Source organism: Rattus norvegicus, chromosome 20 (genome assembly GCF_021556685.1).
Source record: "Rattus norvegicus strain SHRSP/BbbUtx chromosome 20, alternate assembly SHRSP_T2T, whole genome shotgun sequence".
In the NCBI taxonomy this organism is placed as follows: Eukaryota; Metazoa; Chordata; class Mammalia; order Rodentia; family Muridae; genus Rattus; species Rattus norvegicus.
This window is the reverse complement of record NC_141553.1, coordinates 54905872-55050050: the sequence shown is the minus strand read 5'-3', so window position 1 is coordinate 55050050 and position 144179 is coordinate 54905872.

The following is a 144179-nucleotide window of genomic DNA, read 5'->3' as shown; positions in this document are numbered from 1 at the left end:
CAAAGAAAGAGATGCCCGTGAACCTACAAGAACCCTATAGAACTCCAAATCGATTGGACCAGAGAGGAAATTCCTCCCATCACATAATAGTCAAAACACCAATTGCACAAAAAGGGAAGAATATTAAAAGCAGTAAGAGAAAAAGGTCAAATAACATATGAGGACAGAATTATCAGAATTACACCAGACTTCTCACCAGAGACAATGAAAGCCAGAAGTTCCAGGACAGATGTCATAGAGACCCTAAGAGAAAATGAATGCCAGCCCAAGCTACTATATCCACCAAAACTAAATTATCATAGAATGAGAAACCAAGATATAGTATGACAAAAAAAATAACACAATATCCTTCCACAAGTCCAGCCCAACAAAGGATAAACAGATGGAAAAATACAACACAAGGAGGAAAACTACATGCTAGGAAAAGCAAGAAATTAATCCTGTTTCAACTAACCCAAAACAAGATAGCCACACAAACATAATTTTACCCTTAACAACGAAAATAACAGGAAACAACAATCACTGGTCCATAATATCTCTAATAATTAATGAACTCAATTCCCCAATAAAAAGAAATAGACTAACAAACTGGATATGTAAAGAGGACCCAGCATTTTGCTGCATACAGGAAATATACCTCAGCTACAAAACAGATACTACCTCAGAATAAAAGGCTGAAAAACAATTTTCCAAGTAAGTGGTCCCAACAATCAAGGTAGGGAAGCCATTCTAATAAAAGATGAGAAAGGATAACTCATATTCATCAAAGAAAAAAATTCACCAAGATGAACTCTCAATCCTGAATATCTATGTTGCAAATGTAAGAGTACCTACATTCATAAAAGAAACCTTATTAAAGCTCAAAGCACATATTGCATCTCACACAATAATAAAGGGAGACTTCAAAACCCCAATCTCACCAATGGACAGATCACAAAAACAGAAACTAAACAAAATCATAAAGAAACTAAAAGTTATGAACCAAATGGATTTATCTATCTATAGAACATCACATCCTAAAACAAAAGACTATACCTTCTTCTCAAAACCTCATAGTACCTTGTCTAAAATTGACTGTATAATAAGTCACAAAACAGGACTCAACATATACAAGAAGATTGAAATAATCCCATGCATCCTATCAAATCACCATGGAATTAGGCTTTTCTTCAATAACAAGAAAAATGACAGAAAGCCCCCATTAATATGGATGCTGACTAACCCTCTACTCAATGTAACTAGGTCAAGGAAGGAATAAAGAAAATAAAGACTTTTTAGAATTGAATGAAAATGAAGGCACAACAGACCTAAACTTACAGGACAAAATGAAAGCTGTGCTAAGAGGAAATCTCAAAGGTCTGAGGGCTACAAAAGAAATAGGAGAAAGCATATACTAGCAGCTTGACAAAACAGCTAAAAGCAATAGAACAAAAAGAAGCAAATACACCCAAGATGAGTAGAAGGCAGGAAATAATCAAACTCAAGGCTGAAATCAAACAAATAGAAACAAAAAAAGACTATAGACAGAATCAACAAAACCAGGAGCTGTTTCTTTAAGAAAATCAACAAGATAGATAAACCTTTAGCCAGACTAACCAGAGAGCACAGAGAGAATATCCAAACTACCAAACTCAGAAATGAAGAAAAGAGACACAACATTTTTTGAAGAAATCCAAAATATTCATCAGATCCTACTACAAAAGCCAACACTCAATGGAGCTGGAATATCTGGATGAAATGATCAATTTTCTAGACAAATACCAGGTACCAAAGTTACATCAGGATCAGATAAACAATCTAAACAATCCCATAACTCCTCAAGAAATAGAAGCAGTTAATAAAAGTCCTCCAGCAAAAAATAGCCAGGACCACATGGGTTTAGTGCAGAATTCTATCAGACCTTCACAGTAGACCTCATACCAATACTGTCCAAATTATTCCACAAAATAGAAACAGAAAGAGCACTGCCCAATTCTTTTTATGAAGCCATAATTATGCTTATACCTAAACTACACAAAGACCCAACAAAGAAAGAGAACTTCAGACAAATTTCCCTTATGAACATCAACACAAAAATATTCAATAAAATTCTTGCAAACTGAATCCAAGAACACAACAAAACGATCACCCATCATAATCAAGTAGGCTTCATCCCAGGGACACAGGGATGGTTCAAAGTACGAAAATCCATCAACGTAAACAAGCTCAAAGGGAAAAAAAAAACCCTCATGTACATCTAATTAGATACTGAGAAAGCATTTGACAAAATTCAATACCTCTTCATGATAAAAGCCTTGGGAAGATCAGGAATTCAAGAACCATACTTAAACATAGTAAAAGTAATATAAAGCAAAAAGTAGCCATCATCAAACTAAACGGAGGAAAGCTTGAAGCAATCCAACTAAATTCAGGGACTAGACAAGGCTGCCCACTCTCTCTTATGCAAAATAATAGTACTTGAAGTCCTAGCCAGAGCAATTAGATAACAAAAGGAGGTCAAACTGATACAAATTGGAGAGAAAGAAGTCAAAATATCAGTATTTATAGATGATATGATAGTATATTAAGTGACCCCAAAAATTCCACCGGAAAACTCCTAAACCTGATAAAAATTTCAACACAGTGGATGGATATTAAATTAAGTCAAGCAAATCAGTACCCTTACTCTACTCAAAGGATAAACGGGCTGAGAAAGAAATTAGGGAAATGACACCCTTCACAACGGTTAACAAATAATATAAAATTCCTTGGTGCGACTCTAGCCAAGCAAGTGAAGGATCTGTATGACAGGAACTTCAAGTCTCTGAGGAAAGAAATTGAAGAAGATCTCAGAAGTTGGAAGGATTTCCCATGCTCATGGATTGGGGGGATTAATATTGTAAATATGGCCATCTTACCAAAAGCAATCTGTAGATTCAATGCAATGCCCATAAAAATTCCAACTCAACTCTTCATAGAGTTAGAAAGAGCAATTTGCAAATTCATTAGGAATGACAGAAACCTAAGATACTGAAAACTATCCTCAACAATAAAAGAATTTTGGAGGAATCACCATCCCTGATTTCAGGCAGGTAGAGACAGTGGAATAGATTTGAACACCCAGAAATGAACCCACACACCTATGGTCACTTGATCTTTGACAAAGGAGCTAAAACCATCCAGTGGAAAAAAGATAGCATTTTCAACAAATGGCGCTGTTTCAACTGCAGATCAGCATGCAGAACAGTGCAAATTGATCCAACCTTATTGTCCTCCATAAAGCTCAAGTCCAAGTGGACCAAGGACCTCCACATCAAACCGGATACATGCAAACTAATAGAAGAAAAAGTGGGAAAGAGCCTTGAGCACGTGGGCCCTGGGGAAAAATTCCTGAACAAAAACCAATGACTTATGCTATAGATCAAGAATTGACAAATGGGACTTCATAAAATTGTAAAGCTTCTATAAGGCAAAGAACACTATCATTAAAACAAAGAGCAACCAAAGATTCAGAAAAGTACTTTAGCAATCAATCTTACCTCAGATCAAGAGCTAATATCCAAATATATACAAAGAACTCAAGAATTTAAGCTCTAGAAAATCAAATAACCCTATATAAAATGGGGTATAGAAGTAACCAAAGAATTCTCATCAGGGAAATGCAAATAAAAACAACTGAGATTCCACCTCACAGCAGCCAGGATGTCTAAGAACAAAAACTCAGGTGACAACAGATTCTGGCAAGGATGTGAAGAGTAACACCCCTCTATTGTTGGTGGAATTGCCAGTTGGTACAACCACTCTGGACTACACAAACATACATATATATTGTCTTGATGCTAGGATCCTAACAAGGACATTGATTAAAGAATATTACTTCATTTTAAACTGTAATTGTTTTATAAATGTCCTTAAATTATCTTCAATAAATGTATAATTAGTATGAGCAAAGTATTTATGTATAAACAATTTATATACAAACAAATGTATAAAATAATTTGTTATTTTATACAAAAATTTTCATTGCATCCTGAAACAATCTTAAACACAGGCATCTAATTCAGTATAAAATTAAAGTTTCTTGCACACCAATGAATGAAAAATGTTAATCATTATTACATTGCCTTAATTGCAGATACAAATTTGTTATAATGTTAATATTTAATCTGTGGTTACAATTTTGTGCGTAGATCTGCAGTAACATGTATACAGATAAGATATTTAATCTTTATACAATCAGATATTGGTGATTACCACTGTTGTCTGCAAAGTATAATTGTAAGACCTCGATCCTACACTTCACTGAGTTTTAAAATGGTTTTGATATTTCAAGGCTGAGATAGAGTGTACAATTTAAACGAATCTTTTCTAAATGGGTATGCATGAAGCATGCAAATGTATAAATTTTCAAAGGAAGCAAAATGATTTCTTTTCCAACTCTTGAAATATAGTCGTTGGTTTTTTTTTTGCTATAGCAACTGCTAAGTCAGGCATCTGGTACTGACTGGTGTGGTGTTGAATTTCATGGTTTGTTAATTTTGCAGTTCTGTCTACAAAGCTAATACAAGTTGAATTGGCAAGCCTTTCAAACAGAAAAATAAAATCAAAATATCCCTTGGGTAATTTTTTCTTCACAGACTTCATTTCACATTTCCCTTTTAAGTGAATGTGATAAGTTTCCTGCTTGTTTAAGTCATCAAAAACTGTTATGGGTTACTCAATTTTAGACCTGTTAAAAATAATAAAACCATAGGCACACATCATTAAGTCTCCTATATTCATTTCAAGGTACTTACACTATACAAAAACAAAACAAAATAAAATCATACATAAAAGTCTTTTCTATATCCCTTGTGTCCACATAGTTACTTTAATAATGAGTTTCTATTATTTTCAAAATATATGTGTAATTAATCTCTGTGTAAAACTATATCCACTTTACCACATAAAATTTTTACTAAACATACAGGACATGAAATATTTTTGTGACACAAAGAAGTTGTACTGTATTGTAGACCACAGGACCACAGTTGAAGATCTCAGCAATTGCAAACTACAGGCCTGAGAGAAGGTTCTATATGTTATTAGCAGGAGATATACATGTGCAGAGAAGAGAAGGAAAATGCAATGAAATCCTAAATATGCATATGCCATAGGCTTTGCATACTCCAATATACAATATACATAACACAGATAGAAAGGGAAGACACTGCTTGAAGTGCAATTGGATATTGGAATACAGAGAAGGAGATGATTGCTCACTTCTTTCAATTATCAGCAGGGGGAAATGTCAACATATCCAGAAGTCATCATGGAGGAATTGACTTTATTGGAACACATCTAGAATTTGTACAAGAATTATTTTTCAGAATGTCTTGGAATGTCAAGAGCTTACAAGTTCTGTCCTGTCAGGGAAAAAGTGACTCAGATGGCTTGATTGGCAGCCATTATTCCAGTTTCTCAACAAAAGCAAGAGGTTGCTATGACCTCAAAGGAGCTGCTTTGAACATGCTGTATGTAAAAATGTCTCTGGACAGTAGTGGCCTCCTTTTGCCTTTTTCCTCAGCAATTCTGGACTTGTGTCCCTCATGATTAGAGTACACAGGAATAACACCAAAAGAAAGTTGAACAAATTATAATTTCTGATAGCAGATGATGTTAACAGCAAATTGCTAATTGAAAAATCACACAACTATTCATTGTTTTTGAATTTTGTATTCATTACAATAATATATGAAATAATGTACTTTAGATTATACTTTTAGCTAAGTGTTATGAATTAGGTTAAGATTTAACAAATATATTTCAAGTTCATTTTAAATTAAGCAATTTTTTTCTAATGTAATGATAATACATTCTGGCAAGTCCAGATAAGTTAAATAAAGCATTTGATTTGTTAGTATTTAATTTTTTGAATGTGAAACCCATTTATTCAAATTCAGATGGATTCTCTAAGATGAGTGATAATTTTCTTATAAGCATATTTAGAATAAATCCATTTATCTTTGTTTCCATTGTTATGGTTCAGACTCCAGTTACTTGCTGTAAAGAGTACTGAATTAGCTTCCTAGCTGATCTTATTACAACCAATCATACTCATCATCACTATTTCATCTGCTTTTATATTATAACTAGATGGATATTTTCAAATATTCAGTTCTATCAACTACAATCACTATTGAAAAAATACAAATCATATTTTAAAAGTTTTGGATTTTTCAAAATACTTTCTCAGGGATCTTTCAAAATAAGAACTTGAAAGAATACCATAACTAACTCAAAAGTATTAGTGAGTTTTAAAGATATAAACATTAATTCATTGCCTCAGAGATATTTAGTAATTGTTGTATTGTTATGTCTTCTATTTGAAAGAACACCTGCAATTAATGATAAAAAGATACCATAAACTGAAAAGACAATTTAACTATATTGTCATTATGTGTTATACTTACTACTTTAGTTGGAATTAAGCATAATTAATATGCAATAAAGTGCACAGAGTTAAATTCAAAATTCTGTTAAACTTGACTATCCATTCCAGGAAACTCACCTTGACAAAAAAATATCAAATGTTGGACTGGAGCTATGGCTCAGCAGTTAAGAGTACTAGCTGATCTACTGGAGGTCCTGAGTTCAATTCCCAGCAATTACATGGTGGCTCACAACCATCTGTAATGGGATCTGAAGCCCTCTTCTGTATGTCTGAAGACAGCTACAGTGTCTCATATACATAAAATCAATCTTTAAAAAACATATCACATGTTCCCATTACTCCTCTTAAAACTACCCTCTAAGAACTCAATAATTCTTGATTTCTGGTACCCCTGTGTGTGCATTCTACAATTTTTTAGGTATATATTACACTTTGCTGAAAATACCATGCTTTTCCATTGTTTCATTTTTCATTGCTATAAAAAAAGGAACTGACTACACTTGTGACTTTTTGTAATTTTTCCTTATTGTTTGATCGTTTTTGTTTTGTGTTTTATTGGGGTTCCTACTTCTCAATGTCTAGATCTGTTGTTATTAATTAGTCTTGTTCATCATAGGAATCATTCATTACATTAAAACTGTGGTCATGATTCAATTATAATTTTCTTCCAGAAAAATTGTTTAATAATCCCAACACATTTCAAAAAAAAACTAAGAGTAGTATTTGATTGCCAATAAAAATAAAATGTATAGATGATTTTACTGTATTTCACTAGTGGTCCATTCGGTGAGGATTCGTTTAGCCTTCTATTAGGCATTCACATGTTAATATTTCCATTTATTAGGGTCCTAGTCTTGTTTTTCATCTCAATTACAGCACATATACAATAATATTTAAGTTTTGAAGCACCATCTAGTGATCTGTTGATGTTTTAGGCTTCTTTTCATTTTTTCCTTTATTGAAAATACATTTTTTATTATTATAATGTATTCTGTATAAGTGCCTTCACTTACAGACTGGGCCATGGTCACCTGATATAGCATTGAGGCATTATGTCAGGTGAGGATTTGGAGGCTACAGAACAACTGAGCTTATGACAACTTTATTGAGAGCAATCAGTCTTTAGATACCTTTGTCCAATACAGATATAATGGCAATTGCCCAGGTCCGCACAGTTGTAGGTGCCAAGATACAATGAAGATTGCCAGTAATACAGGGTATGTAAGAATTATATCTAATAACAATTGTTCTGTGATTCTTTTATGCTTCCTTGACAACTAAGGGAAGATACAAAGAAACATAAAGAGGCCTGGACTTCTCATTGCCTGAGAGAGTGCATCCATCTCTCCCACACTGGAATGCACACTGTATCTCAGGAGCCATGGGCTCTCACTTAAAAAACATGAGGCATGCCTCTCAAGACAGCTAGGCCAGTCCACAGCTCTCTAAAATCCTAATTATGAATTCTTCCTTCCTTAGACTCCCTTTCTGTCTCCCATTAGAAATGAACAGGTTTCTATGGGGTAATATATAATATGAGATAAGACAAAGTATAATAAGGTAAAACAAGAGCTAATATACCAGAGTAGAAAAAAAACAAAGGAAAAAGAACTAAGAGAAAGCACAAGAAACAGAGATCCACTGGTTCACTGGTTCACACACTTTAGTCTAAGAATTGTGGTCACTCAAGCAATGTCAGTTATGGATACCATCTTGTGGATTGGGCCTTAAGTCAAATAAGATAGTAGTTAATTTCTTCCATGATTTTTGTGTCATGCTTTTTCTAGCATATACTACAAGCAGTATACCATATTCTATAAAAGACTTTGTTCCTGGGTTGCTCTTTTCATTTCTCTTTTAATAGTATACAAAGTACCTTCTTGGTCCAAAGACACAGAAACAAAGAGATAAAGGGTCTACGTAGAAACCAACTTGAGCCTTGATTACTAATGAGCTGCATAGGTATTGTCTTCAACATGTCATCTTGCCATCAGTTTTTAGAGATCAAGTTACAGTGTTGACAACACCTGTTCTTGGTGCATTTCCACAGGAACAATTTCACTAGCAGTGCAATTAGAAGTACTCAATCTTGGTACTGCAAGTTTCATTTGATGCCTAGAGACAGGTGGTTGAGACTATGTCAGAAACATGATTTGGTAACTTCACTTAAGTTTCCTTCAGATATGTATATGCTTTAGGAAGCTTCTACTCTATTAGGTTTCCATACTCCTTTTCAAATGACTCTTAACTTTATCTGCCTCTTCCTCTATTCCTTCCTGCCCCTTCTTCCACTCCACTCTTCTTTCAGCAATCCCTATAAATCCATAGATATCTATTGTATTTCCTTTTCCCAATAGATCTATCTGTCCCCCATAGTCCATTACTCTGTAACTACCTTGTGAAGATACTGTGTGGAGCTGACTTTCTACTGTTAATATACATATTTAAGTGAATATGTATTCGTTTATTTTTCTGAGTCTAAGATACCATACTCAGGACTTTTACTTCTGCGTCCATCAATTTACCTGTAAATTTCATGACTTCATTCCTTTTAGTAGTTCAGTAATATTGCATTTAATAAGTGTACTTCATTTTATTTATCCATTTTTTCTATTGAAGGCCAACTGACTTGCTTCTACTTTCTGACTATTATGAATAGAGAAGCACTATGTATGGTCGATAATGTGTCTCTGTGGTAGAGGTAATCATCCGTTGGGTATATGCCCAATAGAGAGGAATATGCAGATAAGCTAGATCAGTTACATATATATTGGAGGAATTAAATATTGATTTTAATAGTAACCATACATGTTCCTAATCCCTCAACTCCAGCAATGGACAAGTGTTTTCATTACTCTACATCCATGCCAGTGTGAACTGACAATTTATTATACCATAGTCTAATTTCAGCCATTTCATCTTATTGTGTAAGGTGAAATCTCCGAGTAGTTATGATTTATATTTCTTTGAAAGCTAAGGATGCTAAATATTTTCTTAAGTGTTTCTCAGCCATTTGTATTTCCTCTTGAAAGTTATTTGTTTAAATATTTCCCCATTTTACTTTTTAAATTTTGAGGGTTGAGTTTGTTATATAACCCTTTGAGTTTAATATTAACCCTTCACTGTATGAGTAGTTGGTAAAATTCTCCTCTCGTTCTGTAGGCTCCTTTATCTGAATAACAGTGTCAGTTTCATAAGGTGTCATTTATTGAGTTTTGAACTTAGTGCCTGTGTTAATGGTGTTCTGTTCAAAAAGTTTTTTTTCTTCTGCAAATGAATTTAAGTATATTCACCACTTTCTCTTCTATCAGGATCAGTGTACCTGATTCTATTTTGAGGTCTATGATCCATTTGTAGTTGAGTTTCATGCAGGGTAGTAAGCATGGATCTATTTATTTCTTTAACATGCTGTTAGTTTGACCAAACCACTTGCTTCAGATGGTGTCTTACTTCTAGAATGTTATTCTGACTTCTTTATCAAAAATCAGATGGCCATTCATGTGTGCATTCATGTGTATTTCTTCAATTTCATTCCATTGATCAACATGTTTAATTTTATACATGCCAATACCATGTCGTTTTTATTATTATATCTCTGTCTTACAACTTGAAATAAGATATGATATGTAGAAAAGCTACTGAGTTTTGTGAGCTAATTTTGAATCTTGCAACTTTGCCCAAGGATGTAAGCTAAGCTATTCCTGGTGAATTTTTAGAGTAACATATGTATACTCTCTCATTGTCTGCAAATAAAGATACTTTGTTTTCCTTTCTGATTTATATCTACTTGATATCCTCCAGTTGCCTTATTGTTCCAATGAATACTTCAAGAACTGTATAGAATAGATATGGACAGGGTGAGCATCCTTGTCTTCTTATTCGTCTTAATGGAATGTCTTTGTGATTCTCTCTGTTTAAGTTGATGTTTGACCTGGGCTTACTGCATTTATTATGTTGGCCATTTATTATGTTGTGTTACTAATTTTCTACAACTTTTACCAGAAAGAGGAGTTAGCTGTTCTAGTGGCTATAATTTTTCCTTTGTCATTGGCCTTTGTACTATCCAAATAGAATTGCCACTTTTCCACTTTCATGGTTGGGCAGCTGGTGATCTATTAGCAATGGCTTCCCTATATCAAGTTGAAAAATCAGTCCCTGTTGTATCCTGCATATATATTCAATAACATTTTAAAATTTCTTTATTAGTAACATCTCTTCCATGTCTGTCTCCAAAGTTGGAGGACTGCTAATCTGTGTTATGTTCTGTTTCAATAGATCTCTTCTCCACAGATTTGTGGCTATAATATCCACAGAGGGCTTTAAAATTTTATTTTGCTTTCTGTTCCTATGCATTTAATCCATTTTTGGACATCGTTTTATCTGACACATTATCCAATTCCTACTAGTATATAGATACACTTGAAGTGGACAATTGGACCCAGGAATTTTGTGATATTAAAGTTACATCAGCTCCAGTGTCCACTAATCTTTTAGTCTCAATTCTATCAAACTGTACTTTTAACTTAAGTCTCTTGTAATAATTTGCCAAAGGCCTCTATCATCTGTATAAGATTCGATTTAAGGTCATTTTCTTATATTTTGGCTAAGTTAGGATATCCAGGGCTTGTTATAGTGGAGTAGCTCTGCTTTGGTGGTATCTTATTGCCCTGGCTCTGTGAGGGCACTTTTGGTTTTGTTCCTTTGACATTCTGTTGTAGTATGTATTGAGAAGAGCGTGAACCTTGATGGTCCTTTTGTGGCACGTCTGTAATGGATATTCTTGGGCTATATGGATGTGTACGTGCATTTCTATATGTTTCAGCAACCTCAGGTCTGGTGAAGATTTCCTGAAAAGTGAGATGAGAATGGACATCAGGGCAGATTGACTTGGTCCAGAATGCTAAGAGAGCAGGCAAGATAGGTGGGCAAAGGGAAGCTTACCTGTATGGTTCAGGAGTCTTATGCAGGTAGAAGAGAGGTGGCCGGAGAGGAGAGAACCCCCTGGAATAGTAGGCTGCTCAGGGCAGCTTAATTTTGTCCCAAAAGGCTCAGAGAGGAGGGATAATGCATGAGGAAAGCTAGGTTTACTTGTATGGTTCAGCAGTTTGATGGAAGTGGAGGAGAGGCAGCAGGACAATGGCTATAGTTTGTTTTTTAATGTAAACTACTTAATGTTATGAACTTACCTACTATAAGCACCTTCAATATATCCCATAACTGTGGGTGTTTTGTAGTCATTTTTTATGTAATTTTAGAAAGTCTTTATTTCTGTCTTGACCTGTTTACTATTCAGTAGTGAACAGTTTACTTTCCATGAGTTTGTTAACTTTCTAGTATTTATGTCCTTGATATCAAGCTTTACTCATAGTGGTAAGATATGATACAGGCTATTTCTGCATTATACCTTTATAATTTCTTTGTATTTATTAAGACTTCCTCAGTGTATGAGTCTGCTGTCAATTATAAATTCCAAAAGATATTGAGAAAGGAATATTTTTTGTTTTTATGAAATATTCTGTAAATATTGACTAGATCTATTTCATTTACAGTATGAATTAGCTCCAGAATTTGTTTAGGTTTTGTCTAGAAGACATGTCTATTGGCAGTGGAAGATTATAGTCTCCCACTATCTGTGTGTCAGCATCAACTTGTGCTTTATGCTGTGGTAGTATTCCTTTTGTAAACTTTAGTGCTGTTTTGTTTGGTGCAAAATTGTTTAGAATTACAATTTCTTCTTTGTATAATTTTCTTTGATGATTATGTCCTCTATCTCTTCTAATTAGGTTTTTGTTTGAAGTCTATATTGGCATAAATTTAAATTCTTATACTAACTTCCTTAAAGTTCATTGGATTGGAATATCTATTCTGTCTTTTTATCCTGATAAGATGTCCATGATATGTAAATATTTTTCTTAGAGGATACAGAAGATTTTTATATTCATTTTGTTAGTATGTGTATTTTTATAGAGGAATGGATAGCAATGATATTTGGAGACTTCAATTAGCAATTGCTTTTAATTCCTGCTTATTTTTCTGTCGGTGTGTGTGTGTGTGTGTGTGTGTGTGTGTGTGTGTGTGTGAGAGAGAGAGAGAGAGAGAGAGAGAGAGAGAGAGAGAGAGAGAGAAAATGTTGGGGCAATGTCTGGTGTGGCTATGTATTCAAATGTTAAATTCCATAATCAATGTCAACTTCCACATTACATTAGACCTTGTCTTGTTATTCAACAATTAATAAAGAAAATTTGTCTAGAGACCAATTCAATGTTTTAATCAATTCTTTAGTTGACACTCCTCTTTGTTTATGTATCTAGATTTATTTCAAGTAAATATATATATACATATATATATATATATATATATGGAGAGAGAGAGAGAGAGAGAGAGAGAGAGAGAGAGAGAGTTATTTTATATTCTGGTATCCTCTGCAGACAAAAATTATTGTACTTCTTCCATTTCTACTCACATCTCCAATATCCTATTTTTTGTTTCTCTATTTTGCTAAGAGTTCTAGAATCATATTAAATTGAAATGGGAAATAGAACATTCTATTTTTAAGATTTTTCTTTCATGTGTTGGTTACTTATTATATGCTATGTTGTATGTAAATCATTTTATTTACATGTATGATATCTTTATTTCTCGGTTCTTCAATATCTTGTAAAGAATAGTGTTAGATTTTATAAAATTTGTTTATTTCATATTCTAACCTTGTTAATTTGAAATCTATCTATCTAGCTAGCTAGCTAGCTAGCTAGCTAGCTAGCTATCATTCAATCTATCTATCTCTGCTAGCTATTTTATGTTATCTTGACACAATGACTCCATACGATTTTGCTATAAGGCATTTTGTTAGTGATTGATGGGGAGAGCCTGGCCCATTGTGGGGAGTGCCATACCTGGTCTGAATCATTCTGTGTTCTACATAAAAATAGTTTGAGTAAACCATGAGGAGCATGCTAGTCAGCCATGCTCCTCGATGTCCACTACATCAGCTCCTGTCACCATGTTTATGCCCTGTTTGAGATCCTGACCTGAATTTCCTCAATAATGGACCATTCCTTCAAAGTGTCAGTTGAAATAAACTCATTTCATTTCTTTCTTTTTATTTTTAATATTTTTATTGGATATTTTGATTTACATTTCAAATATTAGTCCCCTTCCCAGTTTCCTGTCCATAAGTCCCCTATCCCATCTCCATCCCCTTCCTGTACAAGGGTGTTTCCCCTCCCCAACCACCTACCCTTCCCACCTGCCCATTCTGACATTCCCCTACACTGGGGGAGTCCAGCATTGGCAGGACCAAGGGCTTCTCCCATTGGTGCCCAACAAGGTCATCCTTTGCTACATATACAGCTGGAGCCATGGGTCTGTCCTTGTGTAGCCTTTGGGTAGTGGTTTAGTCCCTGCGAGCTCTGTTTGGTTGGTATTGTTGTTCTTTTCAGTTGCAAGCCCCTTCAGCTCCTTTAATTCTTTCTATAACTCCTACAATGGGAACCCAGTTCTCATTTCAATGGTTTTCTGTGAGCATTCTCCTCTGTATTTGTCAGGCTTTGGCAGAATTATGATCAAAATGTTGTTGATTTTGCAGATTCTATTCATTGAGAACAACTTTAAAATGTAGAATCTGGTTAAAATAAGAGCAATAGAAAATATGTAAATAACTATTTGATAATTTCCCATTCTTATAGTGAAAATGAAAACACCAGTTATATATATATATATATATATATATATATATATATATAGCCCTTTAACATACGCAATGTCATTTAATTAATTTATTATAATATATGTTATATAGAGTTTTCAGAGGGATAAAAGGAAGACATTATATATCAAGTTCTCCACAGACCTACCACAAAATGGCCTTGGAATTGATAATTAAAACAGATTAAGGAAAAATATTATATTCCTAGGATTCTGAGGTCAAAGATTTCTCAGGCCCTGGCTCCAAACTTTTACTAACATTGCCAAACATATCTATAGTTTCATATAAAAAATTATACTTCTTATATACACATCAGGCCCTCAGAGAGAGCCTTTGATTGACTAGCAATCAATAAAAACAATATAAAAATCAATGAAAAGGAGGGTATATTGAAAAAAATGGACAAGATTGATGATCCTTATTCTAATTAAACATCGGACATCTTTCTAGTGTTTCATTTGCTGTGATGAAACACTAAGACAAAAATGAAAACTGAAATATAAAGGGCCTGCCCTTGGAACTGTACTGCTCTGAAACCTCTCTGTACCCAAATCCCCTGGGGAAGAGAGCTGGACTCTCAGAAGTGCAGACAATCCTGAGATCTCAGTAGAGACCATCACTTCTACTCACATTCCTGGCCCAAAAGGAACCTGCCTAGTACATCTGGTCCCTCTGGGGACAGGAATCTTGGGGTAGGACCTTTCCGGGTTCTGCCTGCACCCAGAGCTGAAAGCAAGTCACCAGGAGTGCCAACACACCTAAGAGCAGAGATAAGACCAACACTTCTGCTTCAAGCAACCTACCTGGTTGCCTCAGAACACAAACATAGGAGCGCTCTGGGACAGCACACTTCCAGTTTCTGCCTGCACCCTGAGCTCAACTGGTCCCACAGCTCTCTGTACCCAGATTGTCCGAAAGAAAACAGGTCTACAGGAGTGTTGACACACAGGCTAAAAGGAAGGTGAAGCCACTGTTAGAGACAGCAAGACAGACAACTTGATGGCAAGAGGCAAACCCAGGAACATAAAAAAGAGAATGAACCCCCAGTGAACTAGTCTATGGGGGGAGGGCGGCAATGGGGGGAGGGTTGGGAAGGGAACACCCATAAGGAAGGGGAGGGGGGAGGGGGATGTTTGCCCGGAAACCGGGAAAGGGAATAACACTCGAAATGTATATAAGAAATACTCAAGTTAATTAAAAAAAAAAAAAAAAAGAGAAACCAAGATTACTCAGCATCATCAGAGCCCAGTTCACCCATGAAAGCATATACTGGATATCCAAACACACTGGAAAAGCAATATTTGGAATTAAAATCACGTCTCATAATGATGATGGAGGACATTAGAGGACATAAATAACTCCCTTAAAGAAATACAGGAAAACAAACACAGGTAAACAATTAGAAGCCCCTAAAGAAGAAACACAAAAATCCCTTAAAGAATTACAGGAAAATATAAAAAACAAGTGAAGAATTGAACAAAACCATCCAGGATCTAAAAATTGAAATAGAAACAATAAGCAAATCATAAAGGGAGACAACCCTGCAGATAGAAAATGTAGGAACGAGATCAGGAGTTGTACTCAAGCATCACCAACAGAATACAACAGATAGAAGAGAGATAGGGTAGAAGATACCATAAAAAACATTGACACAACTGTCAAAGATAATGTAAAATGCAAAAAGCTCCTAACCCAAAATGTCTAGGAAATCCAGGACACAATGAGAAGATCAAACCTAAGGGTAAGAGTATAGAAGGAAGCAAAATTCCCAACTTAAAGGGCCAGTAAATATCTTCAACAAATGTATAGAAGAAAACTTTCCTGACCTGAAGAGAGAGATGCCCCTAGTCATACAAGAAGCCTACAGAACTCCAAATAGATTGGACCAGAAAAGAAATTCCTCCTGTCACATAATAGTCAAAACAAAAAAAAGCACAAAACTAAGAAAGAATATTAAAATCAGTAAGGGGAAAAAGTCAAATAACATGTAAAGGCAGACCTATCAGAATTACACCAGGCTTCTCACCAGAGACTATGAAAGCCAGAAGATCCTTGGCAGATGTCATATAGACCCTAAAAGAACACAAATGCCAGCTCTGGCTACTGAATCTAGCAGAACTCTCAATTAACATAGATGAAGAAACCAAGATATTCCATGGGAAAACCAAATTTATACAATATCTTTCCACAAATCCATCCCTACATAGGATAATAGATGGAAAACTCCAACATAAGAAGAGAAATTATACTCTAGAAAAGGTAAGAAAGTAATCTCCTTGCAACAAACCCGAAAGAAGAGAATCACATGAACATTATTCCACTTATAAAAACATAAATAACAGGAAACAATCACTATTATTCAATATCTCTTAACAACATTGGACTCAATGCTCCAATAAAAAGACATAGACTAACAGACTGGGACATAAAGAGGACCCAGAATTTTGCTGCATACAGGAAACACACCTCAGTAACAATGACAGCTACTACCTCAGAGTAAAAGGCTGGAAAAATTTTATCCAAGCAAGTCGTCCCAAGAAACAAACTGGAATGACCATTCTAATATTAAATAAAATATACATTCAGTCAAAAGTTAACAAAAAAGATAAGAAAAGACACTTCATATTCACTAAAGGAAAAATCCACTAATATGAACTCACAATCTTAAACAACTATGCTCCTAATGAAGGGCACTTACATTCATAAAAGAAACCTTAATAAAGCTCAAAGCACAAATTGCACCTTATACAATAATAGTGGGAGACTTCAACACCCAACTCTCAACAATGGACAAGATCATGGAAACAGAAACTAAACAGAAACACAGAGATACTAAGAGAATTTATGAACCAAATGGATTTAACAGATATCTATAGAACATTTCATCCTAAAATAAGACTATTCTTCTCAGTACTCGAGGGTAACTTCTCCAAAGACTGAGCTTATAATTTCTCACAAAAGATGCCATAACAGATATAAAAAGATAGAAATAATCCCATGCATCCTATCAGATCACCACAGACTAAGGTTGGTCTTCAATAACAACAAAAAATGACAGAAAGGCCACATACACTTGGAAGCTGAACAATGCTCTACTCAATGATAACTTAGTCAAGGAAGATACCAGAAACACTCAAACTATTAGCAAAAAGTGGGGAAGAGCCTTGGATATATGGGCACGGGGAAAATTTTCTTTAAAAGAACATCAATGGCTTATGCTCTAAGAACAAGAATTGCCAAATGGGACCTCATGAAATTGTAATATTTATGTAAGCTGAAGGAGACTCTCATTAGGACAAAATGGCAACCCACAGATTGGAAAAAGATCTTTACCAATTCTCTAACCAATACAGGGCTAATATACAATATATACAAAGAACTCAAAAAGTTAGACTCCAGAGAATCAAATTACCCTATTAAAAATGGGGTTCAGAACCAAACAAGAATTCTTAGCTGAGGAATATCGAATGGCTGAGAAGTAACTAAAGAAATGTTTATCATCCTTAGTCATCAGGGAAATGCAAATCAAAACAATCCTGAGATTACACCTTACACCAGTCAGAATGGCTAAGGTCAAAAACTCAGGTGACAACAGATGCTGGCGAAAATGTGGAGAAATGGGAACACTCTTCTATTGTTGGTGGGATTGCAAGTAGATACAACCACTGTGGAATTAAGTCTGGGTGTTCCTAAGAAAATTGGACATTGTACTATGTGAGGACCTAGTTATACCACCCCTGGGCCTATACCCAAAAGATGCTCCAACATAAAGCAAAGATACATGCTCCACTGTGTTCATAGCAGCCTTATTTATAATAGCCAGAGCTGGAAAGAACCCAGATGTCCCTCAACAGAGGAATGAATACAAAAAGTTTAGTACATCGACACTCAGCTATTAGAAACAATGACTTCATGAAATTCATAAGCAAATGGATGGAACTAGAAAATATCATCCTAAGTGAGGTAATCCAATCACAAAAGAACACACATGGTATGTACTCACAGATAAGTGGATATTAGCCCAAAAGCTTTGGTTACCCAAGATACAATCCCCAGACCACATGAAGCTCAAGAAGAAGGATGACCAAAGTTTGGCTGTTTCAGTCCTTCTTAGAAGGGGGAACAAAAATATTCATAGGAGGAGACAAAGTTTGGAGCAGAGACTCGAGGGGTGGCCATTCAGTGCCTGCCCCCCACCCCCACCCGGGGTATCCAGCCCACATACAGACAGTCAGCAAACCCAGACAAGATTGCTGATGCTGAGCGTTGCATGCTGACAGGAGCCTGAAGTAGCTGTGTCCTGAGAGGCTCTGCCAGAGCATGACAGGTGTAGAAGCGATTGCTCGCAGCCCACCATTGAACTGAGAATGAAGTCAGTTGGAGAAAGGATAGAAGGAGCTGAAGAGGTTTGCAACCTAATGAGGCAAACAGTGCCAGCAATCATAGTTCCCAGGAACTGGACCACCATCCAAGGAGTATGCATGGACAGACCAATGACTCCAGCGGCATGTGTAATGGAGGATGGCCTTATTGGTCACCAGGGGTAGGGGGGAGAAGCCCATGGTCCTGCCAAAGCTGGACGCCCCAGTGTGATGGAATGTCAGGGCAGGAATGTGGAAGGAACAAGTGGCTGGGTCAGGAAAGGGGATAGCACTTGAAATGCAAATAAAAATATCCAATTAAAAAAAGTTTAAAAAGTAAGGTTTAAAATTAAACAAAAATATTTACTGTATTGAAAATGGCCTGTTCTTATGTACACAGGCATCTTCTTGTAGTGGGACTTGAATACCAACCCAGGCATAAAATCTTCAACATACATTCTTTCCTGCCTACAAAATGTGCCTGCTATGGGAGTGGCCAACCAATTATTGGTCTAATTTAAGACCTACATCTGGAAAGGGAACCCATGTATGACACTGCAAGGGTGATTAGGAACCAGAGCTAGATAGCTCAGACACCTCAGGAAAAAAATCAACAAAAATTTTCCTACAGAAGTTTTTTTCTACTTATAAATCAGTGCCTAGACCAATCATCATCATCCGTGAATGTTCCTCAGGAAGCTGAAGGGAAGAAATGCAGACACACCCAAACATAAGGCACAGAGACAGCCCAAATTGGAGACCTCTATAGTTATCTTCCTTTTGACCTCAAGGAATCCCACAGAAGAAGGTGAGGAAAATTTGTCGGAGTCATGGTGTTAGGTTGCCTCCTCTTTTCTGAAGGCAAATGAAGGAATAGGGGATATAGTGAAGAGTGGAGGTAGGAATTGGTCATGGAGAAGTGGAAGGAAGGAGAGCTGTGGTCAGGATTCATTATATGAGAGAATAATAAGAAAAACATGGAAAAGAACAGACTTCTAAGAGGTAACAACCAAATATTATAAAATAAAATAAAGAGAAAGAAAACTAAAACCCAACAGAATAAAGTTAGATAAGACAACCCAAAAGAAGGTAAAGATTTCCAAGAGCAGGTACAAGAATTAGAGACCCACTAGTTTTCCCAGTCCATAAATATACTAAGGGTTCCATTCTTGGGATTAACCTTAAATCAACTCAGACATTTGTTGACTACTCATACAAGTTGTATTCCACCATTAGCTTTGCATGTTTTTCAGCAATATCAAAGATTTTGTGACTGGGTTGGTGATTCCTTTCTTCTTTGGCAGCCCGCAAAGTCCCTTGTTCTACACCGAAGTAACTAGAATATAGAAGAAGTCTCTGTGTATGAACCAGGTCCACTTCTCCATGGTCAACGAGTTATGTGGGGTGTTGTCTTGAGCAATGCACTACCATCATTTTGAGAAAAGCAACTCATTCTCCTAGCAACAACCTAGGATATTGTTGTAAATGTTTTTGCATGGGTCATGGTAATTCAAGTATCTTCTTGAAATCCTGATTTCAACTATTGTGGGTGTTTTACAGAAAGCAGATTGAGAAATCATATGATTGTTAAGGATTTATTTTGAGGAACTTCTTTATTTGCCTTCATGGATAAAACATTTTGTGATACTACATCACCACTAGCATTTATTATCTTTCCTTTTGTGTTGTTATCCTTCTTTACATGTCTCAGAGTTATCTTTTGTTTTGACTTGAAGTTTCCTGATGATTAGCGATGTTGAGACTCCTGTAATTACCTATTCTCCATTTGCATTTAAATCCTAACACAATTCTTCAAAGACATGGAAAAAACAATTCTCAAATTCATCTGGAGAGACAAAAAAAAACCAGAATAATGTAAACAGTTCTTAACAATAAAAGAATGGCTGGGGAAATCACCATCCCTGACCTCAAGCTCCACTACACAGCAATAGTGATAAAAAGCATGCATGTTACTGATAGAGAGGCAGACAGGTTGGTCATTAGAATAGAATTGAAGACCTAGAAATAAAACCACACACTTGATCTTTGAAAAAGAAGCTAAAAAATATACACTGGAAAAAAGAAAGCATCTTCAAAAAATGGTGCTGGGCTAACTGTCTATATGCAAAAAAATAAAATAGACCCATATTTGTCACCTTGCACAAAGCTCAAGTTCAAGTGGATCAAGAACCTCAACATAAAACCAGATACACTGAATCTAATAGAAAAGAAAGTGAGAAAGAGACTTGAACTCATTGGCACAGGGGAATTTCCTAAACAGAACTCCAATGGCTCATGCTCTAAGATCAAGAATTGATAAAGGGGGCCTTATAAACTGGAAAGCCTCTGTAAGGCAAAAGCATCAGTAGGACAAATCTGCAACTGACAGACAGGGAAAAAAATCTTCACTAACCCACATCCAATAGAGGGCTAATATCTAAAATATATAAAGAACTCAAGAAGCTAACCACCACAAAACCAAACAACTCAATCAAAAGATGGAGTATAGCACTAAGCAGAGAATTCACAATAGAGGGATCTTGAATGTCTGAGAAGCATCTAAAAAATGTTCAAAGTTCTTAGTGATCAGAGAAATGTAAATCAAAATGACCCTTAGATTTCAACTTATACCAATCAGATTGGCTAAGATCAAAATCTCAGATGACAACACATGTTGGCAAGGATTTGGAGAAATAGGAACACACACTCTTGCATTGCCTATGGGATTGCAAAATGTTACAACCACTTTGGAAATCAATTTGGAGGGTCCTCAGAAAATTGGAAATAGACCTACCTAAAGACCCAGAAATACCACTCTTGGGAATATACACAAAAGATGGCCCACCATGCCACAGAAGCACATGTTTCATTCACAATGTTCATAGAGTTTATTTGTGATAGACAAAATCTGGAAAAAACCTAGAAGTCCCACAACAGAAGAATGGATACAGAAAATGTGGTTCATTTATGCAATGGTATTCCATAAATAAATAATAAATAATTATTGAGCCATTAAAAACAAGGACTTCCTGAGTTTTACAGGCAAATAGATTCTGAGTGGGGTAACTCAGACCCCAAAGGACAGCATGGTATGTACTCACTAATATGTGGATATTAGCAAAAAAAAATACAGAATACCCATGATACAGTCCACAAAACTCCAAATGGTCAATAAGTTGAAGGGTCCAAGGGAGGATGCCTCAGTCCCAGTTGGGAGGTAGAAGAAAGCAACCACAAAGGGGAGGTTGTGGAAAGGGAAAGTGAACGGGGGAGAGGTGATCATGATATGGTATTGGATGGGGGTAAAGGACTAAAGCCCTGAGGGCCAGCAGAAAGAATAGAAACAGGTGAACTCAGGAGGCAGGAGGTTTTAAGGACTCTCCAGAATGCACCAGAGACCTAGTAGGTGAGAGACCCTCAGGACTCAATGGAGGAGACCCTAGATGCAATCTACTACAGTGGGGAGAGGGAACTTGTAGAGCCCACCTTCAGCAGAAAGATGGCATCAAGAGACAGATGGGGTTGCTATGCCAGAGTCAAAACTCTGATCCATAATTGTGCCTGTCTGAAAGAACTGCAGGGATGGAAATGGAAAAGAGCCAGAGAAAAAGAAGGTCTATGGACAGACCCAAAAGGTGATCCTCAAGCCTTTGGCCCCAAGGGTTCCAGCTCAAGGGGTGGCCCCAAGGCCTGACACCATTACTGAGGCTATGGAGCATTCACAAAAAGGGTGAAAAGAGTGGCTGCCCTCCAAAAGACCCAATAAGCAGCTGAAAGAGTCAGATGGAGATATTTGCACTCAACCAATCAACAGAAACTGCTGACCTCCGTGGGTGAATTAGGGAAAAGCTGGAGGAAGCTGAGGAGGGGAGTGACCCTGTAAGATGACCAGCAGTCTCAATTAACCTGGACCCCTGAGATCTCTCAGACAGTTGATCACCAACCAGGCAGCATAAACCAGCTGATATGAGGCCCCCAACACATATACAGTAGAGGACTCTCGGGACTGGTTTCAGTGAGAAAAGATACATGTAACCCTAAAGAGACTGGAGGCCTCATAGAGTTTAAAGGTCTGGTGGGGTGGGTGGGTTGGTGACATCCTAGTGGACTCAGTGGTGAGGTGAGGGGGGGCAGGGAGGAGGTAAGGGATGTAGAACAGTAGGAGGGAGGTGTGGGAGGGGAGTAAAATCTTGAGTGTGAAAATAATAAATAAATAAATAAAATTTAAAAAATAAAAAAAACCCAAAAAAGAAAGAAAGAAAAAGAAAATAGATTGTTGTGGTTTGTCCTGAAGTTATCTGTATTTTGATGATCATTCCACTGCCCCAAGGACAGCTGCCTAGTCACGTACTCAGGAATCAGGTGACTTCAGCAGAACCTTGCCATTGAATTTGTAAAGTACAGGTGAGGAGCAGGTATAGGATAGAAGGAGGAGAAGGAAGGATGGGCGGGAGAGAAGTTTGAAGGAAGAGGAGAGACAGGACAGAGAAGAGAGAGGGTGAGAAGCCATGGCAGGTGATGTTAATATTCTGCTCTGTGTATTTACAGGTTGTTATTAATGTTCCTAGGGATAGATGGTACCGGGCTTTGTATGTTTAAGTAGGCAATTATATCTTATCAACTGGATCTAAGATTATTGTGTTGTGTGTTCTTTTATGTGAGGGTTTGAGTGTGGGAAAGTGTGTGGCTTGGATGTGTTTCTGCCCAGATATCTAGCAGATATCTTGGGCACCGCTGTGCGGGCCTAGCAGGGTAAAAGACCACCATTACTTTTAATTTTTATATTTATACAACAATAGACAGCTACAGAGTCATAAATATTACAAAATGCCAATAATTTTTCAGGTTTCTATTTAAGAAATCTAGTAAAATAGAGTGGCCTGGTGTTTTTCTGGGTTTTGGTCATAGACACCTAGTAATATTGCAAAACAACCAATCTAAGAATATCTTACCAGAATTAACATTAATAAGGTCCACTGTGTGTTATACACATCACGAATTTATCAATACTGACTTATACATACAAAGATTTTTTGGAAGAAAATTGTTTTTTAATTACAAGATTCAAGACATACTATGATTGAAAAGAAATGGGATGGACAGTGTTTGTTAAGGCATAAAACTTAGACAATTGTTACCCTGATTAACAGAAAACATTGTAAGCTACTCACAGGCATTCTGTTCTCTCTCTATTCCCTCCAGTTCCAACCCCCATTTTCTCCCCCAGTTCTGCAACAGAATACGGTTGCCAGCTTTTACTCCTGACCCTACCCCATCTTACATGGATCGCGGGGGGAGTAGCCTTGAGCACTGGAGCTGTTACTTGAGTTATTGATCCTCTTCTTTCTGACTAGTACAAAACGGAAGCTAAAAGTGGTTTCGATTTGCATTTCCCTGGAGTCTGCTGAACAGTCTTAAGTGTTTTTCAGCCATTTGACTTTCCTCAGTTGAGAATTCTTTGTTTTGTTCTGTGCTCCCTTTTTAATTTAATTATTTGTTTTGGGGATTTTTGGTATCTAGTATTTTTTCAGTTCTTTCTGTATATTAAACAAAAGTCCTATATCTGATGTGGACGTTTTAAAAACCTTTCCCATTCTGTAAGCTCCTACTTTGTCCAATTGATGGTGTCCTGTAAGGATGGTAATTCCCTCAGAAATTCTCTTATTGTTGCAAATAGGTTTCTCTATCCTGAAGTTTTTGTTATTACAGATGAATTTGAGAATTGATCTTTCTATATCTGTGAAGAATTGCATTAGAATTTAGTTGGGGATTGCAGCAAATCAGTAGATTGCTTTCTGTAAAATGGCCATTTTTTACTTTAATAATCCTGCCCCATTGCTCGCTCCAGCATCCCCTTTTGTTGGGGTATCAAACCTCCACAGGACCAAAGGTCTCCCCTCCCACTGTTGTCAGGCAAGGCCATCCTCTGCTACATATATATCTGGAGCCATGGGTCCCTCCCAGTGCACTCCTTGGTCTACTCCTTGGGAAAACTGGGTGGTCCAGCCAACATTGTTCTTCCTATGGGGTTACAATCCCTCTCCTTTCCTCCAGACCTCTACCAGTGCTACAACCTGGGTCCCTGAGCTCAGCCTGATGATTGGCTCCAAGTGTCCACATCTGCAATGGTGAGCAGTAGGGCAGGAGAAGGTAATGGGTGGGGGAGCACCCTCATAGAGGCAAAGGCGGGGGAGTGCAGATGTGGAGTGGGGGTTTGTGGAGGGGTGACCAGGAAGTACGATGCCATTTGAGATGTAAATAAATGAAATGTTTAAAAGAAAAGACATAACTCTTGTGCCTTTATCGCTTGTAGATAGGGTCTTTTATATATATATACATATATATATATATATATATTTTTTTTTGGGGGGGTAAGTTGGGGTCTAAAAGTAGGTGCCTTCTATTGGCTTGGTCTGAGTTGTTTGGTGTAGGATTATAACTTGTGCTTGTTGTAGGGTTATTGTGGGATCTTGTGTCTGCTCCACCACAGGGATTGGGCCACTGGAGGATGCAGGAAACAAGCATGAAGTTTCACCACAATTCCAGGCCACCACTGGGCAGATGTCCAGCTGTGAGCAGCCACAGGGCACTGCTCCTGGGGTGAAGAAGCACTGTCTGAAGCGCTGGATACAGCCAGAGCAGGCTAGTGGGGTGGATTAGGAGGTAAGGGGGACCCTGGGCTTGCAAGAAGGATGGGGCCATTGTGTTCTCAGGGTCTTGGGCATTCAGGCTCTGCTGAGTGAGGGCCCACAGGGCTGGATCTAGAACAGGGCCAAGGTGGAAAAGAAGAGAGCTCTGGCTAGTCCCTCGGGGTTAGTCCTTGACTTGATGGTAGAGAGCTACAGGCTTGTTGGCTGGCGCTGGGTGCAAGGGAGTGCTTCTTCGGGAGATTAGATGGCAGCTCTTTAGGCAAAGGCCTTCTCTGTTGTTTTAGGGTCTCATGCCTCCTCAACCAGGAACCAGGGTGCCTTTCTCAAGTCCCACAATTCTCTTTTTTACTTTTTTTAAAAAGAGAAGTGTCACTGGACTGTCAAATGTAGTGAACATTTTGGGTGAGATTGAAGTATCAAAAGAAAACACTATCCAGGCCAGAGGGGTAGCACAACTAAGTCAGAAGATTAAGGAGGGATGAGGTTTGCGGTTGGGAAGACAAAGGATTATTGTATCAATTAAACATGCCACAGGTTGCACAGTTTGAGGGTATTAATATTGGTTTTAAACAACATTTGATTAGTCTAGCTAGACATCATGTTTTCCCTACTATCATGTAACTTTCCCCAAGGTCAGTAGCCATTTGGCTTTGGCAAGAGAGATCATCTGTAGCTAGAAGCTCCCCAGTCTCTCCTCTGTGAGTCTCCATGTGTCTCAGGAGTCTTCAGTCAGGTGAGGTGTCTGGAGGAAGGCAGCTTTGTTGTCCCAGGCAGGTCTGAAGAGATAAAGTTCAGTCTGGATCTGTGGGAGCAGCACTCTTTTCTTTCTTAGAAATATACCTGGTAGGGTAATCACAACAGGGGAGCAGAACCCCAGCAGGAGAGTGACTGCATATTATAGGCAGCAGATGTTAAGCCTGTGATGGTTTGCTTAGGAACATATCATGGTCTGTTGTTATGATCCTAGAAAAGCAAGGATCTTAGAGGAATTTAGTCCTGGAGGGCATCCTTTAGGTCTGTTTTGGATGAATGAGGAGGAGAATAAGATGTTAATTATGTATTGGGATAGGCAGTAACAGTTTGTCTATAAAAGGAAACTTGTTAATTAAGCATTAAATAATGGTTATCAGTATAGTTGGTTTGACCTGTTGGAGTAGACTAGATGACTTTTGCAATTCCAAATAAATAAGTTATGAATGTTAGGGAGAAATCATACATTTAAATAATGAACCTGAAAATTTTGGGTTGAGAAGCACATTGTCTTAGTTGTTCCTGTTAGGGAGAACAAGCATTTAAACAAAACCTGAAAACTTTTGGGTTTCAGGTGTGTTTTCCCAAGTCTTTGACTTAGGTGCGGGGATAGGGGTGTTTGGGGGAGGAATGTCCTGCTTTGCCATGCTGTGTCTGTGTGCTCTAGCAGGCAAGTCCTCTTGTTTTCCCCATTTTTTTTTTTCTTGACTGGCACATCCTAAATGTAGAGAGGAAGTAGATGAATGGCCAACTTCGAAGAAAAGCTCAAAGGAAGAAGCATAGACTTGATAGCACAGTTAGGGCCAGAGGGAGTGAACAGCCGCAACCAGTAGCTCTGTTTCTAGCCCCAGGGTCAGCAGTCTGCTGGCCTGTATGAGAGGGCTAAGGCGCACTGGTGGATCTAGCTTTTCATCCTGTCGGGTACCTCGGGGAAACTCAGGTTGGTGCTGGCAAACACGGGAAGCAGAGAGCTCCAGGCAGCTGCCATCTGAAATGCAGCTCTGTTGAACTCAGCCATACTAGCTGTGAAGAAGTCTTCCCTGTGGGGCTGGGACAGGGGCAGAGAGTGGATGTTAGTCAGCCCTGTGGTAGAGCAAGTTACCAGAAACACCTGAGAGTGGGGAGATCCCAATCAGAGGAAGGCCTCATCTTTTAGCTCTAGGTCAGTTATTCACGAACTTTGAGTTCGGATGTGGGTTTCTCTGGGTCACCAGCTGTAGGAACGCTTTATCTGGGTTTGTCCCACGTTGGTATTGCCAGTTGTAGGTTTATAACCAGCACTTGTTGTAGGGTTATTGAGGTCCCGCGTTTGCTCAGCCACAGGGCTTGTTGACTGGGGGAGGCTGGATGTGGGAAGTTTGACTGTATTGACCCCACACTGCCACCGGGTGGGTGTTGGCCTGTGGAAAGTCCCTGGACACCAGTCTAGAGGGTGGGGTGACACAGTATGAGCATGGGACACAGCCAGAACTGGCACATGGGTTCCCAGACCTGCAAGGAGGCCAGGACCATCTAGTTCCCAGGCTCTTGGGCATCCAGCCACCACTGGGATGCCACAGAAGAGCTGAGAATGGAGTGGGGGCCCATGGGGATGCATCTATCCTGGACCTGAGGAGAAAGAGGGGGAGCTCCGGCTGGTTCTGCTGGAGGTCTTTGACTGGATGGCAGTAGGCTTGAGCTTGGTGACTGCCACCCCTGGAAGCACAGAGAGGTCTTCCTCAGGAGGTTAGAAGGCAGCTCTGTAGTCCAAGGCCTTCTCTGTGGCCCCCCATGGCAGATCCCAATGAAAAGAGAAAGTCCATGATTTTAAGGTGTTTATTGTCATGGTGGAAAGTGGATGAGTAAAACTGTACCCAACTTCTTAGAGTGGGCCTGAGATTAAATACCTTTTGCAAGGAAGAGTGTCTGGGAAGGAAAAGTTATTGGGCAAGTCTCCAGGCCTTTACGTACCTCATTATAATGGAGATCTGTTTTGAGCCTCTGTGAATTGTGGTCACTGTCCTCTACCTGTGGAAGTACTCGGGGTGTTGCTCTTATGAGAACAATGGTCACAAATGTATGGAGGGCCACAGGCTAGTGACAGGCCTGGTTTCCTGGGAGTCAGGCAAATCCCTACCATACCATCAGTTTCCCTTGGGTCTCAAGCCTCCTCAACTGGGAACCAGGGCGCCTTTCAAGGTCCCACAGTTTGGGGTACCTCATCTGCACGTGGAGGGGCTTTTGGGCACTGCCCCTAGGTTATGGATTGCCATGGTCCTCTCCATGGGGTGCCATGGTCACATGACAGGGTCCTGGTAAGGAGTAGGTGAGATATCTACTGTCCCCAAGACTGAAGTTTTTTTTTTTAAGCCATTCAACATTACCTAGTTTCTTGGCACAATCCACTGCCCTACATATAGGGAGGGAGTGGATAGCCTTGAAATTTTCCTGATTTTAGTGTAATTACTTTGAGTTTCACTTTATATAATTTGATGTCAACTATGGGCTTGCTGTAATTGCCTTTATTTTGTTGAGGTATGTCCCTTCTATCTCTTATCTCTCAAAGAAGAGAGAAGTTGCTGCTGATACTGTCAGTGCATTTCTTTTAGAAAGTTAAAAACAAAGATTTAATTACCTTTCCTTTCAATTTTAGATAATATATTCATTATAATTATGCATTCTTTCTAATAATTTAATGAAGCAATTTGTACACTGTTAGTAATTTTACACTGTTCCCAAACAAGCAAAAAATGATACTATTATTCTAGCAACAATTTTTATAATACAAATTCTGTTAAGATATTAATATAATAATATATTGTTTGAATTTAGAAATTTTTGTTTTATGCTCAATTTTTTACATGAAGATACATTTTAAACAATGATTTGTTTTCTAGGTAGTATTCACGTTTAAGTGTCCAATTCTAGTTGCTAATCTACAAATTTTACATTTATTTTTCTTTACAATTGAGTAATATCAACTTTGTGTACAGTTCACATCTTCATTACCTAGTAACCAGTTGAACACTTCCATTTTCTAGATATTTTATTTTAAATAAAGTATGATAAATATGACGCTGAAGGCAGGCATTTTTTCTTGTAAGGTATAGAGTACTTGGTGTACATGCTCATGAGTAGTATAGGTAGGCCAAAAATATATTTATGTGTATCCAGTTAAAGCCAAGTAGTCTCTGTGCTTGATTGCATGTGCAGGCATAAACACATGTACATTCCCAAACACACATATCCAAGACATAGACATCCAAAGTAACACAAGGTAAAATATTATTTTAACAAAATTACCCAAGAAAATTCCAGAGTTAAAAATAATAGCTTTATTAGTTAAAATTCTTTCAATGTTTTTAGTTCTCATTTTTTAATAAAAGAGAGCAAAACATACTAATAGCACTAATTATTAAGATTTAATTTGTAAGTAAGAAAGGTAATTTCAGCCTCTGGTTCTGCTCTACATAAGCCAGTATAATAATCTGAAGAGGTGTTAACCTGTTTATCTAAATACTGAGACCTATTAATTCTCTGCTTCCCATTCTTAGCACTTGACTTCTCACTGACTTCCAACTGTATGCACTAATGAGCTTTGACTTTAAAATAGGTTAAAAAAAACCTATTGATTTGAAACAGAAAATTACTCAGTTATTGCTATAATACAAAAAATGACTAAAACTAAAATTATCAAACAGCAATGTCGAATATACCAGATGCATCGTCAAATCAACCAAACATCAGGAAATGAAAACTGAAATACAAGAGAGGAATTGCCTCAAAGGCAAAATTAATAGCACAATAATAATATTAAACTAAAAGAGTTAATATATAAAACAAACTTGAATGATGATCTTTGTTCTGCAACCTAATCCATTGCTTATGAAGCCATATTGGTGCACATGAATTCTTACGTGCCAATTTGCAGTTCCATCGCATGTCAATGAGCAAAGTCAGAGAATAGTCAGCACACACACACACACACACACACACACACACACACACACACACACACAGCTGAGTAGGACATAAAATTCAGGAAATAGCAGAGAAACAAACACACAGAGAAATATATAATTTAAACAAGGAGATTCTCTGTTTCCAATTAAGCCAATCACCCATCTGGACGTGATTGCCCAAATTAACAATTATAGTTTTAAATGTCACAATCTCTTAATGCTGGACTTAATGAACAGAATTACATTTTTTTCCAAAGGCAGGATTTATCTAAGAGAAACATATTTTCCTTTGAAGGCAAAATAAAAATGAAATTCACATAGAATTAAGTGGATTCTTGAATAAAAACTTCTAAGGAATGTGGTTAACTATTAAAATAGTTTTACTCTTTTTTTTTTTACTTTTGAGATCATAATCGCTACATTTCTTTCTTCCCTTTTCCTCATGCAAATACTTTTACGTACCCCTCCTTGTGAACACAACTAATAAGTGGAACCAAGTTTGTAATCTGGGCCAATCTGGTTGTCAGCCTAATCCTATTTTCCTCTTCTGAGTAGTAAGAAGGCTGTGCCACAGGATAATTAAGTGCAGTCTTCTGGATCATTTCCATGGTCAGAGCAAGCTTACATCAAAGTCACGTGAGTATCTGTTGATAGACGATGAGTAAACAAAATGCAGCTGCCACATGCAATAGTTGCTAGTTTATCTATGGAGGGAAATTTGAGTATGTACTTCAATGTAACATTGAGCACATTATGGAATGAGAAACAAGTCAGTCACAAAACAAACAAATAAAAAAGCAGACTCCAAAAGTAAAGAACAAAACCAAAAAAAAAAGGTATACACTCCTATAAGGTATCTAGAGTCCTATAAACTATCGGAACACCAGTTTAGTGGTGTTAGCGAACTTGAGGAATGAGGAGAGTACAGTTGTTGTATGAGGAAAGCAGCTACATAGCAGGGATTCCATTGAAATGAACTTACACCTACGGAATATTCAACAGACTGAGAATGATTGTTTTATTTTGCATGTATTAGCACACTTTAAAAGCAAAACTAACATCACAGCAGCACAAGAGCCAAGAAAACACTCCAGTCTCTAGCATTGTTCATTGCTTGTGACCTTTACATTTTGATCCAAGATTGACAGAATATTCCCGAGCCAAAGTCACAGACTTCAAGAAGCCACAGAGCTTCATATGCACATTTCCTTCCTAGAATTCTACAGACTGAATCTATCTATGGCTATTGAGGCTTATAATCCTCAATTTCTGCAGTGGCCAACATCTAGATTGTCAAACCCTATTTTCTCTTTATAATGTGTCTATAATGATATCGTATTTTTATAGATTTCTGTTATGATACAAGACTACAACAAAATTCTTCTCTGGGTTTGAAGAGGAGTTCAAGTTCCCTCTTAGAAAACTGAAATGGTACAGGCTTTTCTAAGGATCCCTGTGTTACTTTGTACCCAGTATGAGTTACAGATGGTTCTTATCCTTTCCAGCCAATGGGAAACTGAAGCTTGTGTCCCGGAATACAGAATACATTTCAGAAACTTTAAATAATGAGGCTTGGGAAAGTTTAAATATTGTCAAATCTCCTCCCCCCACCCCCCGCTTTTACGACCCAGGAATGAGTTACACCAAAATCCAAAGTAATACACTGTCTTCGTTAGGCTTTCTATTTCTACAGTAAAATGTCATGAACCAAAACAACTTGGGGAGGAAAGCATTTAATCTGTCTTACATTTCCACATTGCATTTCATAATTCAAGGAAATAAGGGGAAGAACCTGGAGGCAGAGTTTGAAACAGAAGCAATGGAATAAATCAACCTACTTGATTGTTCCTCATGCCTTTGCTTGTCCTGCTTTCTTATAGGACCAACGCCAACTTGTATATCAATGGAAACGTCCACAGTGAGTGTGGCCCTCACACTTCAAAAGCCCACAAGAAAAAATCCATACAGATTTGCCAATCCTATGTAGGCTTTTTATCAATGAAGGTTCCCTCTTCACAGATGGCACTAGTTTGTGAAATGTTGGAATAAGAAGAAGTTAATACATGTACCAAGACATTTTTAGTCTCAAATGACTTATGACGAAACTCTTTTTTTTTTTTTTTGGTTCTTTTTTTTCGGAGCTGGGGACCAAACCCAGGGCCTTGCGCTTCCTAGGCAAGCGCTCTACCACTGAGCTAAATCCCCATCCCCATGAAGAAACTCTTAAACACATATCCGGAATCTTTTGAATGGCCCAGATACATATTCCATTCTACATAGGTGATAGCTTGTCAAGATCATTACCTTAAGTATTTAAAATGTTCAGTATAATTCATTTTATTGTATCATGTGGTTTTCTTCCACCAAATTATTTCCCCTTCCTGTTTTATACTCACGAGTAAGGTAAGAGATAGGCAGGCAGCTGCATGAGGTTTGACAGAAATTCGGCTTAAATAGCATGCTGCAAGCCTACCACTATATCTGATATTTATGTATACTATTTATTGGAAATCTGAAATGCTGATAAACTATTAAGTACATTTTATTACATCTAACATGATAAAGCTTGGCATGTAAACTTTATGATCCATGTTCTTGCTATGTATTTTTCCTCAACCCAGCGATGGTCCTTGTTTATTGCTTCTTAGACATTTGTACAAGAAATATTTATTTAACTCTTTCCAAATGGTATGTTACATTGCATGTAGCCTATGTATGTACTGAATCTGGAATAATAAATAAGGTATAAGTACCATACTCATGGTTAATGTTAGAAATGAACTCTCTATTCCTTTTAGGGTCATTGATGGTGCTACAATTTTCTTGTATTGATGTTTAGCAATAATAATAATAATAATACCAATAATAATAATGGTGATAATAATAATAACAACAACAGCAACAGGTAACTTCACATGCTGGCTAAATTATCAAGTATTAGTTTGTTTATAAATGTTCAAATAAGCCAGGAACAAATTTTCTGATCTCAACTGGAATTATACAGAAAGTTTGCTTGGTGTATTCAGTGGACCTTGTAAATATTAAAACCTCCTATGTGGGGTATTTACAGGTTTATTATAAAATATATAGTTTCACTATTTATCTATGTGTGTGGTTTTGTTTCTTTTCTTTGAAGAAAGTCTTTTTCATTTACTCTTTTCTAGGAGATAATAATTCAGAGTGAACCTCCTAGTACCCCGGCTCTTAGACTCTTTCTGTGCCTACTCTGATGTGTTTCCTGAGTCACAGTTGCAGAAGGGGTGACATAGTGCAGCTATTTTTAAAAGGTGCCACCATTGTAGCATTGTAGGTAAGCTGGAATTCTTTCTTCGATTTAACTCAAGCTTATTCTCCTTTTAATGATCTCAAATCTGTTTGAATATTTCTTAAATTTTTTGCTTTCTTCAGCCGTCAAGAAGGAAGTAGCAAACAGGTTTTGATTCTTTTAATAGAAAGTACATTGTGGTGTTCTATCACCAAGCACATAATTTCCCACTGAGTGGAAAGAGTACTAGAAGCACTTCCAGCTTCTCTCTGTATTTCCATTTTTCTTTTTTAATCATTTATTTAATATAATTATAATTATCATTTTTATTTATGAGATTGTAATATAACTATAATTATATGATTATTCCCCGTCTTTTCCTCCCTTTAAATCCTTCCATACACTCCTCCCTTCTCTCTTTCAAATTCATAGCTTCTATTTCAATTAATTGTTTTTACATGTCCAATTTTACAAGTATTTGCAAATGTATATATATATATATATATATATCCTTAAATATAACATTCTCAGACAGCATAGTGTTACTTTTATGTATGTTTTCAAGGATTAACATTTGATATTGAATAACCAATTGGTGGGATCTTCCCAAGGTAAGACAATTTAACTCATTTTTAGCATTTCTTAGTTTATTGGAGTTCTATACTTAGAATCAAGTCCTCATGGACTTTCTCATGTCCAGGAACATAGAAGAAAGAAAATAACAATATATATTAATTTAAAAACACCTGCTACTCTTTTGGCCATCAAAAAAGCAGGAAATTAAAAATAAAACACATCTATAGAAAAATTTTCATTGCAGAAGCTGATTTTGAGGTATGTTATGCTTAGCCTATCATGGAGAGATAGTGTATGACAAAAAACATTTATATGCTGTGGTGCTGATGTTACCTCAGACCTATAATTAATGAAAATGATGAGCCTAAGATAAAATGGTGAACACAAATGTCTCTTCTGCAGGAGAAGAAGCCCAGTCAGCAGTATCAGTAAGATAAAAGGGTTTTCTTCTTTAAAGAAGATACAATCTGATCAAAGTTAGTGAGTTAATTAAAATCATGTTGATGCTTAGGCACATATAGAAGATGTTAAAGCCCATACCTGACTTAAAAAAAACTCTTTGGCAAAACACACAAAAATAATATAGGGGTTTGATAGATATGTGCCTTGCCTAATAATAACCTACAAGAAGCAAAAAGTGCCTTAGTGTATATATGCAAGAGAGTATGAATTTATGACAAGCAGCATAATGAGGCCAGATTGAATTTAAGACTAATTGTATTAGCCTTATATATAATAAGCACTATAGTTAGGACTAATGCAGTCTCAGGCTTATAAACAAACTGAATAGGGAACTGATTCTAACAGGGGTCAAATTTGCAATTTGGTGTGGGGTGAGGATGGGTTTTAGAAAACCCTCTGAATGGGTTTTACCTACTGTCGTCATCTATCCAGAACAAATAGAATTTAGGCTTTGATGATTGATGATATTGAAATATGTTGAATTCTAGAAAACATGAAGTAGTTTTGAACTAAATGTTTGGACTAGAAAGTAAGCCTCAATTAGGGAGAATTTTTCTGCAGTTCATGTGTTTTTAAGAATTTTATTTCCTCCAATTTATATTCACTAAATATGACCCTCTAATCCAAACAAATAAGGCCATGCCTCACCTTTTCAGAGGTGAGTATTAAAATTCAAGATCTTAAGAATACAGAGGTCTCTGTCCAAAGATCTGGTTGTAATTCAAATACATTCTTAATAAATAGAGAGCTAGTTCATCAGGTCAGTACTGTGGACACAAACTATAACTAACAGTACATACATGAATTGTGTATATGCATTAGTGAACTATGTCTGTCAAATCATCATTGTCTTAAATGTGTGTGTGTGTGTGTGAGTGTGTATGCGTGCACACATGTGTGCTTGTGTGTTCATGCCAACATTTTCACCTATGGTAGATGATGAAGACATTGGCTGAAGACATTATCCAATTGCTTTTCCTTTACATAGTATGTTGACTCTGGAACCTTCTACTAGGTTTTGATTTCCAAAAATAAACAAATGCAAATGTTAATTTTTTATTACCTTTAATCAGTGTTTACATTCTAGTCTTTATCTTCCTCCCATATTGCCTTCCAACTGTTCTTCATCTCATTCTTCTTGGAGATGGGAGAGGAGGAATGGGATGAGGAACTGTCAGTCAGAGGGCAGACCAGGAGGGGGATAACAACTGAACTGTAAAAAAAAAAAAGATTAAAGATAACTAGAAAAACTTAAACTAATTGAGCAACAAAATGCATTACTCGCTACTTCATTCCTGTGAGTATAATGTGTCCACCTAGTTTTCAAGAGGATGTCCCCACCTGCACAACCTACCACATACCTCGGCAGGACTCCCCATTCACAGGACAGCCATGCTAGGTTCCTGTCTGTAAGTACACCATAGCATCATCAATAGTGTCAAGCCTTGAAGCCTCCCCTTGAGATGGGTCCCTATTTGGGTCAGTTACTGGACCTCCTTTCCCTTAGGCTTGTTTCCATTTTTATCCCTGCAGTTCCTTTAGACAGGAACATTTCTGGGTCAGAATTTTTGACTGTAGGATGGCAACTCCCTCCTCCATATGGTGCCCTGTCTTTCTACTAGAGGTGGATTCTACAATTTCCTTCTCCCCATTGTTGGACATTTCATCTAAGGTGTCCTGAGATTCTCTCACCTCCCAGATCTCTGGTACATTCTAGAGTCTCCCCCACCTCCCATCTCCTGAGGAAGTTGAATATTTCTATTCATTCTGCTGATCCTTGGGGCTACACTTCTGTTTACCACTACCATACCTGATCATGCTAATACCTGATTATGGTCCCCCTTTCCCCTGCCTCTCCCCCTCCCTTCTCCCTCCCAGTTACTTCCCTACCTCTGCCCTCTCTCTCCTTCTCCCTCCCAAGTGGGTTGAAGCATCTTCACTTGGGCCTTTCTGCTTGTTAACCTTCTTGATTACTGTGCATTTTATTCTGGATGTTCTGTACTTTTGCCTAACATCTATTTATTAGTGAGTATAAACCCCATATATCCTTTTTGGTCTGAGGTATCTTACTCAGGATGATATTTTCTACTTCCATCCCTTTGCCTGCAAAACTCACAATATCCTCATTCTTAATAGCTGGATAGTTTTCCTTTGTGTAAATGAGCCACATTTTCTGTATCAGTTTTTCAGTTGTGAGGCATCTGGGTTGTTTCCAGCTTCTGGCTATAATATATAAGGTCACTAGTGAAGTATGCGCTCTTGTACACTTGTGGGGTATCTTTTGGATATACGCCCAAGAGTGGTATAGCTGGCTCTTCAGGTAGATCTATTTTCAAATTTCTGAGAAACCTCCAAATTGGTTTCCGGAGTGGTTTTACCAGTTTGCAGTCCCACCAGCAATGGAGGAGTGTTCCTCTTTCTACACACCCTTACCAACAAGTGCTGTCACCTGAGTAAAAAAGAATTTAATTTCCGTGTGAGTTTATTCAACGGGAGAGAATGGGCGATTGATCACCATAGATATTCCATTCTTTTGACTGTCATGTTTAACTTTGTATGAATTTATTGTTGCAGTGTTCAATGACTTACCTCTGTGGTATATTAATGACAATGCAAATTACTAAGTTACATTGTGGAACTGAAAACTAATACTGGAAGAGTAAAAATATACTTGGGCAATAAAGTAATCTTGAAGGATTTTAGCTATAAAAGGGCATCCAGCTTATGATCAATTATCGTTTCTTTGGTTAAACATGATGTTCAAATATAATTTTCATACTCCTACTCAGTGTAATAAGCTATTAAAGAAGCAACTATTAAAATTTACAAATTCAACAACAGTAAGGTAAACTTCTAAAGGTCTCACAGGTACATAAAAAGAACTCGTGCTGGATGAGTCATTGATTCACACTTCTTAGACTTCATAGAGTTATTTGAATTACTCATTGTCTCTTATTAAACAATCAACATGCTTTAAAATTATTTCAATTTTCTTTATTGTAAAATTATAGTAAGTGATATTTGACCACATTTATGATTGCTCAAGTAATAACCATTTGATTTGGATCTTTTACAAACCCAATATACAATATGCTATGGCCAATATTTGAGTTTTCTATAGGAAAGTACTTCTGTATACATTTTACCCTCAAGTTTCCTCCGTATACTATTCCAAAGGTGTGAATCATCAACTATAAGTTTTCTTGAGGAGCTTTAAAAATGAAGATTTTACTGTTGCCCAAGACTGGTGAAGCTGCAGGGTCAGGAGTCTGTTAGTAATATTTTAAATTTTCTTATAAATAAAGCAGAGTTTGAAGCTAATGTTGAGATGGTTCAGGAGGTTGACATAGTTCTACCATGTTTCACATTGTGCAAAGCAATGTTTTAATAGATGTGGATTTGCTAATATATTGTTTAATTGTGAATGATTTTTATTTTCACTTATATTAGCAAACCTAGATTTCTGATTATCACAGAAATACTTTGTTGAAATAGTCACATTTAACCACAGCACATTCAGTTATTACTTAACCATGCAGGGTTTTTCTTCCATAGAAATTATATTTTGTTTCATACCATATATCTTGAAAAAAATTTCCACACCCCCTGTGATTCCTAGTTTCTTCCTACCTCTCCCTAGTCTCTGGATCTACCTTTTTGTTTCTCAGGAAACAAGCCGATATATAAGAGATTATAATAATATAATTATATAACATAATATAACATTGTATAATGTAGTGTAATGTGACAAAACAAAGAAAACAACCAAGCATACTGGTGTAGGGCAAAACAAACAAACAAACAAATGTAGAAGAGCTCATGAAAAGATGCAAGAAACAGATCTAGATGACTGGGCATTCGCGCTCCCAGTGAGACTCCCTTGAGAAAAAAAGAGATTCATTTGCAAATGGTTAACAGTTTCAGATAGCTTCTGGGATAGGAAGAGATGTCCACATTCTTTTAGCATAGACCTGTGCAGGCCCTATGCAGTCTCTGTGAATTCATATCTGCATTGGTTGGTTCTGCTGTGTTTAAAAGGCCTTTTTGTTTTTTGTGTCTGTTTCTATAAGACTTGAGGGGAGGAATTTAATAGAGACATCCCATTTAAGTCAGAGTGTTTCTTTCTTTCTTTTTTTTTTTTATTAACTTGAGTATTTCTTATATACATTTCGAGTGTTATTCCCTTTCCCGGTTTCCGGGCAAACATCCCCCTCCCCCTCCCCTTTCTTATCGGTGTTCCCCTTCCCATCCTCCCCCCATTGCCGCCCTCCCCCCAACAATCTAGTTCACTGGGGGTTCAGTCTTAGCAGGACCCAGGGCTTCCCCTTCCACTGGTGCTCTTACTAGGATATTCATTGCTACCTATGGGGTCAGAGTCCAGGGTCAGGCCATGTATAGTCTTTGGGTAGTGGCTTAGTCCCTGGAAGCTCTGGTTGCTTGGCATTGTTGTTCATAAGGGGTCTCGAGCCCCTTCAAGCTCTTCCAGTTCTTTCTCTCATTCCTTCAACAGGGGTCCTATTCTCAGTTCAGTGGTTTGCTGCTGGCATACGCCTCTGTATTTGCTGTATTCTGGCTGTGTCTCTCAGGAACGATCTACATCCGGCTCCTGTCGGCCTGCACTTCTTTGCTTCATCCATCTTGTCTAATTGGGTGGCTGTATATGTATGGGCCACATGTGGGGCAGGCTCTGAATGGGTGTTCCTTTAGTCTCTGTTTTAATCTTTGCCTCTCTATTCCCTGCCAAGAGTGTTTCAAAGTCTCTCACCCTCTGAATAACATCTGTTTGTGGGTTTATGTATTTTTTTTACCCTCTTGCTACTTGAAGAAGATTCTCTGGAAATGGCTGGGCAAGCACTGGTCTTCATATGACACAATATCATCAGAGCCATTTTATCACTGTGGTATTTTGTGTTTTGTTTGTTTGCTTGTTTTCTTTCTTAGATCAGAATTATTTTGGTTTACCCTAGGTCCTCGGGATATCGAGTTCCAGGTTCTCGGTAATCCAAGCAGTGTTGGGTACCTAGTGGAGTGGATCTTGAGTCAAATAGGACACTGATTGATCACACCCACAAGATTTATATCAACATTTGACTACCATATCTTGTAAGCAGAACAGCATTGTAGACTGATGCATTTTCACCTGGTCTGGTGTTTGCATTTCCATTTTGCTCATGTGCAGAGTATCTCCCAATACCAGAACATTGGCTTGGAGATATGAAAGTACTAGGTAGGCACCAGCTGCACTTCTCCATGTTCAATTAGTTATGTTGGTGTCGTCTTCAACAATGAGTAATTGCTGCCAGTGTGTGGAAGCAACCAATATAACCTTGGCAATAACCTGGATTGTTTGGGGGTTACCATGAAATCTACTTGAACAACAACTCAATAGATGTAATCCACTTCTGCTATTTAAGCTTCATTCAGTGACAAGAGATGCCCAGTTGGATTTCTGTCTCCCCTGTTCTATTAGGTTGTCATTCTTCCCTTCAAATGGCTTTTAATTTTAGTCATCTATTCTTATATTTCCATCCTTGGCCCCCTCTTCCCTTACTCTCTCTGTGTGATTTTTTTCCATTCTAGTCACCCATTCACATCCCTACATAACTGTTTATTCTACTGGCCTTACCTAGTGATCATTCATGATTTTAAAAATACATAGTAGCAATACTATTAAACATGGCAAAAGTAAAAAATATATGTCATCAATAACTTTTAGTAATTACAAGGAACGTGATACTGAAAAGATAAACATTTAGGTAGACAATGGCTAAATATCCAGGAAAAAAAGACTAAAAATCCAGGAAGCACTGAATATTCCAAAGTTCAAGAGTTAGACTGTACAGTGTCAAAAGAACAGCACAAAAAAGGTCTGAAAGTAGAGACCTGTTATTTTTTGAATAATGTTGATTAAGAAATGAGAAGTTACTGGTAGGGGAGACCCTTGGTCCCATGGAGACTTGATGACCCAGTGTAGGGGAATACTAGGTCCCTGAGGCAGGAGTGAGTGGTCAGGTGGGGCAGCACCCTCATAGAGGCAAGAGGAGCGAGAAGGGGATAGGAGACTTGTGGAGGGGAAACTGAGAAAGGGAATAGCATTTAAAATGTAAATAAATAAAATAAAATAAAAGCATTTAACAGCTAGAGGTCAGTCAGGACAGGAATAAACTGTTTTCAGTAGAAGGCAGGGCCACTCAACTGATGAACATTCGGCAACACTATATAACTGCACAAGATCTGCAGAAGATCAAGTCAATCAATATGCCATCAGGGAGGTGAGGAGGTGATCATCAATCGTCACCCATAACTGTGGGGCTATTGACAGTTGATGGCTCTGGGAAAAGAAGAGACATTTTTTTAAAGGTGTTCTTTCTGGTAGATAAACCATGCTCCAGTGAGTGGCCACATATCTATGTGTATATGGGCAACACAAATTGGGTTCATTACATTTCTATGTCATGAGTTGAAGGTAGAAGATAGACTAGATCTCAGAAGAATTAGAAGGCACCGGTGGAGGGTGTATATGATAACATGCATTGGACAAATATAGGAAATTATAGGATAATTAATAAAAGTATATTTTATAAGGAAACGGCATTGATTTTTAGTATTTATTATATCTCAGTGTTTTCCCCTTTGAGACAGGTTTTCACCAATGATGGCTTTACTTTGAAAGAGTTGCAAAAATGTAGCTGACCTTGAATTTCTAATTATCCATGTTCAAAAACGCAGAGATTATAAGAATGTGCCACTAAGCCTGCCTTGATGTTTAGCTATTTCATTGGTTCTTCAAAAGCAATTTCTTTTCATAGTTTATTTAATTATTGGGACATTTAACCAACTGATATTGGCCTTGCTGCCATTCAAGAAATACTGAAATATCTCCACAAGTAGACACATGGGTTTTAATATGATCATAATTTTCTTAATTGTCATATAGTTGAGAAAATGTATAAATCCATCCAAAACTGAAATGGTAGACACAAAATATTTTTATAGTGATATTTAGTGTAAATCATTATTTTAGTATTGGAGGAAACAAATATATCTTGTAACATTTAAACCGTGTTGTCATCAGATCGTCTGATGTCCATGCCCTTCAACCCATCTGTCAGGTTGTCATGGAGCCATGCTGAGGAAGTGGCAAACGAGTTTCAAGTAGATTTAAATGCCAATGAAAGATCAATTTAGTAGGAGAGATTGTTGAGTGCAAAAGTGGCATCCCCTATAAGAGGAAACTCTTTGTTAACAATGCCAAACTGTTGCCTGGTGCTGAATTTCTTGTAAATGCATCTGTTACCACTTGTAGGCCAAATGCCTTGAATGAGAATGATTTTCAGTGTAAAACCCTTTGAAGAAAATTGGTAAAATACTTAAATGTACAAATTGTGGAGGACTAGCTGTTCAGCTGCACACTGAATGACATTGCTAAATGGGTCTTTTCTGAAAAATTTTGAAATAAATGAATATGTAATAAATTCCTAGGAGAACAACAATATTTAGTGGGACAGTTTTAATAGGAAACATCATTAATGATGTTTTAGATAAGTTTATGTAAAATTTACATAGTCATATATGATGTGTTTAAAATAGATTTAGTAAGTAAAAACAATGAACAAGAAAGACAGGACAGAAAAAAATGATAACCAGAATAAACACAATTTATTTTACATATTAAGAGATATCAGGACTGTTTTTTTACAGAAATATTGGAAAATAAAATTTTAAATGAACTTTCTCAAATTTCCAGATCAACTGTATAACAGCTATAACACCTTAGTTTATGTCTTTATATACAGAGAAAGTGAAGTTGATGGAATATTTTTTGTAAATTGTTTGGAGTCTTTAACTTGGTAAGAGGTTCAAAACAAGGCAATCTGTGTCCATACATTTAAATTAAATTAAATCTTAAATGATGTGAAACAAAACTTCATTTTTAAAGATTGAATGAAGTCCAAAGTAAAGGATTTGAATACATTAGTTAATTGAACACAGGGGGCAATTAAGAGGCACAAATGATGATGAAAATGAAATGTAGTAGAACAAATTTGAGAAGGATTAGGCATTTGTTTGGTGGGCATACTGGGTAGCAATTGTCTGTAACTTGTTCTGTAGGAGAAGCCTATTCTTTCTTCTTGACTCTGGGGATTTCCAGTAACATGTGATGGCATGTGATCAAATAGACACATACTTAGATACATTAATGGAAGTAAATTTGTAGAAATAAATAAAATTAAATATACAGGTACTCATGTCTTTCTAAATTATCCAATTAAAATCTAGTAACCTGTTGAAAGAAAACTGATGGTGAAGTTCTTTATATTGGTCATATAAGATGGGGCTTTTTGGTGACTATATAAATAATGGACATGCATTCTCTATGTTATGTATGTAAGATGATGCTTTGCCATTAGTCTTCAACCTACAAAGTCTCTTCACTGTTTCCGTTGGGATAAGAAAAAAAAAAGAATTCCTAAATCTATGGGCCACATCATTCTCTGCAAGATTTTCTAGATACAAGCATAAGTCCCCATAGGAAAACTGATACAATTCTTGACATTCAACTACATTTTTTAAACAACACAAAGGCAAAAGAAACGACTGCCAGGAATAAAAGGATTAACCCTATTCATGTAGGAAATATAAGCAATAATGTAATAAATTACATTTTTTAAAAAATTGAATGTGCAAATGTATCCTATTGGTAACTTGGACTCCTTAGCCTAATCAACCTCTCTGGATGCTGTTACATGACACCATGATACTAAAAGTCTGATTTTGAGAAATGTAAGGCAAGTTAATATTTCAACTCTCAAATATACAGAGAGGATAGGAGTACATAACATGATCCATGCAATAAGCTAAGCAAAAGGCATTGAAGAATAATGGAAAACTAAGAAAACTCAGAGAGTTAAGCTTATCATATGGGATATTATTTTTCCATACTGTTACAGGTGACTGAGAACTAAAAAAATCACACACAAAAGAACGTTATATCGCAGTGGACGGGAGAATGAGAGCTCAGTGTGTTTCAATGTTAGGACGTATAACTGGAAAGCCTGTTTATTGTTTGAGTTTGGATCTGTAAAGTGTAAATCCTTAAATCTAGCCATAACTCAGTACCTCAATGCCTATAGGTTTTTTCTGGATACAAGCCTAAGACCCCATGAGAAAACTGATAACATTCTAGACATCAGCTACATTTGGAACGTAAGGACAAAGGAAAGCACTATCGGAAAATTAAAGGAGGAATAACCTTACAGAGGAGAGAATGAGCAAAAGTAAACAGGAAGTGGCAATAAATAACTAAAATAATAAATAATAAATAAAATAAATAAATAATAGAGAGGGCAAGTGCTATACAGGCCAAACGTTCTACAAACAGGTTCATGACCATTTAAAACTTTAGAAACAGCATAAAGACTCTGTTTCTTCACAAATCAACACTTCACATCCCACTTTAGTAGTTCTATAATGCTCTGAATTGAGAGTGAAGGAATAACAATGACAAAATTATGTGTCCTCTTTATGAAGTAGTTTGAGAAAGCATGTACTGTCATAATTGTGGAGTACCACCAAAGTATATTACAGGATCCCCATAAACTTTTTAAAAAGTGTGTTGCATGTTCTTAGTGCTGCCTGCTCTGCACAGGTTTAAAGCCATCTGCTGAGCATTTCAGTATTTTATTGCTGAAGAAACCTTCTCCAAATGCATCTATTACCCTCTCACCTCTGGTGGTGTATGATAAATCAAAACTGTTACTAATCTGACTCATTCCCAAGTTTCATGATCATAGGGGCCTGTACTTTCTAGGAGCCAGTGTCAAGGCTAGAACTGATGTTGTCAAATCTCACAGGCATTCAGGACTCTGATGCACGTATCTTGTCTTGGTAACTCGTGTAAGCTGTGTCTCATATACAGAGCATTCGGGGTGATTAGTCTTACCATGATGGTTCTGGTATTGTAAGTCCAAACTCTATTTTCATCTTCCTGTGCTATTTCTCAGCGACATGATGTCCATGTCCTTCTTTGTTGGAGGAAGGGTAATGGGGAATGTCTCTCTCTCTCTGATAACATTCATAGTTCATCTCTTGATGTTGTTCTGGCCACGGGGCTTACAGGGCTTTGTATATCACTGAACCTCACTGGGATAGGCTTGGTACTTTTAAGTATAAAGATGGGCTTTTATCTTTCTCTCTCTCTCTCCTTCAGTTACATGGTGTTACCAGCCCTGTAATTGAAGAATGGCTTTTCAATGTTAGACCACACTCAGGGTTTACAACAGCTTAGTTGGTTTGCTTAGCTGCTGTACTGCTAGTTTGATGTTGTCAACTGTTCAAGTTGGTGTGTGTGTGTGTGTGTGTGTGTGTGTGTGTGTGTGTGTGTGTGTAGGAAGAAAAGATTGTTACAATTTACTCCTCTAACCATTTTTTCTCACATACTGAATATTCACAGAATATGTTTACAAATGTTATGTTTTAGAATCAAATGGAATTGTTTCAATTTTTAATATAAAAGCTTTAATTTCTCACAGCTCGTGAGAATTTTTGGAATATGAGTCAGGGATTGAAATGTACCACTTGTCGATTATGGAAAGTATAAGGTAGTATGAAGTACTTTTCCAAATAATGCAGTTTTACACAACTTATAGTATTATTTGTAATTTTTAAGTTAAAGATATTTGAAGCACACATTTACTCAGTTTTTATTTTAGGCAGTGACATCTTTCCAGGTGTTAGTTTATTGAGGATTTATTGAAAACATATTGAATTAGAACAAAGTTTTGATTTTGCATTGATATCATTTAGTTAATTGACCCATTTAAAATATAACTTTAGAAGTTTATAGTAACATTTTAGTAAGTAGAGTTCACTTATAAAATTCTTTGACTGGGCCTATGACAAAACACATACTGACGTTTTAATAATAACTGAATATTTTAGTATATTTATTAGGTATTTTGACATCACTTGTCGGTGAAATATGCTTCAAGATCATGATTGGACATATCTTTAATTAAAGTTAAAGTGATGGGTTATTGATTTAAATTTTTAATTTCAAGTTTGCTTAAACTTCAAAAAATAAATTTAGAAATATTTTAAGAAAATAAAATTGTTAATCTTTACTAAAAATACGTTATATTGAATATATTATATTACACAGATTTAAATACAATGCCTTACATGTTGTATATTATTTATTATTACATATATCACATATATGTGTAACATATATTTCTTGTATATGCTTGGTTGTTTCTGTTAACAAGACAGCTATCTAATCAGTGTTGACACTGAGTTCATATCCCTGCCTCAGCTTCAGATTGCTGTAGACTAGATAAATTTGCCACATTAAACTATTATATTTATTATTATCTTAAATACTAGGATAAAATGGTATATATTGTGGCCATTTAATACCCACATGTACAGTATAATGATCAAACCATAATGATTAACATTTTTATATCATAGTTATTGAATTATATAATTATATAATGGGACCTTACATAATTATATAAGGTTTATGAGATCCAGTGGGATATTTCAACACTTGTATAAAATGCTGATAAAATCCTGGTGATCAACAGTCCCGGATTTTGCCTTCATTTTACATTTTCTGACTTCATTTCCCTTCAACAAGTTAGAGGTTTGTTGATCTATTATACAGAGTAAAGTAATGTCCCACAAACAATATTACAGGAATAGTGATTATTGTTTTCCATTATTTTTGCTGTTAGACAGTGGGATTTTGTTTGTGTGTCTTTCTTCTTTTGGTTTCTTTGCAAGTAGATCACTTTCTTGCTTTTTTTAGGGTGTAGTTTCCTTTTGTTGGTGTTTTCCATCTATTATCCTTTGTAGAGCTGGATTTGTGGAAAGATATTGTGTAAATTTGGTTTTGTCATGGAATATCTTGGTTTATCCCTCTATGTTAATTGAGAATTTTTCTGGATATAGTAGCCTGCACTGGCATTTGTGTTCTCTCTGGATCGGAATGACTTCTACCCAGGATCTTCCGGCTTTAATAGTCTCTGTTGAGAAGTCTGGTGTAATTCTGATAAGTCTGCCTATGTTATTTGACCTTTATCTCTTACTGCTTTCAATATTCTTTATTTTGTGAATTTGGTGTTTTGACTATTATGCCATGGGAATTCTTTTCTGGTCCAATCTGTTTGGAGTTCTGTAGGCTTCTTCTATTTCCATGGGTATCTCTTTCCTTGGTTAGGGAAGTTTTCTTCTAAAATTATGTTGAAGATATTTATTGGCCCTTTAAATTGGGAGTCTTTGCTTTCTTCTATACATATTAATCTTAGTTTTGATCTTCTCATTTTGTCCTGGATTTCTTGGATGTTTTGAATTAGGCGCTTTTTACATTTTGCATTCTTTCTTTTGCGTTGATGTTTTCTATGGTATCCTCTGCCCCTGAGATTCTCTCTTCTATCTCTTGTATTCTGTGGGCAATGCTTAAGTCTATGTCTCCTGCTCTCTTTCCTAAGTTTTTCTATCTCCAGGTTTGACTCCCTTTGTAATTTCTTTGTTGTTTCTATTTCCATTTTTAGATCCTGAATGTTGTTTTTTTCAATTTCTTCACCTGTTCGGTTCTGTTTTCCTGTAATTCTTCAAGGGATTTTTGTGTTTCCTCTTTAAGGGCTTCTACCTGTTTACCTGTGTTGTCCTGTATTTCTTTAAGAAAGTTATTTATGTTCTTAAAGTCCTCTAATATCATCATGAGTTGTGATTTTTAAATCAAAATCTTGCTTTTCTGGTGTGTTGGGCTATCCAGGGTTTAGTGTGTTGGGGGAAGTGGGTGCTGATGATGCCAAGTGACTTTGGTTTCTGTTGGTTATTGGTTTCTTTGACTCTCACTATCTGCTTATCTCTGGTATTAGCTTGTCTTGATGTCTCTGACAGTGATTTAACTCTCCTGCAAGCGTGTGTGTCAGCACTCCTGGAGACCAGCTTTCTCCCAGCAGGATCTGGGTACAGAGACCTGTGTAACAGAATCAGCACTGGGCACAGGCAGAAACCAAAAGTATCCTGTCCCCGACTGCTCCTCAGTTCCTGTGTACAGTAGGCTCCAGTCTGTTTCCTCTTAGGCCAGGAATGTGAGAAGTGGTGGCCTTACCTGTGCTCTCAGGATTGTCTGAACTTCTGAGAATTCAGCCCTCATCCCATGGGATCTGGGTACAGAGAGCTGTGTCACAAGGTCATCTCCAGGAATAGGCCTGGCTGTTATATTTCAATTCTGTGCCCCAACGTATATTCAAAGCTTCTACTTTAAATTAAACTTAAATTTAATATTAAATCCATTTCCAAGCACTGATAAATCAATGTTAATTACTTATTATTATTAATTTTCTACATTTCATAACAAAGTAATTAATACAAAAGGAAATATAAAATTTAGTAACTAGAATATATTTTTAAGGGTAGTCATTTAAGCTATAATGTACTACTTGATTTTACATATATTAAAATGCTTCTTAGGCATATGATTTCCTTTTTTATGTTTTTTATTTATTTTATTTTCATTACAGGGTTTCTCTATGTAGCCTTGTTTGAAATGAAACTCATCTGTAAACCAAGATGGTCTCAAGCTCATAAAATTCATGTCTCTGCTTCCCAAGTGCTGGGATTAAAGATGCTTGCTTCAATTGAAGGGCTACATGTTTTTAAAAATATAATTGAGTATATTAAATTATTTCTAACATTATTTTATTAGGGTAGTTGCTTCTTTTTCAAGGTAACCCTTAATACAATATGTAGAAACACAAAATGCTTCCTCATTTTGTTCTATTACAATCTGTTTTCAATTAAAAACTCTTATATATAGAATAATAAAAACCAAAATCATCCAGTGGGAAAAAGACAGCATTTTCAACAAATGATGCTGGTTCAACTAGCAATCAGCATGTAGAAGAATGCAAATTGATTTTTTCATTTTCCCCCTTTTATTGTATATTTTATTTATTTACATTTCACATGTGATCACCTTTCCCCTCCAAAACCTCCCCTCATACCCCTCCCACTGCTTCAGTGAGGGTGCCCCCCTCCTGCCTCCCCACCCTGGCATTCCCCTACATTGGAACATCTAGCCTTAATATGACCAAGGCCCTCTTCTTCCGTCCATGCCCAACTAGGCCATATTAGCTGCTAAGTATGCAGCTAGTATCCTTAGTCATCAGGGAAATGCAAATCAAAATTTCCCTGATATCCCAGCTCACACAAGTGAGAATGGCTAAGATCAAAAACTCTGGTGACAGTAGATGCTGGCTAGGATGTGGAGAAAGAAAAACACTCCTACATTGTTGGTGGGATTGCAAGCTGGTACAACCATTCTGGAAATCATTTTGATGGTGGTTCAGAAAATTTGACATAGAACTACCTGAGGACCCAGCTATACCACTGCTGGGCATATACCCAAAAGATGCTCCAACATGTACAAGGACACGTGTTCCATTCTGTTCATAGCAGCCTTCCATATAATAGCCAGAAAATTGATCTATTCTTATCTCCTGTGCAAAGCTCAAGTCTGAGTAGATCAAAGTCTTCCACATTAAACCAGATACACAGAATCTAATAAATAGTAGAAAAGGCTGGAGAGGAATCTTGGATTAATTTTCACAGGTAAAGATTTTGTGGGCAGAACACCAACTGTTCATGCTCTAAGATCAACAATAGACAAATGTGACCTCATAAGATTGCAAAGCTTCTGTAAGGCATAGGAAACTCTCATTAGGACAAAATGGCAACGAACAGATTGGGAAAAGATCTTTACCACTCCTACATCTGATAGAGGGCTAATATCCAATATATACAAAAAAAACCTCAAGAAGTTAGACTCCAGAGAATCAAATAACCTTATTTTTGTTAAAAAAAGGGGGGGGGTACAGAGCTAAACCAAGAATTTCAACTGAAGAATCTCTAATGGCTGAGAAGCACTCAACATCTTTATTCATTGGAGAAATGCAAATCAAAATTTTCCTGAGATCCCTCAGACCAATCAGAATGGCTGAGATAAAAAACACAGGTGAAAGCAAATGCTGGCAAGGAGTTGGAGAAAGAGTACCATTTCTCCATTGTTGGTTGGATTGCAAGGGAGTAAAACCACTTTGGAAATCAGTTTGTCAGTTACTGAGAAGATTCGAAATAATTCTATCTGAAAACTCAGCTATTCCACTACTAGGCATATACCCAAATGATATTCTAACACATGACAAGGAAACCTGCTCCACTATGTTTATAGCAGCCTTATTTATAATAGCCAGAAGCTGGAAATAACACAGATGTCTTTCAACAGAGGAATGGATACAGAAAATGTGATACATCTACACAATGGACGACTATTCAGCTATTAAAACAATGACTTCATGAAATTAGCAGGCAAATGGAAGGATTTGAAAATAGCATCATTAGTGAAGTTACCTAGACACAAAAGAACATATATGATACTCACTGATAAGTGGATATTAGTTCCAAATTTCAGAATAGCCATGATACAACACATAAAACATATGGAGCTTTAAAAGAAGGAAGGCCAAGGTGTGGATGCTACAATCCTACATAGAATGAGGGACAAAACAATAAAGGGAGGGAGGGACCTAGGATGGAGAGAGGAGTGGGAGGGAAAAGGGGGAGTCCATGCCAGGTATTAGAAGGTACAAGAGAGAAGTACAGATGGTCAGGAAATCAAATAGAAAAATGTAGCCATGAGGGATGGGGAACTGGGCTAGCCACTAGAAAGTCTCAGACACTGGAGAAGGAATAGCCTCCTAGAACCCAACAGGGATGACTTTAGCTAAAATATGGAACCAAGGGGAGATAGAACCTGTAGAGACCACCTCCAGACCATAGGCACAGCCAATAGTTGAGGGCTGGAGCCACACATCCATCTCACAATTGTTAAGCCAGAAATATTTTCCTGTCCACAGGAAATGCAGGGACAAAAAATGGAACAGAGACTGAAGAAAAGTCCCTCCATAGATTGCTCTGTCTAGAATTCCATCCCATCTACAGAACCAAACCCCCAACAAGAGCCTGGTTTGACTGCTTCCTGGAAAGGTTATACTAGTGCTTGATCAAAACAGATGCAGAGACTCCCAACCAACCATAGGATTGAGCCCAGGGACCCCAATGAAAGAGCTAGGGGAACAACGTTGAAGGAGCTGAAAGGATTACAACCTCACAGGAAGAACAACAATATCAACCAACAATAGTCCCCAGAGTTCCCAGGGACTAAAGCACCAATGAAAGAGTAAGCATAGAGGGACCCATAACTCCAGATACATATGTAGCAGAGGATGGCCTTATCCGACATCAGTGGGAAAGGCAGCCTTTGGTTCTGTGGCAAATTGATGCCCCAGCATAGGAGAATCCTAGAGTGGTGAGGTGGGATTGGATGAGTGGGTAGAGAAGCACCATCATAGAGGCAAAGGGGAGGAGGGAGACAGGAAAGTGATGAGGGTTTGTGGAGAGGCTATCAGGAAGAAGTAAATTACTTGAAATGTAAGTGAATAAAATGATTATTAAAAAATATAATCCATATTGTTAATCACACTACAGTTTTGAATATTGATCCTGCCTTCGTAGAAAATACATCCGTTATTTGATTGTACCACAAAACTTGATTGTTTCTTTTGGTATGTAACATGACTTATTTGAACAACTGAAATTCAAAGAAATACTTTGAGCTCAACATATCATTTTGCATTTTAAAAGACATCAAATACATTTTAAGGGACAAAGATAAATCCTGCAAAGACTCTTCAAAGGGTGATTACATATAAAGTATACTAATAAAAACACATAATTTGATATATAAAATAAATTATGCATTGTATCTAACCCTGTGTTCAATAGTGCTGTATGGCATTTGTAATGAGATTAAAATCCAGTAATTTCCTTATTTATATTTGTAAAAATATTGGTTTATGGTAATTGTTAATTACATAATGCATTCTCTTCAATGAAGGCTGTTTCTCTGTGGTCATCATGGAATCTCATAAATGACACATTTTCTCTAGTCAATTTACTACTTAGCCCCTTAGGTGTCCTGCTTTCAAATTTACCTAGATAATTCTACAAAGTCACCTGCTGATCTGCAGATAAAAGAATAGTTTTGGTTAATTCTACTACAACTTTTGAAGTATTCACTTTTATTTGTATTTATGCATATTAAAATTTGCAAGTATGTGTGTTTGCATATGTACATGTTTATGTGCATTTGTGTGTGTGTTTGTGTGTGTGTATGTGTGTGCGTGTGTGATTGCATGTGTGTGTGTGCTTGTGTGTGAGTGTGTGTGTGTGTGTGTGTACCATGGGTTGCAAAAGGTCAGGGAATACAAAAGACTGCCTGGATCTAGAGTAGCAGGTGGTGAGCAGTTCAACATAAGCGCCTGGAAACTGAACGTAGCTCCTCTCCAGAACAGTACCAGTTTTAGCTGCTCAGACACGTCTCCTGCTGCATGATAAACACTTTAAATGTGTGCTCTTACCTCCTTAATATTTACACTTACGTGCTTATCAATTCTCTACATATTGCCTGATACTTTTGATGCAAAGTTGCACTGTGCTAAGCAGTGCACCTTAAATCCTTTTAAAGGAATTCCATGGCTACCTTCCTGAAATTATTCCTATTACAAACAGGCTTCCTGCCTAGTAGATTAAAATATATTTAACTATGTTGATGTGAGTATGTATATATGGAGAAATTGCCTCAGTAACTGAAATATACTATTTTTAATATACTTTTCCTGATGTTGCTTCCTACCAAGTGGATACATTTGATTAATGACTATTATACATTTTGTTGCAGAAAGGTGATTATCTACTAAAGCAGACTGCATTTGTGCATGCCTTCTGTAAGAACACTATATTAAAATTATGTTTAAATAATGATATTATAATCCAATCATACAGAAAATGTGAAAACTTGGTGGGCATTTCAACTTTTTCAGTATTTTATGATTTATTTTGTTCACAATTAAAATTGAATTCCATTATTTCCATTTCTCTTCCATCAATTTTCCCATGCTCCCTTCAAATTCATGATCTCTTTTCTTTGATTAGTATTGTACATATATTTCAAAATATGTGGTTACATATTCAATAATTATTGTTAGCTATATAATATATATTAAACATAAAATATAACTGTCGAGTCTGTTTAGTATTATTATTTACTTGGTATTACTAGTATTCACTTGGTAGTGAATAACTATTTATGTAGCTAATCTCTGGGGAATTCTCCCTTTTTCAAGAGGCATGGATGATCTTCATCTAGGGATGGGGACATATGAAATTTCCCACATCAATGTTGGCATGACAAGTTGATGTGTCACCATAGCAGCATATAGATGAGAATTTAGTGGTGTAGGGTCCCTTTCTATTGTAGAAGATACAATCCTGCAGCAAATTCCTCTGGCTTTTATATTTGTCCCAGGACCTCTGCTGTAATGTTATAGGAGTATGTTTTGTTTGTTTGTTTGTTTGTTTGTTTTATATGTAGTAATTGGATCTGAGCATCCTGTGGTAAGTTATTCTCTGCCTTTCTACTGAAGCTTCTGTACAGGGCTCCATCTATTGCTATTCAAAGCCTTTTGGTAGGGCCTGTGAGCTATCACTATCCATAAGTATAAATATGTATATTTAGAAAGAAGTTAAGAATTATAATTTGTTAAGAAAATGGCAAAACTAGGTTCGACTATAAAATCTATAACTTCAATGGTTGTAGGTAGTTCTCTGGGATTATAACTCTAGGACAGATTTACTTCCTGTTGAGTAAGTCTGAAATCCAATTAGACAATTTTTGGTTACTGCCATGCTAGAAATGTCGTTATTGAACCTTTAGGGATATCATTCAATAATGATATAATCCAGTAGGTATCACAGCTGAACAGGACTATTGACTGCTTTCTATGCATGAGAGATTTCATAACAATTTAAAAGTAGTATGGAATCTAGCCCATAACGAGGATGTTTTCTTAGAGTCAGTTTGATTCCTCTAAGTCTTCAATGCAAAATGTTGTATCTTTGGCAATAGGATTTACTTTCAAATTCTAGAGGCAATTAGAGGAAAATGTTATATCCTCGATTATTTGAAAGTCTTGGATTCCCTTACCAACAAGTGAAAATAAAGTATATTATGATTGGCATTGGACTTTTATTAATCTAAGATTATGTGGGGACCAATATGTTCTAAAGTGTCTTAATATAATGTTTATGTATAAATATACAATTCTATATATCATTTGTATTAACACGTACTTAAGGTACATATAAATTAGTATGGATATTCGTTCAAGTTTTAACATTGTCAGATAATTTTCCGCCTTCCAACTCCTTCTGTAGTGACCTAATTATATATCCTTTTATAGGACTCCTATCCTTCCTTGATCCACTTTTTCCTTTCCTAGTTTCTGTAGACCTGTCAAAAGACTTAAAACTAGTAACCACAGATGACAGAGAACATGAAGTTTTTAATGAGTCACTAAATGTAATATTTTAACCTTCACCCTTTTCCCTGAATATTTCAAATTTCATTCATCACAGTAGCTGAATGTGTATATGCATCATACATTGTGTATATGCATCATATTTTCAATATCAATTTGTCAGTTTAAGAACATGTAGGTTCTGTCTATTCCTCTTATCTTGAATATAGATAATCAGAAAACAAGACAAAATATTTTTGTTGAGTGTCTTTTGGTCATATACCAAGGAGTTCTATAGCTGGGCTAATACAGTAGATTAATTTTTAGCTCAGTTTTTTCTTTTTGGCAAAGTCTTCATATTGCATTCTAGAGCATCTGCAGAAATTTGCAATCCCACCACTTCAAAGTTATTTGAATTTTATTCATCTAATTTCTGAGAATAACAAATCCTTCTTAAGAAATATCTTAGACATTTTTATCTTTAATTTTTTTAACAGTCCAGTCGTTTTCTTCCTCCTGGTCCACCCTGACATTTCCTCATACCATTACTTCTCCCCCAACCCCATCCCCATCTCCAGGAGGATGTCTCCACCAGTCCCACCCCACCAGGCCTTCTCACTCCCTGGGGCCACAAGTACCCAAGCAAGTGTTAGGTGCATCTTCTCTCACTGAGGCCAGAGCAGGCAGTCCTCTGGTGTATATGTGTTAGGGGCCTCAGACCAGCTAGTGTATGCCACCTGGTTGGTAGCATGGTACTTGAGACTTCTCAGGGGTCCAGGTTAGTTGAGACTGTTGGTCTCCCAATGGGGTCTCCCTACTCCTCAGCTTCTTCCAATTATTTCCTAATTCATCTACAGGGGTCCCTGGCATCTGTCCATTGCTTGGGTGTAAATTTCTGCCTCTGCCTTCTTTAGTTGTTTGTTGGGCCTCTCTGAGGGGAGCCATGCTAGGCTGCTGTCTGTGTGCACATCATAGCATCAGTAATAGAGTCAGGTCTTGGAGCCTCCCCTTGAGATGGGTCCTAATTTGGTGATTGGATCTTTTTTCCTTAGGTCTCTTTTCATTTTTGTCCATGCAGTTCTTTTAGACAGGAACAATTATGGGTCAGAGATTTGACTGTGGGAGGGCAACCCCCTCCCTCTACTTGATGATCCATCTTTCTACTGAAGGTGAATTCTATAATTTCTCTCCCCCCACTGCTGGGCATTTCATCCAAGGTCCCTCCCTTTGAGTCCTGAGATTCTCTCTCATACATTCTAAAGTGTCTCTGGTAAATTCTAGAGGGTATCCCTACCTCCTACCTCCCAAGTTTGTCTTGTTCCAATTTTTCTGCTGGCCCTCAGAACTTCACTCCTGTTTCCCCCAAATACCTGTCATGTTCCCCTGTTCCCCTCTCTGTCCCCTCTTCCACCCAGATCCCTCCCTCCCAGGTGAGACTGAGGCATCCTTACTTGGGCCCTTCTGTTTGTTAATCGTCTTGAGTATTCTGTATTTTATGGCTACTTATTAGTGAATATACTAGGCATCTTCTTTGGGGTCTGAGATACCACTCAGGATGATATTTTCAACTTGTGTATATTTCCCTGCAAATTTCATTATGACTTCATTCTTTATAGCTGAATAGTATTCTTTGTGTAAATGAAACACATTTTCTGTATTCATTCTTCTGTTTTCAGACCTCTGGGCTGTTTCCAGCTTCTAGCTATCATAAATAAGGATGCTATGAACATAGTGGAATACTTGTCCCTGTGGCATGGAGGGGCATCTTTTGTGTATATTGCCAAGAGTGATATAGCTAGGTCTTCAGCTAGATCAATTTCCAATTTTCTGAGGGAAGTCCAAATTGATTTCCAGAGTACTTTGTACATTTTGCAGTCCCACCAGCAATGGAGTCCTGTTCCTCCTTCTCCACATCCTCGCCAACATATGTTGTCACCAGAGTTTTTGATCTATTTTTTTTTAATTAGGAAAAAATGTCTTTAATGATAGCATGGATTCAGCTCTGTGTAATGCTCAAAGAAGAGCCAGCCAAAAACAGTTTATTGGATTCCACATAAGCTGTGATTCATAATTTCTCTCCAGTACAAGCCTCACATTGTTTAAATACATTTTAAATATGGACTGCAAGTCCTCCTTACACAGCTTGCAGATTACACAGCAAAGATCCCCAGAATCATTTCTTAAGTGCATCAGAGTGCTGAAATAGCAGATCAGTTTTCAGTGATGAGGTCCTGAGTTGGAAGTCCCAGAAGATAAGAAAGATAGGAAGAGTAGAAGGTAGACTCTACAGCAGCTGTGGTGGGTAGATCATGCACAAGCTGTGTCTTATATCAAGTAAGCTTCTTAAATGTAGCATCTTGTGTCCTACTTACAGGGGATAAGTGGACCTAAACAGAGACTTCTATGAAGTCAGCAGTAACTATCACAATGGTACAAACTCAGGAGAAGTCTAATAAAACAGTGCTTCACAAAGGGAACAGCAAGTGTCCAACAAACATTACAGAGCAAGCCCACAGCTGACTTGGAGGTGACAACCATATCCCCATGTAGTAGAAAGCATTGGGATCTTCCCCAAAGGCCCTGGCCATTGACTTTACCACCTCTTCCCACCTTAACCCTTGTTTACAAATGAGTACTATTTTATTTTCAGTACATCAGGGCCTTAGGTAAAGCTCCCAAGGCTATATTCAAGGCTGATAAGGGTCTGGAGTTGATCTTAACTGTTCTGATTGGTATAAGAAGGAACCTCAGGGTGGTTTTGGTTTGTATTTCCCTGATGACCAAGGACTTTGAACATTTGTTTAAAGACTTCTTGGCCATTTGCATTGGCATTTGAGATTCCTCTGTTGTGAATCCTCTGTTTAGTTCTATTCCACATTTTTTGATTGGGTTGTTTGGGTTTTTGCAGGTTAACTTCTGAAAATTATATATATATATATATATATATATATATATATATATATATATATATATTAGATATTAGCCCTCTGTTGGTTGTGGGGTTAATGTGGACTCCCCCCCCCAATTTGTAGGTTGCCAATTGACTATGTCCTTCATGTTACAGAAACCTTTCAGTTTCATGAGGTCCCATTTATTAATTCTTGAATTTAGAACCTGATCCTCTGGGTTTCTGTTTATTAAATACAGCCTCTCCCGTGCCAATAGGTTTGAGGCTCATTCTCACTTTCTCTTGTATTAGATTCAGTGTTGAGGTTCTTGATCTATGTGAACTCGAGATTTGTGCAAGGTGACAAATAAGGATCTATATTCATTTTTCTGCATACAGACTGCCAGTTTATCAAGTACCATTTATTGAAGATGCTTTCTTTTTGTCTATTGCATATTTTGGCTTCTTTGTCAATGATCAAGTGTCCCTAAGTGCGTGGGTTTATTTGTGAGTCTTCAGTTCTATCCCATTTATCAACCTGTCTGTCTCTGTACAAATACCATGCATTTTTTTTATCACTATTGCTTTGTGGTATAGCTTGAGCCCAGGGATAGTGACTTCTCCCAGCAGTTCTTTTACTTTTAAGAATTGTTTGTTCTCTTTTGGGTTTTATATTTTTCCATATGAAGTAAGAATTGCTCTTTCCATGTCTTTGAAGCATTGTGCTAGGATTTTGATGGGGATTGTATTTCTTTTGGTAGGATGGTTCTATTTGCTATGTTAATCTTTACAATCCAGAGCATGTGAGATCTCTCCATTTTGCTGATTTCCCCTTTGATTTCTTGCCTGAGAGACTTAAAGTTTTGGTCATACAGATTTTTCACTTATTAGAGTAATCCGATGGAATTTTTATTTATTTTTTCTTTTTTTATGAAATCTGTTTATATCAATGGACTTTTTTTCACAAGTGCTTGCTAGATCTGGCAAAGATTGTCCCCCATTATGATGATTTCCCCTTACACAATTGACTATTGCTTCAGCTGTTAAAATCATTTTCGTTTTATAAGCTATGTTTTATATGTTGTAGACCTTAATTTTGGTACAAATTGAATATTATCCAGGAATTCCTACCATATAGCTATATCACAGAGAGTACTGATTATATATTCTAGATATTTCAATGTTTGCAGATTTATATTATATTTCTTGGTTAATTTTTACATAAATTTTGTAAGATATATATATATATCTTATGCTCTCTCTCTCTATATATATATATGTACATATATATGTATATATATGTTTGTGTGTGTCTACCTTTTTATTTATTGGTCTAATTATCTTTTTGTGTGCCATTATCACACTGGTTTTATTATTATATCTTTGTAACATTTCTTCAATTCAAGAATGATTATCTCTCTAGCACTGCCTTTGTACTCAGGTTTGCTTTGGATTTTCCATGAAGGATATTGAAAAAATTTTGAGAGGGATTGTAATGACATTATAAATTAAAGACATGGATTAAGTCCAATTCAATACTAATTGGAGATTTCAATTCTTTTCAATAGAAAATGTTATCTTGTCAAAGAATATATAGCAGAAAATAAGAGTGCAATAATATCATTCATCAAATGTCTGCAATGTATTCCACTCAAACCTTAGAGACTACTCAGCAGTCCACAGAATAATCCTTGAAACACAAAATAATTGGAATACAAAACAAACATGAACAATTTAAGAAACATGGAAATACCTTTCTGTATCCTATCAGATAATGGAATAATACTTAAAGACTACAGTAAATGAATCCCAAATATGTATACAAACTCCTGGAAAAACAAAGACTAATAATATAAGGAAAGTAATAATAAAAAGAGTAATAAAATAATAATTAAAAGAAGGAAAATTATAAATAATTTGATGATTCAACTAATAATTGGTATCCAATAATAACTAAAATCCAAATCAAACAGATTACTACAAATAATAAAAATCACTGATTAAATTGGATAAATAGAAACAAAGAAAACCACACAAACAATCAATGAATCTAAGAAATTGTTTCTAGAGGAGAAAACAAGATCAAGAGAGATATGGTACAATTAAAGAAAAAGACAGTCTAAGTTAACAGAATCAGAAATGTTTAGGGAAATGGTTCTGCAGTCATGAAAAATATTTAGAATATTATAAGGGAATACTTTAAAAATCTATTCTCCCTTAAGTTGAAAAAATGTAAGTGATGTGGTTGAATTTATACATTCATTCAAGACATCAAAATTAAATCAAGAATGGATCATCCAATATTGACTTTTCCTCTACAGTGCTGTTAATATTCTCTCAAATGTCTCTTTTTAATTGTCAACTATTTCTTATTCTTTTATAAAGTAGGTTTTTAGAGTTTAAAATATTTATTTTGTCTTTAATATAATTTTACACAGCTTTATTTGGGATAGCCCCAACTAGAATGAGCCCAAATATGCATCAAAATGGGAATGGTTGAATAAAACACAGTGCAATTTTATCTGTGGGAAAATGTATGAAAAGCCGACCACAGGAGATGATATATTCTATAATCCTTTTACCTTTGTTCTTCTGTGCCTATAAGTATGTGCAACAGTGGATGTTGGCAGAGGCACAGGTCAGTTTTGTTGTTTTTCTTCATTTGCTATTCACCTTGCTTTTGAATACAGAGTGAATCTGATCTGGGGCTGACCAAACAGCCTAGGCTGAATGTGGCAATAAAATAGGATTGGCAAGCCCCTGAAATCTAGAGCTTCAGAAATCCACTTTTGTCTCTCTTCCCAGCATTGGAATTACATGCATGACCTACTATACAAAATAGTTTTTTTTTTATTTTGTGATTTTTTTTATTTGTCCTTGGTATTGAATGAAGGTACTTATGTTTACACATTTTTCACTTATTTCTACATGTAAAAAAATGAAATATGAGTTTCAAATAATTTTTTGTATATGGCATCAAGTTCTTCCTAGACTTATTAAGGGTTTTTTTTACTTCTTTTTTTTTTTATCTTCACAACTTCTTTGATAATATTGGTTATAGGTCAGATTCTGTGAATCCTTTTATTGTAATCTACTGAATATATTCTCTGATTTTATGTCAATACCTTGATTTTTAAATTATTGCTGGTCACCTTTATCAATTTTATTCATCACAGGACTAGGAACCATTCAGAATCAATTACACAAGAAAACAAAAATCAACAAGTTCAATTGAATTAGGAAGAGGTAAAAAATATTTGTCTTGATTGAAATGTTTTAAAGATCACTCCATTTCTGAGCAAGAGATGGGAGAGAGTGACAGAGAGACAGATACAATCAGAGACAGATATAAAGACAGAGAAAGGAGAGACACAGAGACACAGATATAGAGAAAGTCAGAGAGAAGGAGAGACACAGACAAAATAAAACATAAAAGGTGTGAGAGCTCTTAAGTGAGGTCAAAAACAGTTAAGCATCCAAGGCAAAAATTCAAAACTTCTTTGTGATTCTATGCTGTTTAAGAATTTTCAAGAGGAATTTTTTTCCAGAGAACAAGTCAAGACAATAGTACACTTAAATCTAAGAAATAGATTGAAGGACATTAAAGAAAATACAAGTCAGTTAGCCAGTCCATGTTCATGGATTAGATGATTTAATACTTTGAAATATTTTTGCTATCGGATGCAGTCATCCTCATGAGAGATTTAATATTTTCATTTTAATATTCCTTTGCATTAAGCATTTCACCTTTTTATTCAATATCTGCCAGCTCATAAACTGTCTTCATTCCCCTTCTATGTTTATATATCCATCCATTTAAGCTTGTTTTGCATCACATATGAGAATGTTCTCAAACATAGACATTTCATATTGAGCAAATCTCCCATTGTCCTTCTATTTCCTGTCTTCTTACTTTCCTATATTTTAAAGTAGATCCTAGTTATTTGAACAATTTCTTCTACTTTGTAGGTTACTTTTAGAAATATTGCACTCCCCTAGAAGTATATCCATTATTGTTTTTTAAGCCTTTAGATAATTTACTATTTTCTATTGATACACTGAGGTAACAACTCTTGAAGACACAAGACCGCAGCTAATAATATGTCATATTTTGCTTATAATCTTTTTTTTTCAGGGGCTGGGGACTGAACCCAGGGCCTTGCGCATGCTAGGCAAGCGCTCTACCACTGAGCTAAATCCCCAACCTGCTTATAATCTTAAGTACAGAACTTAAATGTATTCTTTCTTTTATAACATTTAAACAAAAATAGAATTTACAAAGAATATCTACACTGCAATAATAAAACACTCTGATAGAATGTTGAAAAATGTTAGAAGATGGAAAGTTGTGTCCTGTTAACCTCAAACTTGTATCAGTCTCGGCTCCTGCTGCCTTCCAGGTATGGGGATTACAGGTGTATTCCTTAACAAGCAATGGTTTTCTGTTACTTATTTTAGTAGTGAATCGATGATTCAATTATTTTAAATAATTTTCATTTTAGAGGGAGCTATAAAATTCTAATTCAAATCAAAATTTAGATTCGGAATATTTTTTACATATTATTATTTACCAGCTGAGCCACTCCTTGCTCAGCCCTAAAACATGTTTTTTAAAAAGCAAATAGAAAAACTGGACTTATCAGTGTTACATTCTTTGAATTTATGTGCTAGTTATAAATTTGACATTGTGTGTTTTTTATGAATATCCCATTTTTATAAAGTTCATGTATCTGTACATTTCTTACATTTCATAATTATTTTATAAAATCTATTTCTTTTTTTAAATTTTGAGTTTTTTAATTTATTTTTCATTAGATGTATTTCTTTATTTACATTTTAAATGTTATTCCCTTTCCCAGTTTCCTGTCCATAAGCCCCCATCCCCTCCCCCTCCCCAATATGAGTGTTCCCTCATCCACCCTTCTTACCGCCCCCACTCAGACATTCCCCTGCACTGGGAATCCAACCTTGGCAGGACCAAAGATTTCCCCTTCCACTGGTGCCCAAACAAGGCTATTCTCTGCTACAGATGCAGTTGGAGCTCAGGGTCAGTCCATGTATAGTCTTTGGGTAGTAGTTTAGTCCCTGGAAGCTCTGGCATTGTTGCTCTTATGGGTTTGCAAGCCCATTCATTTTTATACAAATGTTTCATATTTTGTTTGAATTTTAAATACTGCTCATTTGAAATACCTTACCTTGATTTGATGACAAATTTTTAGTAATGCATCATTAAACATCTAATATGTCATTATGAAATTAAACATCAATCAAATATATACAATAAAATTTATTATGTAAAATTCATTGTCATACATAAGAGAAGAAATAAGTTCTTTTAATTATGTGAATTTCCTATTCAGACTTTTGCAGAATTTATATAAGTATAAAGTCATAATAAATATAAACTAAGTTAAATATCTTATAAAATTAGATGTCATGAATTTACATATTTCCTTAATTTACAAAATAATAATGCTATAATGTACATATTGCTAATTAAATCTATTAAGATGTTTTAAAATGAAACGTGTAATTAATTTCAGAAAAATTTACTAGTTAGGAAGATAAATCATTTACATATTTGTCAAAACATGTGGGAATACATAAATTGGACAAGTCTTAAGACTGTCACAATTTAAACAGTTTTCATGTTTGAGCATCTGGAATATACTTTCGAATTTAGAGAGAAAATATTGGTTAATATGTGGATTCTAAATAACTACATCAGTGTTGAAGATATACTAGAATGAAAGTGATTTGAAAATGCTGAACAACATGAGGAAATTGTCTATTGTAATTTGTTTTACATCTTTTGCCAATGAGTCAACAATGTGGATGGTGGACGGTGACACATAGCCCTCTAGATATTCATGGTACAGAAATATATTTAAGAACTATAAGCATGAAATCATTGGCTGGTAAATACAGAAAATACTATTTAAAAATAATAATCCCCACTGTTTTACATTTCAATAGTTTTACATTTGACTAGTGTTGTGCCTTGTTCGAGAGCCCTAAAAGACCACCCAGGAGTTGGCTCAGATGAACTGGGGTCTCTATTTCATGCATGATCTCGGGCGAACCCACCATCTCTAACATAACAGAGCGGATGGGTGAAGCCCTAAGTGCTCAGCGGGACAAGGTCTTAGAGGGAATGGTAAGCAAGCAGCAAAGGGTTTTCTACCCTGGCAAACACCTGATTGGGGAGGATCATTAAGGAATTTTGTTACACTTTAACATAATGGGCTGGTGCTGCGAGCCAAACCAAACCTTAACTTCTGCTTCTCTCCTGATTGGTGGTTGTTAGAAAGAAGAGCGCCGTGGACAGTCTTGTAACCCGGAAACTAGTGCCAAGCACACATTCGTAGGTGAGTACCCTGGAAATGGGTGCCAGGTGATGGCTTGTTGGCTAATTTGAGTTCAGTCTTAGGTCAGGTTTTCTAAGATGGAGTCGGAATTCTCTTTCTGATCCCTCACCAGATTGTTTTATTTTGTCAGTTTCTTATTACTCTGCTTTTCTTTGTTTCTTACAATCCATCATGCGTTTCGTTTATATTTTCTTATCTGACAACTGTTGCTCTCTCCTTGTTATCAGATTCACAGTCCTCACCTGCTTGGAGTACTTACTGATTCCAAATGTACACTGCTCAGGTATTAGTGTAAAGAAGACTGAATCACGCTGACCAATCAAAATACTCAAGGCTATTTTAAATAAGTGGCCCAACATTAGGTTGCCGGAGCTACACAAGAATAATGAAGTATAGTTACTAGAACCATTTCTTCATGTGACTATTCCACAATTAGAACTTCCTACTCCTCTTTAACTTCCACTTCCACATTGAGAGAGAATATAGATAATCAGGGATATCTAGGGAACAGAAATATCATAAAGCACTTATGTCCAAATGCACTTACCCACTTTCGGCCACATGGCACTTGGTGACTATATGGGAGAACAGAAAATATTGTTTGGCTACGTGACTGAGTAGAAGAGAAACACAATGTGTGATCACGCTTTGCCTCACTCGCCTGAGAATATGCAAATCATCCCTGCATGCACGGGATAGTGGATGTAAAAGGCACAAATGGTGAAAGAGCAGACAGCGCAAAAATGGACGATTGTGGGAGCATAGACCTGCATGAGGCTCTGTATTCTAGCTGTGATCAGCAGTGTATGTGAGAAAGTCGTTTACTGTTGGCTTAGTATAAAAGCATCAAAATGTTTTATCAGGGGAGTCCCAGTTTCAGTGATGTGAGCTGATGTTTTCAAAAATGATGTGGAGGATGTCAGATGCTTTTCCCCACAAGATGAAGTGGACTGGATGAGGAATACGGGAAATAATTGGTGTTAGCGGAAAATAGTTTATTATTATGAGGGAAAAGCAGTCAAAATCGCAAAAGAAATACATGTTTATGGTTGTTTTTATCCTGTAAGACAGTAAGTTACCATAAGACAAAGATGACTCATTGAGGCGCAGGATGTGAAATATATGAATTTCCTACTAAAAAATTAATGTATGAATAAACACTGGTACAATTATGTCAAATTTATTATTTTCAGTTTTGGCAGACACATATTTATGTACTACATCACATTGTAAAATACTTGTTCTACATATATTATATATTATAATTATTATATAATTTTATATATTATAATATTTGTCTGTGTGAAATATTACATATATACTGGTGTTTATAAAATTATATTTCTTTTATGCTAACTGTCCTTTACTCCTTGGATGTAAGACTCAGAGACCCAATTTTCTTATGGCAACAATTGCCAAAATATACTGCTCAAATATTACCTAAGAAAGAATTGGACCAAAATGACCAACTAAACTATATATAAGAATAGAGAGATGAATTAAACAGAAAATATTCATTAAGATAAGCAAGATTTGACTATTTTGAAAAGAATATAAAGCTGTCCTTAATTTAAAAATTAAGTGAGAGGCTATGGAGTGAACATTGGCAATGGCGTGAAGACAGGAGAAAATATGGCAAAATTATCAAAGATTGTTTGATTAACATTTCTGATCCACATAGGGAATGACCTTACTGACAACTGTACTTTTAAAAAACTGCTTTGCTAAAGCCATGAAAACATTTCTTGCCTCCAAATTTATATTGAGGGTTGAGGGTTTCAGATAAGGTAGTTTAATCTGTTCTCTTCACCTTTCTACTGCTATTTAGTTTATAAATTGAGTTGAAGTGATTTCTTCATGCCTTACTGGCACAGTGTTGATTTTTCAAATGTCTATGTCATTTTATCTTAGAATTATGTCCATACATATATTGTATATATAATATATAATATATATATAACATTACCTTAAATATTACTGATCATAACTTTATTTAGCAGTATTTTGTGTAGCAAATTAACAAGAAAAAGATTTTGTAAGTTGTTGGCAAACATTTTTCAATAGACTAAAATACTGCATAGTTGGATGGATAACTGGACTGATGGATATATGATAGACAAATAATATGTAGATAGCTTAAAATCATGTGTAGGCGATAAGAGACAAATCTGTGATAGAAATATAGGATAGATTCAGGTAGATAGATAATAAATGTGTGATGGATTAAATAGATAGATAGATAGATAGATAGATAGATAGATAGATAGATAATGATATCTCTTAGCTTTTTTATTCTAACGAATCAAAATCACATGCCAGAGTAAATGCCCAATGACTTGCCCAGAGGCCAATATAATGGAGTCATTTTCTCAATTGATGTTTCTTCTTCCAAGATGACTATAGCTGGTGTCAGAGTGAGAAAAACTATCACACTATGTTTTTGTTCAGTGAGCTTGATATGAAATAAAACCTTTCATTATTTTTTCTCTTCAATCCATCGGACAGGTTGTCTTTCTGTTTCCTACTCTTTGGGAATAATTTTGACAATAGCTGGAGTTGCCGTAGCTATAGAGGATAATTAAATAGATGGATGATGAGTAGACACATAATATATAGATACTAACAGACTGTATTAATGACACTTCAAGTAGTTAGCATAGGATTTATTTAGACTACCAAATATCAAAGTCCTTCTAAAATGGAAAAATATATTAAAATTTCACAGTTTGACCTCACTTAAAAGGAAACAGAAATGCAATCTGTCCTGTGGATTGAAGAGAACAACTAATGAAAGGTTTTATTTTATATCAAGCTCATGGAACATAAACACAATGTGATGGTTTGTTTTTGTCAACTTGACACCAGCCATACTCATCTGCAAAGAAGAAACACCAGGTGTGAAAATGCCTCCATAATATTGGCCTCTGGGCAAGTCACTGGGCATTTAGGCTGGCATTTATCCAGACTTCCAAATATAAAACTACTTCTAAAATGAAAACCATATTAAAACTTCACAGTTTGACCACACTTAATACTGATTAATTATCTCTCTTGGTTTGAACATAATCTGGTTACTTCACCTTTGTACTTCTATTTAGTTTGTAAATTGAGTCAGAGTGATTTTATTATGCCTTATTGGCATAATGTTGAAACGACTGATAATTGGGCACACGAGGGAATCTTAAGTGCTTTATAGAGAGAAAGTAAAATTAGTACAGCATGGGTCTTTAGGTTCCCATGGTTTAGTTGTTATTTTCTCTGCTGTTACCCTTAAAAAAATGGTAAAGTCTCTTTAATCTTGAAAACTTCACAGTATGACCTACTACTTCTGAAGAAAAGGACAAAATAAAAGGAAGGAAGAAATGTTTGCATTCATTGAACTCCTCGACACACAGATGACCAGGCCTTGTGTCTGAGATCTTGTGTCAATGCCTGTTTTGTCTCATGTGCCCATGAACAGATGTAGTGGCAATCAACTTAGCATAAGTCAGTTTCAACATGATTAAAAGCTATGGCAAAATCAACAACAGAAAATACAGGAACACACATCTGTGCAATGTAAGGGAAGGTCACCTCAAAACCAAAAATATTTCGTTCATTGTTTTATCACAATATCGGTACATACTGAATCAAGTATAATTTGAATACTTTCAGAAATGGCTGTTAACTATAGGTTATTTTCAAGATAAATCTTTTCACCAAAGCATTTATTTATATTACTCTCTAATATTTATATATGTTAAAGAGTTAGTAGTCCTATTTTATATTCATCCCCTATCTGTTAATTTGCACTGACAAAGTAGTAGGATTAATACATACCAAGCTAACATCATACTTTGACTCAAACTGTTCCGAATTTATATAGTAATGCCACAATATGGAAGAAATAGAAAGTTCTCAATTATTTATTTATTTTTCTGCATCTTTAGAATTAAGAAACATTTTCAAGGTACATATTCTGACTATAAGGATTTCATTCTTCCAGTTTGAGCCTAAGTCTCAACTACATAATTTTGGAGCAGAAGGCAGCTTTCCATCATTTGGTAGAGAGTATTTACCACTCCTCCTTAGCAACTTCCATAAAGTAATCCCTGCCAAATAATAAATTTCACAGTGAAAAAAAATACAACATCCCTCTGTGAATGCTGTGCATAATTCTGCAAGTTTCTGTTTAACTCCTTGTTCTCAATTATTACTAGCCTGTTGTGCTACTCTATGAAGTAAATGCAGGGATGATAAAAGTTAATGCAGATTTATCAAAGAAAAAATTAATTCTTATATCATTTGTTGTATTTTATTATGAACTGTAGAACATCTCACAGTTGTTGCTAGTAAATGACATACTTTCTGGGGAACTATTGAATCTATTCAGTTACTAAAGCTGTGAGCTACTATGGCACATGGCACTAATAATGCATATTGAAGTGAAACACAAAATGACATTAGAAATTAAAGCAATAATCTAATATTTAGGACTTCGGTAAAAATATCATTGAAAGGTCTACTAAGATTCTAGTATATCCAAAGAATTTCTACAATTTCAAAGATGGGATATTCTCCTGTCGATTTATATTTGGATTTGAAGATTGTCTTTTATATTCTGAAACTACAGAGACTGATTTCAAATTTCAGATTAACATCATTACTTTTACACATTTTCTGTTTAAAAAATATAATAACTTTGTTCTAATTTTTAACAATATGCTACTAAATAGCCATAGCTATTGAATAAACTATAAATGAATATTGCTATAGGGTTTACGTTCAAAAATAATATCACATTCCTAATGTAATATTATGAATCTTGACATAATTTGTGACAACTACTGAACCAGAAGAAACATTCCACATTTTAAGAAAAAATATTCTTTATCAGATAAGGAATGTGTGAGAAAAATGCAGAAGACTGGAGCTTAGGGGAGATTAGTTTTGCAGGGATTGTTGAAATATAATATACTACTCATCTTCTGTTCAGCATACCATTTCAAGAGCAGCTGTGAAGCCTGAAGCTTGGTAGCAAAGAAAAGGAAACAAAGAGATTCTAAAAAACTGAAAGCATTAAAATCAGTAAAAAACATAAGTGATCACATTCCCTGACCAAGGCAACTCAGTCAGAGTAAGTGTTCTCCGGGGAGGGAGGGAGGATACAAAAATAAAAAAAAAACCAATTAGACCAATGGAATAGAATTGAAGACCCAGAAATGAACCCACACACATATGGTCACTTGATTTTTGACAAAGGAGCCAAAACCATCCAATGGAAAAAAGATAGCATTTTCAGCAAATGGTGCTGGTTCAACTGGAGGTCAACATGTAGAAGAATGCAGATCGATCCATGCTTATCACCCTGTACAAAGCTTAAGTCCAAGTGGATCAAGGACCTCCACATCAAAGCAGACACACTCAAACTAATAGAAGAAAAACTAGGGAAGCATCTGGAACACATGGGCACTGGAAAAAATTTCCTGAACAAAACACCAATGGCTTACGCTCTAAGATCAAGAATTGACAAATGGGATCTCATAAAACTGCAAAGCTTCTGTAAGGCAAAGGACACGGTGGTTAGGACAAAACGGCAACCAACAGATTGGGAAAAGATCTTTACCAATCCTACAACAGATAGAGGCCTTATATCCAAAATATACAAAGAACTCAAGAAGTTAGACCGCAGGGAAACAAATAACCCTATTAAAAAATGGGGTTCAGAGCTAAACAAAGAATTCACAGCTGAGGAATGTCGAATGGCTGAGAAACACCTAAAGAAATGTTCAACATCTTTAGTCATAAGGGAAATGCAAATCAAAACAACCCTGAGATTTCACCTCACACCAGTGAGAATGGCTAAGATCAAAAACTCAGGTGACAGCAGATACTGGCGAGGATGTGGAGAAAGAGGAACACTCCTCCATTGTTGGTGGGATTGCAGACTGGTAAAACCATTCTGGAGATCAGTCTGGAGGTTCCTCAGAAAATTGGACATTGAACTGCCTGAGGATCCAGCTATACCTCTCTTGGGCATATACCCAAAAGATGCCCCAACATATAAAAAAGACACGTGCTCCACTATGTTCATTGCAGCCTTATTTATAATAGCCAGAAGCTGGAAAGAACCCAGATGCCCTTCAACAGAGGAATGGATACAGAAAATGTGGTACATCTACACAATGGAATATTACTCAGCTATCAAAAACAACGACTTTATGAAATTCGTAGGCAAATGGCTGGAACTGGAAAATATCATCCTGAGTGAGCTAACCCAAACACAGAAAGACATACATGGTATGCACTCACTGATAAGTGGCTATTAGCCCAAATGCTTGAATTACCCTAAATGCCTAGAACAAATGAAACTCAAGACAGATGATCAAAATGTGAATGGTTCACTCCTTCTTTAAAAGGGGAACAAGAATACCCTTGGCAGGGAAGAGAGAGGCAAAGATTAAAACAGAGACTGAAGGAACACCCATTCAGAGTCTGCCCCACATGTGGCCCATGCATATACAGCCATCCAATTAGACAAGATGGATGAAGCAAAGAAGTGCAGACCGACAGGAGCCGGATGTAGATCGCTCCTGAGAGACACAGCCAGAATACAGCAAATACAGAGGCGAATGCCAGCAGCAAACCACTGAACTGAGAATAGGACCCCCGTTGAAGGAATCAGAGAAAGAACTGGAAGAGCTTGAAGGGGCTCGAGACCCCATATGTACAACAATGCCAAGCAACCAGAGCTTCCAGGGACTAAGCCACTACCTAAAGACTATACATGGACTGACCCTGGACTCTGACCTCATAGGTAGCAATGAATATCCTAGTAAGAGCACCAGTGGAAGGGGAAGCCCTGGGTCCTGCTAAGACTGAACCCCCAGTGAACTAGACTGTTGGGGGGAGGGGGACAATGGGGGGAGGGTGGGGAGGGGAACACCGATAAGAAAGGGGAGGGGGGAGGGGGATGTTTGCCCGGAAACTGGGAAAGGGAATAACACTCGAAATGTATATAAGAAATACTCAAGTTAATAATAAAAAAAAATTAAATTAAATTAAATTAAAAAAAAAAAACAATTAGACAGCATCAGAACATGACTCCAGCCAGTGCTGAGGTTGAAGCAGGTTTGTTTTCCTCCTGGTTGCTTTTATACCATGTTGAGTACATGCAAATAATATGGCCAGTCCTAAGGCATAAACAGAGTAGTTAAGGAGCAAACAAAGCATAAACAAATGCTTATTATATTATTGTTTAATTATTGATTACTGTATGTCAGAGGATTACTGTATCCAGAATCTTAACTAGACACATCGAGAGACAAAGAACACATTCCTTAGCTGTAGTCATATTGAGCCTACTTCATGAGACCTAGTCCATTGTCAAATTCCTGCCAAATTCCTAGAAGGTGGTCCCAAAAGCTCTCCACAATTCCATTTATATTCCTGTTTATTGTTTAGAAAATATTATACTGATAGGAAAATATTCTATACATATAGTAGCATGGTGCCTTTTCTCTACAGAATGTTATAAGTCCTCACAATGTATTGAACAATCTTTAAACAAGGACTACCCTGAAAATTCTATTCTGTGCCTAGGAAAACATGTTTTTTTGTTTAAAATAAACTTTTCTTAAAATAAAAGTGTGCAAATAAAAGCAATGCACCAAAATTTCAAGACCTAAAGTCTATATGCCCTAATCAAATTCTACACAGAGCAGCTATCCTTAAGTTTTTGAAGATTCACATTGCATTTCACATGTTCACTATGAAATATATTTTCATGCATTTATCAAATAGAAAAAGAGACAACCAAAAAAATTAGTTAAGACTAGCAAAGCAACTAATTTTATATCATCATTTATAACACCTGTACATTGCCTGCATTCAAGCCTTCCTATTTTTACACTCACATTTTCTTGTTTTTGAAGGAACCTAAGGGCTTTTGTCAGCCTTACACCCAACACCTCAGGTCAAAAGTAGGCCAAGTACCAGCTTCCTGCCTCAGGTCAAGGCTAGGTGAATTTCTGGTCCGAGATAGAGTTCAAATGAGTGTCCTATGCTTGCTACCCAGTAGAGTCAAAGGTCAATATGCTTAGCCAATAAGTTTAAACTGCAACCTTGCTGATGTAACCTGTACCCTTAAAAAGTATAAAAAACTGCTTGTTATAGTCATTCAGGGTTGCATTCTAGTCACTTGCCAGGAGCGGCTGATTGAGGGTCGACCCAGATGTGCCAGAAAAGCAAACCTCTTGCATTTACATTGAACTCTGTTCTCATGTCTCACTTGGGATGGGGTTGGGGGCATCTCCTGGTAGTTAAGACTCACTTTGAGTCTAACAGTTTTCATTTCTTCATGTAGTACTATACCCACATTTGCAATTATTTACATGTGTACACATTTTTTTTGCCTACATTTCACATATAAAGGAGAACATTGTTTTTTATTCTGAGACTGTGTGACCATGCGGAATGTACATTCTAAGCCCATTCATTTTGTTGCAAATTTGTGATTTTGCTTTAGAGCTGAATAGTTAGCTTTGGGCCAGTTGATTAGAAGACACAATACTCCCATTTTTGTAATTAAAAATAAGATCAGGCTTCTGCATGATCTAATAGCCATTAATGAAAACGTGGAAAATATGGGGACTACTCAAGCAGGACTGCCTCATCCTACCCAAGTACCATGAGATGATCCTAGATTTTAGCAATTGCTTTTTCCAGATATTTCTGGCTCCCCAGATTAGATACCATTTTGTCTTTCCAGTATGGGACTCTAATGTGAATGGTCTTGCTAAAAGATATCAGTGGACAGTCTTGCCTCAGGGCATGAAAAGTAGTCTCACCATTTGTCAACTATATGGGGTTAACATATAGTGGTATTTACTTGTAGTCCATAACATGGATGATAGTATGATTAGACATCCTAGCATCCCTGACCTTGAAAGGGTATCTACTCAGTTGTTGCTTAACTTGGAAAAGCTCACCTTGAAAGTTGCTCCCAAACAGATTCAGAGTTTGCCCACATGTCTTCTTGGGCTTTACTATTTCTGATGAGAATAACTAGTCTTTAAGCTGCCTGATATTTTTTCAAGGATATGAAACATATCCTTGTTCATACTCAACAATTTTATATGACATAAGCTGATTAGAATATGCCATCTATTATATTTCCAACATTTGCTTAAAGATGGATCATTTTTCCTGTATTCTGCTAAAAGATAAATTCTTAATTCTAATCTGTTTTAAATTCCTACCTCTTTAGTATCTCTCTCAGTCGTGTATCATCTTTCCTGTATCAACACATTTTCTGTCTGCAGTGATTAGAATTAAAAATGCTTGCAATTATTCTAGTTAACTGTAACTATACCTTCCTGAATTTCTCACCCTGGGGTCCTCTAACCAGAATCCTATAGTTAGCTAATATTTTAATTCATCCTTATTATATTTGACAACTTCACTTCAATGTATTTTTTTCTTGGATATTTTATAGTTTACATTTCAAATGTTATCCTCTTTCCCTGTTTCAACTTCAGAAAACCCCATTCCATCCCCCATCCTCTGCCTCATTGAGGGTGCTCCCCCAACCATGCACTCCCTCCGGAATCCTACCCTGGTATTCCCTTACACTGGGGCATTGAGCCTTCACAGGACCAAGGGCCTCTCCTCCCACTGATGACCAGCAAGGCCTACCCTCTGCTACATGTGGGTAGCTCTGTGTGTAATCTTTGGATGGTGATTTTGTCCCTGGGAGTTCTAAGGTGTCTGGTTGGTTCATATTTTTGTTCTTCTATGGGATTGCCAAACCCCTCAGCTACCTCAATCCTTTCTCTAACTCCTCCATTGGGTAGCCAGTTCTCAGTCCAATGGCTGACTGCTAGCATCCTGTTCTGTATTTCTCAGGCTCTGGCAGAGCCTCTGGGGCCCCTGTCAGAATGCACCTCTTGGCATCTGAAATAGTGACTAGGTTTGGTGACTGTGTGTGGGATGGATCCCCATGTGTAGCAGTCTCTGGATGACCTTTCCTTCAGTCTCTTCTCCACAACTTTTTCTCTGTATTTCTTCTTATGAGTATTTTGTTCCCCCTTCTAAAGGTATTGAAGCATCCACACTTTTGTCTTTCTTCTTCTTGAGCTTCATGTGGTCAGTGGACTGTATTTTGGGTATTCCAAGCTTTTGGGCAAATAACCTCTTATTAGTGAGTAGACATCATGTGTGTTCTTTTCTGATTAGGTTACCTCACTCAGGAAGATATTTTCTAGTTCCATCCATTTGCCTAAGAATTTCATGAAGACATTGTTTTTAATAGCTGAGTAATACTCCATTGTATAAATATACCACATTTTCTGAATCCATTCCTCTGTCGAAGGACAAAAATTTTCTCTTATAAAAAAAGAAAATGTAACAGATGAACTTAAAGAGTCTTCCATATTGTATACTGGAAAGCATGTATATAAATTATTGTATCTGCTAGCATCAGGAACTGGCTTTACAGTCAGGAACTGGCCTTTTTAAGTAGATATTTTATGTATTTACATTTCAAATGTTATCCTCTTTCCTCCCTCTCTAATGTCTCCTCCACTTTCCACCTGCTTTGGTGAAGAAGTCCCTCTCCCACATAGCCAGTCGCACCAGAACACCAGGGCATTCCCTTACACTGGGAAAATGATCCTTCACAGGACAAAGGGCTTTTCCTCTTATTGATGCCAGACAATGACATCCTTTGCTATATATGCAGCTGGAACCAGAGGTTCCTCCCTGAGAGCTCTGGGAGTCTGGTTGGTGATGTTGCTGATCTTCCTATGGGGTTGCAAACCTTTTGAGTTCCTTCAGTCCTTTCTCTAACTCCTCCATTGGGGTAACCATACTCAGTCCAATAGTTAGGTGCAAGCGTCCTTATCTGTATGAGTAAGGCACTGGCAGAGTCTCTCAGGAGACATCCATATCACGAAACTGTCAGCAAGCAATTCTTGGCATCAGCAACAGTGACTGGGTTTGGTGACTGCATATACCCCTCCTGGGGAAGTTTCTGGATGACCTTTCCTTCAGTCCCTGCTCTACTCTTTGTCCATGCATTTACTCCTGTGAATATTTTGTCCCCACTTCTAAGAAGGACTGAACCATCCACTCTTTGGTCTTCCTTCTTTTTGAGTTTAATATGGTCTGTAAATTGTTTCTTGGGTGTTTTAAATTTTGGAGACAATATCCGCTTATCAGTGAGTAGACATTCTGTGTGTTCTTTTGTGACTGGGTTACCTTTCTTAGGATGACATTTTCTAGTTCCATTCATTTGCCTAAGAATTTCATGAAGTTGTTTTTTTTTAATAACTGAGTAGAACTCCATTGTGTAAATGTACCTCATTTCCTGTATACATTCCTTTGTTGAAGGACCTCTCTGTACTTTCCAGCTTCTGCTAGTATAAGTAAGGCTGCTATGAACCTAGTGGAGAAGGCGTCATTGTTACATGTTGGAACATCTTTTGGGTATATGCCCAATAGTGGTCCTCAGGTATTATTATGTCCAATTTTTCTGAGGAACTGCTAGACTGATTTCCATAGTGGTTGTACCAGTTTGCAATCCCATCAAACAATGGAGATTTCCTCTTTTTTCACATCCTAGTCAGCATCTGCTCTCACCTGACTGTTTGGTCTTAGCCATTCTGACTGGTGTGTGGTGGAATCTCAGGGTTGTTTTACTTGCATTTTCCTGATGACTAATGATGTTGAACATTTCTATAGGTGCTTCTCAGTCTTTTGATACTCTTCAATTGAGGATTCTTTGTTTAACTGTCACCTGAGTCTTGATCTTAGCCATTCTGCCTCGTGGGAGGTGGAATCTCAGGGTTGTTTTAATTTGCATTTCTCTAATGACTAAGGATATTTAACATTTCTTTAGGTGCTTCTTGACCATTCAATATTCCACAATTGAGAATTCTTTGTTTAGCTTTGTACCTCATTTTTAATAGAGTTCTTTAATTCTCTGAAGTCTAACTTCCTGAGTCCTTTGTATATGTTGGATATTAGCCCTCTATTAGATGTGAAATTGGTAAAGGTCTTTTCCCAATCTGTTGGTTGCTGTTTTACTCTACTTTATTTGCCTTACAGCTTTGGAATTATATGTGGTTACATTTGTAGATTCTTGATCTAAAGAATAAACTATTGTTGTTCTGTTCTAGAAAATATCCCCTGTGCTCATGTTTTCAAGGCTTTTCCCCCTTTCTCCTCCATTATTTCCAGTTTCTCCAGTTTCTTGATCTATTTGAGTTCTTGAGTTTTGTACAAGGCAATAAGAATGGATTAATTTGCATTCTTTTACATGCTGACCTCCAGTTGAAACAGGACTACTTGTTAAAAATACTGTCTTTTTTCCACTGGATTTTTTTTTAGCTCCTTTGTCCATGATCAAGTGACCATAGATGTGTGGGTTCATTTCTGGGTCTTCATTTCTATTCCACTGATCTACCTGCCTGTCTCTGTACCAATACCAAACAGTTTTTATCACTGTTCCTCTATAATACAGCTTGAGGTCAGGGATGGCGATGGCCCCAGAAGATCTTTTATTGTAGAGGCTACTTTTTGCTATCCAAGATTTTTGTTATTCCAAATGAATATGCAAATTGCTCTTTCTAACTCTATGAAGAATTGAGTTGGAATTTTGGTTAGAATTGCATTGAATCTGTAGACTGCTTTCAGCAAGATGGCTATATTTACTATACTAATCCTGCCCCTCCATGAGCATTTGAGGTGTTTCCATCTTCTAAGATCCTCGTTGATTTCTTTCTTCAAAGACTTGAAGTCATATACATCTTTCATTTGCTTGATTAGAGTTACACCAATATGTTTTATATTATTTATGACTATTGTGAACGGTGTCGATTCCCTAAATTCTCTCAGCATGTTTATCCTTTGAGTAGAGGAAATCTACTGGTTTGTTGAGTTAATTTTATATTCAGTCACTTTGCCAAAGTACTTTAATCAGATTTGGGAGTTCTCTGGTGGAATATTTGGTGTCTCTTAAATATACTAGCATATCATCTGCAAATAGTGATATTTTGACTTTTTCCTTTCCAGTTTTCATCCCTTTGACCTCCTTTGGTTGTCTAGTTCCTCCGATTAGGAATTTGAATACTTTATTGAATTTGTAGGAAGAGAGTGGGCCACCTTGTCTAGTTCCTGATTTTAGTGCTCTCCATTTAATTTGATATTGGCTACTGTTTTGCTGTGAATTGCTTTTACTATGTTTAGATATGGGCCTTGAATTCCTCATCTTTCCAAGACTTTTAACATGAAGGGGTGGTGACTTTTGTCAAATGCTTTCTCAGCATCTAATGAGATGATCATGTGTTTTTTTTCCTTTGAGTTTATTTAAATAGTGGATTATGTTGATTGATTTTCTTATATTACACCATCCCTGCATCTCTGGGATAAAGCTTACTTGATTATAATGAATGATCATTTTCTTAATGAATGTTCTTGGATTCAGTTTGTAAGAATTTTATTGAGTATTTTTGCATGGATAATAATAAGGGAAATTGGTCTGAAGTTCTCTTTCTTTGTTGGGTCTTTATTTGGTTTAGTTATAAGCCTAATTGTAGCTTCATAGAAGAAATTGAGTAGTATTCCTTCTGCTTCTATTTTGTGGAATAGTTTGAACAGTATTGGTATTAGGTCTTCTTTGAAGGTCTGACAAAATTCTGTGGTAAAGCCATCTGGTCCTGGGCTCCTTTTGTTTGTTTAGTTCACTGATTTCTAAAATAATGAATCTAGCATATCTACTTCAGTAAAAAGAACAATCACGTAAAGAAAGAGTAAATTATAAAAATAAATCTACTAGCAGGCATAGATCACTCATCAGTTAGGAGTCCAGTTTTATTTAGTTCCTGCAGTTAAGGACAAAGCATAGGAAGAAAATACAAGATTAGAACAGAAGGCCAGCATTTGTTTGGGTCCAAACAGAATAATTCAGTGAGAAGATGAGAGAAATCAGTTTGAATTTGTCAGCTTGTGAGAATTTTTAGCCAGAACAGATGAGTTGAACCAATCAAACAGTATTCAAAAAGAAATAAAAAGGATGACCTGTATTTTTTTGTTTTAATAACTTATTTAGTTTATTTTGTACTACCTTTTTATACATAGATATAGGACCTTCTGCTACCAGGGACAACATTTCTGACAAAAATTTCCTCTCCTTCCTCCAGTTGCCATCAACTCTCCAAACCTTCACATCTTGTGTGAGACATGGCAAGTGCTTTCACCAAAGAATTGGATAATTTGCTCCTGGGAAGATGTTTCACAGAACTCCAGAAATATTGTAAGACTATATGCCATTTAATTAATTTTGGAAAAGAAATAAATTCACAGTATAAGTAAGGATCATTTAACATGTGTTTATTTTACCGTTGGCTGAGAACAGTAATATCTGATTGATAGCTCAGAAAGACAAAGCCTTTCTCAGGGGAGAAAACAGTTGGAAGCAAAACCTGAACAATACAAACTAGAATTTTTTAAAAAAAAAGCTAAAAACAAAAACATTGATTTTATCAAAGATTTTTTCTTAGCTGTAATATTGATAAAGACATCAAGCTGTTAAAATTAACAGCTTTCATGTGCTGGAGAAATGGGTCAGATGTTAAGAGTACTGGATGCTTTTCCAGAGGAAAACAGTTCAATTACCAGCACTGACCTGGTAGCTTACAACATTCTGCGAATACAGTCTGGGAATACAGTCCCAAGGGATATGAGACAGTCTTCCATGACCATCAAATCCACGGGATAACAAGGGATACACATGCAAAGAGAAAAAAACATATACATAAAAAATTCTACAGCATTTGTAGACTATTATTTAATCACTTTAGAATGCAACAGAATCCAAGCTTTCATAGTTTATATTTTCATTCAGTCCATGTTATCCTACCATGGCAATAGCATGCCTTTAGGAATACTACACTTTGAAGAAGAACAAATAAATTTGAGGAGCCTATTAATGATTGTATACATTTTTAATTTTGAGTCTTCAAGATAACTAGTTAAAAATGAGCCATTTCTCTTTTCAATATCCACTTAGATTAATATGTTTATATTTTGGAACCTGTTGCTTTTACACTCATTTGCAGGGACTATCCTGAAGGCAGAAAGGACAAGGCTGTCCATAAACAGTCATGGTGTCCCTATCCTTGTAGACAACTTCTGAGACCATATGTGTATTGAAGTAATTGCATTGGATTATATTAAACTTTCTATATTTATCCATACACAGATCCTTCTGCTAAAGTTTAATTTATATATAGATAGGATAAGAGATCAGTAGCACTAATGACTAGTAAAAGAGAAAACGTATAAAGAAGCACTGGTCTTTCTTGATATGTTATTGTTTATACCTAAATTTCACTTGAACACTAGCACTGTGATCCACTACAGTTTATCTAATGGCTGAAATGGCTAGTAATTGACCAATAAGTGGGTGAGATAAAGTGTTAATAATAGATGTGCTGAATAAAAGAGAATTCAGTTCATATTCTAGAGTGGTGAGCAGGATAGCAGAAAATTGCATCATGCAAATTGGCCTAGAAGTCTATATACTATTCCTAATAAATTTCTCTTTAATTTTTTGAGACTGTAGTTGAAAACAGGTAATTGAAACATCAGAAATCTTCAAATAGTAGGAATTTTGAACTTCTAAACTTTTGAACAGATATATTGGAAGGATACCATATTGTACTGTATTGTACTAAACTAAACTATCCACCCACCATGAATTTATAGATTGAATAAGAAAGGTATAGATATCTCGAGGTATAATTCAAATATGGTATAAGAAAACATGATCAAAATAGAATTTCTTATCTTCAATAGCATGTTAAGTCTAAAATCCTGTATAGCTCTTTGTGTGTATGTGTGTGTGTGTGTGTGCATCAGAGAGAGAGAGCTTGCTAAAATGTTTGTCATCTAATTTTATCTATTATATCAAAGTAACAATGCAATTAAAATATTTTAATAAAAAGTTCAAACATTGATGATTTAAAAACAATATTTATATATGAATTCTTTGAGAAGTTTATCTAACATATCTTGATAATATTAATTCATTGTTACCCCCAATTCTTCTTTCCATCACAACTTCTGAGATGATACCTTAGCTTAAAATATAGACGTTGTGATATAAATATAGAAATTGGGACCAAGAATATGGAGGTAATTTGACCTCTACATTCTGAACAATCATAGCTTTTTATAATGGTCTGCACAAACTGAAAATTAAAACATCACTGGCAAGGGGTGGAAGCTACACTTACTTGTCGATACGATAAAAATTTATTTTAAAATTATTTTAATTATTTTAATTACAGTTAAAATTATGATAGTTTAAGAAATTTTATCTAAATGCTTTTAGACTTGTTTTATACATAGGTCAATATATAGTCATGGGTGTGCGTGAGTGTGTGTGTGTGTGTGTGTGTGTGTGTGTGATGTAAATGTGTGTCAGAGAATTAGAGAAAGGGACAGAGACAGAGACAGACAGAGACAAACACAGAGAGAGCGATAACACAGAGAAAGGGAAAGAGAGAGAGCAAGGGAAAGCTTGGTAAAGATCTAAACCAAGTGTCATGTCACCTAATTGTATGTATTATATTGAAGTAACAACATGACTTAAATATTTTAACAAAAAACCCCAATATTATTAAAAGTGCAAAATCATTCTCATTTGTACATTCAGCCCTCAGAAACAGCATAGATTCTTCCAGTTGTGCTTTATTAGTTTATGTTTTGGTTGAGGCATCATTCACCTCCACAGCTGCTAGCAATTTGCTCAAATGAATGCAATTGCTGATGTGTGTTGAGATTCAAATGCAATAAAGTTCTAGAATATAGTAAATAATGAATATAATAACAATAATGGAAGTAGGCTACTAGTATTTTTTCATTGACACATTCTTCTAGAATACAATCCCTGGAAATGATTTTTAGTTGGTGAAAGTTCCCGGATGTGAATGACTTATTATATCTGCTTTCAAACAGTGAGTCTTCAATGCAGTTGTTTCTATGAAATACATATTAGTGCTACATACACAGTAGTGTGTACTAGCATACACACTAGTCAGTGTCAATAATTAATTAACTCATTTTTATATTTCTTGCATGCCCCACAGAGTGTTTTTTAAAAATAAACTCTACAGTCACTAGCACTTACTTGCATGCACTACTTTTCAGTTCATCCTTTCCATCAACCCGCTAGTTAAATTTCACAATACTTTCCTTAACGCATTTAGCACTCTGTTTTAATAAACTTTTCCGTGCTAAGTGACTTTTGAATTGTATTTATCTTGTTTGGATCTAGTATTACTTTATCTGCAGGCCCTTTCTTCTTCTGTACAGGTATCCTGAACATGGAAATTTCACCTAAATTATTATTATCTTTTTTTTTTTTATTCTTTTTTTTCTCCATCTTTATTAAATTGGGTATTTCTTATTTACATTTCAATTGTTATTCCCTTTCCCAGTTTCCAGGTCAACATCCCCCTAACCCCTGCAACTCCCCTTCTATATGGGTGAAATTGATATATTCTTTTTTTTTTTTTTTTTTATTAACTTGAGTATTTCTTACATACATTTCGAGTGTTATTCCCTTTCCCGGTTTCCGGGCAAACATCCCCCTCCCCCCTCCCCTTCCTTATGGGTGTTCCCCTCCCAACCCTCCCACCATTGCCGCCCTCCCCCCATAGACTAGTTCACTGGGGGTTCAGTCTTAGCAGGACCCAGGGCTTCCCCTTCCACTGGTGCTCTTACTAGGATATTCATTGCTACCTATGGGGTCAGAGTCCAAGGTCAGTCCATGTATAGTCTTTAGGTAGTGGCTTAGTCCCTGGAAGCTCTGGTTGCTTGGCATTGTTGTACTTTTGGGGTCTCGAGCCCCTTCAAGCTCTTCCAGTTCTTTCTCTGATTCCTTCAATAGGGGACCTATTCTCAGTTCAGTGGTTTGCTGCTGGCATTCGCCTCTGTATTTGCTGTATTCTGGCTGTGTCTCTCAGGAGCGATCTACATCCGGCTCCTGTCAGTCTGCACTTCTTTGCTTCATCCATCTAGTCCAATTGGGTGGCTGTATATGTATGGGCCAAATGTGGGACAGGCTCTGAATGGGTGTTCCTTCAGTCTCTGTTTTAATCTTTGCCTCTCCCTTCCCTGCCAAGGGTATTCTTTTTCCTCATTTAAAGAAGGAGTGAAGCATTCACATTTTGATCATCCGTCTTGAGTTTCGTTTGTTCTAGGGATCTAGGGTAATTCAAGCATTTGGGCTAATAGCCACTTATCAATGAGTGCATACCATGTATGTCTTTCTGTGATTGGGTTAGCTCACTCAGGATGATATTTTCCAGTTCCAACCATTTGCCTACGAATTTCATAAACTCGTTGTTTTTGATAGCTGAGTAGTATTCCATTGTGTAGATGTACCACATTTTCTGTATCCATTCCTCTGTTGAAGGGCATCTGGGTTCTTTCCATTTTCTGGCTATTATAAATAAGGCTGCGATGAACATAGTGGAGCACGTGTCTCTTTTATATGTTGAGGCATCTTTTGGGTATATGCCCAAGAGAGGTATAGCTGGATCCTCAGGCAGTTCAATGTCCAATTTTCTGAGGAACCTCCAGACTGATTTCCAGAATGGTTTTACCAGTCTGCAATCCCACCAACAATGGAGGAGTGTTCCTCTTTCTCCACAACCTCGCCAGCATCTGCTGTCACCTGAGTTTTTGATCTTAGCCAATCGCACTGGTGTGAGGTGAAATCTCAGGGTTGTTTTGATTTGCATTTCCCTTATGACTAAAGATGTTGAACATTTCTTTAGGTGTTTCTCAGCCATTCGGCATTCCTCAGCTGTGAATTCTTTGTTTAGCTCTGAACCCCATTTTTTAATAGGGTTATTTGTTTCCCTGCGGTCTAACTTCTTGAGTTCTTTGTATATTTTGGATATAAGGCCTCTATCTGTTGTAGGATTGGTAAAGATCTTTTCCCAATCTGTTGGTTGCCGTTTTGTCCTAACCACAGTGTCCTTTGCCTTACAGAAGCTTTGCAGTTTTATGAGATCCCATTTGTCGATTCTTGATCTTAGAGCATGAGCCATTGGTGTTTTGTTCAGGAAATTTTTTCCAGTGCCCATGTGTTCCAGATGCTTCCCTAGTTTTTCTTCTATTAGTTTGAGTGTGTCTGGTTTGATGTGGAGGTCCTTGATCCACTTGGACTTAAGCTTTGTACAGGGTGATAAGCATGGATCGATCTGCATTCTTCTACATGTTGCCCTCCAGTTGAACCAGCACCATTTGCTGAAAATGCTATCTTTTTTCCATTGGATGGTTTTGGCTCCTTTGTCAAAAATCAAGTGACCATAGGTGTGTGGGTTCATTTCTGGGTCTTCAATTCTATTCCATTGGTCTATCTGTCTGTCTCTGTACCAATACCATGCAGTTTTTATCACTATTGCTCTGTAATACTGCTTGAGTTCAGGGATAGTGATTCCCCCTGAAGTCCTTTTATTGTTGAGGATAGCTTTAGCTATCCTGGGTTTTTTGTTATTCCAGATGAATTTGCAAATTTTTCTGTCTAACTCTTTGAAGAATTGGATTGGTATTTTGATGGGGATTGCATTGAATCTGTAGATTGCTTTTGGTAAAATGGCCATTTTTACTATATTAATCCTGCCAATCCATGAGCATGGGAGATCTTTCCATCTTCTGAGGTCTTCTTCAATTTCTTTCTTCAGTGTCTTGAAGTTCTTATTGTACAGATCTTTTACTTGCTTGGTTAAAGTCACACCGAGGTACTTTATATTATTTGGGTCTATTATGAAGGGTGTCGTTTCCCTAATTTCTTTCTCGGCTTGTTTCTCTTTTGTATAGAGGAAGGCAACTGATTTATTTGAGTTAATTTTATACCCAGCCACTTTGCTGAAGTTGTTTATCAGCTTTAGTAGTTCTCTGGTGGAACTTTTGGCCTCACTTAAATATACTATCATATCATCTGCAAATAGTGATATTTTGACCTCTTCTTTTCCGATCTGTATCCCTTTGATCTCCTTTTGTTGTCTGATTGCTCTGGCTAGAACTTCAAGAACTATATTGAATAAGTAGGGAGAGAGTGGGCAGCCTTGTCTAGTCCCTGATTTTAGTGGGATTGCTTCAAGTTTCTCTCCATTTAGTTTAATGTTAGCAACTGGTTTGCTGTATATGGCTTTTACTATGTTTAGGTATGGGCCTTGAATTCCTATTCTTTCCAGGACTTTTATCATGAAGGGGTGTTGAATTTTGTCAAATGCTTTCTCAGCATCTAATGAAATGATCATGTGGTTCTGTTCTTTCAGTTTGTTTATATAATGGATCACGTTGATGGTTTTCCGTATATTAAACCATCCCTGCATGCCTGGGATGAAGCCTACTTGATCATGGTGGATGATTGTTTTGATGTGCTCTTGAATTCGGTTTGCCAGAATTTTATTGAGTATTTTTGCGTCGATATTCATAAGGGAAATTGGTCTGAAGTTCTCTTTCTTTGTTGTGTCTTTGTGTGGTTTAGGTATAAGAGTAATTGTAGATTCGTAGAAGGAATTCGGTAGGGCTCCATCTGTTTCAATTTTGTGGAATAGTTTGGATAATATTGGTATGAGGTCTTCTATGAAGGTTTGATAGAATTCTGCACTAAGCCCATCTGGACCTGGGCTCTTTTTGGTTGGGAGACCTTTAATGACTGCTTCTATTTCCTTAGGAGTTATGGGGTTGTTTAACTGGTTTATCTGTTCCTGATTTAACTTTGATACCTGGTATCTGTCTAGGAAATTGTCCATTTCCTGAAGATTTTCAAATTTTGTTGAATATAGGTTTTTATAGTAAGATCTGATGATTTTTTGAATTTCCTCTGAATCTGTAGTTATGTCTCCCTTTTCATTTCTGATTTTGTTAATTTGGACGCACTCTCTGTGTCCTCTCGTTAGTCTGGCTAAGGGTTTATCTATCTTGTTGATTTTCTCAAAGAACCAACTTTTGGTCCTGTTGATTCTTTCTATGGTCCTTTTTGTTTCTACTTGGTTGATTTCAGCTCTGAGTTTGATTATTTCCTGCCTTCTACTCCTCCTGGGTGTATTTGCTTCTTTTTGTTCTAGAGCTTTTAGGTGTGCTGTCAAGCTGCTGACATATGCTCTTTCCTGTTTCTTTCTGCAGGCACTCAGCGCTATGAGTTTTCCTCTTAGCACAGCTTTCATTGTGTCCCATAAGTTTGAGTATGTTGTATCTTCATTTTCATTAAATTCTAAAAAGTTTTTAATTTCTTTCTTTATTTCTTCCTTGACCAGGTTATCATTGAGTAGAGCATTGTTCAATTTCCACGTATATGTGGGCATTCTTCCCTTATTGTTATTGAAGACCAGTTTTAGGCCGTGGTGGTCCGATAGCACGCATGGGATTATTTCTATCTTTCTGTACCTGTTGAGGCCCGTTTTTTGACCAATTATATGGTCAATTTTGGAGAAAGTACCATGAGGAGCTGAGAAGAAGGTATATCCTTTTGCTTTAGGATAGAATGTTCTATAAATATCCGTTAAGTCCATTTGGCTCATGACTTCTCTTAGTCTGTCGACATCACTGTTTAATTTCTGTTTCCATGATCTGTCCATTGATGAGAGTGGGGTGTTGAAATCTCCCACTATTATTGTGTGAGGTGCAATGTGTGTTTTGAGCTTTAGTAAGGTTTCTTTTACGTATGTAGGTGCCCTTGTATTTGGGGCATAGATATTTAGGATTGAGAGTTCATCTTGGTGGATTTTTCCTTTGATGAATATGAAGTGTCCTTCCTTATCTTTTTTGATGACTTTTAGTTGGAAATTGATTTTATTTGATATTAGAATGGCTACTCCAGCTTGCTTCTTCTGACCATTTGCTTGGAAAGTTGTTTTCCAGCCTTTCACTCTGAGGTAGTGTCTGTCTTTGTCTCTGAGGTGTGTTTCCTGTAGGCAGCAGAATGCAGGGTCCTCGTTGCGTATCCAGTTTGTTAATCTATGTCTTTTTATTAGGGAGTTGAGGCCATTGATATTGAGAGATATTAAGGAATAGTGATTATTGTTTCCCTTTATATTCATATTTGATGTGAGGTTATGTTTGTGTGCTTTCATTCTCTTTGTTTTGTTGCCAAGACGATTAGTTTCTTGCTTCTTCTAGGGTATAGCTTGCCTCCTTATGTTGGGCTTTACCATTTATTATCCTTTGTAGTGCTGGATTTGTAGAAAGATATTGTGTAAATTTGGTTTTGTCATGGAATATCTTGGTTTCTCCATCAATGTTAATTGAGAGTTTTGCTGGATACAGTAACCTGGGCTGGCATTTGTGTTCTCTTAGGGTCTGTATGACATCAGTCCAGGATCTTCTGGCCTTCATAGTTTCTGGCGAGAAGTCTGGTGTGATTCTGATAGGTCTCCCTTTATATGTTACTTGACCTTTTTCCCTTACTGCTTTTAATATTCTTTCTTTATTTTGTGCGTTTGGTGTTTTGACAATTATGTGACGGGAGGTGTTTCTTTTCTGGTCCAATCTATTTGGAGTTCTGTAGGCTTCTTGTATGCCTATGGGTATCTCTTTTTTTAGGTTAGGGAAGTTTTCTTCTATGATTTTGTTGAAGATATTTACTGGTCCTTTGAGCTGGGAGTCTTCACTCTCTTCTATACCTATTATCCTTAGGTTTGATCTTCTCATTGAGTCCTGGATTTCCTGTATGTTTTGGACCAGTAGCTTTTTCCGCTTTACATTATCTTTGACAGTTGAGTCAATGATTTCTATGGAATCTTCTGCTCCTGAGATTCTCTCTTCCATCTCTTGTATTCTGTTGGTGAAGCTTGTATCTACAGCTCCTTGTCTCTTCTTTTGGTTTTCTATATCCAGGGTTGTTTCCATGTGTTCTTTCTTGATTGCTTCTATTTCCATTTTTAATTCCTTCATCTGTTTGATTGTGTTTTCCTGGAATTCTTTCAGGGATTTTTGCCATTCCTCTCTGTAGGCCTCTACTTGTTTATTAATGATTTCCTGTGTTTCCCTAAGAATTATTATTATCTTACTATATAAAAACTTTATTAAATTTCATTTCCAACCATTGTCTGTATTTGAAAAACTATATACCCTGTGAAATTTACAGTTGTAAATCTACTACATCTGGATGTCCAACAACACTTAAAAATTTGTCTAGAAATTTTTTTCAGAGTTTCTGTTCATCTTTTGTAATTCCGACCTTGTACCTTTTCCATGTTATTGTCATTAATGTCCATATAGGTAAATTATATATGAATCTAATTCATGTTTATTTATAACTTTATTGTTCAATTTTCCATATGTTGTAGCATTTTTACTATGTCTTAACTATTCCGCTGGCTCCAACCATATATTTTCTACTCTGGAACACTGTCATAATTTGTTATATACTCTTTTGGGTCATATTTCAATTTTAAGCTTCAAAGTCTTTGAAAAACTTTTTATTGCAATTTTAATTATTCTGTTTGACACTGTTGAGATAGTTTATGAAGAAGTTTGACTTTTTACTCATTCTAGAAGGATTCTAGAGACAATTCTCTCATAAAGTTAATATATTTCTATTCCACTACTTTTCTTTATTCACTGATAGAGATTCATTGTAGTTTTAGTGAGAAGCCATGGTTTTTCTCAAGACTGTATATCTGTTCCAGGGATATTGTTCTTTTCTGTTCCCAGTATTTGTCAAACTACACTACACACTCACAGTGTAAATAAATACCATCTCCTATTCAAGAAGTTTACTTTTTGTATAATAGAGAACATTGGCTTATACAATAAAAGTTCTCATTTGTTTTTCCTCAGTTTTCATGTATTGTAAATGTTAATATTTCAAGTATCAAACATTTTTCTCAACTAAACAGCCAAACAGACAAAAATCTAAGGTCATTGGAAATGTATTAAATTTCAAAGATACAGTAAAAATTATGATACACAGACCTTTTATTTATGGGATATGGAATAACACACAAGACCGTGTACCTACAGCAGCATCAATACTTAATTTGGGTATAAAATGCCAAAAGTTGCAAAACAAATAAACAAAAATAAGTAACATATTTGAAAGATAAATAGCATCATTAACATTCCAAGTAATTTCCAGAGTTACCTCAGTCAACATAGAGGGAAGTTCCTCTTATTCATGTTGTAATATTTTTTAAATATTTTAACAGTTTGATATGTTTATTTGTCTTTGTAAAATTGTTTATTCATCTTATATTATGTTGGCAAGTTATAATGTCATATATCTTGTTAGTTATTTACTGGTCTATTGTTCCACTTTTGTTTTAATATAAGGCTGGAAAAATATATTAATGATGAAGCACTTGTGTAACTGGAGGTTCATGTAGACAGCATGGGTGTAAGAAATAACTATTCAAGCACATTGGATGTGTACAGAAATAAATTAAAAGTTTATTTTATTGTGTGAACTGTCAATCTCCAGAGAGAACCACAAAATCAAAACAAAAAACCGTTTTACTTTATAGCTCTATTTCATTTTATTTTATGTATATAATTCTGAAATATTCAGTTGGGTTTATTTTCTATTGTTTCTGGAAAATAAATATAAGACTCATTTATATAAGCCCAGATATAGACCTCTTAAATGTGCCAGCAACATAGAAGCCAAAAACCCATAACAAACAAGCAAGCAAACAATAAAACTGTGGTGTAAGTACTTCCAATTATAAGAGCAGAACATCAAGTATAGAGTGCCAGAAGTCTGCAAGATGACTCAAGGGGTATACGCACCTGCTTCCACTCTAAGTCCCAGTTCCTATGCCATAAAGCGATTAGTGTAAGTTGTCCTCTGAAGTCCATAATGTGTATTTTATAGCCAAAATGCACAATAGGCAAATAAATATGAAACACTTAACAGCAAAGTGTCAAATACCTTTCATCACACTCAAGCTAATCCTTACTTGACTTCATATTGTCAATTTCCTTACGTATAAAGAGTATAATTCAAATTAAAATACAAACTGAACACTTGAATTAATGTCACCTGCTATGAGTACATTATGTATGAATAGAAAAAAATTCCTGAATCTTCACTTTAATGCCTCTTTATTTCATTTCCTTTTTTGTTTTGTTTTTGTTTTTGTTTTTTGTTGTTTTGTTTTGCTTTACTTTGTTTTTCTGTGTAGGCTATCCTGGAACTCATTCTGTAGAGCAGCCTGGCCTTGAACATGGAGATCAAACTACCTCTGCCTCCCGAGTGCTGGGACTAGGCACAGCCATCACCACTTGCCTTTTTTACATTTTTTAAAAACATTATATTGTGTTCATCAAAGATTAGGGATGTGTGTTTTACTTAAAAATAGATCACCATATTTATTACTGCTTTAACTGATAATTTATAAAGCATTAAAGAATTTACATTAAATAATTTTATAAATATAATTTTTACTATTTTTCTAAGACTTTTAAAATGCCTTTTTTATTTTTTCTCTTTCTTAAATATAGATTCTTGTCTCATGTAATATGATCTGATAACAGTACCCCTTCCTCTACTCCTCCCAGTTCCTCTTTACCTCCTCTCACATCCAGATTTCCCATTCCTTTCTGTCTTTCACTAGAAAAAATAAGTCTTGTAGAATATACACAAAAAAGTAACAAAATAATAATAATAATAATAATAATAATAATAATAATAATAATAAACAAAAACCACAATAGCAAGTTTGGACAAGCCAACCCAATGGAAAACTTGAGGACCCCAAGAGAAGGGAGAAGAGTCAGAGACCTACTTCTTTTTTTTTTTAAACATTTATTTATTATGTATGCATCATACAGCTTTCTGTCTGCATGTATGCACCTGCAGGCCAGAAGAGGGCACTGGACCTGATTGCAGATGGTTGTGAGCCACCATGTGGTTGCTGGGAATTGAACTCAGAATCTCTGGAAGAGCAGACAGTGCTCTAAACCACTGAGCCATCTCTCCAGCCCCGAGAACCACTTCTTAAAACATTCTGGATTCCTATAAACTATATAGCTTCATCTATGAAACTGGTTTCATCTCATAGTGTGGGGCTTAAATCAAAACAGGCATCAGTTGGCTACTCGCACAAGTACGCCATCAATACCAAGCATGTTTTGCATATAGAACAGGTTGTAGATCAAAAGAATTGTGATTAAGCTGGTATCTATGTTTTTCTTTTGATAGCATGCGGGGAACATTTTCACGTTAAAGACACTATATTCTAGTACAGTATGTCTGAACATGATTTAAGATAATGTGAATTTAGATTTCTATAAAATAATCTGATTGGTACATGCACCCAATAATAGTAACATTTCTTTAAAAAAAATAACTCAGGAAATGTTCAATATCCATAGTGGCAAGTTTCTATCTAGGCAAGAGCTTGAGCACTTCATGTTCAATAATTATGTGGGTGTTGTCTTTAGCAATGGGTCCTTGGTGTCAGTTTGTAACTGCCAGGGTTGTTTGAGAATTTCCAGAGGACCCAATCAGCTAAGCCCTCAACTGGATGAAATCCAGTCTCAAGACGGGGAGCTTCATTTGGTGACAAGACATGCTAAGTTGAGATTCTTTTCACTTCTCAAATATCCTTTAATTCTAGCTGTTTCCTCTTTCCCTTCATCAATCTCATCTCCATTCCTTCTTCTACTGGATCCTCCTGATTTTGTCCCTCGTCCCTGGCTCTAGTCTGCTAAATCCATTCAATGTTCACTTTTCATCTCCCAGGGAGATTCATGTGTCCCTAGTCCCATCTACTATGCCTAATGCCTTTGGGTTTATTTATTATAGTTTGGCTATATTTTATCTAGTTGCTACCATTCAGATACAATTAAATACACACGATATGTAGTTTTCTTGGTCTGGGTTACCTCACCCAGGATTATTTTTTTCTATTTCCATATACATCCCTGCAAATATCATGATCTCATTTTTATAAAGAGCTGATTACTGTTCCCTTGGGGAAATGTATCATACTTTCTTTATCAATTCTTCTCTTGAGAGACATCTAGGTTGTTTTCAGTTGCTGGCTATTATGAAGAGAATGGCGGTTAATGCAGTTAAGCAAGTGTCTCTATGGTAGGATGAAACATTCTTTGGGAAATACCCAAATGTTTTATATCTGAATCTTGAGGTAGATCAATTTCTAAGTTTCCAAGGGACATCCATAATCATTTTTGTAGTAACTATACAAGTTTCATAAACAATAAAGGAGTTTTCCTTTACATTCTCTCCATCAAGAGCTCTCACTTGTATTATTGATATTAACCATCCTGCCATGTATAAGATGCAATCTCAAAGTAATTTAAATTACATTTACTAGATTGCTATGGATATTGAACATTTCCTAAGAGTTATTTTTTAAGAAATGTTACTATTATTGGGTGCATGTACCGATCAGATTATTTTATAGAAATCTAAATTCACATCATCTTAAATCATGTTCAGAATACTATACTTGAATACTGAAATGATTTGAAAAGGCATATACTCATGAGATTGAAAACTTGACCTGCAGTTAGTGACACTACTAAGGCATGTGTCCAAGTCAGAACAGATGTAGACTTGTTGGAGGAAATGTGTCATAGTGAGGGTGGGCTTTGTAGTACTATGCTTAAGCTCCAAGACAGTCTTCTGACTTCCTTCAGATCAAGATGTAGTGCTCTTGGCTCCTTCTCCCACACCATGTCTGCTTGGGTGCTCGCATGCTTAAGATAGGTAATAAGAAAAAATGCATTTCATTTCACAGACTCAAATAATACCATATTGACAATAATCTCAGCAGTGGAAACACTAAGACAGTTAATAACAGAAAATGCATTTCCATTTCACAAACTCAAAGGAATCCTATGAAGGTTGATAGTTGGGTGATAACATAAAATGATGTTATACAGAATACCTTTCCTGTTTTTTATATGTTCTGAAAGCTCCCCATTTATTCCTTTATCTTTCCTAGAACTTGAAAATTGATATTAGTTATTTTTTCCATGTCCTTTTTTTCTGAAATGCTGTGTTTTTAAAATATAGTCGCTTCTTTCACTTAGTTAAGGTGTTTTGTTTTTCTACATGGCTGCATGGCTTAGTAAGTTTAAATATTTCATTTTTTCCTGTTTATTTTATTTGTTTACATTTCAAGTGTTATACCCCTTCCTGGTTTCCCCTCTGCAATGTCCCTATCCAATCCTCCCTCAATCCTAATTCTATGCAGTGCTCCCTTACCCAGCCACCAACTCCCACCTCACCATCCTAGCGTTTCCATACACCAGGGCATCAAACCTTCACAGGACCAAGAACCTCCCGTCCTACTGATGCTAAATAAGAACATCCTATGCTACATATGCAGATGGAGCAATTTGTCCCTCCATGAATAATCTTTGGTTAGTGGTTTAGTCCGAGGGATCTCTGGGGTTGTGGTGAGGGATCTGGTTGGTTGATATTGTTGTTTTTCCTATGGGGTTGCAAACCCCTTCAGGTCTTTCAGTCCTTCCCCTAACTCTTCCAATGCTGTCCCCATGCTCAGGCAGAGGGTTGGCTGCAAGCTTCTGCATCTGTATTGGTCAGGCTCTGTCAGAGCCTCTCAGGAAACAGCTATATCAAGTTCCTGTCAGCAAGCAATTCTTGGCTTCAGCAATTGTATCTGGGTTTGGTGACTGTATATGTGATGGAGTCCCAGGTGGAGCAGTCTCTAGATGGCTTTTCTTTCAGTCTCTGCTCCACACTTTATCCTTGTATTTACTTTAGACTGGAGCAATTATTGTTTAATTTTCTTGAGATGGGTGGGTGGTCTCATCCCTCAACCAAGGGCTGGGCCTAACCTCTGAATTTTGATGTAGGATTGGTAAAGATCTTTTCCCTATCTGTAGGTTGCTGTTTTAGTTCATCTTAGAACCTGGACCACTGGTTTTCTGTTCAGAAAAATTTTCCTGCACTGGTGGTGTTAGAAGCTTTTTCCCACTTTCTCTTCTATTAGATTCAGTGTATCTGCTTTTATGTGGAGGTCCTTGATCCACGTGGACTTGAGCTTTGTACAAAGAGACAAGAATGGATCAATGCCCTTTTTTGTTTTGTACATGCAGTCTACCACTTGAACCATCACAATTTATTAAATATGCTATCTTTTTTCTACTGAACAGTCTTGGCTTCTTTGTCAAAGATCAAGTGACCATGGGTGTGTGGGTTTAATTCTAGGTCTTCAATTTTCTTCCTGACTCTATACCAATACCATGTGGTTTTTATCACTATTGCTTTGAATTAGAGCTTGAGGTCAGAGATGGTGATTCCTCCAGAAGTTCTCTTATTGTTGAGAATATTTTTTTACTATCCTGGATATTGTTGTTGTTCCAAATGAATTTTTGAATTGCTCTCTCTGTTTCACAGAAGAATTGAGTTGGAATTTTGATGAGGATTTCATTAAATCTGTAGATTGCTTTTGGTAAGGTGGCCATTTTTCCTATGTTAATTCTAGCAATGCCTGAGCATCTGAAATCTCCATTTTCTAAGTTCCTCTTTAATTTCTTGATAGACTTGAAATTCTTGTCAGATTTTTCTCTACCTTGGTTATAGTCACACCGAGAAATTTTATATTATTTGTGACTATTGTGAAAGGTGTCATTTTCCTAATTTCTTCCTCAGCCCATTTAGACATTGAGGAGAAGGCTAATGATTAGTTTGAATTAATTTTATATCCAACCTCTTTGCTCAAGTTGTTTATCAGCTCTATGAGTTTTCTGGTTGAATTTTTGGGGTAAGTTAAGTACAATATGATATCATCTGCAAATATTGATATTTTAACTTCTTCCTTTCCAATTTGTATACCTTTGACCTTTTTTTGTCTAATTGCTCTGGCTAGAACTTTGAACACTCTATTACGTAGATAGGAAGAGAGTAGACAGCCTTGTCTAGTTCTTGATTTTAGAGGAATTGCTTCAAGTTTCTCTCAATTTAGTTTAATATTGTCTTCAGGTTTGTTATTTATTGCTTTTATTATGTTTAGGTAGGATATTGAATTGCTGATCTTTCCAAAACATTTAACATGAACAGGTTTTGAATTTTTTCAAGTGCTTTTTCAGCATCTAATGAGGTGATCATGCATTTTTTTCTTTTGAGTTTGTTCATATAGTGGATGGTGTTGATGGATTTTCATATATTGAACCAGCCCTGCAGACCTGGAATGAAGCGATATGTTCTTGGTTTCAGTTTGTGAGAATTGTACTGAGTATTTTTTATCTATATTAATAAGAGAAATTGGTCTGACATTTTTCTTGTTGGGTCTTTGTGTGGTTTAGGTATTAGTGTACCTGTGCCTTCATAAAATGAATTAGGTGGTATTCCTTCTGTTTCTATTTTGTAGAATAATTTGAAAAGTATTGGTATTAGATCATCTTTGAAGGTCTTATATAAATCTGCACTAAATTCATCTGGTCTGTGGCTATTTTTGTTTGGGAGACTTTTAATGACTGCTTTAATTTCTTGTTTCCTTAGGGGTTATGGGACTGTTTAGGTGGTTTCTCTGATCTTGATTTAACTTTGGTGTTGGGTATTTGTCTAGAAAATTATCCATTTCATCTTGATTTTCCAATTTTGTTGTGTATGGGCTATTGTAGTATGATCTGATGATTTTTTGAATTTCTTTAGTTTCTGTTGTTATGTCTCCTTTACATTTCTGATTTTGTTTATTTGGATACTGTCTCTTTGCCCTCTGGTTAGTCTGTCTAAGGGTTTTTCTGTCTTGTTGATTTTCTCAAAGAATCAGCTCCTGGTTTTGTTAATTTTTTTGGGGGGGGTATAATTCTCTTTGTTTCTACATGGGTGGTTTCAGCCCTAAGTTTGATTATTTCTTGCTATCTACTCTTTCTCGTGTGTATTTGCTTCCTTCCATTTGTTCTAGAGCTTTCAGATGTGCTCTTAAGCTGTTAGTGTGTGCTTTTCCAATTTCTTTATGGAGGCACTCAGAGCTGTGAGTTGTCCTCTTAGCAATGCTTCATCGTGTCCCATAATATGGGTATGTTGTGCCTTCATTTTCATTAAATTAAAAATGTTTTTAATTTCTCTATTTCTTCCCTGAACAAGTTATCATTAAATAGAGACTTCTCCTGCTTCCATGTGTATGTGGGCTTTTTGTTGTTTTTGTTGTTACTGAATACCAGCCTTAGTCCATGGTGATCATATAGGATTCATGGAACTCTTTCATCTGTTGAGGCTTGTTTTGTGACTGATTATATTATATAATCAATTTTGGAGAAAGTTCCATGAGGTTCTGTGAAGAAAATATATTCTTTGGTTTTAGGTTCAAATGTTCTCTGGCTGAAACTTGTTTCTCATGTGTACCTCTGAGCCTGTGAGCGTAGGTTTGTAAGAACTCCTGGGGGATAAGCTATCTCTGAGTGGGATTGGGTTGTGGAGAGTTATAGCAGAGCTTCAGCTCTGATGTGTAGATGGAAACTGGAACGATCATGTCCCCAGCTGCTCCTGTGTATCCTGTGCCCTCTAGATCCTGGGAAGATCCCACTTGGGCCAGGTATTGGGGCAATAGTCGTGGTCTCACCTGTGAGTTTAGGTGTGTGAGAAGTCCTGGGGGACAAGCTGCCTCTGGGCAACATTGGGGCATTGGGGTCCTAAGTGGAAACCCGAAGCTAAGATTCTGTTTCCTGAATATATATTTTTGTTTGTTTGTTTGTTTTCAAGAATTGTACTACCACACATCAGTTGGTCTGATGAACTGAAGTCAAATTTGAAATTCAACAGAATCAGGAAACTCCGGTAACTATTGTTCCAGAGTTCTATATATATATAGTTTATTTAAAGTTTTTATTTCAAAATAATTCCAACTAGGATTCAAAGCAGGTTCAGAGAGGCAATGGTAAACTTTCATCAGATGTACTGAGGAGTGCAGAAAGTCTCATAGTCAAGGAAGAGATGCTTGCATAACGTCTTTGATTGAACTAGGCTAAAGGAAGCTAAAAGAAGGAAACATCATACTCTCATGGCATTCTTGAGCGAGCAAAAGCATTCTTCCCAGGGGAATAACAAAGGTTTATGGGAACAGAGTTTATACAACAGAAAAGCATAGGAAAGTCTATATTATATTCACAATACAGACAGTAATTTATCTCAGTTCCTGAATCAGGTAAGATTAAAAACATTTCATTCTGAGTATTTTCTCAGTAAAACTAAGGATACCATAAGATAATTTAGGCATTTTTAAAGTAACGTAGAATGGAACGTTTATCTTGAGAGTCAAGTGGGTTACAATGGAGAGGACACTAATCCAGGTATATCTAATCTGCTGGACTCATATTAGTATAAAAATAGCAATTGTACTTTAGTTAGGATAACATGAGAGTGCTAAATCTGATCTCCTTATACTCAGACCAGGAATAAGTAGTCCCTGACACCCTGGTATTCTTTATGTGAGTTTCTCAGTCAGTTAAAGGCTTACCAGTGCAACACAAAATTCACGAATAATTTTTATAGTCACAAATAACTATGTTTCTGTTTGGAAGGTTGCCTTTCATTTTCTACACTTTAAGTCAGGGAGGAAAAGTAATTGAATTTGTTCTCTTCAGGTTACTCTTAAACTTGTGACACAGGAATTAAGTAGGAAGTAATGTATTTTGGTGATCAATAAACTTCATTGTTTTAAAATTATCTTCAATAATTTTTGTAGTCCAGGCATTATCCCCCTCCAGGTCTGCCCTCTGACAATTACTATCCCATTCCTCCTGCCCTCACAAACCCCTGTTTCTAAGAGGATGCCCCCACCCCAACTCTGCACCCCACAAGACCTCCCTACTCCCTGGGACCTCAAGTCTCTCATGGGTTAGGCACATCTTTTCTCACTGAGGTCAGGCCAGGCAGCCCTCTGCTGTATATCTGTCAGGTGCCTCATATCAGATCATGTCTGCTGCCTAGTTGGTGAGTCAGTATCTAAGTGAGCTCACAGATCCAGGTTAGTTGAGATTGCAGGCCTTCCTATGGGATTGCCCTTGTTCTCAGCTTCTTACAGGCCTTCCCCATTTCAACAACAGCAGGCCCCAGCCTCTGTCAATTACCTAGGTGCAAGTATCTGCTTCTGATTCTTTCATCTGCTTGTTGGGCCTCTCAAAAGGCAAATATGCTAGGCTCCTACCTGTAAGCACACCATAGCATCAATAATAGTGTCAGGCCTTAGAGCTTCTCCTTGAGCTGGATCCCAATTTGGGCCTGTCCTTTCCCCCAGTCTCTTCTCCATTTTTGTCCCTGCAGTTCTTTCAGAAAGGGACAATTCTGGGTCAGAGTTTTTGACTGTGGGATGGCAACCTCATTCCTCCAAGAGGTAGCCTCCACAAGTTCCTTCTCCTCACTGTTGGACATTTCATCTAAGGTCCCTCCCTTTGAGTCCCAAGTGTCTCATCTCCCGAGATGCTGGTACATTCTAGAGGGTCTCACCACCTTCTACCTCCTGATTTGGCCCATTTCCTTTTTTTTCCAGCTGGTCCTCAGGGCTTCCCTCCTATTTTGCTGCCCCCAATACCTAATCATGTTCCCCCTTTCTCAACTTTCTGTCCCTTCTCCTACCCAAGTCTCCAAGTCTCCAGGTAATGGTGCTAGTTATATTTGGATGAGTTTTTATAACTCAATTAATTTAATATAGGCAGTCACTTATGACAGGACTCAGAATTATTTTGGGATAAATTACTTTGGGACAGATCTTGGGATATCTATGAGTCTTGTCATGATGGTATCATATAAACCAAGGCAAGCCTACTCTCTGTCAACTTGGTGTCAGATATTCTAGTTACTTTAGTATGACATACTAATTCTTTAAAAGTTTCATATGTGCACAAAATATATAAGCATGCCAATATTTTTATTGAGACTAATAACACAACCCATATAGTTAATATTTAAGAACAATTAAGGACAATTTTCCTACAACAGCCTCTAAAGGACTCTCTGAAATATGGATACTATGTAGTATCCATGCTTATGCTATGTTGGTTTTTTCGTATTAAACAAACCTAGCAGGATCTGCAGTAACAGGGAAATAATATCCAGTTCTAGAGTATAAGCAACAAGAATTACCATGCCTAGTACTAAATATAAACCTGTAGTGTGGTGACCCTAAGTAGCTACTACTGGAGAGGTAATCCATTCCTAGTACTGGATATTCAATTTGTGAGTCTTTGAATTCTGAGAACACCCTTTTTCCTAAATGAGCTTTCTGTGTTTAATATGTTTGCCTATTTAGAAACATATTCTTCATTTAAATTAACATAATCCTCTAAGATTTTCGGGGGAATAGTATTTGGTTTTTCAGCTCTGCCCTACGGACCACAATTAATAAAATAAAGATCTACATCAATTCTCTACAGAATTGATTTATGTGTAACAATGAGGTAGGTCAGACTGTTAGTGGTAACTTTACCTATCACCCACTTTCATGTCAAACTGGTGAGAAACACACTTGTTTTCTTCAAATTCAAAGACAGGGGGAAGTCTTATATAGTCTATTTTCTAAGCCCATATTGATTAGGGACATCTTTTTGCCAGTGCCATTACCAACCAAGAGCAGATGTTACATTCTTGGAAAAAGCATCAGAATACTAACGGGGAATGCTGACATTCCTATCCATGTATGTTTGAGTCTATATAGTTCCCATATGGCCAGGTTATATGGGAACCCAATAAGCAGGTGCCTGTAGTACCTAACGACAAATGATAGGCACATTGGTAATAGCATATGGCTCTTCTGTTATGGAAATAGTCAGTGTATTATAAGATACCATATGAACAATTATAAAATCATTCCATTGCTGTTGAACGTTATGGTGCATTTATTGAAGATAAGTTGTTACTATAGAAGCCCAGCAAACACTTGCCATCCTTTCATTTTCAAATGGTCATTCCTTAAGTCATTCCTCTAATGACAGTGCAATAGCCAGTATTTATTACAATGCAATAGCCAGTGCTAATTGTCATATGCCCAATTTTATGAAGGCTCAGGATTAGGATTATTTACTGTATTCTGTTATTCTTTGTTTTAAAATCTCTGCAGTTTCTTTAATTTTATATTTTATAAACTCAGTCTTAATATACTGACCAAAACAAAGATGTTTACACCTATACAATAGCATTTTAATTTTCCACTTATTCACAATTTATGTTTGTTAGTTTTCTCTTACGTGATCTTGTCTAATGAAAAAATTTTCTTCTGTGGCTTCAATGTAATTTGTAGACAGTATTAAATTTTTCCAATGTTTTTCAGCACATAAGATATTTTGTAATAATGCTTTGTACAAAATACTTTGTTCTAGTGCACTATAGTTTTATGCATTGTGTTTTGATTATCTTCCCCCTTCCACAACCCTACTTCCCTTCCTACTCACCCAGCTCTGCTTCCTCTTTCTTTTTAACATCCAGCAACTCCAACATGTGCTGTTTATGTGCTTTTTAGATGTCTGCAACAGTAGCATGTACAACCCTACTAAGGAAAAATGACTTATGCTCTTCCAGGAGATATCAATTGTCAAGGGTTTCTTAGCTAAGCCTGGGGGTATATGCCCAATTACTCCCTCCATGATAGTGTTTTTTCTGGATTGTGCTTGTACAAGCCTTATTCATACTATAACAACTTCTATGAGTTCACAGAAGAACTTTTAATGCTATGTCCAGATAACACTGTTTTCTTGTAATACTCTACTACTTGTAGGTTTTGGGGTCTTCTTCTTCCTCTCACAGAATGAACCTTAAGTCTTAGATAAAGAGGGTAGGCTGTAGATAAGTCACCTGGAGCTTAACATTCTGTAGTCTGTTATGGGTTATCAACTACTGCATTTAGAACAGTACTTTTCAACCTTCCTAATGTTGTGGCCATTTACTATGGTTCATTGTGTTGTGATGATCCACAACCATAAAATTAATTTTTGGCTACTTTATAACTATGATTTTGATACTAACATGAATTGTAATGTAAATGTTTAATATGCAGACATTTACATTATGCAGGCATATACTGATTATTATCAATTATAATTATATTATTAGCATTATTGATATATTAATTATATTCTGTAATACATTAATTCTATATAATTAATTCACGAATATTTATATATTCTTAGTAGAATTATATTATTATTAATATTCCAACAAATACTAATATTCAGATATCTGGTATAGAATTAACAAAATGGTCAATACTTCAGAATGAGAACCTCTCTCACTCATAGAAGCACCTCTAATGATTTTTTAAAACATGCAATAATTTAGAAGTCTAAAAGTAACAGAGGAATCTCAATTGTCTGAGAAACATCTAATGAAATATTCAAAGTCCTTAGTGATCAGAGAAATGCAAATCAAAATGACCCTAAGATTCCACCTTACGCCAATCAGAAAGGCTAAGGGCAAAACCTCCATTGACTACACATGTTGGCAAGGATGTGGAGGAAGAGGAACACTCCTCCATTGTTGGTCAGATTGCAAAGAGGTACAATCACTCTTGAAATCAGCCGGAGGTTCCTCAGAAAATTGGACATTCCACTACCTGAGGACCCAGCTATACCACTCCTGGGCATATACTCCAAAGATGCCCCACCATCCCTCAGGTTCACGTGTTCTACTATGTTCATAGTGGCCTTATCTGTGATAGACAGAAACTGGAAATGAGGCAGATGCTCCACAACAGAAGAATGGATACAGAAAATGTGGTTCATTTATACAATACTACTCAGCTATTAAAAGCTAGGATATTCTTAGTTTTGCAGGCAAATGGGTGGAACTAGAAAATAACATCCTGTGTGAGGTAACTCAGAACAGAAAAGCATTCATGTTTTGTACTCATGAATAAGTGGATATTAGCCAAAAAAAATGGGTACAGACTACCCAAGATATAATCCACAGAATTCAAAAAGCCCTTCAACAAACTGAAGGGCTCAAGTGAGTATGCCTCAGTCACAATTGTGTGGGGAAAGAAATTTCATAAAGGGGGAGGGAGGGACCTGGAGGAAAAAGGGGATGGTGAGGGTGAAGAGGGAAACATGACCTGGTATTGGATGGAGAAAAAGGACTGAAGGCCCGAGGACCAATAGAAAGAATAGAAAAAGGCAACCTCAGGAGGTAGGAGGTTGGGGGAACCTTCCTAAATGGACCAGACACCTGGGAGTTAAGAGACTCTCAGGACTCAAAGGGAGGGATCTTAGACAAAATGCCTTACAGTGGGGGAAAGGAAACTTGTAGAGCCTACCTCCAGCAGAAAGACTGGGCTTGAAGTGGTGGGATGGATTGTTATGGATGGAGTTGTTATCCTACAGTCAAAACTCTGACCTATAATTGTTCCTGTCTGAAAGAACTGCAGGGATGGAAATGAAGAAGAACATGAGGAAAAGAAGATTCAGTGACTGGCCCAAAGTGGAATCCAGCTCAAGAGGATGCCCCAAAGCCTGATATTATCACTGAGGCTATGGAGTGCTCACAAAAAGGGACATATCATGACTGTCCTCAAAAGACCCAAGAAGCAGTTGAAAGATTCAGATGCAGATATTTGCACAAACCAGTAGACAGAAACTGCTAACCCCTATGGTTAAAGTGGAGGAAAGCTGAAAGAAGTTGAAGAGGGGGGCGACCCTGTAGGAGGACCAGCAGTCTCAATTTACTTGGACCCCAGAGATCTCTCAGACACTGGATTACCAACCAGGTTGCATAAACCAACTGAATATGAGGCCACTAGAACATGTACAGAACAGAAAATCAACCAACCAGATACCCCAGAGCTTCCAGGGATGAAATCAACATCCCAAGAGAACACAGGAATGGGCCTATTGCCTCACCCTCATGTAGCAGAGGATGGATTTGCCAGGCATCAATGGGAAGGGAGGTCCTTGGTCCGATGAAGGCTTGATGTGCCCGTGTACAGGAATGTCAGTGCTGGGAGGTAGGAGGGAGTGGGTGGGTGGTGGGTGAGGGAGCACCCTCATAGAAGTAGAGGTGGTAGGATAGGGGGCTCTGGAAGAAAAACCGGGAAATGTAATAACATTTAAAATGTAAATAAAAATTGCAGCTTAAAACAAAACAAAAAAAGGAGATAGACCAAAAGGAAAAAAAAATGATTTTATATGGCACTAGTGTAAGAACTTTATATTTACTGCAAAATAGTAGCTTTTGGGATGAAGTCTGAGAGCTAGCCTATGAGGGTAAGAATTTAGAAATCTGTCTGATAACATATATGCCACATAACAGTAATATATACAGAGCAGTAATATTGGGTCTTATGACTTCCTCACTCACTGGTTGATGAGGATTACAGTATGACACTGTTGTGTTTATTACTATAGAATTGTCCTTAAATCCGAGTAGAAATTAGTTGATTACTACATAATAACAGTGCAATTATTGTATATTTGATACATTTTTCCAGGCCAGTTGTTATTTTAGCTCTAAAATAAGTATTAATGCTTGTGCCTTTCCCCATGCTGCATTCGACATAGTATCTTAATATAGTGATCTAAGTCTAAAGGTACAAGATACAAGATAGCACTCATAAAAGACATAGTTTTACTGACTAAAATCATCAATGATAATGGATATAATATGATCTGTTAAATTTGAATGAGTATTTTGAAGAAAGAAATCTATCTCTCTAAAGATAGTATTGAAATAGACTTTATAATTTTCAGTATATTTAAAGTTCATGTGTTTTCTAATATTATTCTATATATATTTAAGTAAATGAGGATCAAGGTATTTTTCTACATCCAAACTTTACACATATGCTTATATAATGAAAGCTCTGTTAAGAGAAAAAAATCAAGAAGCTTCTCAGTTTTGGCTGACATAAATCCTTTAATTATAAAACTATCCTATGAATAAACTCATAATGAATGAATTCTATGAATTTGAAGGTTGTAGGATAACATAATTTTAGTTCAACATAAATATAGTATTGTGCATGGACTTGGAAATACACAAACAAGCAGATTTGTGTATAAAATAATTATGTTTAATACTATATACCACGAGATAAATACAGCAATCCCCAAACATGTTCTACAGTATTTATTTAGCAAATCAAAGATTATCTTCCCTAATGCTACAGCATAAGAGTTTTTTTTCAGTGATTTATTCTTGGTATGTAATCTTCCTCTTTAGCATCTCCCTGCAGATCCACTTCAGATGATATTGAAGGCTGTCTTCCAAAACCTTCGATTTATACCTTACTTGTGCAAGAAGAGATCATATAAAATTTTGCATTTTATTGAGGTATTCTCTCAATTACTTCTAATACATTTATACATTTCTCACCAAAAATCTAAAACAGTATGCACAGCCTTTAAAAAATTATGCTTGCAAACCCTGGTTACTATTGCACACCTACAAAAGTTCAACAACAAATCATATTCATAGATGCAAACTCATTATTTTATATCATAAAGGCTCCCAGAGTTTTTAATTCTGCTTTACTACTGTTTTTATAAATGATGGGAGTTTATTTTAGAATGTACTTCATAATAATTTTCCCATTTAAAGGAATAAAGAGACAATTTAATAACAGCTTGAGGTTTAATTACTGCTTTTTAGGAATGATTTACTGAAATTAATTGGAGGCACCATTTATTTATCCCAGGAAGAGACAATTAATATTTTATATTTTTTTCTGGCTTTGAGTTAAATATATTTCAAGTCGAGAGCAAATTCTAAATAAAATCTGCTAAGAAATCATGTGTGTACTAGAGGTTGGCTTATGTAGAATATATATATATGTATATATATATATATATATATATATATATATTAGAACAAACCTATTAAATTGTCCCACTTTGCCACTTAATGTGATTCTTAAAATGCCAGATGTATATTAAGTGAAAGACACTGAATTCAGAGAGACAGCTTCCGCATGTGTAAAAGGTGGAACTAGAAATTCTATAATAATTACAAGAGTATGAGATTCTCAGGAGCAATGGGGAAAAGGAGGCTAGATTTTATTAGAATATTCAGTATTTGCTCATAGAAAAATTACAGTTTGTCAGGTAATATATTATTAATGATAATTATCAATAATTATTAATTATATATTAATTTATTATTTATTATTTAACTTTAATGATCATATTATTTAGGAGAAATTTTACAAGAGTTAAAATTTACTAGTGGTAGATGCAAACACCTATAAAATATGACCAATACAAGCAGATGTGTAATTACGTGGAATAATGAAGACTGAATATTTCTATTATAACAGAGTATTCTGTCCAATCTACGGTACCGTTTTTGCCTCTCAGTATGAGCCTTTGTCATTTGGTAGTTACTTTTCTCTTTCTCCAAAACTTACCATTTGGAAAGTCTCAGAAAAATAATAGTAGGTAAAAATTCTTTCTTACATTTGAATTTGGCTTAAATTAAATACTCATCTGTATTACCCAATCGTAGATGCTAATCTTACATTATTTGATGTATCTTTTACTTGCAATAGTGTTAAATTTTAAGCATATATCCCAATGTGTTTACTAGTTGATGAATGGGTAGTTTCAAATTTCTGGTGGTGACAAAGTTATTTTAAACAGATTAGATTTTTAAGGAATATGTAGTTAGAAAGATTAATTTATTTAAATATGCTCCTGTACATGCTTTTAAAACATCTGAAAATAAATCATTTTATATTCCAGGTAGTGTTAGCTACTTTAGAAGTCAAAATCAAATATTACTTGTGCCAGGTCATTCATGACTATCCTAAGCAGTAGCAGAATTTCTCTTTTTTTGTCTTTGTCTCTCTCTGAAGATATATAAATATGTTTGTTGTGCACACACACACACACACACACACACATACACACACACACTAATGTGTATATATATATATACATATGTATAGATTCCTTTTAGTCTATATTCATTTGTCTTAGTTATTTTACCCAATCTATTCAAAGCTTTAGAATTCATTTTTTTAGTTCTTCTATATTCTTAGCACTCATCTCTTGTATGAACAATTAGTCTGTACCTTAGCTAGTTGGTCTACTGAATATTCCCGTTGTTATGCTGCCATTTTCATTGCCCCAAACTGCGAAGTTTTGTCAAAAACCTAGCACATGGATGTCTCAAATTGTGTCTCCCGTTTCCTGACAATAAATTTTAGTATTAAGAATATATTTCTTGGGGTTGGGGATTTAGCTCAGTGGTAGAGCGCTTGCCTAGCAAGTGCAAGGCCCTGGGTTCGGTCCCCAGCTCTGAGAAAAAGAAAAAAACAAAGAATATATTTCTTGCTGAGCTGAACATAAAATGAAATTTAAAATGATTCTTGATACATATATTCAATTTTCCAAGTATCATTCATTAAAACTTCAAACTTTGTGGGAGGTTGGTTTCTCTATTGCTCCACTGGGGTTCCTTCCTGGCTACAGGAGTTGTACTCTTCAGTTTCCATGTGCCCGATATAGTTAGTCGCCGCTAATGTTGTAGCCTTTGATTTGGGCGCCTCCCTTATCCCAGGGCTCTGACTTGGTCCTGTAAAGGCTTTCCCCTTCCACATTCCTGTCAACTGCAGATTTCCATTCATTTTCATGGCCATCTAGCTATCTGCCCTGTCCTTCCCCACACCTGATCCTGAATTCCCCATTCTGTTCCCCATTACCCTTCTCTCACAGTTCCGTTCCTCCATCTGCTTCCTCTGACCATGTTATTCCCTTTTCTGAGTGAGGTTTAAAATTCCCTGCTTGGGTTTTCCTCCTTACTGTTTCCCTTGTGGAGTGTAATATGATACCTGCATTTTATAACTAATTTCCACTTATAAATGAGAACCTACCATGCATGTCCTTTTGGAACTGGGTTACCACACTCAGAATGATATTCTCAGTTCCATTCATTTGCCTGCAAGATCCATTACGTCTTTGTTTTGATATCTGAATAATATTCCGCTGTGTAGGTGTACCACACTTTCTTTATCTATTCTTCAGTTGTCAGACATCTAGGTTCCTTCCAGTTTCTGGCTACTACAAATAACGTTTCTATGAGCATGGTGTCTTTCTGGGATGTTGGAGCATCTTTTGGGTATATGCCCAGGAATGGTATAGTTGAATCTTGAGGTAGAACTATTCCCAGTTTTCTGAGAAACCACCATATAGATTTCCAAAGTGGTTGTACAGGTTTGCACTCAGACCAATAATGAAGAAGTGTTCACCTTGCTCCACATCCTGGCTAATGTGCTCGCTTGTGAACTTTTTACCTTAGCCATTCTGATAAGCATAAGATGGGACATCAGAGTTGCTTTGATTTGTATTTCCCTGATGACCAAGGACTTTGAACTTTTCTTTGGGTGTTTCTCCACAATTCGAGATTCCTTCATTGAGAATTTTCTGTTTAGTGCTGTACTCCATTTATAAGCTACAGTTTTAATGATCAGTTCTGAACAAAAAAAATGGGAATGAGGTCATTCTCATGCTCTCCAGTTCAGCCTGCCTTGGTTACTTGGCCTGAATCAATTTATACAAAAGACCAGACTTATTAATGATATGAGGATATAAATTTTGTTTTTTGGTTCTTTTTTTTTTTTTTTCAGAGCTGGGGACCGAACCCAGGGCTTTGCGCTTCCTAGGCAAGCGCTCTACCACTGAGCTAAATCCCCAACCCCATAAATTTTGTACTAAACAATAACAAAACAATAATCTTAAAGCTTAAGAATGAACAGGATTGTATCATTCCTTGCACCAAAAATGACAATGAGGTGCTGTTACAACACAAAGTAGTATAGTTTCCTTTTATAAAATAGCATTGCAGACCAGAAATTAATCAGCTACTGAAAAATGGATTAAATAATATGACTACTATTTTTCTTCTACAAAAAATAAGTTCAAAATTTGTATGAAGCCCATTTTGCATTGTGATTTGCTGGGATGAAGAACAAAAGTATCAGCACATTAAAGGAAGTAAGTGTTCTGAGAAATGGTGAATCGGCATTAATAATACTCACCATCTTTGTCCACCTACATAGGTCTTCCTTGTGGCATCTGTACTATCAACATTCAGAGACATGGATATAATCTCAATTTAATGTATAAAACAATTCTTACATGGTCAATGTGTCTAAAGCAATTATAACTCTTATAAATGAGAAAAAGACAGGTAATTTAAAATTTTATATCTCTCAAAATAGTAGATGAATATAATTGACGGAAATATTCTATTCAGCTGCTTTGATAAATTTTGTTAATACAGACAGGAGATTTATTTCTGAGTTGTTCATTTACCCTTTATTTGCATCTGACATCTGTTTCTGTGCTTGGTTCATTGTGCCTATATAGTTTTATTAGCTTCATTTAATATTGAACATGTAGAAGACTATATTTCTAAATGAGTATCTAAACAAGATTTTTTATATTTTCATAAATACATATAAAATTTTCATTTATCTTTACACTGTGTGCATAAATGCTTTTCTGTGAAGCCAGCACTACAAGATATGATCTTGGGCATGACAGTGGGGTGGATGTTATGGTTGTAACCATTTGCTTTCTGATTGGATTAGGGGCCTAGCAAAACATATGTCTGTGCTACAGATCTGTCAAAATAGTTTGTTAACATGTATCCAACAAATTCGATTGTATAGTTAATGTTTCAGTATTATTAAAATGGCTTAATTTTCTCCACATTTACGACACACTTGCTTTTTTGGAACAACATTTTGAAAGAAACATTGAAGGTCCATCTTTCTTTATTTCTTTTATTTATTTGATAGTTTTTATTTACATTTCAATTTTTATCCCCTTTCCAGGTTTCCAGGCCATATAACACATATCCAATTCCCCCCTCCCTCTTCTTCTATGAGCATGTTTCCTCATCCCCCCACCTACACATTCCTATTTCCACAACATGACATTCTCCTACACTGGGGCATCGAGCCTTGGCAGGACTAAGGGCTTCTCTTCCCATTGATGCCCAACAAGGCCTTCCTCTGCTACATATGCAGCTGGAGTCATGAGTCTGTCCATATATGTATTCTTTGGATGGTGGTTTAGTCCCTGGGAGCTCTGGTTGGTTGGTATTGTTGTTCTTATGGGGTTGCAAACTCCTTTAGTTCCTTCAAGCCTTTCTCTAACTCTTCCACTGGGGACACTGTTCTCAGTTCAATGGTTGGCTGCTAGCATCTGCCTCTGTATTTGTGATGTTCTTGTAGAGCCTCTCAGGAGACAGCTATATCAGGCTCCTGTCAGCATGCACTTCTGGGCATCAGCAATACAGATTTTGATTGGTGGCTGTATTTGGACTAGATCCTCAAATGGGGCAGTTTCTGGATGGCCTTTCCTTCAGTCTTTGCTCCAAACTTTATTGTCATATTTCCTACTATCAATATTTTGTTTCCCCTTCTAAGAAGGACTGAAGACTCCACACTTTGGTCATCCTTCTTCTTGAGCTTCATGTGGTCAGTGGACTGTACTTTGGTTATTCAGAGCTTTTAGGCTAATATCCACTTATCAGTGAGTGCATACCATATGTGATTTTTTTGTGATTGAGTTGCCCTACTCTGGATGATATTTTCAAGTTCCATCCATATGCCTAAGAATTTCATGAAGTCATTGGTTTTAATAGCTGAGTAGAACTCCACTGTGTAAATGTACCTCATTTTCTGTATCCATTCCTCCATTGAAGGAGGACACTTGGGTTCTTTCCAGTTCTGGCTATTATAAATAAGACTGCTATGAACATAGTGGAGCATGTGTCCTTTTTATACACTGGAACATCTTTTGGGTATATGCCCAGGAGAGGTATAGCTGAGTCCTCAGATAGTTCAAATAAAATTTTAAGAGGAACCTCCAGACTGATTTCCAGAGTGGTTGTATCAATTTGCAATCCCACCAACGATGGAGGAGTGCTCCTCTTTCTCAACATCTTTGCCAGCATCTGCTGTCACCTGAGTTTTTGATCTTAGCCATTGTGACTGGTGTGAGGTGGAATGTCAGAATTGTTTTGATTTGCATTTCTCTGATGACTAATGATGTTCAACATTTCTCTTTTTTCCCCCATCTTAATTAACTTGGGTATTTCTTATTTACATTTCGATTGTTATTCCCTTTCCCGGTTTCCTAGCCAACATCCCCCTAACCCACCCCCTCCCCCTTTATATGGGTGTTCCCCTCCCCATCCTCCCCCCATTGCTGCCCTCCCCCCAACAGTCTAGTTCACTGGGGGTTCAGTCTTAGCAGGACCCAGGGCTTCCCCTTCCACTGGTGCTCTTACTAGGATATTCATTGCTACCTATGAGGTCAGAGTCCAGGGTCAGTCCATGTATAGTCTTTAGGTAGTGGCTTAGTCCCTGGAAGCTCTGATTGGTTGGCATTGTTGTTCATATTGGGGAACATTTCTTTAGGTGCTTCTCAGCCATTCTATATACCTCAGTTGAGAATTCTTTGTTTAGCTCTCTAGCTCATTTTTTAATAGGTTTATTTGATTCTTTGGAGTCTAACTTCTTGAGTTCTTTGTATATATTTGATATTAGCCCTTTATCAGATCTAGGATTGGTAAAGATTTTTCCCAATCTGTTGGTTGTCATTTTGTCCCAATGATAGTGTCCTTTGCTTTACCCAACCTTTGCAATTTTATGCGGCCCCACTTGTTGATTCTTGATCTTCCAGCATAAGCCACTGGTGTTCTGTTCAGGAAATTCTCCCCTGTGCCCATGGGTTCAAGGCTCTTCCCCACTTTTTCTTCTATTAGTTTGAGTGTATCTAGTTTTATGCAGAGGTCCTTGATCCTCTTGGACTTGAGCTTTGTATAGGGCAGTAAGACTGGGTTGATTTATATTCTTCTACATACTGACTTTGACAGATGTGAATTTGGTGGTAGAAAATAAAAACTATCACAGTTTATTAAAGAAATTTCAAAAAAGTTTTTAAAGTGAAATAAAATTTAATTACCCTTTATTCCTGATAAAAGACTTAATATACAACCAAAAACCAAAAAACAAGAACCAAAAAAGAAACAAACAAAACATCCTTACCTTTTTTTAATTCTTCTGTTCAGAGACTCAACACAGAGGTTCTCTGTGTGTAACTTGCTCTTCTCATTTGGTAATAGCATGATACTTTTCTGATATTGAGAAAACGTTGACCTCATTTTAAATGCACTCTAAGTACTATTTTTGCTTTATTTGACCACTGTAAGACAGTACCTAACTTAAAACATGTATTTGAATTATCCATGGAACAAAGAACAAAACCAAACAAACCAAAAATATATCAACTAATCTTTTTGAAGCTAATACCAATCTGCTATAATTTCAGAGTAGTGTGAAGAAACAAGTACATACATTGTAAAACTGTGTGAGGAGGAGGTATATAGCATCTTCCTCCTCAAATGCAAATTATTTCAACTGACCATACTCCCAAGGGCATTTTACATCAAGCATCCACATACAGTCTTCAAAAAAGTAACTCTAGTGCACCAAAGCCATTGTTTCTGGAGAGGAGCTCACTTGAGTAGCTCCAATAGTAATTCATTCTATATTGGAATCCTTAACATTGTAAGAAAGTCAATTGGTGAGAACAGATCTCACTTATGAGTCAGATACTGAATTTTATTATTCAAAATACATGAGCACATATGTCTGAGAAACAGCTATTTCCACTCCCATTGTTAAGCAGTGTGGATATATTTAATGGCCCTTATAATCATTTATAACATTGTTGAGCTGAAAACTCAACAAGAAATCTCCATTGACAGTTTGTTATCTCAGGTCTGTCTGTGTGTTGGTCACTGCATTTTCTTGATACCAGCTGATTTGTGACTATGTTTTACACACTGATATTTGTTCAAGTAATTATTGTGGTAGACTTGCTGGTTACTAGCTAACATGGAAGGATTCTGAGTAGTCAGAGAAAAGAATATAGTCAAATTTATATTATTTACCAACAGTTTTACAGCTAACATAGTGAGATTTAACATCATTTGTTATACTGACTTAGAATTAATATCTAGCAATTATGCTTTGTAAATCAGAGAATAAGATTTAATTACTGCATTCAGTTTTTAAGTTCATGATATATTTAACATATAACAACTACTATGAATATGATAGTAGCACTCGTGATTGTATTGTTAATCATGTAATATATTTTAGGGTTTTAAAATAATACCGATATAAATAATCTTTTAAATATAATAGGATGTCTGGCATACATACAACTATATATTTAGTACATTTCTTTATTAAAGATGTTGCCAATGGTCCTCATCTTTCACAGTAATAAATAAAATGATAGTATAAAAGTTATAAGCCACTCTGTATTTAGTAATACCATCTTTATATGCATAGTTTTTATCACAAATGAAGTACCCAAAGATAGATATCCTTATGTGTTTTTACTCAGTACATGAAAAATTCAAGAATGTTGATTAGATAGGGCAGATTTACACAAATGAAAATTGCTATTGATGGCACAAAATCTCATTTTATCTGTATTCATTCTCCCCAAGTAAATAGAAAGCATCACTTAGTTTTAAATTACTGCAAAGGTTTCAAGCACTCTTTACCATTAAAACCATCAAATGTCTTTCTTTAAGCAATGAAGTTACTTATCATAATGACACTTGACTGTAATTTTACTTGATTTATCTTTTCTTACACTTTACTTCCATTAACAATTTCCACATGATTCATTCCCACTAGAAAAGGAAAAGTTATAATATGAAATGTTTTGTATTTATGAATGATTTACTTTTCATTTGTATAGCCATTTGCATAAAACATACATTTAAAAATTATTTTTGGATAAGACTGAGTTTTGTTAATAGAGATTTGAAGACTCTATTAGAAAGAACACAACCATTCAGAGACCTCAACTTACCTCTTCTCAGGACAAGAAAAGATTGAAATAAACCAGCATTTGTCCTCAGTGTTATAACTTGAATAAGCCCCTGTATAAATTTTCTCTGTAATATTTTGCAAGTATTTTACATCTTTTTCTTCTCATAGAGTTTTGAATTTCAAGTCCAATCCTACTTTGATAATCTAAACTTCACAATTGTTAAGTGATGCCAGATTGCTCTTGTATTTTTGGTGTGGTAAAGGATACATTTTTTTTTTTTGAAGAAACACAGGTGTGATTTCGACTCTAAGAGTACATCAACCTATTTCAACTTCACCATCACTTTTCAGATATCCTATAACAAAAGTATGCATTGAAATACACCTAAATCCATTGGAATGTAAACACAGAAAGATAAAAAAGTTACAATTGGACAATTTAAAAGATGAATTTAAATAAAACAAATAACATATTCCTAATAATTCCCTGGAATGGTTAATAAGTTTAATACAGTTGCTGAAATTTAACATAATAAAAGAAAACTGAAGGAGAGATGAAATTTCGAATTTAATATGTACCAAAGTGATTGAACAAATTCAAAAATCCAAGAAAATATGGAAAACATTTTGTGCAAAATATTTCTATTTTTGAGATTTTAATTTAATTAGTTTTTTCTTTCCCATTCCTCTCTTCAAATCATTCTACATATTTCTACTCCCTCTCCATCAAATTCCTGTCCTCTTTTTAAAAACTAATTTTTTGTATGCATAAATGCATGTAAAATATATTTCTAAATATAGCTATTCGGTTTGTACAACACCTTCTGAATATATAATTTTAGGGATGATCACTTAGCATTGGAAATGCAATTGCTGTTCTCATCTCTGGGGAAGGCAATCTGTGTAGAATTTCTTCTGTAGGATTGGGGCCTCATTAATTTTTTATCTCAAAATTGTTTTTTTTTTTTAAGTCTGTCCAATAGTACTACCTGAGGGCCCAGATATACCATTCCTGAGCATATACCCAAACAATGCTCCAACATATAACAAGGTCAAATGCTCCACTATGTTCATAGCAGTCTTATTTATAAGAGCCAGAAGCTAGAAAGAACCCAGATGTCCTTCAATGAAGGAATGGATACAGAAAATGTGGTACATTTACACAATGGAGTTCTATTGAGCTATTAAAAACAACGACTTCATGAAATTCTTAGGCAAATGGATGGAACTTTTAATCCTGAGTGAGATAACCCAATCCCCAAAATACACACATGGTATGCACTCATTGATTAGTAGATAGTAGCCCCAATGCTGGAATTACCCAAGATACAATCCATAGACCACATGTCCTGTCAAGAAGGACAACCAAAGTGTGAATGCCTCAATCCTTCTTATATTGGTAACAAAATACTCAAGGGAGGAAATAGAGACAAAGTATAGATCAGAGACTGATAGAAAGGCCTTTAGAGACAGAGGGAAAGGCCAACCAGAACTGCCACACATGGGATCCATTCCATATACAGACACCAAACCCAGACACTAATGTGGATGCCAAGAAGTGCTTGCTGACAGGAGCCTAGTATAGCTGTCCCCTTGAGAGGTTTTGCCCAAGTCTGACTAATATAGAAGTGGATACTCACAGCAAACCACTGGATTGAGCATGAGGTCTCCAATGGAGGAGTTGAAAAAAGGAATGAAGGAGCTGAAGGGGTTTGAAACCCATAGGAAGAACAATAATATCAACCAACCAGACACCGCAGAGCTCCCAGGGACTAAACCATCAACTAAAGAGTACACATGGATGGACTTATGGCTCAATCCACATATGTAGCAGAGGATGGCATTGTTGGACATAAATGGGAGGAGAGGCCCTTGGTCCAGGAAGGCTAGATGCACCAGTATAAGGAAATGTCAGGGTGATGGGCAGGAATGGGTGATTGGGTGAGAGAGCTCCTTATAGAAACAGGGATAGGAGAGATGGGATAAAGGGTTTCTGGAGAGGAAACCAGGAAAATAGATAACACTTGAAATGTAAATAAATAAAATATCCAAATTCAGAGATAAGGATGAGAGAACACAAGCAATGACTTTTGTTAGAAATATGCCTATAGTATATTTTTGGCGCCTTTGTCAAAGATCAAGTGTGCAAAAGTGTGTGGTTTTATTTCTGGGCCTTCAATTCTATTCAATTTATCAACCTGTCTATCTCTGTACTAATAACATGCAGTTTTTATCACTATTGCTCTGTAGTAGAATTTGAAGTCAGGGACGGTGATTGCTTGAGCCATTCTTTGATTGTTAAGAATTGTTTTGGTTATTCTGGTTTTTTTCCCTTTCCAGATGAAGTTGAGAATTGCATTTTCTATGTCTTTGAAGAATTGGGCTGGGATTTTGATGGGAATTGCATTGAATCTGGAGATTGCCTTTGGAAGGATGGCAATTATTCCTATGTTAATTTTGCCAATCCATGAGCATGGGACATCTCTAGATTTTCTGAGATCTTCAATTTCTTTCTTGAGAGACTTGAAGTTATTATCATAAATGTCTTTCACTTGTTTGATCAGAGTTACCCCAAGATATTTTATATTATCTGTGTGTATTATGAAGTGAATTTTTCCCCTAATTTCTTTCTTAACCTGTTTATCATTTGTATAAAGGAAGTCTACTGATTTATTTGATTTAATTTTATATCCTTCCACTTTGCTAAAGTTGTTTATCAGCTGGAAAGTTCTAAAAAACATCTTCAATAAATGGTGCTGGACTAACTGGATGTCTATATGAAGAAAAATGAAAATAGACCTATATTTGTCACCATGCACAAAGCTCAAGTCCAGGTAGATCAAGGACCTCAACATAAAACCAGGTACAGTGAATCTAATAGAATAGAAAGTATAGGAAAGAGCCCTGATCTCATTGGCACAGGAAGAAATTTCCTATACAGAACTCCAATGGCTCACACTCTAAGATCAAGAATTGAACAATGGGACCTTATGAAACTGGAAACCCTCTGAAAGGCAAAGGACATAGTCAATACAAATCGGCAACCTACATATTGGGAAAAAAACCTCACTAACCCCACATCTGATAAAGGACTAATATCCAAAATAAATAAAGAAGTCAAGAAGCTTTCCACCAAAAAACAAAACAAACTAAAGAAACAAAAATCCCTGTCACAATATGCGGTATAGAACCAAAACTGAAAATTCAAAATAGAGGAATGTCTGAGAAGCAACTAAAAAAATGTTCAAAGTCTTTAGTTATCAGGGAAATGCAATTCAAAACAACCTTGAGATTCCACCTCACACCAGTCAGAATGGCTAAGATAAAAAAACTCATTCGACAACAGATGCTGGGGAGGAAGTGGAGAAAAGGGAACACAACAGAGTACCTTCAATCTGGAGATTCCTCAGAAAATTTGAAATAGATCTACCTGAAGACCAGCCATGCCACTTTAAGCATGTATAAGATAGATGCCCCACCACGCCACAGGGGCACGTGTTCCACTGTGTTCATAGTGGCCTTATATGTGATAGCCAGAAGCTAGAAACAACCCAGATGTCCCATGAAAGAAGAATGGATACAGAAAATGAGATTAATTTACACAATGGAATACTACTCAGTTATTAAGAACGAGGCCATGCTGAGTTTTGCAGGCAAATGGATGGAACTAAAAAATGTCATCCTGAGTGAGGTAACTCAGACATGCATGGTATTAGCCAAAAAAAAAAAACCCAAAACAAAAAAAAAGTACAGAATACCCAAGGTAAAGTTCACAGAACTTATAAAGTCAACACGCTGAAGGGCCAAAATGAGGACATCTCAGTTCCACTTGGGAGGGAGAAGAAAGCAACCCAAAGGGGGTAGGGAAGGAGGTAAGGAAGGAGGGAGGGGCAGGGGAAGGAAAGGGAATGGGGTTGTGGGAGAGGGGAAGATGATCTGGTTTGGGGTGGAGTAAAAAGACTGAAGCCCTGAGGGTCAGCAGAATGGATACAGGTGACCTCGGGAGGAAGGATGTTGGGATGACACAGTAGAATATACAAGAAACTTGGGAAGTGAGAGATTCTCAATACTAAAAGTGAGGACACAAGATGAAAGGCCCTATAGTGGGGAGAAGGAACTTAATTGATTCCACCTCCAGCTGAAAAACAGGGCATCAAGTGAGGGATGGTGTTCCTATCCCTAGCCAAAGCTGTGACCCATAATTGTTCCTGTCTGAAAGAACTGCAGGGATGAAAATTCAGAGAAACCTGAGGAAAAGAAGATCCAGCAACAGGCTCAAAGTGGGATCCATCTCAAAAGGAGGTCCCAAGACCTGACACTATTACTGAGGATATGAGCTGCTCACAAAAAGGGACCTATCATAACTTCCTTCTGAAAAACACAACAAGCAGATGCAAAACTCAGATCCAGATATTTGCACCAACCAATGGACAGAAACTGCTGACCCCTGTGGTCAGCAAAGTGGAGAAAAGCTGGAAGAAGCTGAAGAGGAGGTCGACTCTGTAGGAGGACCAGCAGTCTCAATTAACCTGGACCCCTGAGATCTCCCAGACACTGGTTCACTAACCAGGCAGGATACCCTGGCTGAGATTAGGTCTCCAACACATATACAGCAGAGGACTCCCAAGCCTGGGTTCAGTCAGAGAAGATGCACCTAAACCACAAGGGACTGGAGGCCCCAGGAAGTTTAGAGATCTGGTGGGGTGGGTAGGATGGGGACATACTGGTGGAGACTGGGGGTGAAGGTGGGGAGGAGGCATGTGATGTGTAAAACAATCAGGGGTAGACCCAAAGGGAATAATATCCGGAGTGTAAAACTAAGTAAATAAAATAAATAAATAAATAAATAAATAAATAAATAAATAAATAAATAAATAAATAAGAGAAAGTAATGGTAGAGTAACAGTGCTGTCTTCAGAGCTCAGGATGATACTCAAAAGGATCTGCAAAGAACAGCAAATGTCACGTGTTTCCAACTTAACATTTAAATTTTAATGGACAGATAATGATAGGAATATTTCAGTCATACAGTTATTTTTTTAATCATACGGAATATTTACTTGATGTGAATTCACTTGAAATATCACTTTTCCTGCCATTTCTTCATAAATAAGGGCTTAAGGCTTGTTTGTTTTCTTCCATTACACTGATCAAAATATTTGCTTCCCAATGTAAATATGTATAAAATACTTTTACAATTTCAAAAAAGGCTACACAAGGACTTTATTGCCTCTAATTTGAGTTTGAAGAAATATATCTTTGATACAAATAATTAAATATCTTTTTTGTTTCTACTGGAGATGCAGAAGATTTGTATCATTACACTCTCTTACTGTCTCACATACACTCACTCATACACACATACACATAGTTAATATATTTCTACATATATGTATATATGAACATATGCATATATTTAAAACAAAACAATATATGTTAACTCATATATGTTTATCTATGTGTATATGTCCAAGCACGTGCACACACACACACACACATATATATATACATATATATATATATAACTGTATGTACCTATACATTGTCTCTATGTATGTATGGATAGATGATTGATAGATAGATAGATAGATAGATAGATAGATAGATAGATAGATAGATAGATAGATAAATAGATAGACAGACATATACATTTATTTCCACTTCTCTTTGTAAATATACCAATGTTTATTCTCTATCTTTATCTATATGTCATATAGTTCTTTCTATCCAATAAGGCCAACCACATGAAAGCAGACAATTTTTTAACTCAAGATTCAAGGCACCTGATACCCTCGGCAGGCATCTCTGAGCACAGCACATATGTGCTACAAAGAAATGTATATTTGCCAACTATACATACCAGTTAAATAAACAAACAGCAAACAAAAATAAATAAGTAGAGATTTAAAAGCCTCCAAAGATGATCCAGAAAATTTTTATTCAATCTATCAACAAAAGCAGTATTATGTCTCTGTCCCTCAAGTGAAAGTAACCAGTATAAATTCATTATCAAACCTTTGGAATAGGAACCTTCATCAGGTTTCCAGCTCTGGCTATTATAAATAAGGCTGCTATGAACATAGGGGAGCATATGTCCATGTTGTATGTTGGAGCATCATTTGGATATACGCCCAGGGGTGGTATAGCTGGGTCCTCAGGTAGTACTCTATCCCATTTTCTGAGGAACCTCCAGACTTATCTCCAGACTGGTTGTGCTAGTATACAATCTCACTGGTCACAGATGAGTGTTCTTCTTTCTTCACATCCTTGCCATCATCTTCTATCACCTGAGGTTTTTATCTTAGCCATTCTTCAAGGTGTGAAGTGGAATCTCAGAGTTATTTTGATTTGCATTTCCCTGATAACTAAGAATGTTGAACATTTCTTTAGGTGCTTCTTGGCCATTTGATGTTCCTCAGTTGAGAATTCTTTGTTTAGTTCTGTACCCTATTTTGCAGGATTATTTGGTTCTCTTCAGTCGAACTTCTTGAGTTCTTTTTAGATATTGGATATTAGCCCTTTATTGGATGTAGGATTGGTAAATATATTTTCCTAATCTGTAGGCTGCCATTTTGTCCCGATGACAGTGTCCTTTGCCTTACAGAAGCTTTGCAATTTTATGAGGTCCTATTTGTCTTCATTTAATCTTAGAGCCTTAGGTGTTCTGTTCATGAATTTTTTTTTTCCAGTACAGATGTGTTTGAGTCTCTTTCCCGATTTCTCTTTCAGTAGATTCAGTGTAACTGATGTCATGTGAAGGTCCTTGATCCACTTGGACTTAAGCTTTGTACCAGGAGATAAAAATGTATCTATTTGCATTCTTCTACATGTTAACCACTACTTGACCCAACACTATTTCCACTTGAATTCTTTGTCAAGTCTGGTAACTATAGGTGTTTGGGTTAATGTCCCTCAACAGAGGAATGGATAGAGAAAATGTGGCATATTAATACAATGGAGTACTACATAGCTATTAAAACAATGACTTATGAAATTCACAGGCAAAAGGATGAAACTAGAAAATATTATCCTGATTGTGGTAATCCAGTCACAAAAGAAATCACTGATAAATGAATATTAGGCAAAAAGCTCGGAATACTCACAACATGACTCACAGACCATATGAAGTTCAAAAAGGAAGACCAAGTGTGGATGCTTAAGTCCTACTTAGAAGGGGGAATAAAGTAATCATAGGAGGTAGAGGGAGGGAGAGACTTGGAAGCAAGAAAGGAGCAGGATGGTTTAGGGGGCAGGATCAGGTGTGGGAGGAGACAGGGAAGACAAATAGAGGGTCAGGAAATTGAAACATGTGTAGCAGTGGGGAATGGGAAACTGAGAGTTGCCATCAGGAAGTCCCAGATGCCAGGAAAGCAAGAGGCTCCCAGAGGGCAACGTGAGCTGAAATACCCAACAAAGGGGAGAGAGAATATGTAGAGGCCATATCCAGAAGTTAGGCATGACCCCCAGATGAGGGATGGGGCCATTCACCTAATTCAGAAATATTAACTCAGAATTGTTCCTATCTAAAGGAAATACAGGGACAAAGAGTGGAGCTAAAACTGAAAGAAAGGAAATCCAGAGACTGACCCACCTGGGGAGTCATCCCATAGGGAGACACCAAACCCAGACACAATTGCTAATGTCTAGAGTGCTTTGTGACCTGATATAGCTGTCTCCAGAGCATGACCAATACAGATGCAGATGCTTTGGCTCCAGCTGCTTATGTAGAAGAGGATTGCCTCATTTATCACCAATGGGAGGGAAGGCCCTTAGTCCTGTGAAGGCTGGGTGTCCCAGTGTTAGAGAATGCTAGGGCATTGCAGGTGGGGATGGTGGGAAGCACCTTTTTTTTTTTTTATTAACTTGAGTATTTCTTATATACATTTCGAGTGTTATTCCCTTTCCCGGTATCCGGGCAAACATCCCCCTCCCCCTCCCCTTCCTTATGGGTGTTCCCCTCCCAACCCTCCCCCCATTGCCGCCCTCCCCCCACCAGTCTAGTTCACTGGGGGTTCAGTCTTAGCAGGACCTAGGGCTTCCCCTTCCACTGGTGCTCTTACTAGGATATACATTGCTACCTATGGGGTCAGAGTCCAGGGTCAGTCCATGTATAGTCTTTAGGTAGTGGCTTAGTCCCTGGAAGCTCTGGTTGCTTGGCATTGTTGTACATATAGGGTCTAGAGCCCCTTCAAGCTCTTCCAGTTCTTTCTCTGATTCCATCAATGGGGGTCCTATTCTCAGTTCAGTGGTTTGCTGCTGGCATTCGCCTCTGTATTGGCTGTATTCTGGCTGTGTCTCTCAGGAGAGATCTACATCCGGCTCCTGTAGGGAAGCACCTTTTTATAAGCAGGGGATATGGAGGATAGGATAGAGGTTTGGCAGATGGGAAACCAGGAAGTGGAATAACATTTGAAATGTAAATAAGTAAAATAACCACTAAAATAAGGAATGGATTAAACTATTTATTTTAGTTTAGTTCTTCAAAATATATACAATCTAAAAATTTAGTACATCAGTGAGATTTTATAGTTTTATGTACATAATTATTAGAAATTGGTTATGTGACCCTTCTAAGGAGTCCTCATTTTATTGTACTTGCATTACCATTTTAAAAGTCAAGATAAGAGAAAGAAAGAGTGTAACTATAACGGAGAAAAATGTAATTATCCCTATTTACTGGTGATATAATCCCTTATAAAAGAGACACTAATAACTCCATCAGAAATATTTTAGAAATTACAAACACTTTCTGAAATGTAACAAGACCTGTGTCTCTGAAATTCATTTTAGAGCTTGTCAACTTTCTTTGTCAGGTTTCATTATATTTCATTTCCTATTCTTGTAGCCTAAGTATCGTAGAGTAGAATAGGAGCCAATATCATGTAAAAATGAATCATTATACATTTATTATGGTTTGGATAAAAAGTATCTCCATTGGACTATTTGAATACTTGGTCCCCACTTGAAGGTAGTGATTTGAATGTTCAGGGTGTCCAGACTTTCTAGAGGAACTAAATCACTAAGGATGGGCATTAGGACCTTAAAGCCTCATCACCCTTCCATTTCTCTCTCTGTTTAATGAACATTGTTCAGATGTGAATTTTCAAATTTCTTGTCAAGCTAAAATGTCTGCTACTTACTGCCATGACTCCAAACTATAAAGAACTCTTATTCCTCTGCAATTATATATGAAAATAAACATTTTCATCCTTAAGATAATTTTAGGTATAGTACTACAGCAACAAAAAAGTAACTCATAAAACATTGCTAGAAGAAATGTACGCTCTGCAGCTGTAAGAATATTACAAATGTTATACTACTTAAAAATACTAAAGGTAAATTAATATTTTCCATCTATACAATTTTGGGCTATGTGTATAGTATTGCTTTTCAGTATGCATATATATGGCATATATATATATATAATCTGTATTGTAATCCTAGTCACGATGGTCAAATATCAATGGAATCTAGAAAGCTATGTATCAATGAGAAAATTCTTAAAGAACATAGAGTGTACATATAATAATATACATATAAATATAGTTATACACATCAAAGTTCTATTCAGATTTAACATACAAAATTTTGTCACATATATGTAAATAGTTTCATGTGGTAATGAAACTATTTAGTAAAATAGGACAGAAGTTGAAAGATATTTTTTCTCTAATGTGTGGAATATTAGATTTTATATAAATATGTAATGTTATTCATAAAAATATGATAGAGAAGAACTACTATTGTACGAGAGAATAAATTAAATTGGTACAAGGGTAAAATTGTAGAAGTAGAATGGATGAAGGTGAATATCTTAAAATTAATCTATTTTTAAATTTTTGTTCTGAATATCATGTACTACTTGCAACAAATACAGGACATTTCAACAATAAGCATTTTGTACCAAGAGAAAGAGGTGTGTTAATGTACAATTATGTAAAAATAAGTTAGGTAAACCACTAGGAAAATCACTAGGGAAAAAACTGTATTACTCCAGGTTTTATAACTGAAGGAATCTAAATCAACATATGGCACTATTACTTGGACTTATGTGCTTGTTTGCTTATGTTTCTACTATAGCCAATGCAGGAGATCAGACTGGGTATATATCAATACAAATGGTTATATGTATAAATTTTATATGTGCATATATAAATTATATACATATATAATTAGTATATATCTGTCTTTATGTATCCATACAGACAATAGACAAATTAGTGATGGGTAGATAGATAGAACCTAATTTTCAGTTAAATTAGTGGAACTAAAAGTATCATGCAAATTGAAATAAAACAGATGCATAAAGAAAAACATGAAAACATTTTGTAATATGTGGAATCTAAATCTAAAAAATGTATAGAACATTGCCAAACTGGGAATATTTAATGGATAGGAGACTTTCAGGTCCTAGACGATGGGGAGCAATGGGACTGTATGATATGAGCAAAGAAAATGACAGACATTATTTTACTTCAATATATGTTAATAATATAAACTTACACTAAAACACATGTATCATAAGACATAAGTGAATTTGATATTTTTTTCTGATTAGAATAATCACAACTGTGTGGCCAACATGAACCAAATATCCTCAGTTTATAATGCTTATTACATAATGTGATGCTCCACTGACTTCACTGCAGACGCTGCAGCCATTCTGAGTTCATAGTTTTCCATAAACATAGAATTTGTTTTGGTTTATATGACAAAGTATTTTATTTTTATTTTTTTTTTGATCAACAAATAATTAGATTTTCCAAAATCTAGAAAATTGGACCTATCGTGCATAATATTCACATGCTGAGGAATTGCTGAATTTTAGCAGAATGCCTTTGTTAATATATATTTAATATTTCTACCTAAGCACATTTTTATGTATAGCCATTGATATGATGATACAATGTCTTAATTATGAGTAATGGAAATAATAATAAGGGTAAAAATGGATATTTTATGGCTTAGCATAATCAAATACTGCCTCTTTAAATCACCACTATTATTTTCCAATTAAGAAAAATGTAAATGATGATGTTTCGAAGGCCGAAGAGTGTTGAATGACTGTGTTGACAACAGATGGATCAGCAAATAACAGATGGTTTATGAGCTGCTCTGTCATCTCAGTGTTTCAAATGCTTCACATTTGAAAATTTGGCCTCTGCTCTCCTGTAATCAGCTTGCTCTTGGCCAAATTTCCTCCGTGGGATTTCTGGTTCTTTTCTTTGTTTGTTGTTGTTGTTTTGTTGTTTTGTTTACTTTTTTGTTTATATTGTTATTTTCTTGATAGTTGTTGTTTTGCCAAATTCTCTTCCTGACTTTTTCTACTCATCTTGGACAAACCGTTACAGCTTTCTCTTGTGAATTTGCATAACTCGTTCTTGAAGAAAGAAAATTTCATTTTAATAATATTCTTTCTTAGTCAGTAACATAAATTAAATTCCTGTACAGATTTTTCATAATTCTCAGCTTTATATCATAAAATTCTAATCTTAGAATTCTGGCATGCATGGGTATATTATTTAAAGTTATTAATACAAATAAAACAAATTATGAAGTTTGTCAACAACTACTTAAAATGAAATAGTACTGTATAGTTTACAATTTCTTTCTTTAATATCTGCATAAATTAACATATATACACATTTGTAATTATAATGTTCAGTAATTTCATTTTCTATACATAAAGTAGCATGTTTTAATAATGATATGCTCTCTATATAACTATATATGAGATATAATTTTTAACAGCTGTGTTCATTCTAGGATATTTACATAGACTATAACTGTCTTTCTTTCAAATAATTTTATATTTTACGGAAAATTCTAATATGATCTCTTTTATTTTTCTTCCTATTTTGATGTTTCTTATTCAAAGTAATTTATGTTTTTTTCAGTTAAGTGCTAGAGTAACAGCAGCACTTGGAAGAGATGTTGTTTTCTGGATTCACTCTTGTTTAGGCTTAGACATATTCAGTTGAGAGAATGTGGGTTTGAGAGAATTATTTTTGTATAGCACTGGTCAAGAAAATTAATCTGTTGCCTTTTGTTCTGTGATGTTATCAGGTGAAAGATATGAACAGATATCTATTCACACTAGATGGAGAAAAAATTGCAATGCAAAGGATGGGTTATTATCAAAGTCCAATTTTGTAAGTGAGTGAGTCTTCTGATAATTTCAGTACTAGGGATTACAAGAAACTTACAGGAACAGTTGCAAGTATTATGAGGCAATGGGTTGGGGGAACTATTATCTGATATGAATAAGTTTGACTTATGAGTAGGGTCCGAAAATTGTCCACATGTATAAAACAAATAAGATTTAATGAAGCTTTGGAATACTCTGAAATGTCCATTATTTACAAGAATAATTATACTCAGAAGGGGTAAGAAAATAATCTCAGATGGTTGAGGGAGAGAGGGATCTGGGACGGAGAAAGGAAGGGGAGGAAAGAAGCAGAGCCAGTCTACAGGATGCGATGGGGGGAGTGCACAGCGGGTGAGGCATCTGAAAGGAGGTCTGCAGCAGTGGGGAAGGGGGGTCTTGGGTAGCCACTAGAAAGTCTCAGATGCCAGGAACCCAAGAGGTTCCCAGGACCCAATAGGGAGGACAATAGCCAAAATATCCAACAAACAGAAGATAGAACCTAGAGAGACCATATCCAGTGGCACAGTCCCTGGTTGAGGGATGGGGTCACCCACCCACCTCAAAAATAACAATCCAGAATGCTTCCTGTCAAAAGGAAATGCCAGGACAAAGAGTGGAGAAGAGTCTGAAGGAAAAGACATCCAGAGACTGCACTATCTAGGGATTTATCCCATCTACAGATGCCAAACCCCGACACTATTGCTGATGCCAAGAATTTGACAGGAGCTTGGTATAACTGTCCCACGAGAAGCTCTGCCAGATCTGATGAATACAGATGCATATATATTTAGCCAAACATTGTACTGAGCCCGGGGACCCCAATGGAGGAATTAAAGCAAGGACTAAAGGAGCTAAAAGAGTTTGCAACCTCATAGGATGAACAACAATATCAACCAACCACACCACCCAAAGCTCCCAGGGACTAAACCAATCAAAGACCAAAAAGTACACATTGGGGGTAGGGAGTGTGGGACCCATGGCTCCAGCTGGATATGTAGCAGAGGATTCCTTTATCTATCATCAATGGGAGGAAAGGCTGCTGGTCTCCTGGAGGCTTGATGAACCAGCATAGGGCAATGTTAAGGTGCTGAAGCAGGAGTGGGCAGGTGAATGGGGGAGCACCTCCATAGAGACAGGGGAGGGCATAGAGTGATTGCGGAGGTGAAACTGGGAAGGGGGAATAACATTTGAAATGTAAATAAATAAAATAACCAAAGAGTAACAAAAACAAAACCAAGAATATTTACACTTGTGTTTTAATTATATTTTTTATTTTCATCCATTATTGATTTTGAAATAAACCACTTTAAATAAAAGCCTACCCACCTCTTAAGATTCCTTCTATAAATTTGAAAATTGTGATATTCCTATTAATGAATTATCTCATTTAGATTTTTTTTTTACATTTGTGGGATGTGATTAAAAATTTATTTATGAGCGACTGGATTACTTACTGTTTCATTATTCTTAGGCGATAATAAGCACAAAATACGCTTTGAGTCTCTGTCTGTGCTGTCTCACTGCAGTTCACATACTCCTCAGCAGACAATAATAGACGTCTTTGATCATCAGTTTGCAATTCATTCTTATATGTGTTTATTTGAAACAGGTTACTTTCCCTTTGCCTCTCTTTTGGGTATCCTGTCTAAAATATTCTTATTCAAATCTTTCCCATGTTCTCTCATCTAAAATTAGTAGCTTTTCTTTTACTTTTATTAATAATATGCATTTATACATATGTATGTACATAAATTACACACATATGTATATAATTATACACAGACACATACACAACCTGTTGAGTCTGGTTTGTGATAATAGTCTCTATAGAGTTTCAAGGATGACCATGCTACATTGGACAATCAGTAATCGGTTTCATCCTTTCCAGGGGCTAATTCTCCTTTTCCAAGTTGTTGATACTGGACACTTAAATCTTTGTTTAGGGATGAGACAGAGTGAAATTAATATTACCACTGTTCTTGTTTCATTTCTGTGGCGTTTTCTATGATAGACCTTTTATAGCTGTCTTCCTGGTATTCCTGGTATTGGCTCTTACAATGTTTCTATGCCCCTCATTAACAATATTTCATAACATTGGCTTATAGTATTATTAAAGAACAGTTATATTTATATTATTTATACAGTTTGTATTTATATTACCTTTGCCTAATATTAAGGAAGTAGAAGACAAATTAGTAGAAAAAAATCATCAGACTCTTCACAGAGATGACGTAGGTTTACTGAGTAATAGGATTATTTTATTTATCTCTTGTGAAAAGACTAATTCGAAAAAATGTTTAAAGTTACAGAAATAAAAAAAGGTCTGGGAATTCCTGAGTGTCATATAGACTAACACTCCAGCAAGCTACCTTTGCCACAGCAAAAAAGAACAGAAGAAACAATTGAACGTGAGGTAGAAAACATAACTTTTAACCTTAACTTGTCTTACAATGAGCATGGAGTTTCCAATGGAAGAGTTAGAGAAAGGACTGAAGGAGCTGAAGGGAATTGCAACCCCATAGGAAGAACAACCATATCAACCAATCAGACCCTCCCCCCCCCAGACCTCCCAGGGACTCAACCAAAGAGTACACATGGAGAGACCCATGGCTCCCTCTGCCTTTCTGGCAAAGGATGGCCTTGTCTGACATCACTGGGAGGAAAGGCCCTTGATCCTGTGAAGGCTTGATGCCCCAGTGTAGGGGAATGCCAGGGTGGGGAGGCAGGAGTGGTTGGGTGGGGAAGCATTCTCATAGAAGCAGGAGGAGGGAGGATGGGATAAGGGGTTTCCAGAGGGTAAGCTGGAAAAGGGAATAACGTTTGAATAAATAAAATATCCAACAAAAAAGATTAATATAAAAAATGTTATTCAGTGATTATAATATCTGACTTCATATTCTTTTTGCATTCCTTTAATAAAAATAATCATCTCCACAAAGAATTCATGTAGAAATTAAAATTATACAGTTTGTAGTATCTTTGGCAGTTACATTTTTTAATAAACACTAAAAGCATGTACCTCCTAGATCAACCCACATCCCCATTTTCTGAATCAAAGCCAAGAAACCCTCATAGTCTCCCTCAGTCTTGTTATTGAAGGCCTGCCTAACACGGCCTAAACTATGTTTAGAATGTAGGCTAAGTCATGTATGAAGCTAGGCTACCCCAGCACTCAAAACCTCTAAGATTGAGAAAATCCTTTTGTTCTATAGAGTTGAAGACTCTATAACCCTTGACAAGATTACTCATTCTGCCTATGGTTTGATGGGATCAGTGTCCTGATACACTGGAAACACAGAGGGGAACTGATAGATTAAAAGATTTGTGTCCATTTGAGGACACAGTTACCATGTTTGCCTATGTCCATGATTCTTGCCCTCCCAATGCACACTTCAGAGTCAGGTGGCAGCTGTCTATGACCGCAAGGCTGTAATTATTCTAATAAAGTTCTCTAATGGATAATTTATCAGCTCCCTCATTTAATATTTTATATAGTGACCCTATAAACTCTATACCTATTAATTCTGAATGGCTACCTCAGGAAGATCCTCAACCTTGACAATAAGCATAAAAACCTTGACAACCTTAGAAAATAGTTTCCTCAGTCAAGAAAAGAGCATCTGGTATCTGAAATAATTTCCTGCAACTGGGAGTCTTCTATGCCTGTTTAAAAAATCTACTCTCTCTATCAAGCAAATAATTTATTTTGAAGTTTACTCAAATCTCCATATTGTTTCTTTGAAGTATCAGTTTTATAATTTTTTTATTTACAATGAGATTATCAAAAGTATGCGATCTTAATATAATGATTTTATAATTGTTACAGTTGTCACACAGAGAAAAATCCCTTTAGTTCTTGGAAGTAAACTAGCTAAATGTAAAGGTAAGAATACATTAAAATGAGGAATATACTCATGTTCTGGACCCCAAAGTCATTTGTTTATGTGCAAAAATTTTAGAAAATAAAGGCATATTGGTTACTAGCATGCACCTTGCCTTTAAGGTTTTTGCTTAGTCTTCAAAATAAATTTCACCTTGGAATCTTTAAAAGTTTTAACTAAGAGCTAGGCTTGCTTAAAATAAAAATATAAATTATTGGTGAAATTGCTTCAGAATCAGAATTCCTAGTACATAATAAATATTTTCAGTGAAAATAAAAAATCAACTGACAAACACCAGGGTGATTGACAACAACTCTGACTTTATTGTTTCATCTTTTAAATGCTTCATTTCAGAATACTCTATTCCTCATTTGTTACTCTCTAATGTGTTCTAAGTCTTGAGGAAATTTCTCCCAGCACTCCATTGTCCAATCACAAAGAAACACAATAGAAAGAATTGCATAGCTCTAATCCAAATGTCCAAATATTTGGCAAGATTTTTTTTAGAAAGCATTATTATTTTTATTCTACTTATGTATCTTTATGTGGGTATGTGCATGAGAGTGCAGCAGATGCCCTTGGAGGACAGAGGCGTCAGATCCCTTTGGAGCTTGAGGTATAGGAAGATACTTACTTAAGGAAACTCATCTCCTGTCTTCTACAAGGCTGATATGTGCATCTAGCCATTAACCTATCTCCAGCCTCATTGGTGATACATTTGGAGGCTAACTAAAACTGAGGCAGTAAAAAGAGTAGCAATATGAAAAAAAGGATTTGAAAAAGACTTAAAATCTGTTCAACACAATCAACTGCATATTTGTGCTTCCTTAGGGGAACATAGCTAATAAAAGTATTTGCATAAACTAGTGCATATCTCTACGGTCAGTGGGAGAAAACTTTTAATATTAAACTTGTTAAATTATCGAATATATATGAAAATCAGTATGCATATAACTATTTATATTCACTTCCAAACATTATAATCTTTCATAATTTTTCTACCCATGGGCAATTCCTAATATCTCTAATCAGTCAATCTCCATCATAGTTTTTAGCTACAATTCTATGAATGATCTCTGTGGTGTTCAATACATGCATTTAACACTTTTAGCTACAATAGCCCAGCTCACTTTGAAACTATGCCCTAGATTTGACAGAAGATCTAATTCAATATTCTAATTAAAATTAAATGTTTCAGTTTTGTTTAATATACTGCACAGGGGAAAGCCAAGGAATGTCTACACTTGCAGCCAATTTAGAGTTTACATTTGAGCATTTTTCAGCCTCAAGCGGTGCACGTTTATTGGGGGTGATCTTTCATCCTGAGAAATTATTCCAGCTGTGATGCCACTAGAAACTGGTAGTGTGCAGGCTGTGCAATAGAGTGCCATTCAACTGAATTCTAATTACAGTGTACAAAATAGTGAGATTACCAAGAATATGCTACGCACGGTAAATTTACACAGTAATTACTTAGAAAAATAGTTTACCTATTTTTTAAAAGCAAAGCTTACCCTATTATCAGATTGTTTGTCAAGGCTGAAATTTGTTTAAAGAGACCAATGACAGAACATTCCAGAGGGTTTGTCAACTTGCAAATCTGAAGGGGTTTTAGATCAGCCTAGTGTGGGATTGTTGCACATGAGGATGTTTAAAACATAATTTATGGATTTAGATACGTAGTGAATAAATGATATTACAAAGAGGAAATGCATCCATCAATCTATGATTAATTATGCTTGTAATACTTTGTTGATATTTTTCCATATATCCTAAGTACAGTGGTGGTGAAAAGTCTTCTGCTTTCAAACATGACAAAGCAGCACTGACACCTTTATTTTTTTCAATTTTTATTGGATATTTTATGTTTACATTTCAAATGTTATCCCCTTCCCCATTTCCCCTCCTTAAACCTCCATCCCAGACCCTCTCCCCTTGCTTCTATGAGGGTGCCCCCCCACTACCCCACTTCTGCCTCACTACCCTAGGATTTCCCCATGCAGGTGCATCAAGCCTTCACAGGACCACGGGCCTCCCCTCCCATTGATGACAGATAAGGTCATCCTCTGCTACGTATGCAGCTGGAGCCATGGATCCCTCCATGTATATTCTTTGGTTGTCATCTAATCATTTCCCAAGCACTATGTAGGACATGTCAGTGGGTATATATGTCTTTGAGTATGAAATATGCCCTATGGCCTCATTGATTGATTTCTAGTTACTAGTGATATTTTGGGAGGTATGTAGAATTTTTGTTGTAATGTTTTTTAATTTCTTACAGAAAATGAGTCAAAATGAAATAATATTATTTTTATGCTACTAGATTATGTTCTTTTTGCAAATTAACGTAAAATGCTTTTCTTGAATTTTTGATTTTTGTTTTAATTATTTATTTATTTTTATTCTTTAATGCTTTTTTTTACAGTCCAGACTTCATCCCCCTCCAGGTCTGCCCCCAGACTGCTTCCCATCCCATCCCTCCTCTCCCTTTACCAGTCTCCAAAAGGGTGTCCCTACCACCCACCCACACTCCGCCAGGCCTCTTCAATCCCTGGGGCCTCAAGTCTCTTGAGTTTGGTACATCTTCTCTCACTGAGGCCAGAGCAGGCAGTCCTCTTCTCTATGTGTTTGGAGGCTCATATCAGCTGGTGCATGCTGCCTGTTTGGTGGCTCAGTGTCTGAGAGATCTCGGGGATCCAGGTTAGTTGAGACTGCTGGTCATCCCATAGGGCCACTCTCCTCCTCAGCTTCTTTCAGCTTTTCCCAAATTCAACCACAGGAGTCCTTAGCCTCTGTCCAGTTGGTTGGGTATCTGCCTGGGACTCTTTCAGCTGCTTGATGGCAGCTCTGCCCCTCTCAGAGGGCAGATCCTGGCCGTAAGCACACCACCCAGGGCATCACAATGGACCTCCTTCCTCTCATGCGCTTCTCCTTTTATTTATTTATTTATTTATTTATTTATTTATTTATTTATTTATTTATTTATTTATTTATTTATTTTTGTCCCTGTCTGTACTTCCTTCAGACAGGAACAATTCTGGGTCAGAGCTTTTGACTGTGGAATGGCAACCATACCTCTCCGACTTGATGTCGTGTCCCTCCACTGGAGGTGGACTCTACAAGTTTCCCCTCCCCACTGTAGAGTATTTCGTCCAAGGTCCCTCCCTAAATGAAAACTGTTTTTGATTTTTCATCCTGAACCATGCTCTATTGTTCACATAAAATAACCAAAAAAAAAACGAATTTCTTCTCATGAAACTTAGGTAGTTATACATATAGGTAATTTTGTGTATAATTACAAATCCAGGGTGTCTCAGGACTTTATTGCTGTGAACAGATATCATGACAAGGCAAGTCTTATAAGGACAACATTTAATTGGGGCTGTTTTACATGATCAGAGGTTAAATCCATTATCATCAAGGCTGGAGCATGGCACCATCCAGGCATGCATGGTACAGGAGTATCCGGGAGTTCAATGCCTTCATCTGAAGGCTGCTAGCCATATATTGACTTCCAGACAGCTAGGATGAGTCTTACAGCCCACATCCACAATGGCACACCTACTTCAACAAGGTCACACTTACTCCAACAGGGCCACACCTTCTAAAAGTGCCACTGCCTGGGCTGATCATAGACAACCCATAGTACAGGATAAGATAGAACTTGAGAAGGCAGATACCATAATCAATGCATTAAAGCCAAGTTGAGGGTGAATTGATTACAAGACTGTGCAGTTAGTCTTTTTTATCCTAAAACTCATAAAGAAATAAGGTTCAAAAATTTCATTTTATTTTAGTTTTGTTTTATCTGCACGAATTTATTTTTAGTTGCCTGTCCATTACTAAACAGATTATTGTCCCACAAAATATATCCTGATTTCACTTTTTCCTTCCTCTACTCCTCCCAGTTTCCCCCATCTCATCTGCCATAAGATCCCCTTCTCTTTCTGCTTCTAAGAGATAGTTTTAAAATGTAACAAAATAAAATGTAATAAGACGAATGAAAAACAATTACTGTTGTACAGTATTAAAAAAGCAAAAACAAAAACAAAAACAAACAAAAAATCAGAAGATCCCAAGAGACAGCGCAGGATCAAAGACTCACTCATTATCACACTCAGGAATTCCATAAAAATCACTGAACAAGGAGCCATATTATATACACAAAAGACTTAATGAAGACCCATGCAGGCCCTGTGCTTGCTGTCTCAGACCCTGAATTCACAGGAGCCCTGCTCATGATGATATAGAAGACCTTGTTTCACATGTGTCCTCCATCACCACTGACTCTTATATTTTATCTGGCCCCTCTTCCATGGGGTTCACTATGAGTAGAAAGATTTGATGAGAATAGGGTTTAGTGTTCCAATGTCTCTCACAATTTTTTGTCATGCCTGACCATTGGTGTCTGTATTTCTTCCCACTTGTTGTAGAAAGAAGTTTCTCTGATAATGACTAATTGACGAGTATAGAAGATTGTCATTAGGAGACATTAGACATTTTATCGCTACTTTTTTTTTTCTTTTCTTTCTTTTTTTTAAATTTTGATTTTTAGACCAGTATTTTTTTGGTCTATTCCCTGGGCTATTCTCAGGTTCTTCATAACCAAGCAATGTTAAATATGGATTCTATCACATGAAGTGGAATTTAAGTCGAATCAGTTATTGGTTGTTGACTCTCATAACTTTGCGCCACCATTGCCCTAGTATATTCCTTGAAGGAAGTCTACCACTGCTGATGAAAAGTTTTGTGGCCATTGTGCAATTGCAATTTACACTTTATTCTTGTAGAGTTCAGAGTAGCTCCTTGTACCAAACATGATAGAACATAGGGGTAAAATCTCTATGTAGATACCAGTCTGATTATTTTCATGTACAGTGAGTTGTGCAGATGTTGTTTTTAGCAATGGAGCCTTCTTGTCATTTTGTGGAAAAAACCTATAGTCTTGGCAACATTCTGGTTAGTTTGAGAATTACTGTGGGGTCTCCTTTAGCCAACAACTCAATTAAAAGCAATTCAATTCAAGTACTGAAAGCTCACATTGGGTTAAAAAAACAAAAAAAAAATTGATGTCCAGTTACTTTGTTTCCCAACTACTTGACAACTTCCTTTAGATTGTCCAATGGCATTAAATTTGAGACATCTATCCCTCTTCTCTTTCATAGTCCTCACTTTGCTCCCCTCCACACTAGACCCTCCATTGCAGCCATCCGCTATCCATCCATAGGTATCTATTCTATTTCTGTTTCTGAAGGGGGCCTATATGTTTCCTGTAGTTACTTACTCTAAAGATACTATCGGAGTTCTATGGATTGGTGCTTGATTTTCATTGACTTCAGAGCTATTATTCAAACACAAGTGAAAACATACAACATTAATATTTCTTATTCTGGTATACCTCATGTGGGATGATTTGTCTTTTTCCACTCATTTGCCTGAAAATATACTGTCAGTATATTTGTGAATTATACTCTGTTCTATAAATGTACTACATTTTTTTATCCATTTTTCTGTTGAGGGAGATCTAATTTGTTTCCAGTATCTTGCTATTATGAATAAAGCAACAAAAAACATGGTTGAGAAAGGTTCTCTCTGCGGTAGGATGAAGCATACGTTGGGTACACACTCAGCAGTGGTAGAGCTACGTATTCTGGTAGATTGGCTCCTATCTCTCTGAGGAATCGACACAGCTTTTCCTAGTGATTGTACAAGCTTGCTTTCCCACCAGCAATGGATGAGTGTTCCCACTACTCTACCTCTTTATTAGGAAGAGTTGTCCTGTCCAGTAAGTTCCAAGATATTCCCCCTTTTTCTTCTATTATATTCCACATACCTAGTTTTATGTTGGGGTCTTTGATATATTTGGAATCGAGCTTTTTCAATATGATAAATATGACTCTGTATTAATTTCTTATACATGCAAATATGTAGTTTGGCCAGTAGCACTTGTGAAAGATTATATCTTTTTTCCAATGTATATTTCTGGCCTCTTTATATAAAAGAAATCATATGTCCATAGGTGTTTGGATTAATGCCTCGGTCCTCAATTCTATTCCATTGATCAACTTTTCTATTTTTTTGCCAATACCGTGCTGTTTTTCTTACTATAGCTTTGTGATATAACTTGAGGTTGAGATAGTGACACATACATAGATGTTCATTTGTTAATTATTGCTTTAGCTCTCATGTGTGCATGTGTGTGTATCTTTGTGTGTGTTTGTATATGAAGCTAAAGCTTGTCCTTTTAAGATCTATAAAGAATTGTGTTGGAATTATGATGATAACTGCATTGAAACTGTAGGTTGCTTTGGTTGGATGGCCACTTTTACTATGTTAATCCTATGCTCATAGATGGTCTGAGAACTTTTGATCTTCTGGTATCTTTCTCAAACACTTCATTCAGTTATTTTAATTTTCTGACACAAGTATTTCACTCACTTAATTACAGATACCACAAAAATATTCATATTATTTTAAACTATTGTGAAATGTGCTGTTTCCCTGATTTCTTTCTGAAGCTATTTAACATTTGTATGTAGGATAGCTACTGATTTTTCAAGCTAATCCTCCATCCTGCTACTTTGTTCAAAGTGTTTGTTAGCTGTAATAGATCCTAGTAAAAATTTTTGGTCACTTTTGTATATATAGAGAGATAAGGATTAGGTATAAATACAGAGATAGAGACTACATATAGAGATAGATATATAGATACGTAGATATTTAGATATATAGACACATGGATATGTAGATATATACATAAATATATATACATAGCTATATATTCTCTTTTCCAAAATATATCATACGTAAGCAAACATACTTTATTTCTTTCCAATTTATATCTCCTTTGGATCCCTTCTTGCCCTAAATCTTCAAGTATTATATTGAATAATTATGGAGACAGTGGAAAAACTTGTAATGCTCCTGAGTTTAGTGGAATTTGAATTTCCCTCCATCTAAGTTAATGTTGACTAGATAATTGATGAGTTGTGTCCTTTGGATCCCTAATCACTCTAGGCCTTTTAACATGAAACAGTGTTGAGGTTCTCAAAGGAATTACCTGCATTTAATGAAATGAAGATGTAATTTTTGCCCTTTAGTTTGCTTATATGGTGGATTATATTGATTGAATTTAATTATTTATGGCGCATTGTTGGAATGAAGTCTACTTGACCACAATGGATGATCTTTTTGTATGAACTTCGATTTGATTGGCAAATGTGTCCTTCTGATTCTCTGACATTTGTCTTATTTTGGATAAAGTTTCTTTCAATCTTATTGATTTCCCAAAGAACCAGCTCTTCATTTCTGTATGTTGGTTTGTTTGTTTGTTTTGTATTGCTTTTTGGGGGGAGTATGACTTTATTTGCTTATTTGTTTCTATTTTTATCATTTTCAGCCTTGACTTTGATCATTCTATGCCTTCTAGTCCTTAAGGTTCCTCCTTTTCATTCCTGAGCTTTTAGGTGTACTGTTAAGTTGCTAGTATGAAATCTCTGTGACATTTTTGACGTCGTGCTATGGAATTGCCTCATAAATGTTTTCATTGTGTCCCATAAGCTTAGATATGCTGTGCATCATTTTGATACAATTCTAGATACAATTTTCTACTTTTTAAGTTTTTGTCTTTACCCAGTTTTTTTTATTTACTAGCGATTTGTTCAGTTTCCATGAGCTTATAAGCATTTTGTTATTTTGTTTGATAATATCCAGATTTCATTTGTGGTGGTCAGATATATTGAAGGGAGTTATGTCAATATTCTTTACTTTGTTAAATTTGTATTTTTATCGTTATATTTAAATCTTTAGGTTGGAATTTTCCTTCTAGCACTTTCTGTAAAGTTAGATTTATTAATAAATTTTGCTAAAATTTGGTTTTATCATGTAGTGTTTTATTTTCTCCATACATGGTGATGGAAAGTTTTGCTTAGTGCTGTAGTCTGTGATGGCATTCCTGGTATCTTTCAATTGGTAGAACATCTGTACAGACCCATTTCCATTGATATTTCAGGTGTAATTCTAGTAGGTTTGCTTTTCATGTGCTACTTGGCTATATGTCCCCCGAAGCTTTTAATATTCTTGCTTTGTTTTGTATGTTGATTTTTTAAGTGCTGAGGGCACTTTGTTTTCTGGTAATTTTTTTCATTTGTTTTTGTTTTTTTTCTTTTACTTTGATAGGCATCTCCTTCTTTAGATTAGAGAAATTTTCTATTATTTTGTTGGAAATATTTTCTGATCCTTTGAGTTATGTTTATTTTTCTTCCTGAATTAATATTATTATAAGATTTGGTATTTTTATAATATCCCAGATTTTCTGGATCTTTTGTTTCAAGAGTTTTTAGACTTAACTTTTTTTTTTTTTGGATATTTCCATTTCACTGATCCTGTCTTCCATGCCTGGAATCCTTTTGTAATCTCTTGTTTTCTTTCCATGAAGCCTGCCACTTTTATGTTTAATTAGTAAATTCTTCATTTTCTAATCTTATCAGTTTTTATATTCTATTTCTACTTTCAGATCTTGAAAGATTTTATATATGTTCTTCTACTCTTTGTGGGGTTTTTTTTTTAGATTTTCTAAAACAGTTTATTCATTTCCACTTTAAGAACTGTATCATATTCATAAAAGCCATCTGATGCCTGTATCTTATTCTTCAGTAACGTTATTACTCAGAGTCTGCTGAGATAGGATTGTTGGCTTCTAGTGGAGACATCGTTCTCGTTATTAGATCCTTGTTTTCAATTAGTTTATACTCATCTGTGACTCAGAAAGCAGTCATTCTAGGTGATGATATTTGGTCTTGTCTGTTTGGGATGAATACATTTTTTCTTGCTTTCTGTTTCTTATGAAGTGAGTGTTGTCTGTAGAAAAATCATCTGGGATATTGATTGTTATGGATATGCAGGGTTCTTGACTTAATGTGGTTTTGAGTATTGGGACTTGAAAGTTATGAATTGGGAGGTAGTTCCACCAAAATTTGGCTACTTAGTCCCCTTAGGTGAAGGTCTGCAATTAGCTTCCCTGCTTCCCTGCCTAGCTTGTCCTGTGGATTCCAAGGAAGTTACCATTTGAGATGGGGCTGGATGAAATAAGCACTTTGGGGAGAAGTTTAGGAGTATAAGATCTGTGGGAACCCAGAGAGGGAAGGGTAGGGAAGGGAGAGAGAAAGGAAGAGGGAAAGAGACTATTTCTCTCTGCATGTTTCTGTTTCTATCTTTTCAGAAAGACAGAAAAAGGTAAATAAAAACAAACAAAAATAAAATTAAAAATATTATTTACAAAGTACAAAGAACAGTGGCATCCTTTTGAAATTTATACCTCCCCTTACATAAAGAGAAATCTATACTAGCTACTTTTACAGCCATGATTTCTGTCTAAGTGATTATGGGCCAAACCCTTTTAAATTGTGAGACAATTAAAATTTCTACCTGTAAGTACTTATTAGTGAGTTTTGGAAACAGCTGAAGGAAAGGTTGTTAGCCTATAGAAAACACGCATAACCAGAGTAGAAGCTGCCCTCCTTTTACCAAGCTACTGATTTTTACATATAATTGTTTTGCAGCAGTGGATGCTTTCAACAAAATGCTGACACTATCATGAAAGTGAAAGAGGTAAACTGTTGATGTAATATCTTCTAATCACTCTAACAGGAATAAAATCTACACTATGACGGCCTTAAAAGAAACCAAAAGAGCTTAGTTACATGAAGTTATATTGACTAAATTATGCAAGCAAAATTTATACACTGTTAATATAGGTAGTATTGTGTTATATGGTAGCTGTACTAATTCTGCTGATATCATGTGACATGAGGTATTTGAAATTGTGTGTCAAATGATATTACTATGCATAGACTCTTTTCACTCCTTGAAGCAAAGATTTGGAGTGATGATATTACTTCTTCTTTTGTTAATGTGGAAAACTGAACAACAGTAGGAGATTTGCTCAAATTTTCACAATATAATAACATGTTCTTAAAGTTAAATTGCTGTTCAATTTTTGTGCCATCCTAGTCTTACAAATTTTAGGATGAAATTAGTTATAAACAAAATTTAGTGTCTTGATCGATTCAGAGCCAAGTTAGGATATTTGGAGTACTATAACACTAGAATTGTAAGGGAGATTAGGTGCCAATTTCTTTAATAAACAAGGAATGTAAAACAGATAACTAAGGCTAAATATATAATGAATTCTCCCTGATATTTCCTTCTCTCCCTCTCTTTGCCTACCTATCTTTCATCTAGATGTTCTATCTATCACATATGAAATGGAATTTTGTATTTTTGTTTAACCAAATCACTGATGAATTATGGAAGAGTCTTTCAAATTGAAATAAACCAAAAAATAAAAATAAAAACAATAATGTAATTTTTGAACAAAGAACATTAATTAGAAACAAAGCTGTAAGATCCACATTTGCATTTTGATGAACAATGAATAAGTTTTTGTTTGCACAATGCAAAAATGATGACATCCTTTGGTCTTGATCATTGTTAACATTGGAATAAACATTGCCTTTGACATCTTTAGAAAGAAATTTTTATCATAATCATACCAGGGATATTTTAACAGAATAACAACATTAACTGTATACTATAAAACTACTATAATAACACTATAGTAATGAAGAGGTCTTTTGTTTATTTTTAATGTTAGCAACTATAATTCAAAATAATTTGGTGAAAGAAGGCAAGGGCCTCATTTCCTATGCACATTTCTTTCTGTATCTATTCCCAAATAATAATGACTCAAAGTAATTCTATTAAATATTTGCACTTTAGGTAGAAAATTTAAAAAAGGAAGACAACAATATGGACCCTTAATCCCTTATTGATGTTCCCTTGAGCAGTCCTTCCAAACTGAAGTGATTCTATAAAATATCACTAGAAAATAAATAGCAATCTGGAGGAAATAGAAAATCTTCTGCTGCTCATAAGACAAATAAACAGTGATAGTATCTATTTGACAGTAATCATCCAATAAAATGATGCTCCAGAGATAAGAGAAATGATTATATATTCCAAATTGTTTACCTACGGTACTAAAGGGATTCCTTCATGTTTCAAACCTAAAACAGATTTCATCAGCAACTTGTATCAATCACTTTTCTATAAATGTTACATGAAATATAGTTTGTGAAAATGAACAGGGGGAAGTAAATTTGATAAGACAAATTTTGGCTGAATTTCCAATCTGGGAAAAGCCAGGATAGTAACTAAATTTTTTGCTTTGATCATTTTAGCTGAACTTCTTTGGATGGACATGTTTGTATGTTTCTATACACATATATTCTAAATCTTGTAGTGTGTTACTTTTCCTTACTTAAGAGAAGCTACCAACATTTTTGAACTTTATTAAACTCAAAAGAAAAAAACATAGGAAATATTTACCTGTTTATAACTATCTTTCAATGATCTAAATAGAACTAGATAATAATACTGTGTCAGTAAGCCTAGATGTGTAAGTAAGCAAGTCCCTCAATATCTTGGGCTCAATTCAACAGCATGCACACAATTAAACTCCTGTTTCTACTATTCTTTTTAGTCTTGGAATAGCAAATGTCTCTGTTTGTACCCCAAACTCTTTACTACTTTTTTTTTCTATATCTGTCTTACTGGTTTTGTTTAAGTTATTCTTCAGGCCAAGTAGCCATATAAACTGCTAAAGTGATTGTGACCAGTTCAATCCCTAGAGACCACACTGTGTAAAGAGAACAAACTCCTGAAAATTGACTTCTGACCACATTTGCTTGTCTCAGTTGTTTATATGCCTTGATATATCCACATAGATACATTGATATAAAATAGAGACACAGACAGACAGACCCACACAGAGGAAAGTTTTACACACTCTCTCTCTCTCTCTCTCTCTCTCTCTCTCTCTCTCTCACACACACACACACACACACACACACACACACACACGTGCGCACACACACACACACACACACACACACAAGAAAATTAATTAGTAAACATAAAACAAAATGTTAAATGTCGAGAATGATGTTTCCTATTAGGGAGTTGTTAAGTGGATCTTGAACAGACTTTATTTCTTATAATCAGAAATCCAACATATTAAATATTATAGAGAATCAATGTTTTTAATCAAAATGACAGTTTAAATGCATAAATTTTTGAATGCATTAATTAATGAGAACTGTCATTTTGAAAAGTTATAAAAAATATTTTAGGAAATAGTTATACAATTACATTCTAAAACTAAATTTCAATTATACCAGATGGTCTTGAATATCAAAACCATTAACTTTATTGTGATTTGAAACTCATGGATCCTAGTTACTGTTTTATTTCTCTTTAATTTTATTTAGTAATTTTATTTGTTGATATTATATTTCTCCCATCATTTTTCTCCCTCCAAATTCTGTCATAGACCCCTCCTTTCTCTCTTTCACATTCATGCCTTCTTTGACCAGTAATTATTATACATTGAATATAGGAAAACACACACACACACACACACACACACACACACACACTTATTATTAAAGATAACCTGTTCAATCCATATAATGTTACTCGTATGCATGATTTTCAGATTGACCTCCTAGACAAGCAATTGTTATCATCTATGATCAAAGTTCCAGCTTTCTTCAGTTGCCTATAGTTCTTTATGTAGTTTTGAGGCCTTATGAGCTTGCCTAGTCAATTATGTCATATTATATTAATATCTTCTTTGTTTAGCTCATCTTTGAGCATTCATATTTACACATTATGGATGTAGCTTCTTATGTCACTAGTAGATATAATATCGCAGGAAATTCCTACAACATGAGGTTCTTATCGTCTTTCCGTATCCATATTTCATAATGTTCTTGAGTTTTAGTTACCGGAAGGTTTTGCAGATTTATCCATTCCGAATTGACTCTATAACTCTGTGTTATGATTAATTGAGGTTTTCTGTAATAGCCTCTATCTGCTTCAAGAGAATTATCCTTAAGAAGGGAATGACTGCATTTCTGGGAGCATAAAGGCAAATCTTTATTATGTAGTTATGATTTATGCTGAGTTACTAAATTATAAGTTGTAGACTTACCTCTAACAACCACTACGAAGCTGATGGTACTTCTTATTTACTCTCACCATGGATAATGTAAACTTTTCGACCTTCATCAGCAACTACTTGTTTGAAAGACTCCCACAATAAAGCCAAACAGTAATATAACTTTTAAAATAAAGAAAATTAAAGTTGGGCCAATGAACACATAACTTCACTCTGGAATCCCACATGTGAGGCTTTTATTTTTCTAGATGTGTGATGTTTCAAAAACTGTATAAAGTGTTTGAATCACAACAGTGAGTTTTGGATGAGGTAATTTAATCTCCTTAACAAACACTTTCAAATGTGATGTCTTATTTCATGCTTTAATTTGCATACCACATAAGATTATGATTTACTGTGTTAAACTGTCTCACTCTTGGTATTTCTCATGGAAGTTGGCTGTCGGTATGTAAAGTTTTAATGCTTTTTATATGGGTAAATTATCACTTGATATAATCTTTAGGCTCACTAAGATACCATCTCTGGAAGTGATACACCATCCTAATTTATACCTGAGCATGTTTTCATCAGAGTGTACGCAGAATCTTCTTTTCTCCCTAAATCAGGTAGAGAAATCAGCCCAAGAGTAAAACCACCTTGTTCTAGAAAACAATTAGAGGATAAACCATTTTCAATAGATGCCACAGTTGTTTATTATTTATGATCTAAAAATTCCTATACTGGGGAAAGGAAGATGGAAGCTTAGCCATAGCAAGCATAACCATGAAGAGAAAGCTGAGTCAATCCACTGTGTCATTCATCGGACGACTTCCCAGTCAGTCTCAGCCAGGTATTATGAGTAGCCAATTTGATGATGTTATTTTGTATGATTCTTCCTCATTTTAAGGTTGGAAGTTTCATATAAGGAGATACTGTACTCTGCTTAAGACACCCAGTGGGGAATTGCACCTGAAGTATTCATTTTCTACTTAATAGGTTAACTCCTTGATTTAATAATGTTTTGCTATATGTGTCTAATTATCATCTATCTGTCTGTCTATCATTTATAATCTACATATTCTTTCTAATTATTGCTTCACTTTGGACTGATATATTCATTAAATCAAAATAGAAAATAGAGATAATAATAGAGACCATTCTCTGGATTATACAGAGCAAAGGAATAAGTATGTGATTTATATTTTGATTATATGCATATATCAAATCTTATAGTATAATGACTAGTTCTTATAGTTTATTTGTATAGAATTTACATTAGTGCACAACATAGAGATTCACTATCAAGCCTTAGGTATTTAAAATTGACTTTTAGTGATACAATAGTTTCTATTTTATGTAAATAAGTAAAATACATTTTAAATGCATTTTTTTCAAGAAAATTAAGACATCCATATTGATTGCTAACCCCTGGCTTTTAACAGAGCACTTTCTGTGCTCCCAAACAAAAATGAAGTCTTTTCACATACAAAGACACACACACAGTCGCATATACACACATGCACACACATAAATTTAAAAATTAATTAATTAAACAAAACCAAGTGAATAGACATCGTATAAAACAAAAATATTATCTGAAAATTAATAAAACATTATAATTTTAACACCATATATCCTATTTGAGCTATTCAGTGTTGCTAATATGTACATATATTTCAGGCTGACCAATCGAGATTGGATACCCTCTTAACAGTTTATCCAAGAGAAAACTAACTGACCCTTCCTCTTACAGAAACCACTGGGTACCTTTATCTCTTCATCTGGGTGTGACATTGTTAAATTTCTTTCATCTATGCTGGCATGTTTTGCCATAATCCATGCCTTATATAGTCAAAATATTGTTGACTGTCACAAAGTAGCCTCCTAGCCTTTTGACTCTTACAATCTTTCTGCTACATTATTCAATGCCACTTAAGCCTTAGTAGTAAGGACTGTATTGTAGCTGTAACAGCAGAGTCTTTGTACCCAATAGTCACTTACTCTTTGCAGTTTGACCACTTGTATATCTCTGTCCTAGCCTCCATTTGCTACAAGATGAAACATGTTGGATGAGAGCTGGTACCTCAACTTATCAGTGGCTATAAAGTTGAGTATTTAAAGTATGATTTGAAATTATGCCTGTTCAGAAAAGTGGAAGTAGTGTGTTCTCCTCTAAGAAGTATAAACTCTCTATCCATGGTACTTTACATGGCTCTATTCTTGAGAATTTTGTGACCAAAGTGTCTAATGTCTTCAACAATAGAAAGAACTCAAAGGAAACCAGGCTTTCTATAAACAACAGAATTGGTTCAAATATGAACTTATAGTGGCTGAGTGCTGCATGTAGAGGACTTGCATAGGTCTAAGCCTATGCAAGTGTCCCATTGTTGAGTGGGGAGTATAAACACAAAAAACATCCCAAATCCAGATGTGTTCAGCTACAGTTGGTAAACACATTAAAAAGAAGCATTAGTTTTCTCCAATGGAGTGTCGATGGGTATGCAAACGACTCTTAGATGCCCAATTCTACAAAAGACCCACACAAAACAAAATGAATGGTAATTTTTAAAATTTATTTCTCACATGCTTTGTCTGGGCACTTTTACCTTTAAAAATCCTTTACTTATATATTATGGTTTTTCGTTTTGTGCTTTCATGGGATTTGTATGTGAGCAACAGTGTTTGTATATGTGTCTTTATGAGTCTCTTTTACTTTTTCTTTGGATATTTTTCTGTCAGTTTTCACCTATTTTGGTTTTGGCTTTATATTTATATTTGGTTTTGCTTGCTTATTGTTTTTGCTTTTATCCCCTCTTTTATAACGAGAGAGATAAAAAGTCTGTGGGCTTTGGCAGGTGTGGAGTATTTGGGAGGGATTAGGGAGAGGAGAAATACATATGTATTACATATGACCATCTATAACAACATTATATAGTTTTTGAAAAAAATCTACTCATTAAAATAAGATATGACTCAAGTAGTTTCACCCAGATTTTAAAATTTGAAGTGCACTGCTTGTCATTGTCATCGTTCTCTGGTGTAACACTGCAGCTCCTTGCCCTTACCTAGCAGTCATTTTGCACCCACTGATTCTTACCCTCCTCTTCCTACAGATGCTGCACTGTCTGATACATTCAAAACCCATCGCCTTCCTCCCCACTTCTAGGAAGGCACCTTTTTGAAACCCTATACAAGCATGTTCACTTATAGGAAAAAACTGACACACATCACTTTTTTTCTTAGTTATATTTACATCTGCCCCCTGTAACTTTCAGTTTAAAAAAAACACAATTCTAATAATGTCTTGTTATTCTAATAATTATAACTGTTATGTTTTGTTCAAAGTAACTGTTAAAATTTTAATTTAGAACTCATTTGTTTTCTAATTACCTTTGGAATACCGCTCGATTGTTAGTAAAAAACATAGGGTAGCTTACAGTGGTATTTTGTGTGTGTGTGTGTGTGTGTGTGTGTGTGTGTGTGTGTGTGTGTGTATCTCCCACACGGTGTCCTCAGGAGTGTGTGTATATCTCTCTGTCATCAGATAAATAAGCCACTAACACTTAAGCATGAGTAGTTTAGAGAATACCACAGGACCACAAGAGAGATTTATATATACCATATGTTGACAGAACTGTTAATTGATTCAGATTTAAGTGTAATCAACAAGGAAAGAAAATAAATACTTACGAGCAAGTGAGAAAAAAAGAGAAATATAATCATTTTTGCAATACATGTGAAGTAGCTTCAATTCTTTGAAGTAATGTAAACATTTCTGTTGATGAAATAATAAATGAAAAAATTAGCAGATTTTATGCTCTGCTTTCTAGCCCATCTACATCTAGTATTTAAGATGATATTAACAAATCAGATGAAATACTGAGTTTCTATCAGTTATTTCTCATTTCATATTCCTATTTCTTCTTTCCTATAATAGCTGTGCTAAAACTCTTTTAATATTAAAAAATACTGTCCTAACCAACAGAAAGAATAAAGTCACTTCTTCAAACTCCTTTTGGTTGAAATTGAAAATAAAAGGTAATTTTACTGTAGCTGTTTTCTAGTGAAAAAAATTACAGAATATGTCATTATAGACAACATTCCCAAAGAAAATACAGTGAAAGGTAATTGCTTATAGATACACAAATACCTCTACTGCATATTCCATCAATATACAGCACAATCCTTATTGTGAAAATTGAATGAAAAATGAGATTAGAGAACAACATTTTTAAATGTATTAATCATCAAATAACTTAAAAATTACCTACAGTTTGCAAGAAAAATACATGTTGCCTTTTTGAAAAAGATAAATAATTGTAGAGGTGAAATTATCCATTGCAAGGTGGCACATTTTCCTTACCATAATGTCCGGGTGAGAAAAAGTATGATATAAGCATGCTAAATGCTAGCATCATTTATCACAGCAGCACGTTTAAAAGGCAATATCCCAGTTCCTCGAATGATATGGCTAGAAACTGTGGAAAAATTTACAGGATTGCTGTCCAGCAGTGACACTAAGACAAGGAAATGTCTAGTTCATTAAAGGAG